Here is a 143,100-nt window from a genome sequence, read left to right as displayed (position 1 = left end):
ATCAACTAGCTGGTTGGCACATGTTTTTAGTACACAGCCAGCTGTTATCAGGCCCAGCAGCTTTATTCATATTCACTCTCAGCAGGATTCTTCTCATATCCGCTGTGGATATTGACAGTGGCAGGTCCTCTGGAGGTGGAGTGGACTTTACAGCTGACTCTTTGTTGAGGAAATCAAAGCGAGCATAGAAGGAGTTAAGCTCATCTGGCAACGTGGCCTCACACATTATGGGGGCGCTCTTGCTTTTGTAACCAGTGATGTTCTGGATCACCTGCCACATATCTTTGGTGTTGTTGGTTTTGAGGTCTCTCTCCAGTCTCTGCTGGTGTTTCTGCTTTGCCTCCTTGATGCCAGTTTTAAGTCTTGCTCTGGCTTGTATGTTTCCTTGTCACCTGACCAAAAGGCAGCTTTTTTGGCTCTAGGTATGATTTTATTGTCTTTGTGATCACCACATCAACAACACATTTGCTAATTTATGATGTCAGTGTTGATGTACATTCCTTAAAGATTGATGTGGTTCTCCTGGGTGGCCGCATCTCTGAACATGTGCCAGTCTGGACACTCAAAACAAAACATCAGTAAGCGAGCTGCTTACTGATGTTTTGACCCTTTTTATCAGCTGAGAGTAAATAGGCAGGAGAAGTGGGGAAATATGGTTGGATAGACCAAAATGGGAACGAGGGCTTTGTAGCCGCCAGGAATGTTTGTATAAATATGGTCCAGGGTATAACTTCCCCTTGTGGGAATGTGGACATGCTGGTGGAATTTAGGTAAAACAGTTCTGAGGTCTGTTTGATTAAAATCACCAGACACAATAAAAATACCACCCAGTTGTTTAGTCATGTGAATGCTGATGACCTCATTTAATTCCTGTAGTGCATTTCTTGAATTTGCACACACGCGCGCGCGCGCACACACACACACACACACACACACACACACACACACACACACACACACACACACACACACACACAGACACACACACACACACACACACACACAGACACACACACACACACCTTATGCTTATTGTTTTAGACTTTCCTCTAATCTTTACTTTTTTTCTTGTAAATTATTGGCTAATTTTAAGGTTTAAGGTTTTAACTACTGCTTTCCAGGCAGCTGGTTTCCATTAATTTCTGTATTATATGAAAATCCATTAACAAGGACTGGAAGCTCTCATGAGTTGGACGATCCATCACTGTGAACATCACACTCACTTTTGGCACAGTTGTGATATTGATGGTTGTGTGCACACACAGCTGCACTATCAGGCTGTGAAAATGAGACTTGGACAACAGTAAAAACAGATGATGATAATGACTCAAATTCCTGCCAGTTGATTGTATATTCAGGAAATGAATGTGAACTAAAGGCTGCCTGGATGCTGGAAAAACACATTAAAGGATCAACATTAAAACCCATCTGTATGCTTTTGAAAATGGTGAGCCATAATATGGACTATATATGGTTGGAAATAAGATGAAACCACTATTGATCATTCGTTTAAAAACATATCAACTAGACATCATGGTATCATTAAAGCACTAAATGATGCAATATTTTTCCTTTATGGTATCATAAAGCTTTTAGTCTGCTGAAACTCCACATTTCCCATCAGCTGTTCTGCTGATTGAAGCCCTGCTGCATCAAAAAAAAAAAAGAAGAAAGATTAATGTGCCTTCAGTCGCTTAAAGTGGCCTAAAAGATGGACTGTCTCTTTGCTGGATTTTAGCGTAGGTGTCATTTCATTATGATCTCCAGTAGACTGACCATAGAGGGGAAAACGATCAGCAGGCGCAGTGCAACAACACAGATATTTTCATTGCAGTAAGCGTTATAAAAAGCAGCTGCTCACATCAAACAGTTCCACTGGTGACCATATTTGTGTCCTGCGCACATACAGCACATTTCTTCATTGATTTCTGGTGGACTGCAGAGAATGACCACTGATACAACCATGAAAAAGCAGTTAAGTCAATACTGTGGTCACACTGTATATATTACCGTCAGTGCTGAAGCAAAAACACATGCACTGATTCTTCTTTCTCTGGACGATTGAGCAGGAATTGATGTGAAAGATAGATTTTGTTACAGCTGCAGCATGTGTGACGTGCTTTGACCTGGGACCAATCAATTCTTACTGCCCAGTGCTGATAGCGCTCTCAGGGGTCTCAGGGGTCTCAGGGGTATTCAATCTTGTTTGGTATTTAGCAAGATGTTTCAAAAACTTGACAGATTTGAATGTATTTAGTAGAAAAACAAGCTCCTCACCTATACCAGTTTAACTGACATCTGCCGGCCAATCAGTAACAAGTATTTTCGATGGTATAATAAATGGTAAATAACATGGATTCTCTTGAAGTTCTTCAGCAGTTCTTCAGAACATTTTCAGACCAAACATATAATTGACGTATATTTTGATCCAACCTACTCATCTCCATCCTGATGTAAACATCAAGGTCCTAAATAGGACAAAAAAAAAGAAGAAAAAGGGACAAAACTGGAAAAAAAAGTGCTTGATAAAATCTAATAATCACTTTGTGGTTGATCATCCTGAGTTAATGTACAGAAATATGATATTTTTACTAAAAGTAGGTATTTTGTTATTATTATTATTAACTTATTTTGTTAAAATAAGTTATACCAGTCACATAAGTCTTGAACAAAAAAGATTCTCTCCAATTTAATAATTAAATGTCAGGCACTGAGAGGAAGAAGGAGACAACTTCAAATACAGTAAAGTTAAGACAACCCTTTTTTTTTTTTTAGTGAAAATTCATGTCTTTTTTTTGAAACACCAATATTTGCAGTTTGTAGTTTTTGGGCAAGATGAAACATGACTGAGGTTGTAAAGTGTGCTGTATCATCTGTCTGATTTGTCATAATTTTATGAGAACATTTTGGACAATTTTGATTGTTCCTTATATGCCCTATAATCTTAAACTCTAGAGAATAAACAATACTTTCTTATATCTGTGAAATCAAATGTGTCTGAAAAGCTTCATACTGAAAGAAGACATAAAGTCAGGATGGAAATTTAACAGGGAAATTGGGAAATTAAGTGGTAATACAGGGCCTTATTTAAAGAAACCGAAAGAAATGAGCTCAGGATGTATTATGCTTACTTATTAAATCAGAAACAATCTTTCATACATCTATATCTACCTTAGAGTAGAATAACTAGAGTCATTTCTCAGTTGCTCTGTGTGTTGACGTGTCTTACAAACGATTTAGACCTGTGACATCATCAGACTAATTGATGCGGCTTAGCACATCTGGTGTTTATTAGCTGTTGATCACTGTCACCTCTACCTGCTCTCAATGGTGGTTTTAAAGTAACTCATAGGCTTGACACTGCCTCTGTTCTTTTTTTGGAGTAACTCTAATACCTTTTGTCTTTCACATGTTAAATGCAAAAGTGGAGATAGAGTGGAAATAAAAGAAGATGGATCAAATAAAGTGATGAACCCACAGAAAATTATCACCTGACTCTGCAGTTTTAGTGTCTTTCAGCCCATAATTTTATTTTATGGCCCCCAACTTTACTGTTTTGTTTCACTCGCACTGCCCTTGTGGTGTAATTTTTGGCCGCAGCAGGCAGCTGTTTCCAGTAAATAAGCTCTGAAAAACCCCTCGTACGCTACCTGTTCAGCACCAAATGTCAGACAAACAAAGTTAAATATAGATATTTCTTTCAGGAGTTAGTGGAGACGAATAGAAGAGCTAAAAGGAGAGCGAATATTGGACTTACATTCCCCAGGTGGACAGAAACATGCCTCCAAATAAATCTTTATTTTGCTCTGTGTCTGCTGGATGTGAAAGTAAGCTACTGTTTACATTCTAGGTATCAGCTTTGGTGAAGTGACAGTATGTCCATGTTGTGCTCACAGCGAGGACAGTGGTGATGAAACTGATGCCATATTTTAACAGACTTATACTTTAATTACAGTATCAAGGCTGAAACACAGACTGTATATTAAGATGGACGTAGTGAAGTGTGACATCACCTGTTTTTTTGCAGTGGAGCCGGTTTGAAGCCCAGAGTTTCTGCTCCAAAAATCCGACTCAGTGTGAGTCCCGAAATCAGGGAGAGCAGCAGGCGAGCAAATTGTTGATCAGAGCTGTCAATTATTGCCCATATGGCAAACATCAAAGCTACTATAAGTCTTCACATCTTATTAATAGAACAATCATTTACAAAATGACCACTAGCACACTTATTAGAGGGCCTGAATTTGGCGATTGAGACCATAATGACTCTGATTTTTCGGAGCCAGCATCTAGCTGCCATCGGTGTCGTTGCACTTCAAGGTACTTCGACACTGGCTTCAGCCTTGAGCCGTGGTAGTTGCTGTTTCGGCTGAAATGACAGACACTGCTGCATATTATAGTGAAGCAATAACTTCAACTGTAATTTTCCTGTAGATATTTGACATCTTAGCACTTTTCTTTACCTGTCATTGTTCTGGCAGGGGTCTATATTAAATACAGCATCGTCTTATTGTTTCAAAATGGCAGCAGACACAGCTCGTTGTCAGTAGTAACAGTAGCTGTGTGTTTGTCAGCAGGTCAGTGAGGATGAGTCATAAAGGTCATCATTCACAGGCTCTTTCACCGCTCTTATCCAGGGTTTCTGTTTCACACAGCTCATCCATTTTTGAAGCTCTGGCGCTGTATTTTAGTCTCAAACATCTGTTCAGTTTGGAATTTATAGCGAGCCTCCAGGGCCCTTCATGCATTCTTCTCATTTACTGTCCTTATTCGAGTGGTGGTTCGGAGGCTTTGCTGACGGGCTCAGTGGGTGGGATCGTTTTCAGGCTGTTCACACAGTCGGCTTGTGTCATTTTATGTTTGTGTTTGTACTGCAGTATTTCCTCCAGATATTGTGTCAGCAACGACCTCAACAACTGGAAAAGAAAATTACATTGATTTGTTTTTCAGTTAGTTGTTGTTGGTTGTTTTGATTCACTTTTATTTCACTCTTGGAACCAGATAAAAGAAATGCCTTTCATTAATTACCAGCAATCAGAAAGGTACAGAATAACAGGCTGTGCTCAAGAAAAACCACAGGGTAGTCAAATATGTTTGAAATTAAATGTAGAGGTCTGTGCAGTGTGGTCTTGAGATTTAGGCACTTTTTGTGTCTAAGATGATTCTCAATCATACAGGTCAGAGGTTTTCAAACAGGACTGGATGTTTTTATCTTTAAGACATTTCTCCAATAATCCACAAGGCTTCATTACTTCTACTGACTGATGGAGAGTTGCTGGTATTTAAACCTCTGCCTGTCTTTGGTTGGCGTCATACGGCAGTCATGTGAGAGTTGTCAGAGTGATGTGACTCAAGGTGTGAATTGGTGTGAGACCACTTGGGAAGGCAGCTGATTGTTAGTAGCAGATGTCTCCTCCTTCTCTGCTCAGAGATATATTTGTCACAGAAGCATCCCTCAACCCTTCAAACCGTCACTCTTTTCTATCTAAAATGTGTTTTCTTTCAAGCAAACTGTCTAAACATTAAACTGGGGAGTTGTCCCTTCTGCAGTAAGTTCGGTCATCCTCTAATTAAGAAGTTGTTTTGTGTTAATGTTGTGTAGTTTTGCATTTCTTGATGCACTGGACTGCGTATACTACATTGTTCCCTTGCGTCCCAGACTGGTTTGTCTGTGTAAAGTCTTTCTTAAAGGATGATTCCTGTTTATTTCAACCTGGTGTATTTCCCATGAACGTAGTCATTGTGGCTCAATGTGTCATGCTAACTTTGCACCTGCCAGCTCCGTTATAAAGATTCGGGGGAACAAGGACTTGTTCAAAACAACGTATATCAGGCCAACCTGTGTGAGCCTCCCACAGCTTTCCAAATAAATGTGATTTTTACATGAATAATCTCAATCGCTTGTCTCTGAGTCATACCTGTCCGGATCCATCTGTAGCAGCCACATTAAGGCTAACTGACATTGACATTCCTGGCTCGTTCAGGAGGCTGGTTTCTGTGTTTACTTTCGGTCTGACTCAGAGACAAATGATTCCTGTTTATTTTGGAAAGCTACAGGATGTACAGTGTTTTGAGTGAGTCCTTGTTTCCACAAATGTGTATAATGGAGCTGGTGAGTGCAAAGTCAGCATGACCCAATGAGTCACAATGGCCACATTTATGGGAAATATGCCAGGTTGAACTCAACAGGAATTAACAATTAACTAACAACTAGATTTGACAAGTTGTACCATTAAAATTTGAAAGAAAAACTTGAAACTAGAAATGTCTAGTTACACTTTAGTAATGTGTAAATCAGTTGCTAATAAACATCTGTTGCACCGTCCAATAAAATCAACAAAATGTAAACAGGAAGTCACTGTAGTATCACAAACTGTAACTTAACTTCCAAAATTAACAATTTTAGAGACCAAAGGATCAAATAAACTGAACTGTTCGTCCTTTGTGAATGTGGGTAACTTCATTTTATTTCTATCTGCATAACTGGAGACATGTGTTTTAGAGCTGTTAGTATTCATGCAGTTTACACTGAGAGGGAAATATCTGATAATGCTAAGCTAATCGTCGTTATTTGGTCATTTAGTCGAACATTACTGGCATAAAATTTTGTAATTTGAGGTTTAGTATGTTTGTCCTTTGAAATATTTAGTAACAACTAATCTCTCTGTAAGAACTAGTTTATGTGGTGCAACTGGTTTTAACTCAGTGATGCTTAAATCTCCACCTCTCCCCATACTTCCATTTGCTGCCTGATAATAATTAACATAATGCGTTGTTATCATTCATAAATGAATGAAATAATAACATATCATTTTTAAATTGGAAAAAAAGTTTAGTAATCTGTACAATATAACTGGCTTAACCCCAATCCTGAACCAGCCAATGGGGCCCTGCTCTACGTGAGACAATAGACGAAAGTGTCTGTGTTAGGACATAAGCAAATAGTGAAGCTACCAGTTAGCCTAAATTTAAAAAGCTAGGAAACGCTGTCATGGGTATTCAAAAATGGTTAAAAAAACAGAACAGAACAGGCAGAAACTACAAATGTAGACCTGGAGGCTTCCAGTAGACCAGCAACTCCTGCTGGAGTTGCAACAAAAACAGACAGCAGCAGCATATTTTGGGGCTCACTATGTAAATTTAGCAAGTTGCTTCATTAATTTAGATGTTTTGTTTTTGTAAGCTGGTCTCTGCAGACGAGTTGTGTTTAGGAAATCCTATGAAATGCCGAAATGTGCACATAATACTCATTATTGTCTTTTAGGAAAAAAGCTCAAGGACGCTGATACAATTTGAAATTTGGTGAAATGTTACTTAACTCTGCCTTCCTTTTCTTTTTATTACATTTATAGGCCAATATGTCAGATGTTAGGCAACATAGGAGTAGGCCCAGATTTGACACTGCAAATCAAAATACAGATTTATTGTGCCTGCCCAAATAATCCTGCTGCCGGGTCTGGTTATAACTAGGCTATAAGATTGAACTTACAGCTGCTGGTTTATGGTTACAGGTTATTTATCAGCTCCTTTGTATCTCAGCGTCTGTTGCTTTTCAATAAATTAATTGTATCTGCCCTGAGGCCGTCTTTTTTAAATCACATAATCCTCTAAAACATAAACCTCATGTGGACCCTTAACTTGAGTTCTTATCCATCTTCAAATTGTCCAAACCTTATTTCTTACTCAGGTTTTTTTCACCTTGATGTGATGTATTTCACTGCAGCTTTGGCAAATCATTACACTGTAATAATATATTAGAAACTGTGTACTCATCACATTCCTCATCATTTTGTCTTATTTATTAGGCTTTAAATCAGCTCCTACCTGAATAAATTACTTGTGTGTGTGTGTTTGTCTGTCTCTGTCCTACAGTGTGAGAGTAGTCCTCATATGTCTACCTGTCTTATCCGTGTAAACACTCACAAAGACACACACACACACACACACACACACACACACACACACACACACACAGAAGCAGTTGGCACTCTGGTGCTGACTGAAGCAATAAACAGACAGACAGGTGGAGGACTGACGGAGGATGAACAGTGCTTAGCATTATTTCTGCCTCATATTTTTCCCTGAGGCAGACAACAGAGGAAGTTAAGGAAGTCTACTGTTGGTTTTTGGAGGATTAGAAATAATGTCCAAACTATTAATCCAGACTCCAAAACTGCCACCTTTCAAATCCTGGATGTCATTTACTAGTTAACTGAAATTATGTTTGTGATATATTCTTGTTCAAACTATTAAAGCCTTTTTCAGTCTTTAAAATACATTAAATACTCAGATCTGCATGTCAGTTTCATAAGTTTGAATGTGTGTAAAAGGAAGTGGCTGTTGTGCCCTGCCGTGTCACGCTTGTACTTGTATACACACATTTTTTTATATAACTTAACTTAAATATATATAACTTAATTTCTAAGGGAACTTTAATGTAAAACATCCTCAGTGATGATAATGAACCTGTGAATAAGGAGGTGAGCATGTTTTAAATGTTTGGTGTACAAACTATTGTGTATGAAAAATGATAAACATCAAATATGTTATTGTCTGCTGATAAAGACCATGTGATATAGTTGAAAACTCCCACAAAAGTTAGTAAATGTGGACCTTGAGTTGGGATTGTTCTGTCACACAATTATTTCCAAAGTCAAGAATGAACTTTCACCTATTAAGACAATCATCAGCTACTGAGCTCACATGTCAACAGATCCGTCTCCATGAAAACTGAGCGAACTCAATCTGTAGATGAAGACCATGTGATATGTTGAGAGCTCTAGAAAAAGCTTATTTTGTCAAACTATGTATGTTTCTAAAGTGTGAATGAGTCTTACACAAATTCAATAAAAAATGTTCACACAACATAATGTGCATGTTCTGTTTTGTGGCATTTTTAACAACTAAAGGTCACGTTTACACCTGTGTCATGGATTTATAGTCTGTTACTGCAAACCTCGACAATTCCCTGTATTGTTTTTCCCCACATTTCATATATATATTCTGCTGTTTGACCACAATGACTTCCAGAAACATTAGAAGTGAATCTCTGGATTGTTGAGCAGCAAAAGGTTTCTAAAAATCTGAATTTGAAACTCACTATCCTCAGGATTTAGGTTTCTCAGACGTTTTCTTGCATCTTCAATTGTAATCTAAAGAGTTTTCTGTCCTTGCGGTAATGTGGACCGATGCTGTGATGTTTCCAGGTGTGTGCTGAACAGATTACAGGATGATAAGCCTCCTGCTGTAATGTAAGGGTTTCAGTTCTTCTCCTTCATTTAACCTCTCCTCTCGTCTGACCTTTCTCTCCTCTCAGATTCATTCCCAATTTCCACCTCACTGTCCCTGGCGTCCATCAGCTGCTCCGTCTTCATCAGTATTTCTCTTTCATCTGCCCCCTGGGGGCAAACTGAGGAGTCTGGCTCGGCTCTCAGTGCAACACGAGAGGGAAATGGCAGAGAGGGAGCCGTTTTATTTATGAGTGCTCTCTGTCTCGTGCACTGCATTACAGGTTTCTCTGACACTTATATATATCTGTGTGTGTGTGCACAGCAGTGGAAGGACTCTACAGTCGAGTGTGAGTCGAGTGTAAACTGTGCAGATGAGAATAGATTCAGAATGTTTCTCGATTTTGAAAAGTTCACAGTTTTCAGACATTTTCCACATGGTTTGAAGTGATTGAGTTTTGTGAGGAATTTATGCAATATTTTATATATTATCTACAATTGATTGAAGCTTGGCTTTAGTTATTGGTTAATATGTTTAAGATTCTATTTTCAGGGCCTTTTTAACATCTGGCCATGAACGACAGATCATAATAAGCCTTTTCCAGATTCTCATTTACATTCTTTTTTCTGTTGATCAATGAGCATCAGATAAACTAATAAAATAAAATAAATACATTCATCTCACTTTAGTTTCATTTGTGTAATTTGGTTACAAAATGTGATTTATAATTAGCCAACAATCCATAATTCCAGATGAGTCCATCACCTTACTTTCCCCAGCAGTTTTTCAACCAAAGAAATTTTAGTTTCTTGTTTTTGTTTTAAGCCTATAAGTTGAATTTCATGTTAAGAGCAAAATCAGATAAGTTAATGCAATAACAGATTGTATTCAGGTTACGTGTGGTTGTTCAAAGATGGTATGCTACTGTTACGTTTAATTTTCATTATATAAAAATTGTATATGTGTTAAAAATCTACTTAAAGGGGTACTTGAGCGATTTAATATTGTACTTCCATTAAGTTGGGAGACTTGCAAGACACAAATGTAAAATACACTGGTCAAAATTGATGCAACCAGAGGTCGAGGTATTCTGACTCGATAGCAACTTTCATAGAGTAGTGAAGTGGGCGGGAACGCTATTTCTGGATGGTTGCTGAATTCACTCAAAAGTGACCCAGAAATTAAAACCAAACTGACTCGCTGCAGATTGAAAAATCAGTTTTCTCAACACTGAAATCTTTAGTTTCAGCCTGCTGTTACCGGCGCACATGACCGAATTTTAAACTCTGAGATTGGCTGTTTCTTGCACTGAGTAAAACTGTGGGAGTCGTAGTTCACTTCTACCCAAAATCTTTATGTACTCAGTCTTTAACCTTCGCTTTTTATCAAAGAACCAGATATTTTCTAAGACAGTTGTTCATCTTTTGCAGTGATGATGTAACTGGGAGAGTTTCATGCCAATCCAGAAGAGCTCAAACTGTGATTCACGCAACATTGTCTATGGCAGTGGTGGACTCAGGCTGTCTCGGGGGCAGGAGTGAAAAAATATGGGCACCTGATACATTCAATGGGCCCCCACTTCACAATGTTTTCTCCCATACAGTGTATCCTATAGGGCACCTTTTTTCATTGAGAGGGCACCTAATTCTGCATTTCAGTATGTTAGACTTAGGGGAATCCTAATTTGTACTTTTTTTTTGTTCACTAGAAGGGCAATAACATCATCATGGGGCGCTGTATTACATCCTCTTCATTTGATGAGATGAGATGAGATGAGATGAGATGAGATGATAAACTTTACTGTCCCGGAGGAAATTTCTTTGAGCAAAAGTGCTACGCACAGCTGCAATCAAGCAATACATGACAATACAATACATGGACAAAAACATACCTCATTGACGAGATTGATAAAATCTTAACAATCGTAAGACACACTACCAAGACTAAAAACTACAGTGTCTCCTACCTTATAGTGCGTCCTTCTGCGCCTCCTTCACTGTGCTTAAAGGGCACATCATGTTTTCTCATTTCTGGGGGTTCATTACAGGGCACTATCACATTTTCTTCCACTGAAAGGGCACTATGAGGGCACTTCATTCCAGATTGTCACATATAGAGGCACTTTATAGAGCATTTCATCCTGATTTACCCATAACTAGACAGTCATTACAGAACTTTGGTATTTTTTCTCCTTTGTGCTGGCACCTTAGAGGGCATTTTATCACACTGTGGGGGCACCTTAGAGAGCACTTTGGCTGTATTTCTTTGTCCTCAGGGTCCCCTGAGTCCACCAGTGGTCTATGGGACAATCTCATCTTTCACTATGACGCATGTCACGACCAACAGGTTGAGACTCTCTGCACTACGATAAACCTGCTTCCTCCTTCCCTCCTGAACTCCACAGCTTTCAATCTTCCACACGCTGTCTGTCTGTTGAATTCATTGTTATTCTGGTCACAGTGTCCATGAGGAGTACTTGACTACACACAGCGTTCATCGTTCTGCAGCTCTCTTCTGCTACTTAACCCTGAACACGTAAGGCTGTCAGTCCTACAGGAGTCAGAGCTGTGCAGCTTTTCACCGCCACTGCCAGGACTAATGTTACACCTGAGACACCAGCTGACTCTGATCAGCTGTGATTAACTCTGAGTCATTGTGGAGCAGCTGACCCACAGTGTTACTCACCAAATTAGGCCAAATGTCAACGGCTTCACTTAAAGATGAATCACGTTTTAATCATCCATTTATAATCAGTTTTTTACTGTATTTTTACTGACTTTATTTACTAATGTTTCATGTATCAGTTTTGAGCCGTTACGGTTTCTGGGTTGACAAGTTGTGAATATTCTCTTTTTTTATCTGTATCCACTTCCAGCAAGATATTTGCTTATTAATGGTAATAAGTCATTAATAAAGTGTTGTTGTTGTTAATAAATGGTTTGTGGTCCAGATTCCCTGCCGCTGTTTTCCAGAAGGTACATACTGGAAATAGCTGGAAAGGTCTTCTAAGCCTGATAATCAGCCTGAAATACTATTTAGTTTTGTGTGTATTTGAATTCCTGAGAGAAATGGATGTTTGGTCAGCAATTTGGAGTTCAGGGACAAAGGTTTAGGTCTTACTAATGAATTAAAGAGCTAAAAAGACAAAACAGTTGTCTTGTTAAGGGAGGCTAAACACCAGACAAGGATCCTCCACAACCTGGCAACCCAACCGATCTATAAAGCATCAGTAAATGAATCATTAACCGGTAATAAAGTCATTAAGACTTAGGGTGCCTTGTTAGAAAGTGGTATTACTTTTTAAAATGAGTTTTTAAATTTGCTTCATATCTAAATCTAATTTTGTTAGACTTAATTTCATCCATGCGAGCAGCGTGACTCTGGGGATGTCAGTGTTTACCTGTCGGTCGGTGGGTCGACTTCTTTCATCCAGACTGAAATATCTCAACAACTATTTGATGGATTTAAATGATTTTTTTTTTTTTAACAGACTTTCATGTCCCTCAGAGGATGACTTACAATAATTTTGGTTATTCCTTAACTTCTCCTCTTATGCCATCATCAGTTCAAAATGTTAATTTTTACTTATATAATCATACTATAACCAAATGAAAGACATTTCCATCAGCCTCAGCTGCCCCTGCATGGCTGCAGGCTATTTACAGACCCATGTTTCTGTAATCTAAGCTTGTATTTACTTTTCTCTTTTCTTCAAATCTCTTCTCTATCTCAGTTTCTTATTGTTTATGTGTGTGTGTTTGTATTGATTTATGGGCGAGTGGGTGTGCACTGATGGCATACGGGCCATATTTCCCATAAAGGGATGAGCCCTTTATGGACACACCCACACACACATTGATGCTACTGACAGAGGCACTGCAGAGGCAAGTAGACTGACGAGAACGATGAAAGATTTTCAGTCATTGGGACTCCTGAAATATCGGCCTGAGGGCGGAAACACACTGAACAGAGCCAAGATGGCTGCTCATGTTTTGTGGTTTTAGCAGAGCTTTTTTCTGTGTGCGTGCCTGTGGGACTACATCAAATCCTTTTTTGGTTCAGGACATGTTTCTGCATGTTAATGTGTTGCTGGTTTTAAATGGATCGTGAAGAGACAGTGATGTGACCTATTTACTTTTAGTTAGGGGCATGGCAAGGAGGCATGTGCCCCCTACCTTCCCCTTATTTTCACATTTTTCATGTACAGTTTGATTTTCCCCCCAAAATCTCTCTAAACAGTGTTGTCTTACTGTCTAGCTGTTATAATCCAGATGAGAAAAGCTGTGAATTGATTAATATGCTGATATGATCGTCCAGGTTGCCCCCAATTATTACTGTTTACTCATAGAAGAAGCTTTTTTTTGCCCTGGATTTTGCCTCTCAGGGTACATCCACATAAAGACAAGTGAAATCTTAAAAAGTCATCTTCATTTCAGGCGTCCATACGCACTAAATCAGTGGTTTTCTCACCCAGAAACAGAGCCAAAATGGTGCGTGGATGAATCTGAAAAGGTCCGCTCTGTATTTCAGTGTGTACATATTAATATTTGGACAGCCGTATGTGGTGATTTTATCATCCTGAGGGAGGATAAACAGTTTTATTTGGACAATGTGTGTGTCCCAGACCTCAGAGGACAGCTGACCACACAAAAATGGAAGTCAAAGGATGTTTCATCCACAACCTCCATCAATCTGACGCTGTTCTCCACTTGAAAAAAATGTCTTCCCTCCAAAAAACAGGGTAGTGGAAATGCTCTGAAAACAGTGTACAACCATGTAATATAAGTTAGGTCCAATTAAATGTGTAAACTATCTATTTTGGTCAAATCAAAAGACTTTGTGCTTATGGTCTTGATTACTCTATAATCTATAATTTACTTTAATAATCAAAGGAATGTTTCTTTTTGTAATCAGTTAAGTGCATGTCTGTTACTGTACTCTATTATTCATCATTAGCTCTGCTCGGCTCAGGCTTTAGAGGCTCCAGCCACGAACAGACAGGAAAATGACAAGATCCCCGAGGTACCTAATCTCACAGCAGCAGCTCTGTTCCTCTGTCAGCGCTGGAATGTGCAGACATGTCTCGATGTGAAAATACACAAAGAAACGAGGGCCTCTGAGCCCCGTGATTATCATCCGCTGTCAATCATGGCGTGTCCTGAGAATCTGAATGGAAAAGCTTCACTGACTTGATACGGATGTTTGCCGTTGAACCAGAGATGAAACACTGATGCAGAAGCACCTGCGTGTCTCTCATCATCTTTGAATAAAATGAAAAATCATGTAAATAAATCAGTGAAATCAGTGGAATATTAACGGAGCAGTTTGACAGTTTGGAAAATATACTTCACTGGACTGTTGCGGAGACATAGCTGAGAAGATTGATACCACTTTTACATGAGAGTGGTATCAATCTTCTTATCTAAATCTCAGCAAAACAGTAAGATATTAATATTTCTTGTACTGCAATCTGAAGATGAGTAATTACAGTGCTGTTTGAATGTTAGAAAATGAGACGAGACGTCATTAATAGGATTATCAAGCAGGGATCTTCCATCTCATCACAGCAGTTTAGTTGAATTCACCCAAATAGCTCCAGAAGACTCAACAGAGAGTTTCACCATTTTAACATAATTGTCGCTCTGATCAGAACAACTCAACTATAAAACCCATATAAACTGTCTGACTATTCAATCACACGACCTTCTGCACTACTGTCTTACATTATGAGCCACAAATTGTACTCACGGCTACCTGCAGACACAAGACACTTTACCCTCCATCTGATTCCTTTCCCTTAAGTGCATTTTGTTTTTATGTGCAATTTTTGTATTTAATTATTTGTTGCAATTTCCCCATTTGTCACCTATTTTATAATATTATGAGTGTACAATGTTCTTCTGTGCATATAATATTTAGTAACTTTTTTGTCATGTGTCAAATTGAATATAGTAGAGGCTCATGATCTTTATAGTATAGCTTTTTAAGGTTACTTATCTACACTGTGCAAGTGTTCTTGCACTTCCTTTTGCTGCTGTGATACCTCAGTTTCCCTGCAAAGGATCAATAAAATTTATCTTATTTTCTATCTTATTTTAAAAGCAGCAAGTTTACCATTTCTATCTTGAAAATGCAGTTATAGTGTCCAGAATTCTATTCACTATTCTCACTACTCACTATTATAAACGGGGAATTCTATATTGTGTGTTAGACAGCAAAAAGACAAAGACTACTCAGGTCATTAGTCACATTTGAAAGTCGTCTAAATAGACATTTTTTCTGTCTTTGCTTGATTAATGACAATTGATTATACAATTGTTTTTATGTTGCATTGTTGGACAATTTCAGTGCACTACATAGGAATAATGTTGTCACTAGACATTCAAACAACACTACAAATTGGCAAACACACCAGCAGAATATGTGGTGAATGGCTCCTTCACGTGTGTTTCGAAGGTTTAACATTTAATCCTAATTAGATGATACAATCATTAAACAAACCATAATCTAATCTTGACACTCTGTACAGCAACACTTGGGTTATTTGTGATATTATTGCGGTTACCTGATCACACCAATAACACAGTATCTCCTCATCGCTGCTGCCATCAATATTAAGGTTCATTAGGTGGGTCTAATTAGAGCAGTTATCTAAATGAACATCATGAGTCTTTACTTCAAGATTGAAAAATCCAGGAAATGACAATTTGCTGGTTCTCCTCACCTCTATCAGTACAAAAAAACATACAAATTGCATTATAAAAGCTTGTCAAAGGGACATTTCTTTGTTTTATTAAAATAATATAGGTTTTTTTTCTGTTGTTTCACCCTGGTTTATTGTATGCTTGAGGCTCTGATTCAAAATTACTTCACAAATCAAATTGACAGTAAAGCAAATTAGATGTATATCACTGAATTATAATCATCACAAATAATTACTTGTTTATTTCACCAAAGTGAAAACACACTCACTGCAAAGGAGATTATTCACAGCAGCTGTACGATGAATACTCACAAGTCTGTCCATTTTTGGTGACACTGATAGCACAGAGATCATCTCCCACCTCTGTGATGTGTGTGTTATGGTCTGAGTGACCCCAGGAGGTAAAGTGATACCTCCTCCTGACTGCGGCAGGTTTCTTGCAGAGGATGGAATTAGTGTTCATGAAAAGCCTGCGTTGATTCGTCTTTTCATCCCGCAGCCACAGGAGATGGGGAATAAGCTGTAATGAGACAAGAATGTAGCAATGGAAAATGGATTTTAATTTTCTGAAAATAGGAAGGGCGAGAGAGGACAGTGGTGTTCAACAAAGAGCCAAAGTATTAAGCTGTAAACTGAAAGGAGAGTAATGAGAGAAAAGCTGGAGGAGAGGGGAAAGATAATGTGTAATAGTGGGAGCTCTCTTCTTCTCCCAGGTGGGGGGTAATGAGAGACGGAGCGTGGCTGACATGGGGGCAGAGACTATTGTGTTCACGGGTTAATTTGAGGAAAAGAATCAGAGAGATGCACAGTAGCTGTCTGGCAGGCAGCAAACTGAAACCCGAAGGAGTTTAAGTGCAACTGAACATAAATTGCATGTTTTTTTCTGCTGCGGCAAACAATCAGACACCAAAAGGGAGAAATTAATATTATTTGGTTTCATGTTGTGCCTCCTCCTTAATTCATCGGGATTCATGCAGACAGGGGATGGAATTGTATTTTTCCATACAGCCAATCAAACTGCTACATTTTAAACCATATTATATAAAGCAGTGATGTCACTGTTTTGTCATTGGCAGATGATCGCTGACGAAGAGCCAGAAGGTGGAAATAACAAATAACGTAGCTGATTTCAATCGCCTTGTTCAGTTCAGTTCAAAGATTCATATTTACTATGTAGTTAATTCACTTTTTTCTAAGCTAAGTAATCGTGTCACCATTCAAACGCACATCAGTATTTACGTCAGTAAGTGAACGTGTCACCGCTCATGTCCTGTCGCAATGTTCAGCACTGATTTGACTGTCTTCATTTCAGTCTGTTGCTTGCTCAAGGTGTTACGTTCAGTTCAGTACAAAAGTAGATATATACCATAGACTGTATATGAAGATAGACGAGGTGTGACGTCACCTGTTGGTTTGCAGTGGAGCTGACTTGAAGCCCAGAGTATGGTCGGTGCCATCTTTTCTGTTTGGGGCCAGGACTCTCTAAAGTGCAAAGTGTTGCCTTTCACGCTCTGGAAACACGCCCCGCTACCTAAAACCAAAGTGAACACTAGCTTACTGGGAACATCGAGCGGTGCACACTTGGGCTAATGTTAGCCACTTTAGCTAATTGTGCTAACAGAGCAATTATTGTATTCAAATAACATTTAACTCAGTGAAATATTGTGACAATAGTCCAACTCAGTTCAAGTCCCGGAGCCAGGGAGAGCAGCAGGGGAACCAACTGTCAATCACAGCTGTCAATCATCACCTACATGGCAGACATCAAAGCTACTATATGTCCTCAAAGCTTATTAACAGAGCAACAATTTCCAAAATCACCACCAGCACACTTATTAGAGGGCCTGAATTTAGTGATTAAGACCATAATAACTTGTGGAAAAGAAGTGACTAGTTTAAATCAGACACAGACGTTAATACGCCCCTCCAGCCAGCTGGGCAGAAAAGGAGCATTTCTGATATTTCCCAAAAGACTTTTTTCCCCTTTCTTTTAATAATACCAAACTATTAACAATACATTTAAAAAACACACTGACATTATTTTTGTCTGCAAAAAGGGATGACTAAATGTGACTGCAGTTGGACTTAAAAGCAAGAGTCTACAGCCCTGTGAGGTGGTGCTTTGAGCTACAGAGTACAGTCTAGACCCGCTCTATGTGAAAAGTGCCCTGAGATAACTTCTGATGCTCTCACTATACTAACATTCACAGTGACAATGCAAACATGCAGATGTTTAGCAGATACAATATTTACCATATTCACCATGCAATCAGAGATGAAAAGTCAGGGAATCACCTGTATCAAATATGGTAATCCATCCAATAGTTGTTGAGATATTTAACTAAAAAATAAAAATGTGAATCTTGTGGTGGTGCAGGAGAAAGGGTCAGGGGATCACCAGAGTCATTAGGCTTCATGGGGACCATGACGCCAAAATATTACAGCAATCCATCCGCTAGTTCTTGAGATATTTCAGCTTGGACCAAAGTGGTGGACCAACCAACAGATCGACATTTACCATCCCTAGAACATCACTAACATGGCTAAAGAACCTGCAGATGTTTAAAAAGGAAAGGACAGAGAGGAATTTGGAAAGAGTGAGATTAGTGAGTGAAATAAACAAACCTGCACAGGTGACAACAATCAGCATTTCTTCTACTTATGCCCCTTTTCCACAAGTTAACACAGTTTCCTGGGGTCTGAATAAAATGTATCTGACATGCTTTGGTCAAAAGCAATGGCTGTGTCCCCCGGTCCAGCCCCGAGATACGGGCAAATTTTTCACCCTTACTTTAGCTCACCATAGCTTAGCCTAGCTTTGCCCCATGTGACGTAAGAAGGGGCATCAAATCTGAATGGCTTGTTGAATCACATGAGTACAGAGCAAGCCAGCCCACACCAAACTGACTGGGTGGTCTTATTTCACAGTTTGTGTGTTAGTAGGCAAATCAGAGACCCAAATACATACACACAAGCACTGAAAAAGTGGGTTTTTCATAATATGGCCCCTTTAAAGGTACAAAGGGAGATTATGAGGCAGGAAAACACCATATGTGCAGGGCAGGGAGGTATAGGAAGAGATTATAGAAATGGTAGATGGGATGGTAAATACCTGGAGAGCTGTAATTTTCTGTTGCAGGAAAGTGCGAGGAAAGGCTGAGTGTGTGCACTCGTGGATGTGTGTGTGTGTGTGTGAGAGAGAGAGAGACAGAGATGGGAGGAGTACAAGAGTGGAAAATGGATTGAGAGAGTCTGATGTAAATGGCTCATAGGACAGATTCATTTTTACAAGAGTGCTTCAGAAAGCAGAAAGCAGAGACAAAGAGTGAGAGAGGATAGATGAGAGAAAAATAATCATGTTGGCAGAGAATCACATTTAATTGTGTTTTTTCTGTTATCTTTGATTGTGTTATTCTATGATAGCAGTGATTGAACATGTTAAAGCCTCTACTGTTTATAAAAAAAAGCTGTCTTTTTGCAGCCAGTTTGAGCTTTACACTGCAGACAGAGCTCCAGAAGGAAACGACGAGGAATATTACACCAACCGGCGCTGTGAATACTCACTCATGATTGCCTGTGATTGTGAGCACAATTTGTGACAGAGAATACACTGATTTCAAGCACTGAGCATGATTATCTCTGTAACCTAAAAATGGCTCTGTCATTATAACCAGCACGAGAAAAACAACTTGTATTCTACTTCTCTCCTCTGAAATCACACAGGATCAGTATCAGACAACCAGTCGTCAACAGAAAGTCTGAGAAGATGTAATTGTTTTTGACTTATTCTGTCAGGTTCTGCTGTCATCTGTGGATTTTACTTATCAACCTGCATCACAAGAGTAGTAAACCTACGTCATCACGAATGCAGATCCCAAAAAAACAGTAGAAAAAACAACAATAAATGTAAAAGGGGGATATTCCAGAGGGCTATAATTAATAGATCTGTTTTGTATACTGGTATAGATCATAGAACAAGACTGCAGCCATACTAGCAGCTCTGTGAGGCCGTACTCGGCACAGTGTGGATGTTTAGCATGTGCGCCATCTTAGTTTAGTGTGTTAACATGCTATCATTTGTAGATAGCATTAAAGACAATGTACAGCTGAGTCTGATAGTATATGTCAATAGTTTTGGTTATTTAAAGGATAGATTCACAAAGTTTGTCTTAAAATAACCGTCACTTATACAAATAAACAGTGAAATAGTTTGTTCTTGCTGTAATCTTTCCTTCTGTTCATCCTGATCATTAGAAAATCTCTTCATAACGCAATTACAATGTAAGTGATGGGGGACAAAATCCACAGTCCTTGTTTTGAGCAAAAAAAGAGTGTTTATGTGGAGATAATATGAGGCTTCAGCCATCTGAGTTAGTCAAATGAAGTGGATATCTTCCATAGTTACAGTATTTTTGTTAAAAATGTCCCTGTTTGTGTCTCCTCTGACAGTGTTTCCCTGTTGAGTTGCAGTGGACAGATCATAACAGAAAGGGGAAATTTGGAACTAAAGAGACAGTAACTATGAAAAATATTGACTGGATTTGACTCATTTGGACGGCTGAAGCTTCATATTAGCTTCAAATAAACTTTTATTTTGCATGAAAGGAGGCTTGTGGATTTTGTCCTCCATCTCTTACACTGAACTTGCATTATGAAGGGATCCTCCAGTGGTCAGTATGAACAGGAAGAATGATTACAGCAAGAAAAACCTATTTCAATGTTCATTTGAGCATCTAACTCTTGTTTTAGGACATGCAGTCATGAACCAAAGAGCTGGACAAATTGAAATTTAGACGAGATGAGCACAATAACTACAATTCATTCTGAGGGGAGCATGAATGTCTGCACCAAATGTCAAGGTAATCTGTCCAATAATTATTGCAATATTTCACTCAAAACCACAAATGTCACTGGAGGAAAAGTCAGGAGATCTCCAAAGTCATTGGATTTCTCCGCTGGACACCAAGGATATCAGTTTTAAAACCACAATATAATTTAATGTAATGTAATATCATTCTGTAATATGATTTATGTGTAGTGAGGTCTGTTTTGTTGTTTCGCTCCATCTTGGTGTGAGTGTTGTTTGGAACGCGAGTCATGGTTGACAAGAAATATTTTTATTAAAGCATGTTTGAGGATCTAGAAGTTAGTTTACATGTTAGCTAACATAGTACATACCTTGGTAATCAAAAATTAATTTCTCAAAAAAGAATTTGTACCCCTTGTCCAATTTTGACCTTTTTACATCCCTTTGAAATTTGCCTACAGAACGGACAATATCTGAAATTGTTACTTTTGGCGAGGAAAGTGGTTCACATCCATAGTTGCAGCTAAAGAAGAGCGTAATGCCGCGACCGGTCCAGAAGTGCCGTTTCCCTACTTCCGGTTCCAGTCACCATATCGTGAAATAGGCCTATTGTTCTGCTTCATTATGTTACATAGCTCACATAGCTGTAACACTGTTGGAAGGACAGCTGCCTGAAACGTCCACACAATGCATGAATAAAGAATTTGAGGGGAGTACTTTCCTACATTTTTACCTTTGAAGATTCAGCATCTATCTATACAAACTGGGTTTGAGCGTGTTGTGTCATTATCTAAACGAACATCATGGAGGTAACATGATAAAACAAAGTCTGCCTCCTGGCACATTTAAAGCCCACAAGTTAACAGTCTCATATTTGTTTAATCCAAACGAAAAACTTTAGAGGTGCTGGTAGGCAGATTTATTTTTCAAGCTTTGGAGAGTCAGGCTAGCTGTTTCCCTCTGTTTCCAGTCTTTATGCTAAGCTAAGATAACCGTCTCCTGGCTCCAACTTCATATAAGTGGTATCAATCTTTTCATCTCACTCTTGGCTAGAAAGTGAATAAGGATATTTTCCAAAATGTCAAATTATTCCTTTAAACTCATACATCTACACACTGAAATACTGCATAAACTCCAAAGCTGTGAAAACTAGAACTTGTATTATGTAAATTTCTTTTTACAATTTTTAAAAAAAATTGTCTTAATCTTATTATTTGTGTACTAACAGGAACATACACACCTTGACCCTCTAGGTCCTATTTCTCCTAGAAACCTGGTTATCTACTTGGTGATGCAGCTGGCTGGTCAGTTCAGGTTCGTTGCTGCCGCCTCCAGCTCTTGACACCACCTCCTACTTCTTCTCCAGAGCCTGAGAGGATTTCTATTCCTCCTTCATGGCAACAGCTAATTGGATGAGTTTGTATAAATGAAGCCTATACAGCAAAAGGTTCATTACAATTAAAAGCCTTCACCTCTTCACGCCCCTGCCCCGCCCTGGAAGTGTTGTCTCGTCTGACAGCCTGCTGTAAGTGCCACACCTCGCTGCCTGCCGGTAATTATCCTTCTGTATTCCAGAGCTTTATCACCAGCAGTTGGCCGCCACAGGATGTGCAGAGAAAATGAGGAATCTGAATTTGTTTGCTCGTTTGTGCCGGCGAACATCTGTGTACGAACACAGTGGTTATTGGCTTGGCCACTCGTGCCCATAACAGAGGCACACAGGGTGGGTACAGTTCCAACACATGTAATTGTATTATAGTGCATACACAGCACAAGCACAACAACTTCACACACACACGCACATGCAGCACACTGACACACTCAGCCCGCTATAAACAAGGACACCACTTATTAATTCACATTAAACACGGATACCACAAACACTTGCTGCCATAGAGACAGATTTAATGAAGTGTACAGCTCCAATCTGCACCAACTTGCAATATATTTTAATCTTTAGCCATTTAATCCAGAAAAAAATTGTTTTTTTATTTTTATTTTAGCCCACTTTAAATAGAGGAGATGATATTTTATTAAGTCGTGTTTATGCAGAAGGATAATTAAGAAGAAAATTGCGGGACGAGGGGCTGCAAAGAGAAGAGGGTCACAAAGACTTATTCACCCACTGCTGCATTTACCTAAATATATATAATATAATGCTGCTGCCCACACCACCACAGGCAGCCAACCTCATCTTCAGCTAATCCTGTTGCGTGCTGAGTGTTTTTAGGATGAAGCTATAATGTTTAGTCTGTGTGGTTGTTGATGATAAAACAAAATCAGTGTTTAAACTTCCGTAATCCTGCAGATTAATTTGTTGACAGTGTATAATTGCCAGTTTCCCTTTGTTTGTGTTGGACTGAATTCAGAAACCCACTTTTCTTGTTGACATGTTTAGTAATTAAGTAGTCTTGATAAAATGTTCCAAAGGTTTTTCATCTGGTTACGTTAATCTGTGTACTGATACAAAGTGGAGAGTGCAGACAGGATGTATTTGGACAGTGATGTGTTTTTCATTGTTTTCAGTCTGTAATCCAGCACATTGAAATGTAGAAATGATATGTCGCAATCTCTATTAGGGCATAGTCCTGACCCGTAGCATTAAAGAGGAAATATCATACACATTTCCAAGCCTATATTTTTATTTTGGGGCTCTACAGGAATATTTTTGCAAGATTTACACTTCAAAAAACTCCTTATTTATCTTTTACTGGTCCTTTATGTAGCCCTTCAGTTCAGCCTCGGTCTGAAACAGGCCGTTTTTGCTCCTGTCTCTTTAAGGCCTCCCTCTCAATGAGCCCGCTCTGTTCTGATTGGTTAGCTTCCAGAAGCTGCGTCTCAACAGACTTCAGATGGCTCGGGAGGCTACATAAACAGTAGCAGTAAGATTTCACTTCTTTTTCTTGTTCTTTAAACCAAATGGAAACTTCTCAAATACATCCGTACATGTTTGAGCCCAAATCCGATCCGAAATATGAGAGTGGACAACATGAACAACCTAAGCAACAAAGGCTATGGAATGCACAGCCATTTGTGGGTATACGCAAACAACTTGACGTCATCAAGTGGAGGAAGTAGAAGTAACATTAAAAATGAAGCGTTCAGAGTAGGTTGAAGCCCTGTTGACTTGCAATGGACAGATCATAACAAAAAGAGGAAATTTGGCACTAAAGAGACAGTAACTCTGAAAAATATTGACATGATTGATGACTAGTTTGGACGGCTAAAGCTTCATAGGAGCATTTTTAAATACAATCTTTCCTTAAAGTTTTTGACCATGTTTAACATAAACATCTGACATTATCGTAAGTATAAAAATAATAGAAAATAACAAACTGCATGACATGTCTCTTTTAAAGGAATAGTTCAACATTTTGGGAAATACACTTATTTGCTTTCTTGCCAATAGTTAGATGAGAAGATTGATCACATTTATTTTCACTGTGCAACAAAAAAAGAAAATAATAATAATTAAATCAAACTTCATTTAAGAAACGAAGAAAAACTCAAAAACTAAAGGCATGATCTCATGCTATCCAAATGAACTGTTCATAGAAAGGGAATAGATTACTGAACTTAAACAATACTTGTTTGTCTTGATTCAACCAGAAAGATGTTGATGTAACTTTAACAAAATATGATGCTGAACACAAACAAACCAGGGATAATATGCGCTGGCAATGCCACAGATAAAGATATCGTACTGGCAAAACAGACAAATGAGCAGCACGGTAGGAAGTGCATGAGGGGCACATGGGACAAATGCTGTGATACTGTCCAACTGTAATACATAATGACGTGGGGAACAAAAAGTAACAAATATTAACATTTATATTGTCACATTGTGTTTCAACACATTTATTATGGGCTGAAATTGTTTATAAAAGGTGTTACAGTCTTTCAGCAGGCACTTCACTGCAGCATCTTTATACTAAAAGCCTGCTTCGTCTTGTTAAATAGTTTGACACAAAGAGCACGAACGAGCGCTACACACTCCCAGAGATATAAGTTATAATCAGTATTACCTCTTATATAAATTGGTTGCCATGGAAAAAACCTGAAAAGTCCAAGTCGTCATGGAGACAAATTGTTGCGGATCTGTGCGAAAGTTGCATCAAAATACACATTAAAGTAATAATCATAACCCAGAGGGTGTTACTCACCGTGACTGAGATGACAGCAATAAAATATATTGTGAAAAATGTCCTTAAGAGACTTAAAGGTGCTGATGCATGTAGGCTGACTTTCTTCACAGTATAACATTCACTGTGCATTATGGGAGTTATCAGTTTGTAGTCTCTGAGCTCAAATATTCGAGTTACTGTAATATTGATTCCTGATTTTCCAACTAACTGAAAATCATTCCAGTCAGTACTTTACATTCACTCTCCTCACTGACTCGACTGCTTTGAATTATCGTCTGATAGACTCTCCCCGTTCTGTAAAAGTGGCACTCAGGCAGACAGAAACATCCATTACAGAGTCCACTTTAAAACAAAACAGTTAAAAACGCACATATTCAGTGCTCCTGTGAAAATGTGTGGGACTGTTGAGAGCAGTTGGAAGAACCCTCACACTAATGGATTCAACTTTAAAGAGTTGGTGAGTTACTAAAAGAAAACCTTTATGTTTGGAATTTAGACAACATCAGCTGCTTTTGTTACTCACTTAAAAGTCTCTACACCTCTGGGATGTGATTATATTTAACTATGCTAGTAGTGTGGCTCTAGAGAGGGCAATGTGGGTCGGTTGGTCCACCATTTTGGTCCAGACTGTCACTGAAACTATTGGATAGAAGTTTGTACAGACATTAATTTGCTTATCCAGATATTCCACATATATATATATATTATTAGATGAATGGCCTTGAAAATTTGGTTTCCCAGAGGATAAACTATGATAAGCTTGGTGATTTCTGACTTTTCATTTAAACCCATCATCTGGTCATGATTCTGTTTGTCCAATACGACCAAATATCTGAACTTGTAGTTCAAGTTGTACTTTGTGTTTAGTGCTAATTAGCAAATGTTGGCATGCTAATATACTAAAATGGTACACATGGTAAACATTATACCTGCTTAACATCAGCATCTTAGCATTTAGCTCAAACCACGCAACAAGCATGGATGTAAAATATTGTTTATTTGCAAAAATGTTATTTTAGCAGTTCATTTAGTATTACTGGTGGCCGTTATTTTCCTAAATGATAGCAAATCTAGCAATGGCTTGACACACATGGCTTCAATAAGATGCAATATATTTTAAAATTTTGTAGAATCAAATATAATTCTATGATCTTTTTCTTGTTTCAGGCTTTATTTGCTCTTCTCTTTAGACTGAGCTAAGAAAAAACTGCAATGATAACAAATAGAAATATTCCAAGGTTCAAATGCTGAAAATGAGATTTAATGACTAAATGACTTTTTTTGTTTTGTTTTTGTGATGATGATGAACTGGCGACATTAATTAAAAGTGATTTTGGATTTTCAAGTGGTGAAACAGGAATTTTGTGATCTGTAATTATAGTTTAAAGGGGCTTTGTTATAATACAGTTCCAAAGGGCATCCTTATCAATGACCCAGTGCTAACTCTGCCATTGTCTGGTCCACCTATTATAATTTCCTCCCCCATACTCAATATCTACTCTAATTGTCAACCACTTAACAACAGAGAACAATGCAACAAGTGACTGACCCACATTATAAGACAATTTCCCTTTTTAACTAAAAAATAAAACAGTTTGGTTTTCCTCTCTCTGACTCAGGGGAGCCAAGACAGTCGCTCAGTTCACAGTATACATGCAGAAGATGACTTTAATACATACTTGTATGAGTTACCCAATGAGGAGATACGATAAAGTGAGATTTTGCTGAGCAGTAGCACTTCATGCCTGGATGGTAAAGACTGAGTCGGGTTGGCAGAATTTCTGCTCCAGCTGCTCAGTTTCACTGAGCTGACCTTGTTTGACCTCAGCAGATGTAGTGCTGCTGTGTGTGACGACAAGAGGCTTCAAACCTTGCAGAACTGATGTACATTGTTTCACCTGCGACGTGCCAAAATATCACAAATCATGTTTTCAGGGGAGCTCATGTTTATTAAGAGACGCCAAGCTCCCCTTGCCTCCCCTGTAGCTTGCATCTTGTTTATAATAACTTTGATGATTGCTTAACTTCTCATCTTGGGCCATTATCAAGTCAAAATTTCAAATTATCCAAACTTTGATTTTAAGACTAACCTGATAAACTAATGGCATTCCCATTAACCTCAACTGTACTTTGTGTTTAGTGCTAATTATCAAATGTTAGCATGCTAACAAACTGATATAAGATGAAGAACATGTTAAACATTAGCATTGTCATTGGAAGCATGTTAGCATGCTGAAATTAGCATTTAGCTCAAAGCACTGCTGTGCCTAATGCCGCATTCATGTCATATGGGATTCATAGTGAAGGAAAGATTCCCATGTTTACAACTTGCAAGTGACGGTTGTATGATCACAGAGTTGGTCGAGTAATGGTTAAAAATACTGTGTGCTGGCAGCATTACACTATATCCCTATTTGCTACACTTTCCACCACTTGTGTATTATGAAACACCAAGTCGGATACATCAGCGACTACAGAAAAGTCTGAATTTCCCAGTTGTAATTATGAGCTGGAAATTGGCGTGAACACTAGGCTATTTACAAGTCAGACAACTCTTACAACTTTTGGTCTTATTTTAACAAACAAAGACAGGCTTCTCACATGTTAAATGTCTAAATACAAGAACTTTGCTTCAATAAAAGTCAAATTTTCAGCACTACAGATCCATTTTTTGTGTGCTCCAAAAGGGCTTAGATTTGATTAAGTTCTAACCTGACGTTTCTGTATATTTGTCAGAGAGACAGATCCACATCCAGTAAGCAGAGCTAACACAGACAACTAAGTAAACACAACCATCCTACTGTGGGCTGATCTGAGGGCTCAGATTTGAAATCGTAATGCACAACACGTGCAGTCACATGTCAACACTGCAGGCTCTCTAAACAGGAGAATGATGATGCAGCTGTCCATTGAACAGTGCTGAATAATTCAAAGGACTACATACATCATCGGGACACACTACATGACCATGTAATCAGTGACAACAATTTCCTTTAATTAGCTAATTTAGTCAATTGTACTGCACATGTGTGGATGTATTACTAGTATTGATTATTGTCCAGACTGTAACAGAAGGTAAATGGAGGGTGAGAAGGGTGAGAGATTAGGGTTGTGACAGAGACTTTCTCATATTGTTTTGTTCAGACATTGGGGTCATAATGCCCCTTTTAGTGCCCTTTTTCTGTGTGTATTGTGCGTGTGCAAGAGTCAGAATCAATCATTACTCAAAAAACCTTTATAAACAGATCACATCACAAAAGAGACACTCTGGGGGGAAAAGGTTCTCTTTTTATTTATCTGAACATGACAATGTGTGTCTGTTTTGGAAATGAAAAACAAAAATCAGACCTGATTATCCACCGTAATCTTTCCAATAAATTATTCCAGCTGTGATATTTACCAGCACACAACATGGCCAAATAAAAAGATATAGATTTCACCCCTTTTCCTGTACAGTTTGCTACAATACTGGAACCAACAGGGCTTCATTATTGTAAACCAACAATTTACATACAATGGATCAATAACAGCACAGACATGAACAGGCACAGACAAGCCACACAAATGAATACGTTTAAATGAAAATCAATATATTTTAATATGATAAGAACCACAAAGGACAAGTAATAACTGCTCCTCATAAAACATGATTCAAGGCTTTCCTCTGAGAAATGAAAGCTCAAATCTGAACACTTAATTAGCGAGCAGGGACACACAGATAAAAAGGATGTGCGGCACATGTGTCACCGATGAATTTAAATGACCAGAAAGCAAAGAGGCAGCAGAACGAGCTCCTATTCTGATGATTCAAACCCCACTTTAACATCTGGATCCCACTAAACAGCCATTTCTTTGTCGTTCTGTCAACTTCTGTTGTTTTTATAATGGTGTTTTGTTTTTTTTGTTTTTTTAATGGCACGATGTCATCTAGAAGACCCACTAAAATGAAATATGTTTCCAATACACCCTCGTACAAGACATGACTGCTAATGATGCTACATTTGTCCAAGAAGTACAAACATCATTGTCCTTTTACAGTAATTCCCATCACAGATAATATTAAAGTACTTGTATGCTGCTTTTTTTTTTTTTTACATTTTTCACCCTGTTTTTGAGAGTATTTGAAGGGAATTGAGCCCCAACATACTGGACCAAATTTACTTCTTGCTCGAGTTCTGATGAAACTACAAATAACCTCACAGCAATACATTTCTGAGAAAGTCTCATATGTAACCATGTCAACATAGTTAGCAAACAGGCAATACAAAACCACAAAAATATTCATTTTATACACAAATTAAAACTGAATACTGTCATCATACACCAGTTTGTGATCAAACTACTACCTTGTCAAGATAAAATGAAAGTTCTTTGAGTCGTCGTGAGTTGAAAGTTGTCTGAAAATCCTACATTTCTCCTTTACTCTTCAAAAAGATTAAAATAGTTATGTTCCTCCTGTACGTTCCTCTATGCTGTCCCAAAATGTTTGTTCACTTAAATAAAATGAGTACAGAATATGTTCTATGTGATCTTTGTATGTGAGGTTAAAGTATAAAGATGCCACTCATTGTATCTCAGAATATCATTAACTTTCTAAAGTGAAGCCGAATAAGACTGAGGTGGAGATTGCTACAATGAACTTAAGCACAATCTTATTTTTTGGACTCAGCAAATCACAAAATGACCTGAAATGTACAAGGGGGGTAGACAAAATAACAGAGACAGCTTCCAATATGCAATCCAATACAAACACATCATAAAACTTGGCCTTGAGTGAAAAGTTTGACATTTTGGGAAATATTTCAATGAGAAGATCAATTGATTGTGGTATCAATCCTCTCAGCTAACTCTCAGCTAGAAAGCAAAGCGTATTTCTCTGTTAAAACCAACCATCTAGTTGAGTCTTGACAAAAACTGATCATAAGCTTCAGAAATGAAGGATTTATTGTTGGACTTCTTGTATTGAATTGCATTTATTACAATGTCCTCCTGATAATGTGTCTACCTCCTGTCTCTCTCTAGTTTAAACTGATTTAACTTTCTGATCCATCCTGACTGTTAACATGTCTGACCCTCCGAGCCTCCCATTTGGTCCTGATCAGACCCAGGCGTGGATGCTGCCCGCCCAGTCCAGCAGCCGCCCTCGGTACCAGGCACGTGTGATGGGCTGAATGAGAAGCAGGAGTCGAAACCTTCGGAGCAGCCCACAGAAGATTGCGGCCGCCACGACCACAAGCGGCGACATCATCACAAAGCCCAGGATGATGAGGGCGGAGCAGCTGTTGTCGTCAAGGTAACGGCAGATGGCAGAACGGGCGTCAAGGACCTATGAGGACAAACACAGGGGGGATCATAACAGTAGACAGAAGGACTCCGGATGACATGATGGACATTTACGAGCAGGAGCTGTTCCTCCTCTGTCACAAAGCACAGAGGTAGGATTTGTCATTCACTAGGTGTGATTAGTGTGTGCACGTGTGTGTTTGCATATGCTCAGGGTGCAGAAGTGAGACCGTGTGGGTAGCGGGGTGTGACAGAGTCTCTCCCAGCCTCCCTCTACAGTTCAGATAAGAACTGGCTCAGAGCTGTCTGTAACCCTCTGAGCTGTCAATCACCTGCGACAGCCAGCGGGAGGGAGAAGATGAAAAAGATGAAAAAGGGCAGAAAGAGGGCAAAAACAATGAACAGATGAGGGGAGAAAAAGCGAGAGGTGAGATCAGGGTGCACATGAGGTCAGCAGCTGAAAGTCACAGCTGCAGAAATGCACACTGGCATCCCTACAAGAGCAAACACCAGGGTTATACACACACACACACACACACACACACACACACACACACACACATACATACATACATACATACATACATACATAGAGTACAAGCACATTATCTCCTTTTCTCTGTAAAACTCACAAACACACTCAGACACATACTCAAAATGATTTGATTATGTCTGAAGCCTTTTCGGGTTAAACAATTTCCTATTGTAAGCTTTTTTCAAAAGGAAGTTCGCCTCTTACAGTGTACCCTAGCAACAGTAGTGTTTACCACTCACACACACACACACACACACGCACACACACACACACACATACAAACACACACACACATGTCTGTCAAGTGCACACTGTTTTCACTGAGTGCATTTTCCAAGTGTTGTCAGTGAGTCTGTGCACAGCTGGTGCTGGCATCAAACCAGACAGCCTTGTCTTCTCAGTGGGCCCCTCTCTCCATGTTCAGTCTGTCGTCACAATGAGGAGAATTCTTTGATTGACATTGTCTGTAATTGTTTGCTCTGAACTGACATTTGCTCTGCCCTAATCATGATTATTGTCTCATTGCACGCACACACTTTGCATGTTCTTAATTTGTCTGCTCTGTCATATGCTTCTCTGCCTCCGGAAACCAAATCATTCATAACCGAGACAACCAAGGCCACCGGCAGAAGGACGAATTGTATCAGGGATGGCCTGTCAGAAGGTGGGGTGAGGTGAGTCAAGGAAAGAGCTGTAGATCTTCACAGGATGATTTGGCATGATGCCTCTACTGGTGATCTGTCAGCTCATCGTGTAACACAAAAAATGAGCCACACCCGTCTCCTCACCTCTTAACCAAAAACACTGTCAGACAGGCTCCAACATCTAAGTTTGGACTTAATGTCCTTTGGATGGACATCTTGTTCACAATAGACAGCAATAAGAACATCATAAAGAATAAGCCTAAATACCTTTGTTGAGAGGATTTTAGGTGTAGGCGTATAACTTATGCTGCCAAGACTTTCCCTTAAGGCTCTGCTTATCTGTTTATTTCCAACAGAGGCTCCAGGCATCCGTGCCACTTTTATTAAGAGATTAACCTGCCATTCTCCACAAATTACATTGCCTAAACTTCCAGTAAAGTTAAAGGAGACGGAGTGGGCAGGAGTAGTGCAATCCCTCCTTGTCAAAGATTGGTAATATACATCATGTTGGAGCAGAGCACTGTCCTCTTAAACCTACATTAGGTCATTTTTTGGCCATTTGGAGGCAACAGAAACAAGTTGTAAACACAACATTGACACAATCATTTTTAAAGCTGATACAGTAAAAATGTTAGCAGATGGTTGCTTATTTCTGGCCACCTTTTGAACGTAAGTCCAATATTCACTCTCCTTTAGCACTGTTTTGTTCTTCCGAAATTCCTGTGGGAAATATGTGGTTCTTTAGCTGCTAAATGCTAGACAATTTTCACCAGCTAATCATTAACTTTGTCTGTCTGCTGTCATGCTGAAAACAGCTTCCTGCTGTGAAGGAAAATGGCGCTGATGAGAGCGGTGAGAGTGAACCATAACAACAAAGTTGAGGGCTGTAAAAGCAAAACAAAGAGCTGAAAAACGAAGCATCACTCCATAGAGCTCAGTGTAACTGCAGAGTTTGGTGATATTCTCTTTGGGTTTGTCACTAAAAGCAACACCTTTCACTTCAAGTAGTTATTTGATCTACTGTTATTATGAAATATTGATAAAGCTGCTATTGGTATAATTGCTTTAATGGCCATCAACACAGGCACAAAAGTTTTTCTCATTTCTTCCATATTCTCATTCCTTAAGACTGACTGTTTTAACTTTGACTTATTTGTTGCAAATGATGACAACATCTCCAAAACCTTTATATTAACCTGTGGGGTTCCTCAAGGATCAATTTTAGGGCCACTTCTTTTTAATCTGTTACCCTTGGGTGAGATGTCATCAGGAGACACAGCATCTCTGTGCCGATGACACACAGCTTTATGTCTCCTGATGACACAGGACTAATTGATTCTCTTTATAGACCTTATTCAGATATGAATGTCTGGATGTCACAAAACTTTTTACAGCTCAACCAGGATAAAACTGAAATTTTAGTCATAGGTTCTAAGGCTCAGAGAGAGAAATTGGTCATAAAATTAAATTCCCTTTGACTTAGCCTGAGCAAACAAGCAAGTAACCTTGGTGTGGTCTTTGACTCAGAACTGAACTTTAAGGCTCATGTGGGGTTTGTCACCAAATCTTCTTTTTATCACCTCAAAAATATTGCTAAAGTGCAACCATTTCTCTCTCTGAGTGACACAGAAAGACCAATGGACACTTTTAAATCGAGTAGGCTGGACTATTGTGATGCTCTCCTATCTGGTCTACACAAAAAAGTTATAAATCAACTACAGCTGATTCAGAACTTTGCAGCCCGAGTGCTGACTGGGACCAGAAGAAGACAACACATTACACCTGTTTCAAAGTCCTGACATTGGTTCCCTGTCAGTTTCCATATTGATTTTAATTTTTTTTTACTTGTTTTTAAAACACATCATGGTCTTGCACCAGCCTACATGTCTCACATGCTTACAGTGTATGAACCAGTACGGCCGCTCAGGTCCTCGGACACGAATCTTTTAGTTGTTCCAAAGTGAAGGACTGAAACCTTTGATGACGCAGCTTTTAGCTCTTATACTCTAAGCTGCATGGGGGACTTTACATGGGGGAAGAAAAGTAGGAAAGGTTCCTGCCAGAGACCACTTAGACCACTTTTGATTGGGACGCAGCAGGGACATTGCGTAGCATATGTCTCAGACGACTAGGTCGGGGGGGTGCTCCAATTACATGGTTTTAAGGACACATCCAGCATAGTGATTAGTAGTACAGGGTTGCCATGGGTGACCAAATCAAAATTTGATACTTATAAGGTTATTGGTGGATAAACAGTAGCATTGGTGGAAAGTATTGTGATATTTTGGAGAACAAAATTGTACCGTGATGAGGAAGCCAAGTATCAATATTTTATTATATTTATTTTATTAGCATATTAACATTTTAAAATGCATTGAATCTTGTTCTAAATACATATAGTAGTGTAGTTACCCAAACACCATACTCTGTATGTTTGTTTCCAGTAAATCTGTAATGTTAATAAATGTTTTGTAGTTTGACAAGGTTATTCAATCTTGTCTACTTTTGTTTTTCACATTTGTTACCTTTATTAGACAGTGACAGTAAAGATACAGAGAGGAAACATGGGGAGAGAGAGAGGGTTTGACATGCAACTACTTCCTGATCAGAATAAAAGTTTGTGTTTAAATGACATGCCTCTTAACCTCTAGGCCACTGGATGTGCCCACTCCTAACCATATGACAAACCCATTTGTTGAGAGGCAAGTGAGTGAAAAATCTTTGAGGGCATAATTTGCAGCAAAAAATCTGATAAATTGTAAAACATCACATATCTTTTTGGACAACTCAACTATCAGAAATCATTACAATCATTTTAAAAAAATCACAATATTTCACAGGTGCTTAATTGAAAGACGCTGTACCATGATTCTTCCCACCAGTAAACAGTATCCTTTAATAGCACAGTCTTGATTCTTTGCTAGTGTCTACATCAGCTCAGTATCTTGCAGCTAAGCATGCAGAGGCAGGATTATCTGAGATGCAGCTATAACTTTACAACCTGCATTTTGGAGACCTATATCCCGTCAACTCTCCTGTCAAGTCTCCTGCTACAAAGACAATAAACAACAGAATAATATCCACAGTATAACCACAGTGCTGCTGACAACTCACCCTGGAGTGGCAGAGAAAACCAACGTAGAGCAGCAGCATCGCAGGCAGCAGCACCACGCAGAAGACCACAGCCAGGAGCAGAGCACTGGCTAAGATGACGCATAGGTTCCAGAGAATGAGACCTGCCCCACAGGCCACGCAGCCGCACCTGCCCCTGCGGCTGCCCCATGCGCTGCCTCCACTGTGGGCCACGGGAGGGGGCAGCATCTTCACTCCTTCCCCGATCCAGAGCTGCTCCTCTTTTTCCTCCTCACCTGAACCCCCGTCATCCAGGTCCACGTCCATACCACACATCTGAGAGACAAAGAGATGTTTTCAGGAAAGGTTTGAAGCTTGAGGGTGACGTCTGGTTACTTAACTGGCACATTCTTGATCTGTAAGCCTCATTACTTTATTGAATGCAAAAGAGATGTGACAACCACAAAATGATAAGATGCTGTGTTGTTTCCTGTGGACTGTGAGCCCATGTTGTCCCCATTTAAGTGGTGTGAGTAGTGAAAAGAACTGATGAAAAACAAGTCTTTAAAATATCTGCATTTGATTTTTCTTAGTTTGTCATCACTCTCATGTTTAATCACACCTCCAAAACACCTTAAGTGTGCCCTTATTCTCCAGACTGGCTGCTGATTGCTTCAGCTGAATCTGATTTTTGCATGCATGTTGAATTTTAAAACCTTAAATAAGAATAGTAACCCCTGTCCGCTCTCTGCCCTCTGATTTTTTCCGATAACTCATTAGACAATGTAAATGAGGAACCTATAGCTTGACTTTACACACACACACACAGACCCACTTAACTGTCTTCCCATCGCTCCTCTGATCAATCTCATCGATCAGGGCTTTGTCACTAAAGCCCGGACTGTCTGTCAATACGATTGAATCAGTCCAAAACCTGAACAACCTGCTGCTAAGCTGCAGAGACAAACCAGGACAGATGAGCATCATACTGGATTCAAAACATGCTCTGGTCCTCAGTGCAGCCTCAGCAAAGCTTTTTTTTAATCCTTTGCTTTTCGTCAGATACCCAGCTGTTCTTTTATCTTTGATAGTTAGAATAATGTGTGTTTTGGGTTCATATTTTATTTTAGACTTTGCTACTCTGCTTTTTCTCTCAAGAAACAGTTAAACCACGAACATTAACTACATGCATATGATGGAGTTGCCCAATGTAAGGATATAACAGAGCGTTAAATCAATAATTATTGCTTACCTTGAAGTGTAAATCCCGTTAATCCCTCGAGCGTTCTTGTTGAAATCGTCTCTCAGAGATCGTCCCGGAGCTCCTAGATTCCGTGCAAAATCAAATAAATACTTATAGTGCCAGGTTTTGTTTTTTGTTTTTTTTTGTTTTTTTTGCAGCAGCAGCAGCAGCGGAGAGAAGCACCTGTGAGTTGAACCCTGCGCTGCCGGAGTGATGCTGATGCGAGGACCGAGCGACCCCGGGCCGCGCGCACCACTGCCCCGTGCGCGCTCACGCGGCCGCAGAGCAGTTAAACACACAAAAAAACAACTATTGTATAAGAAATTAAAATGTATTTTTGTTTTCAGTTTTGTAACAGGACACGCGCGGACACATCTCCACACCGCCTCACTGTTGTTGCTCCAATATACCTGCAAAAATTTTAATGACAAAATGATGAGAAAAGATTGAGGAGCACAAAGGGGTGGGGTATCAGACATCCACGTCATTGTTCTACATTTTCTGGCATATATATCTGTTATAGACATGTAGGCCTACATAAATATATAGGCCTACAACTTTGGGTCCCCAGAACCACACTTTTTTGTCCTTTAGATAGATCTTTAATTCATAAATGGGCAGGTGCACCTCTTACCTTCAGGTGATTGGCTGCAGAGAATCAGTTCCAAAATCAGTTTATTAACAACTGTACACTTCATGGAGTGTTGTTAAAAGCATGGTTTATCACAAAATGAGTAACTAAATACCATTTATTAATGGAATACAATACAATAGTATAATAACATTATCATCAAATAGAAATGATAAACAACCAACCAAATGGATTTTCACAGCCTGGCAACCAAAGACTTGTTCTTGTTAATGGCTTTTAGCTGATACATAAACCATTAGCAAATGCCATTAAGTAAGCCATTAGTTACAACTCAAAGGATAGGTTCACAGTTTTTCAAGTCTGTCTTTAAACAACCATCAAGTGCTCATATGAACATTGAAAGTTTAGGCATGAGGCTGCTGCAATCATCCACATGCTTAAACCATCAAGAGCTTTCAATGTAAGTGGTGGGCAACAAAATCCACAAGTCCTCATTTTGAGAAAAAAAAAAATATTTAAAAGTTTATCTGAGGCTAATGTGAGGCTTAAGCCATCCAAATTTCCCTCTTTTTTTGTTACTATCCTTCCACTGCAGCTGAACAGCCCCAAAGAGAGAGCTTGTACCAAACCTGGAAGATATCCAATTGATTTGACTAATTTGGATGGGCCGCAGTTTTATATTAGCTTCATATAAACTTTTAAATACATTTGCATAAAAAGAGAACTGTGGATTTTGTCCCCCATCACTACTACTTTCACTCTTAATTTGGATACCTGCCGACTTTTAAGACAGATTTGAAAAATTGTGACCGTATCCTTTAAAAACCCTTTATAAAGTGTTCCTTATTAGAAAATGGTGCTATTTCTGTAAGCTTAAATATGTACTAAATGGTTGTGAAATTTCATAAAGGGCAAAGTTCTGGATCCAGTGCATACTTTCTAGATAAGCTGGTTGGCAATGGACAGCATGTTAGTTCTTCTAACCTTTATCAGTTCATTCTATAGAGCCAATACAGAACATTTCTTACAACTAAATTAAAATTAAAAGCTGCTCGTAGACTAGATCTGTTCATCTTTTTATCTGTCCGGTCAAGTGATCTCTGGTTTACACAAGTAAATGTATGTCAGTGTTGTCAGATAATCAGATGACAGCCCAAGAAAATGGGATTAAGATGTGCTCATTGCTAGAGGTCACACATACAGTAAAGAGTAAGCACCGGGTCTCACTCTTTGCACTCTGCTGCACGGAGAGAAATTATGAGTTTATTTTAAACTTGTTGAAAGATGATAATATCCATCGAGGCCGGTCTGTGTGTCTGTAAGCGTTAAAAGGGAAAAAACTACATCAAAGGTTGATAAATGACAATAAGCCGTGACATGTTCAGAAATGTTCCTCTGAGTTCTCCCCTCTGCAGTCTGCCTCTCACTAACCTCGGAGCATCGTCAGCTGTGTGGCAGTGAGATAAGGAGATGATCGATTTGTTTTGCAGCGCAGACAGACAGTCAACCTTTCGCTGTTCTAATTTAATTACTCAGAACTCAGAAGAGAGAAAAGATGGGAGGATATGTGACACGCAGTTGACGAGAAATGGAAGGAAAGATCTCGTCTGGACGTAGCGAGATGGAGAAGAGTGAATGATTGATGAGGCAGAGGAGGAGGAGAGTCTGGGGGCGGGGTGGTGGTGGGGTTTCCGCTCGATTTACTGTCTGGTTTTTGAGAAGTTGAAAAGTTGGATTGTGTTCAGTAAATATAACCTCTGTGGATTCTACCTGTAACCTCTGCTGACATCTGCTGGACTGTCTGTGAACTTTTTGAACAAAGTGTAGCACACACACAAACACACACAAACACACACACACACACACATTTTTTGGCAGGCACTTGAAACAATGTTCTTCAGTAATGTCCTCCTGCTTTCCATTATTGACTGGTTTTGTTGTGTAAAAGGTTCAGTTGACTTTAACACGACCGCGACCACAAACTGAACATCGTCTTTGTTTCCCTTCAGGACCATCAAGCTCTTTGTGTGAATCTCTGGTTTATCCATTTACTGAACAGCATTCTGCGGGTTGCTATGGTAATTTATTTTACTGCAGTGACTTTCAGGTCAACAAGTAGCACATAAAAACCAACAGTTTTAGGTGATTATCCATCTATCTATCTATCAGCCTTATCTTTGGTACTAACTACTTTCCTCGGTTACAACACTGAGCAATTATGTGATTATATTAATGTTATTTCATTCATATTATTTCTGATGTATTGTTACTGTAGTGACTTACATCATGTCAGCATCCACAATAACATTATTAGAGCCAATTTTGCAATAATAATGTAATACTAAGACCACAGCGTTTAGCGGTGTGTTAAAAGCAAGATAAACTGGGAATACATGGTAATGCTTCATTTGACATGTCTGAATCTTTCCAAAATGTTTTCTAGGACATTCAGAATGTTTCTGGAAATGTAATTAGGTACTAATTATAGGGGAAATAGGGGTTTAATTAGGCTATTCACTTATTATTGGAAACATTATTATTCATATTGTTCAATTGTGCTTGTCTGTGGACAAATTTTCATATTTTTGCATATACAGCTGACCTGCTGTGTTCTGACTAAAAGACTCAAGGTTTGATTAGCTATTAGAAATTAACTTATTATGTACCAATTGAACAGTGTCTCTATGTTCCCTAAATTAGTGGGTCGTAGTAAGAAGGTCAAGAAAACCTTTTAAGTTATTAAGAAATAATTGGACATGAGAGACCAATAAAATAGAGTAAATGTACTGAAATAAGATCATTATTTCATTGTGGGAATTATATTATCGTTGTTTAATAATTTATGTTTAATTCATAACACAAAACTAAAGGAATCTTGCTACTTTTAATGAGTTTTGAAATGACTTCAACTGAAAATTAATATTTTTTATATTATCTTGCTTTAAAAATAACTATACATTGCCCACATTCAACTGAATGTCCATTATTATAAAACAAGGCCCATTTTTGAACCCCAACTAACAGAACTGAATCCCTTAAATTCCTTTGTAGTGTACTTTTTCCTCTCTGACTCTGGGGTTTGACTTCAATTGACAGGTTTACTCTTCTAGCTTAATACTTTTTATGTGTCTATTTTAATACAATGCTCACATGCATCTACTTGTACTTATAAATAATTATTGATTGCTGTAATCACTCTTCCTCTCCACGTTGGCCATGAAGAGAAATTTTCCAAACGTGACTCTAATTTTAGAGTTGGGGGTCAAAATCTAGAGTCCTTGTTGTGTGCAAAAATGCATTCTAGGGACGTGAACCTATCCTTTAAATTCTGTGTTATCTTTAAGTTGACAAATCACAAAATAACATTGGTAAACAAGTGAAAGTATTTGGTATAAATTCTCTCTGTGGCATCTCATTACACTTTCTGGCACACCGAGATCAGATTCAGGCCAATAAAGCCCTGAACAACAGGGTCTCTTCACATCATGTAACTCTTCTGTCTTCCAGTACATGACACCAGCATGTATTAAATGTCTGTCCATGACTGGAGTTTTGTTGATCAAAGAAAACACAGACCATTTGACATGACCCAAACTCAAACGGCAGCCACACGATAATACAGCCTCTGCTCCCCTTTTAGAAACACTGAAAGGAAACTGTGGGTACTACGTTGGTTCAACACAAAGAGGCTTTCTCCAACTGTAGTGACAGAAATAGAGAGAGAGGATGTGTATGAATACAACAAAGGGCAGTTATCACAACAATAGAATTTATTGCATTCAAAGCAGATTAAAAGTAACGAGACTACAGCTTATTAACAGACTATAGTCATGTCTGGATACACAAATGCACACATATGCACGTGTTAATCAGCAAACAAAAAGAGTGCATTATAGGCTGGTGTGTTTGTTTACTCTACATACAATAGAGTTTATTTTGATAGCATGACTTTGTGAGTGTGTGTGTGTGTGTGTGTGCCTTTAGAGAAACGTTTAACACAAAGTGAAGTCATATCCTCAAAGTGCCTTTGCAATACTACAGATTGGTACAAAGGATGCAATGTGGAGGAGAGTAAGAGAGGGCGGAAGAGATGAGCAAAGTGACAAAAAAAAAAAAATAACAAGCAGAAAAATGACAGACCTACCCTCCGTCTGATGTGTGTGGTAGTGTGTGATGGTCTGTGTGTGGGTGACCATGCTTAGAGTGTGTATCTGAATGGGGCAGAGGGTGAGACTGAGCCCCGCTGAGGGTGTCAGATAAAGACGGAGCGTCCAGGCCGTTGTCTGCTGGATACAGCTGCATCACCGCCCCCTCCTGGGCACCTTCCTTACTGCAGGACTGGCAGCTGCAGTGGAAGATCCTCTCCACCAGCTTATCCACACGAGGAGACTCTTCATTGCCCGGGCACTCCAGAGTCACCTGTGGGCACACACAGATACATATAAATACATGCATATATACGCACGAACACACAGGTGAGTGTCTTGGTTTCATATCTAGAAGTTAAACCAGATTGCTGCTGGTTTGTAAAACCACGTGTCCTGTAAGTGGCCTAGCGATGAATCCTAACAGGTGCTTTATTTCCTTCTCCATACAATATAGAAAATAAAACATAAAAAAAACAGTAAAGGTGAAAGAACTACATTCTGGTCCATGAAAATATTCTGAACAAAAACATATAAAATGAATGAGTGGCTCCGTAACTATGGGGGACAAGGGAACATCTTGTTTTTGACGGTATCATTTTTACTGTAAATTGTGTGAGAATATAAAATGAGTGCAACTGATACTAAACTATGGTTAACTATATAAGGGGTGTGATTTCTTCCATTATTACTTCTTTTAGCTATTTCTATTTGGTGATTTATATTTTCTTCTTTACTTACCTTCGGTCAATATCTTATCTTATCTTAACTGATGTATTGATGTATTTAGTAATTCATTCAATTTTTTATCTCCTTCCAAAGTTTATGTTTTTGGCTGAATGTGTGTTTTTTTGTCCCACCTGCTTCCAGATTCTTACTCCTTAGTAGTGTGTTTTTGTTTTGTCTGATCACATTATTGTTGTTTGTGCCGTGAATGTATTGTCTGATTGTGTTGACAATTGAATAAAGAAATACTGAGAAAACATAAATATGAAACAAACTGAAAATATACCCAAAAAAACAAAAAAAACCCTGTAAACCACAGCGTTGCACAACCTCAACCGGCTCTCTGGACCTCACACAACTTCCCCTCACTGTTTGCATTATCCACTGAAAATGATCATTCAGCAATTTTATCGAGATCTACCACAAGGGCAGAACCAGCACGGAGAAGTATCCTCTTTCATGGGAGCCAATTTTGGTATTTTTCTAACTATATTTTGTTTAAAGTCCTGCAACAATAACCGTAACCACAGACATAAACATCCATTTCCAGATAATTAAAAGTGAGGTGAGACTGTACATGGACTTTCTTTGGCCTTTCTCACACAACAAAATAGTAAGAAATTTAATTAATCTATCAGGTAACAGCTGTGCTCTCAAAGTGATACAATATTTTCCACCGAAACATGAGGTGACCTCACCTGTGGTCCCACCCGCCTAGCCTACCTGGCAGCTTTCCAAACTACATACACACCACAAAGCCTTTGTTGTCGCAAGACTGGATTCCTTCTGGCTAAAAGGGACAATGTACTTTAGAGGAATATAAAACACAGTCTAAAGGTTCACAGTGAACCACAGAAATCTATTGAAAATCCTCCATTTAATTTTTTTCCTCTGCTTTTTGTTCGAGAGTGAACTGAACGGTACATGCTTGCCATCTTTCATGTTGGAAACTTGTGGTTTGTGTGTGAGTTTGACAAGTCCGTGTTGGTGTGTGCTTGCTATGTGAGCTAATGTGCAATAACTCTTACCACTTCCCACTGCGTCTGGGCAGGCATGCAGGAGTCGCAGTGCACCAGAGACTCGGTTGACTGCGGGAATGTGTTGGGGACGCTGTAACTGAAACACTGGCCCAGACAAGCTCTGCGAGGAGGACAGAGTGCGTTATTTCCACGTGCCTACACACACAACGTGCTTCATGGTCAGAGCATTCAGGCCTGTGTAAGCAAGAGCTGCAGGGTAAAAGAAAACAGTCTGAAATCTGAACTGATTCACCAGGTCTGAGGATGCCCCATGCCGATGCCTCTGGCCAAACATATGATTATACATGGAGACTTGTTATTCATAAATGTGAAGTGAATCACCGGTCAGCTTGTGATAATAAATGAAAATAATGATAAGAATTTTGGTCCTTCTAGAAATTGTGTTAGAAATTGGAAGCAATGTGCAGAAGTTGGGCTTCTTGCCACTGTGGGGATTGCAGCTTTCTTTCAACCACATGGTTTATTAATGTTGTAAAACTAAAAAACTGAAGGGAAGAACATACCAATGTTTCCTGAGTGAACTTTACTAGAAAAACAAATGAACTTTAACCCAACTGTACCCTCGCAATTAACTAACTTGAAGGCAGTAAAGAAACTGTTTGCAAGTGCGGCAGTAGTTTATTTGCATGTTTGGTCCATTTACTACAGAGCAGGCAAACTTAAATAAGTCTGGTTCTGTTTTATATTTTTCATATTGTCAACAAATCCCATGAAAATACCAAAACAAACAATGAACTGATCCTAATAACAAGTATTGTCTGTGTAGCCAAAGCCTGATATGTCCTACTCCTCTGGTGCCACAGGGCTCCATTGTTGTCCAAAAAAACACATCACTGAGCCACAGCGTTGCACTGAGTGACATGTTTCTTTATTAACATGGACACTGGCACTGTAGTTTGTTTTGATTCAATCCAACAAACACCATCCTGCTGCTGTAAATACTCACTACAGCACCAAATGTGTATTAATCCGTGGTTGAAAATAGTCCCCAACAAACTATTTACTCCTGTTTGAGTAATGTTTGCAAAAAAAAAAAAACCTACAGTGCCTGGAATTTCTAGGAAATAATTTTGCCTTTTTTAAAAAAAAAAAAAAAATTCAAGTATATATTTATGGCCTGTTTTAAAGATTTACATCTTGAGTTGGAAGCAATGGGCTGAGGGGCTGAGAACAACAGGCAGAGTAGGGAAGTCAGAAGAGATTAACACACTGTTGGTTTTGGTCTTCTTGTGGGATTTGTTGACATTTAGAAAAATATGAACCTCGCTGGCCAAAGAATATCTTTCATTTTGGGATTTTTGAATGTGGTTTTCCAACCATTAATTTCAGGACAGTATGGAAATCAAAACGCAGGGTTGAAATCTGCTCCGCATGTAGGTAATAAGTTATTTATTTATACTTTTTTAAATTTAAGTACACACACATATAGATGTTATAGATGGATTACCTATCTAACACAAGTGTCAAGTCTCAGCAGGTCAATTTTCATATTACATACAACATCCAAAATCACAATACTGTAGTACTTTCTGTCAAGGTTCCTTGATATTTATGCTGCACCAAACACAGCAGTTAGTCAGTGCCAACTCCAGTGTGCCCTACAAGTTGAAAGAGACATGACTCTGAGGATGCAACTTATTGACTTCAAGCCTTTTCCGCATTATACACTTTTTTTTCCTACTGTACTGAGAAACTGTCAGACAGAGGGAGAAAGAGAGACAGAGAGGGCCTTCATCCTGACCTGTTTTGAATAGAGCGAGGCTGACATCCCGTGTGCCCGACTATCTGCGTGATGTTCTTGGCTTCGCACCAGGCGCTCTTGTCAGGGAACAGCGCCAGGCGGTTGATGTGTGCAGGCGGTGCCGCTGAATACAGTGCAAACAGTGCGCAGCAAATCTGAATCCTCTGCCACATGACTGCACCTAAAGGGGCAGAAAACCACAGCATGTTACCGCTCTGTTAACCTTGTTCGGGACAAAAAAAAAAAACCTCAATCAAAAGAGTAGTCACACACTCTCTTGATGTCTTTTGATGTCTACTGGTCAGATAGTTTAACAATTAATATATGAAATGTGAACTTTGCATATCCCTGCTGATGTGGATTGACAACTTCCTGGTGATTAGCAGCTTGGAACCCAGATGTCTCTCTGCTTCGTATCTTGTCCAGTTTGTCCGGGTTTGGATCTTTTTGGATGATTGAAAGAGACAGTCTCCTTAATTGTCAAAATCACCAGCTGCAGAGAGAACATTATACTGGGTTCAAAAGGGGACAAAAAGATGAGAGGGAGAGTCAACCGCCTGCCCTATAGGCCCCACCACCTGACTTCAATACCGAGGCTCTCTGCTCTGTTTCACGTTCTTCTTTAAAAATGCCTCAACCAGTCACGTCATTTACAACCTCCAAAATCGTTTTCTCCTGCTGCTTATAAAAAGTGGCTAGTGGTCACCCACGTTGACTACTTTACACACTTTTCTGCACTTTCATGCGCCTCTGACACATGAATGTTTGCTTTATCTACAAGGGGCTGCTGCTGGTGAAGGAGGGGGCTCGGTTTAATAAATATCTATCAGTATTGGAGGTTTTTTTTTTTTTTTTTTTGGTCTGTTTTAAGTTTTTTGACAGACTTCAAGAGTCCAGGCTTGGATTTTGTCGGTGAACAATTTCACCAGTTAACATTTTTGCTTTAACCTCAGATAACAGACTGAGCACCTTATGGACGTTACTGCTAAAGTGGTAAGTTAACGCGTTACTGTAACGAATAAGTTACTGTTTCAAATACAGTAACGACTACTAAAAGTCGTTATTTCCCCCCAAGGGATAAGAAATATTTAACCAGACTATTAAATCTGAATGCTAGTCGCATTCAACCGCAATCTCTCCATAAACGGATCCAATAACGTAACGTACGTTAACGTCAGTTAGCGCTCAAGTTCCTTTTAACGGCTGATACAAGCTACAGAGTTGTAGCCTAAAAAATATGTTCTTGCTGCCTTTTATTAACCACACTATCCACTCCCATTTATCTAGCGTTATATAATTTAAGCAAAAGTAGTTTCCGTGATTTTTCACCGGCAGGGTCACTCGGTTTTATTCGAGTAACTAAGTTACTTCGGGAAGGTGGAAGAAGCTCCAGTTTTTTAACAATTTGTAGTGTTAGCAAGCTAACAAACGGAGGAAAAGTAACCTCGAGGTTAGTAGGAAAAGTACCAAACATGATGCATAGCAGCTCCTGCTAAAAAAGTTTACTAATGACATTACTTTTCAAACGAGTAATGAAGTACTTTATGAGTAACGAGCTCCAACAGTGGTCGTAGTTGAGACACTTACCACCTCTCGCCGACCTCGGGGGAACACTGCGCAACGTCCCGCTGAGCTCAGCCCCCTCACCGAAACCTACACACGGGCTCCTAAAACCAGGGGATGCGGCTTGCCGTCGGATATTAACCGTGCGCTGATTATTAAAGGAAAATGTGAGCACTTCTTGAGCGGCGAGGATACATCCGAGCTTGGTCTGTCATAAAACAGTTACATCATCCGGAAAGAAAAAGAGCCGTCCGTCCGTCCGCCGGGGAAGGATGGGGAGATGGGGCAGAGCGCTATCTCATCTGAGGATCCATCAGCCCGGACCGTCCCTCCCCTTTGTTCTCTTCCCGTTCAGTCTTAAATTCCCATGTAACTCCGCTGAAAAACACTTTCCAAGTTGTTTGTCTTTTGTTGTAAAACTCTCGAGCAGGGGTGAGGCGCGGTGGAGCCCTCAGACAGGGGTCCTGCTGTGCCGTTTCTGGACGAAAGTAAAACGGGGAGGGAGGGAAAAAACTGCTGGGAAGGTTTTTTAAGTGTTTCCCTAAGTAGGAGCGAGGCGAGACCACAGATCAGATTTACAGGACAAAATATAACAAGATTACACAAATAGGGCTTATTTACAGTCATGAGGCAAATTAGCAGTTACATCTGGGGTTACTTTAGTTTACTGATTACTAACATACGTTTTTAGATTTAAACACTGTAGCCTATTAATACCACTATAGCCTAATAATGCAATACAACTGGAAAACAGATGGACAGACTGTATAGAAATTACATTTAGGAAATTGAAATGATATGAATAGCAGATCACTTCAACTCATGACAACTTGATCTAATTAAGGTCCCTCAGTATGTTTGGATTGAGACCACTGACAGACTCATGAGCACATGTTGCTGAAAGGCATTATGCTCCCTGGGTTTGCTGGCCTGTCAGTCCGCTCCTTTGAAATCCTTTTTTTTTTTTTTTTTAAATGGGAATAGGGGGAATAGGCCTGCCAATTGGGATTTGGAATATTATGCCCAAATCAGTGTGTTTTCTGGTTCAAAACTACTGACATTAGTATTCAGCGCAAACAGAGGACACAACACAGTGCAAAAACTTACTGAAGCCTTCACTTACTGCAAGTAAAAGTCCATAAGTACTAAAGTACATTCAAATAAATGGATTTGAGTATTAAAAGTTGCCATAATAACAATTTAAATTATGTGTAAATTGCATTGTTGCAATGTTGTGACTGGTCATTTGAACTACTTTAATGCATGAATTGTTTTTCATATGTTATTGCATGTTTTTCTGCAAAAAAAAAAAGTAATGACTACAGCTGTAAATGTGCTGTAGTGTTGCAAAGAGTCCTATATTTCCATCTAAAATGTAGTGGATTAGAAGTATGAATTTGCATATAAGGAAAGGGGCACTTCTCGTATCTCAAGTACAGTAGCACAGTATATCAGCTTATCAAACAGCAGCATCAGCAATCACAGCTCCAAGCCAAAGCTATGCACTGGTACACATTGCATGTCTGGTCTAATATTTTAAAGTAGACATTCATTAATACTGACTGAAAATGTTTGAGTCATCAGAAGAACAAATGTGATTAGGTCGCGTTATTAGACTGGTGATTATGATTCATCATGGAGAATGTTTCAGACAGGCACAGACAGATATAGCCTATGGGTACAGGCTACCCTGTTACACCTCAGCTGTGTCACTAGTCCCCCCCCTCCTCACCCTCACCCTCCCACACATGTTCCTGCACTTCATCCTACCAGTGCACCTTTACTCACAGGTGTCCAGCCTGGCTCGTGTTCATAAGCACCCCTATCTGTTTCACGCTTCACTTGCAAACAAATATTTTAATGGACAGGGGACGAGTGACGCGGCTTAATGTCTGACAGGGTTGCTCTGCGTACACCAGCGTTGGAAGAAACAAGGCCTTTGAACACACTGGAATGAGTTTAATTCTTGTGTGCAGGAATGTATGTGCTTACATTGCTGAGAAAATGTTACTGTGATGGAGAGGGAAAGTCTCTGTGTGTGTGTGTAATGGAGAGCGTGCATGCGTCAGTGTTTTCTTTGATGTGAAAGTGTACAACACGTGTTATGTTCAGACGTGCAAAGTGCAGAACTCACCTGTTAGTAATAAGACCGAGCTCCAACTCCAGATATGGCATTCCTCTGCATTCCACGGATTCTGCTTCACCAGGGGGCTGGATAAACGTGTGCGCACACTCACACAAATAATCCCTCTTCTCTCCTCGCACGCCCATGCAACCACACACAAGTGATCAATCACACTCAAGACAATCTTGCCCAACAGACACAAAGCCATTGAGTACACGAGACGTTAAGAGATTCCTCCTGATATGGAGACGTGTGCTCCGTATGATGAAAACTATCGCAGGAAACACTCTTGTCGAACTCATGCAACATGCAACAGGACTACAGGCCGTGGCCATTGCTTGGTTTAGTAAGAGTGAACACCAGAATGAGTCACTTTCCCCACTTTGATATCAGAAAGGTTCATGGTATTCAAAGAAACCTAATTCTATAAAAAGGAAAACTGGTTGTTGATAACTTTTATGTGGCAAAGTTCGTCAAAAATGTATGCAAACATAACTTTTTTCAGTCTATTTAAACACAAGCTTCATTCTTCCTCCAACTGCATTCTCTTTATTCCATCATTCTGTGCAACTTTTCATCCTCCCACTCTCTAACAGGGCTGCAGATGCTGAACCTGGCCCTCATTCCAAAACAGCAGGAGTTCGAGTCTCCCAGCTCATTAACACACAGAATTACCTCCCACCCCCAAAACCACATTTCAGTCTTCTCAAAAATGCATGCAGAGAAAAAAGAAGGAGAGGCAGAGAGTTTTCCATAATCTGTTTTATTAAATATACATTGACTGCCCTTCGATAAACACAGCGCGGGCATCGTTGGACATTAGTGCCAGGACAGATATGAGCAGCAAAATAACAAGGATAACACAGAAAACAGATGAGAAACTTCTTTGCAAATCCTCATCATCTTTACTCCTTCACTACTGGTCCTAAAAATAAAACACAGACAAAAAAAAAACTCATGTAGCATAATGTTTAAGTGTGTAATAAACCTCTACATAACACATTTCACCCTCTGTACTCACCTTAACCATGCGGCCATGAATCAGGTATGGTGACCTGAAGTCATGCTGGCAGTTGGCATATCCCATGCCCAGTCCCAAACCTGAACCAAATGAGACGGGCCATGTGCGTCCTGGAGGGGGGGAAAAAAAAACAAAAAAAAAAAACACCCGTTCATGGCATGATTCCAAAAAAAAAAAATACTTTTCTCTTTATAATGAGGACTTACGTTTGAAGAAAAGGACGGAGAACACAATGCCAACACCAAGGCCAGTTACTGCAAAGAAGAAGAAAACAAAATAATATGAGTGACTTCATTCAATTGCACACCCAAATGATTCGACTTGGTAATCGACTTGATCCAGTATAAAAAAAACTGTCTGGCATAGATGTAAATCTGCTGTAATGAGGTCAGCGGGGGGGGGTCGCTATTAAAGTTTGATGCAAGAGTTGGTAAATAGCACCATTTAGCAAGACATTGCTCATTATGAAAAAAGAGGCAGAGAAAAAGCAGCCAGAGCATAAACTTCCAAGAAAGAAACAAAACACTAAAAGGGGTGCAAGAGAGGGGGAGCTGAGTTAAGAGGAGCGATGACTGTCTGTGAGGACCAAGGCAGGACAGGTTAGAGGTCACGGGGTGCACATGCAGATATTTCTTTGTAGTAGATGCGGTAGTGTAAATGTGTGATCAAGAAGAAGGTTGGTCAGTGGCACAGAAGTTGCCGAAGTTGTTAGAAGTACTCCGACCAGAGCGGGGTCTTGAGGAGGAATGTGTTTGTGCGCTTAACTTCACCTCGCTGCAGGCCACACCACACCCAACAGCAGGCCAGCCAGCCAGCACAGAAAACACATAAAAAAACAGCCATTTGGGCCCCTCCGACTCTTAATTGGATTCAGAGAGCTATGCAGCATGACCGATTTGCCTGAACCAGAACCCTCAGACTGTTTTCTATTACACAACTTACAAATGTCAAACAAGACCACAGAAGATCCAGCACATCCTCATTATCAGTGCAAATCAACAATAAATCATTGTCTTCTCTGCATCCATTTCAAGCAAATATTTTGTTCAATTTAAGATTCTCCGTCTGTTACGGCCTCGGTCTTTCTTTGCTCTTCAGCCAGAGCATTTTTTGAAGCCTCTGATTTTCCACTGACAGTAATACAGTAAAAGCATTGGTAAAATATGAGGGCAGAACAACATCTCATTTTGGCTGCCTCTCTCTTTGTCTGGACATCTCAGATGGGGATGGATTATAACGAAAACATTTGTGCTGGAGTGAAATATATAACCCACAGGCCTGAAAAACCTCAGCAGGTTTGTAATGCCAGAAAATCAAGTCCAGAGCTGTTTAATTGTATTGTTATTCATTTGTTTATTATCTCAAGTATTTTCTGCAAATGGCATCAATCAGGGGATTTAGTGAATTTACTTAAAATTACAACTGGAGTCGTATAACTCTGGCAAATGTGTTTTGCTCAATATTGCATTTTTAAATAACTGTGACAAGACTCTCTTTTGTAGAATTAATGATGTTTTCAGTGTGTTTGGATGGAGCTCTATTTAAGATTTACACAGCTTGAATGAAATAAATTATCTTCTGACAGTCATTACTGTGAAGTAATATAATTTGCTTTTTCTACTTACAACTAACTGACTATTCAGGTATACATGGGGATGCAGGACAAGTCAAATCTGTGCAGATCAGATGTGTGTGTGTGTGTGTGTGTAGTGTGTGTGTGTGTGTGTGTGTGTGTGTGTGTGTGTGTGTGTGTGTGTGTGTGTGTGTGTGTGTGTGTGTGTGTGTGTGTCAACCCTGGACCCTTTAGATGTGATTAATGGTGATGCAATCATGGAAACAGGGTTGCGTAAGGTTAGTGTTTGGTCGGAAAAAAATACCAAGATAGAATTTTTTTCATGATCTTATTTCATAAGAAGGGCTGTAAAAGCAAATAAATGTAAATATGAATGAATATTATTTATTATCAGCCAAATTCTTAAACTAATTTGCCCTTTTCCAGTTCTTAAAAAGACATGTACACTCTTTCACATGCAGCTATTATAACATCAACAAATCCATGACACCGGTATTAACTGAGATGACTGGCCTGTCTCACCCAGGCATTGTTTACTAGTTCCTCCAATTAAAATACCATGTTTCCAATAAACAGTGTTGTTTCCTATTATGAAGAGGATGTTGCCGACTGTCTCCCTCCCTGGCATCAGTCCACGAGCATTTGGTTTCTCTTTTCTTCTTAGAGAAAAAAAAAAACCTGTTGGATTTGACTTCTCTCATGATCTTTTATCACTGGCCAGTTGACTAAAAATCTGAGAGCTTTAATTCTTTTCGCAGTATCAGTATAGCCGCCCCCTGCTTGGGTAGTGCAGTGAAGTTCAGTGCATATCCTTTGGCACTACATATAAAAATCGCATACATTGATAATAACTAAAGTAAAAAGTAGTGTAGATATTTCTCAAAATAAATGATTTAAGTTTAAATATTTAAAGTCATTAAACACACTCACACAATGCGACAAAAAATAGGCTAAACAATATCATCCTGAATGAGCATAATGAGTTCGGACTAACAGAAAAAAGATTTGAAACACCCCCCTCAGCAGAACATATGCTGCAGAGTTTCTCTGGCTACCAGAGACACCTTGGCACAGCTGGCAGTTTGCTACGCTGAGCTCAAAGAGCTGCCACAAATGCAGATGTTTTTCCTCTCAGCAAGAAACACATTTTATTGTGCCAAAGCTGACATCATGTAGTATCTTTTGGGACAGACCAGTCTAAGTATCTGAGTGCTGGACCAACACTGCTCCAAATACCAATGATAAACCCAATCTGAAACAATGCCCTGCAGTAAGACCCCCTGTTGATCTATTCAGCCCTGTAACACAGTTTTTCATCTGGTCTGACTGGTTGAGTCGTGGCCAGAACCACTGGAGGAGACCCAATTTGCATTTCTATTAATTTAAAAACGATGGCCTTAAAGAAAAATCCCTTTATGTTTTTACTTAAAAGATGGTTTTGGCAGTAAATTCAGATTTCTTTTTTATGAAATGTTCTTTTGCCATCATTCAATATTAAATTGAATTGAAAGTAAATGTTTTTGTCATGTTGCTGTTTTCAGTGTCAGGCAACTGTACAATAAGAAGTGATGTTAAGTAAACAGACTGAAGAGAAACTTGTGAATGGGCCAAATTATATCTATGCAAATTATCTCATATATATTATTTTAAATAGACCTAATTTGTTGAACAGGGTTGAAGGGTGATTGTCCACTTCATGCCATTCTAATGTGTCAGCTTACCAGTGACTTAGATTTTTGATTATTTGAGAGTACTGAGAATACATCCACACTAAACTGATGATATAGAATTGATTTATCCCTGGATTAAAGCCCATAAAGGCACTTAAAGTTGCAATACACAACATTCAGCCACTAGATGTCACACTATAGCACCAACATCTCAGACCAAAACAAACGTGTGTGCCATTTACTCAATAAAGTTGAAAAAAAAAAAAAAAAAAGCCAACCATTCATGAAACTCAGATCAAACTGTCAAACTAGGCAGTGCTGATCAAATATGGATCAAGATTCTGATAGTTCATTGCCTATTTCTCACCTCTAATGCTTTCAGAAACATATTTTAGTGTGCTTTTCAGCTGTAATTTCAGAAAGTTTGTGACATGACCGCCATCTTGGAAACGGACGTGGAGGACACTGAGGGACTCACATGCACTAACATGCACGCGCGGCCGGAGCGGCTACCAAAATAAAGAACAGAGAAGCTCAGATAACAACACACACACAGACAGTGTGACTTCGGTCTCTGCTCAGGTCGCCATTAATCCACTATACCTTTACATAGCAAATAGTTGTTTGCTGACATCCAGTGAGGCTTGATGTCATTTACTGCACCGTTAAGGTTTTATAGGTTGATGTTTTGTTTCCACTTTATAGCTGGTGCCTGAACTGCTGGAGCATCAGTTGCAATGACTGATTTAAAAACTGACAATTCTCTGCTACACACAAGATTGCTTTAACCACTGGGAATACTGGTCACAAGTAGACCATCACCAACACTAGCTTAAAGACAACTAACAGTTGCAGGTACAGGTATAGATACAGGTGCTTTACAACATTACAAACTGTGTCAAAAATGACTGAGATTACATCCATATTAAGATGGTGCACAATGCATTTTTCTCTTATTGTTTCAGCCCTTCATCCACACTAAGCTGACATTTTTCACACTCAAAAATGGAGCTTTTCAAACACACATACAGTAAAAAATTATATATTAGACTCATTCAGTTAAGAAATACAAAAATATGTGAATGAAATGAAATCGTGACGCAAACTGGCTGTGATGCAAATAACAGTTTTGTTGTTTGCCATCCAAAACAGGACAAAGAGATTTAGCCATTTCAGTAGCTATTAAGTCATTTGAGTGTGGATGTTGGTCTTTGTGACCTGGATGTAGTTTTCACACGTGTTTCCAGATTTAGCCAGTTTGGTGTGTGGATGTAGTCCAAGTTTAATCTGCATCTCTGACAGTGGCAACAAAAATGTAATTTACACACTCCCTTTAGATACATATGCTTACATTTGAAAAGCCCTTTGAGACAGGCTTTATTTTTAAAGATCCCCTCCAGACATCTCTCAAGATGTACATAATTTAAAAAATTTAATTTTAATTTAAAATTACATCTACTCCTTCTCCCTCATTAAAGATTCCAGGGTCTGTAAATATGCAAATATTGTTCATTTAACAAGTTTAACTGTCAGGACACAAGATGTCTCCTACTTTATCAGTGTATGTGGCCTGGAGGTTTCAAGTTTCCACATCACATATGTGTAAGTTGAATACTGGACCAAGACTGGCTTCAAAACTATTTGTCAAGTCACATATCATGCTCGTAGGCCCACCACTTAAAATCAGATTTTCAATGAGCACAGAGAAACTTTCCACTTTCAGCAGATGAATGTGAAAAGATCCGTCTAGTGTCAAACTCTGCACATACATCATTCAGCACAGTGAAGCTCAAATATCCAATTATAGGAATAAGAAGAGAAACATTTTGAGTGGAAGGGGACCTTAAGGACTAGATAAATTATGAAGCTCCCTGTAGTTAATTAAACGGTACACTTATTGATAGAGAGAGAGAGAGGTTGGGTGGTAAAAAGAGATAAGACTAAGAAACTAAATGATGACTCAGGTTGAAATAAAACAGAATGATCCTTTACTGCTGTGGCACAAATGCTACTCCGCTAATGTCTGTTTATGGTCTGTAAATGAAAACACACATTAACTAACTTGTATCCCAGAGCTATATGGTCTTTGAATTAGACTTTTCCTATCCATTAAACAAAATATATCGTGATATCCACTCCAGTTTCTGTTCATTTGACCTCAGTAAACACTCCCAGCATGGTCACACAAATGTCCCGCAGATAAGGAGCTCGGCTTTAGCCTTGACCTGTGATGCAGCTTCTTTACTTGTTGTACTACACAGCAGAATAAACATATGCAGCGTCTATGTATGAAATGACGAGTATAATATGACAATAACCTGTTTTCACGGCGGTGTCAGCAAGGCAACGATCCCATTTCCGTCCGTGTTCGTCTGCCATGTTTCCAGCTGTCAGGAGGAAGACCCGCCAAATCTCGCGAGAGGAATATAAAGTCACGTGAAAACCTCCCAACCATTATTCTCCTTGATTCACTATTTCCAGAATTAACCTGGTTAATAATTTTTCCCTTAAATTTGTATTTTTGTTTTTTATCAGTCCTGAACATAGTATTTACTTCTAGGAGTGACTGAACATCAGTTTTTAATATCTCATTCACTCAATCAACCAACACGATATGCAACTTAATGTGTTACCAATGGTCTGTACTGCACCTTTCAGCTTTAATCTTGATAGAAATTATTCTTATTGGCACTCCAATTTATGTTACATCACTTTATTTACTGTGACATATTATATTTAAATTTTGATCCTTTACATATTTAATAACTTTCCTTGCTGACAGTTTAGTAGGCGATTCAATTTATCTGACTGAAGTTCTTTGTATTACAACTTCTCCATAGTTTTCAGTGCTGGTAGATGTGTCCCCTGTCCCACCCACATATATATATATTTATATGCACAGGAAATGATGCATGCATGCACAAAGTGTTGCACAACAGATACAGAATAGGAAAGCTGGAGGTTTCCATGTAATGATACAGACAGTACTAGTAACATCTTCTGAGAATATTTTACATTAGAGTAACTCCCTTGCTTAGAGTATGTTTTTAGCTGGAAGATAATCTAGATTTGCCATAATTTGAGTGAGAAAATGACCCTCCCATTCCTTTAATTGAAAATATGTCTAGCTTTTCAAAAACAGTCCATGTATTCCTGGTAACATTGATAGTTTTTGGACTATACACATGGATTTCTCCTTCTGTTATACTTCTCTCTCTTATTTTCCTTCCAGCAGACTAAATGCTGAAAGCAAACATGCTGCTGCCCACGCACAGTCAAAAATGTACAGATGTTTGTGAGGTTATACAAGCAGGTTTCATATTTACAAACATTAGCTACAGGACGCACACTCAGCTTTGGGACAGAATGCACATTTTTACGATGTCACGATAGCTGCAATATAGAGATTTTCAGCATTGGAATGAGAAAAACAATAGATACATCCATTTTTATATGACACATGCTCCTCCCAATAGATAACCCTTGAGAAATGCCAGCTAGTGGCACTAAAAACATTAACCTAGAATACTGGAAGTGGTGAGAAGTTACCATACCCATGCAATATATACACAACAAGAACTTTATTAGGAACACCTGTGCAATCTAATGCAATTCAATACAACAGCTCTGCAATAAATCCAACTTTTATGAAGCTTATACATTTTCAGTTTTTGTTGACATTGTCAGAAAGGTTATACTTCTACTTTATGTTTATTATTGAGGTTGTGGTGGGTGGTGGTGGTGTGTTGGACTACATTATATTGAAAAGTGTTCTTAATATTTTGTCCACCTTAATAACATACATAAGGGGGCAAAATATTAGGAACACTTTTCAATTAACAACTATGACAATTCCACTGAATAAAATTGTCTGCAGGGGAACATTAAAATGTTCTTAACAGTTAAATGTTAAAAACCTTACATCTGGTTGTCATTTTATTCTCTACCAATCAAAAAAGTGATTTTTTTTATCCATTTTTGCAGCTCTAACTTGAATTGTGATTGACACTCAAGTGGAAGATCATCCTGAAGAAGCCTCAGTTGTCAAAACAGGAAATCAAAACAGGAAATCAAAACAGTCAACCGAAGGACAAATGAAAGTTTCAAAACCATTGAGTTGGGTGTTGATTATCACTGTGATCAGCAGTACTAGCACCATTTCACATTACAAGAAGTGTTAACATAAAGCAGTGTTAATTACAAAAAATAGCATTAATGAACCTCCAGTCACCGCAGGAATCACCAAATCCACCAAAACACTTTTTACCATGAATGACCATCAATGAACATCAGACTGAAATATCTCAACAGCTATGATATGGATTGCCATGAAATTTGGTACAGGTCTCCATTATGCCTAAACACTTTTGGTGGTCCCCACATTTCATGTAGTGCCACCATGAGGTTGACATATATGTATGGTTTTGAGTGTATAATATCTCAACAACTATGATATGGATTGCTATGAAATTTGGTACACATTCATTTCCTCCTCAGGATGAATCATCTCTTTGGTAATCCTCTGACTTTTCCATTACTTTAGTTTATGACTAATTAACACTCAGCGATGGAAGCAGTGATGATAGAAACATTTAATATGACCTGGCATCAGTGGCCTATTTGTGTTTGGGGTGGGGTTTGCAGGGTTAGCATGAACCTCAATAGTTATGCGATGGATTGCCATGAGATGTAGCGCAGACATTCATGGTTGTCAGATGATGTATCTTATCAACTTTGGTGATCCCTTGACTTTTCCTCTAGCGCCACCATAAGGTTGACATTTGTGGTTTTGAGTGAAATGTATCAAAAACTATTGGATGGAGGTTATGATGTTCCCCACAGGAAGAAGTGTAATAACTTTGGCGATCTTTTTGACCTTTCATCAAGTGCCATCATCAGGTCAAAGTTTTAACTAGCCTAATACTTTGGTTTAATACCTGCAAAACTAATAACATCAGCCTCATGTGTACTTTGTGTTTTGTGCTAATTGGAAACTTTTTGCTAACACACTAAGCATGGTAACTATTACACCTGCTTACCATTAGCAAATTAGCATTTTCATTTTGAGCATGTTGGCATGATGACATTAGCATTTAGCTCAAAGCACTACATCAGGCACTACAATAGGCTGCTACATGATTAAACCCACTTGTATTCTTGCATCACTATAATGCAAATATTATAGTATATAATATAGTATATTAAACATTCATATCTCATTCCACTGGACAGACACCAACAAAACTAAATATAACTGATAATAAAGATAAAGCACATGAATTATGGCCATTGCCAGTATTTAAATTAACCATAATAGTGACCTACTGACATTTATTAGAATATACAGTAGCCTATATTACAGCATGACTGACTGAGATTTTCATTTAAACCAAATTGTGATAAAATCATAAACTGTATTAAAGAGTAATAATTGCACTTAAGAAGATATCTATGTATTCAATGTTGTGAACAAAAATAAAGATGGAAAAATAGTAAATACTTAAGATTCAGACAAAAATACAATAAATTATTTAGATTGGCACAATGCCTGATGTGAAAACAGGGGTTATGAAAGCAATAGAAGTCACATTGTGGTCTTGAGGGTGTGTTTCCAGTCATCATTAGAAAAGGAAGAATTTTTTCTAACCCCAGTGGTATAGTTTTTTTGTTTCCTGCCAGGCTTTATTTAACAAGTCATATATTACAAAACAACATACAACTTAAAACAGATCAATAAAAGACAAAAAGAGAAAAGGAGCAAATCAAGAAAACAACATTTCAACACAGATCTTTGAGAAACGTTGTAAATAAAGCACAATTTTCATAGCTTTAACATTTTTTGCAAAACGTAAGAGAGTCAGATCAATTTTTTAAAAAGGCAGGAGGGACCTAGACTTACTGAAAATACATTTATGTGTGTAAAAGTGATCGAAAAAGAAAATAAGCACCCATTGGCGTATCTGTCTATCTGCTGCCCTCTGTGACTGCATGCTTACTGCACCACTCCTCTCTTTCCATACTTGGCAATGCCTTTCTTGCTCCTCGGCGATTGGCTGCAGCAGAGAAAAGCCCGGAGTGACCCGGACATGCAAAACGGGGCCCTGTTTTCTGACGGCAGCCTCCTTCCTGTAGCCCGGTTTGAGGAAGTACATTTCGCTGACAGGGCTGGGTTCACCGAGGGAGAGGCGAACAAAACATCTTCTGCGGGGGCGACTGAAAAGAACAATAACAAGACAACTAGAGACAAGAGGAGCGCTTAGATAAGCCATACTGAAGCTAAGGTGTACAGTCATCGGTGAAATCGTGCTCCCCTGCCCCGCTGAGACCGCCGCAGACCGCCGCAGACATGGTGAGTGAGGGCCGCGGTGGAGCTGCTGGGAGAGACGGGGACGGAGGAGAGGGTGGTGGGGCTGCTGCTAACTGTGTGCTGCTAAAGCTAGGCTAACGCTAGCTTGGAGGTGTTGGGTGGTAACCCGAGAGGAGCAGCAGGAGCAGGAGCAGCAGCAGCAGGAGGGGATCCAAGTGCCGGCTATAAATCAACGATGCATGTCTAACTTGCGCTGCTAACAGAAACTTCTGCGTACCGGATGAGTTAGCTTCATGGCTAAGCTAGCTGCTGTTTCTTCCCAGCTAGTTGGCTAGCTATTAGCCGAGCTTGATGCCCAGCAGGCATAAAGTTAGCACAGGATGTTTTGGATTTGACACAAGTTTGTGAATAGTGTGAGAGAGGAGTCCTAACACACATACACACACATACACACACACACGCGCACATACACACAGGCTAAAATAGTCCAGCGCCGGGTTGCCTGTAGCTAAAATAAGACTGCTTGCTCCTCCTATTCCTAACCATGACAAGCTGTCAACCTCCTTTTTGATAAGTTTTTCCTGCTTTCCGAGTTTGGTCTTGTCTTTGCGAGTTTAATATCAGTTTCTATCTATATTTTTCTGTTGAATATGTGAAGCTTTGACAATCTCTACAAACTATACTAGCAATTATGTTTTACTATTTGCTTGTTTGTGAACTTCTCCTGTGTCATAAGTATATCTGGCAGTGATATCACTGTGACTAGTCATTTATTTATGTTTGACGAAAGCTAATATTTGAGTTGAACTATTCCAGCATAATAGAGCACCACCTTTTGTATTGTTTATAAAAAAAATGTTCTGCAGCACTTCCAACATGGCCTAAAATGTCTTATGCCTGAAATGGGAAGAGCAGCTGGCTTTTCTCCGTAGTCGCCCACTCTCCTTGCCCTCACCTCATCCATCCTGCTGGCTCAGCTCTCCCCTGACCCCGGGGTTGTTGGTCTGAGCTAGTGTTTACACCGAGACAGGAGCGCTGGTAAACACGGTGTCAAGGAGCGCAGGTGTCTGATGAAGCAGACTGATTCATCAGCTAAGAGAGATTATAAAAGGGGTGAAAAAAGCAACTTGGAGGAGAGGAAATGGCATTGCCTAGAAACATCTGTTAAGTTCAGGGTCACCGTTAAGAAAAATGTTTATGGAAATAGGGCTCTCCTTCTTTATAACATGTCATTGTCCTTTGGCCAGCTAGCAGCTGCATGAGTATACTTTGTTAGGTTTACACACTTAGGAGGAGTTACTTTTTAGATAAGCCTTGGTGCAGGGTTTTGTAGACATCTAAACGATGAGAGAATAAAATAAGTGTAATAAACAAATTATGTGTTAATGCAGAAAACTATAGCTATTGTGCTGTTGCTGATTTTGATATTGACGCAATTCAAAATGATTTCCAATGCAAATAAGTTCTCTTTTGCCTTGGGATTGGATGAGCAATGCTAAACTGCACTTAAGAGGAGTTACTTTCATGGCTGGGCAATATAAAGATATTATATCAATATCGTGATATGAGACTAGATATCGTTTTAGATTTTGGGTATTATAATAAAATGATATGGCATAAGTGTTGTCTTTTCCTGGTTTTAAAGGCCACATTACAGTGAAGTGATGTCATTTTCTGAACTTACCAGTCATTATATCCATATTATTGATGATTATTTATCAAAAATCTCATTGTGTAAAGATTTTGTGAAAGCATCAGTAGTCATCCCTACAATATTGTTGCAGTATTGATATTGAGGTATTTGGTAAAAATATCATGATATTTGATTTTGTCCAGTTAGTTCATAGATAAGCCTTGGTGCAGGGGTTTGTAAACATCTAAAAGACAAGAGAATAAAACAGGTGTAATAAACAAATAACATGTTAATGCAGAAAACTATTGCTATTGTTCTGTTGCTGATTTCGATATCGACACAATTCAGAATGATTTCCAATGCAAATAAGTCCTCTTTTCCCTTGAGATTTGTTTGAGCAATTCTAAACTGTACGTCAGCTGCCATTCTTCATGAGCACTTTTCAGTATGTTTGTAATGGTAGAAATGAGTGCACTTACCATGACAGGGTCATACTAATAGAGTATTTTGTAAGATATATGTTGAAAGTGGTCAGCAAGTTGGTCTAGGTTGGTAACAGCTGTTGTATAACGCTGATGTTAAAGTAAATTCAGGCACTGTAACATTGTGTAATTAAGGCAGTCATGGTGAAATATGTATGACTGGTGTCTAGTAGGACTAGACCAAGGTAAAGTGAATTTGATGGCACTGGCTGATAATGCTTCGATGAAAATGATTGTAGCATAGCCAGTTCCCTGGTAGGGTTAGCTGAAAAACGTGTTTTGTCCCTCTGTTAGTCCTGTTTCACTCTTGCCTTCCTCTCCCCACACATTCCCCAGGGTTTCGTGTCGTGGCTGGTCTGTCCTCCCTTGCTCACTAATATCCTGCTCCTCACTGCATATTTAAGGAAGAGAAACCCCCGGGGGGAAGGCTATGCTATGAGTCCTGTCTGCTCTGTGTCCTCCAAGTTCCTGATGTAGTTTTATTTGACTTGCCTTTTTATTATACATTTTATTATTTTACATTTACATCCTAAAACTGCTGCACAACCAAGAGTCCATCGCAGTGAAAGAGAAAACTTTTACTGTGACTTTTAACTTTTAAGGAATGCTACATGCTAAATACAACAAACAGGAATGTTTATCTACAAGAGTTCAAATACTGCGCCTGCTGCTTCACAAATAGTAGTTTATTGGAAAAGCACGTTATCAGATATGTGTTGAGTGTCCAAGTACATAACAATACAAACTTCAGCAAACAACTCAAACATGTTCCCAAAAAAGGAATTGACTTCACTTAGTCTTAAGTTATATTCAAGTCTTTTAGGGTCATTGGTGTTTTAGACTGATGATGGTGACGTTTTGAATGTTTGTTTTTTGACTATCACAAAAAAAACACATATTTAACAGTATTTCTGACCGTTCTACAAAACCTAAACTCAAGTGCCGGTTATAAATCAACGATGCATGTCTAACTTGCCTAACGTGCCTTCTTGGTTTTCATACCTTCCAGGAAGCCGTTTGTTTAGTTCTGTTTATTATGCTATGAAAATAAACTTGTGGGTGCCCATAGGTGGTGCAGAGGGCAAACAGCTTGTTCTTGCACTTTAAACACAGTTGACAGTAATTATTGGGTGGGAAGACAGTGAGGGATTGTGTGCTTGTCACCGCAATACTGACACCTGCTGGTTAGTGAGGGTGTGTGTGTGTGTGTGTGTGTGTGTGTGTGTGTGTGTGTGTGTGTGTGTGTGTGTGTGTGTGTGTGTGTGTGTGTGTGTGTGTGTGTGTATGGAAAGGAGGTCGGATCAGAGATTGTAGGGACATCCTTACTGCAGGCGTTATAATGTATGTTACACGTGAAAGTTTCAAACTTGCTACAGTCGTGACCACACCCCTATCAGTGATGTCACAGCAGGTGTCTGGCCCTTAGGTTTGGGTTTTGGAGCGATGGGTTTCCACACCAATCAAACTGCACACTTTTGCTGACTTGTATTGACAGTTTTGTGCAGCAAGAAAACAAAACAGCACGTGTTCTGAGATTATGGTGAAAAATAATGTCTTGTAAATGTATATCTTTTACAAAGCTTGCCATGGTTTACTCTTACAGAGCTCAGGATGGGCCACAGAGGGAAAACAAGCTAATTAATGCTCTCAATTTATCCATTTTGCCTGTCCTCCTCTTGTAGAGGGCACCGAATGCATTCAGGCAGCTAGAAGTTTGAATAAAGCGACAAAAAAGACATTTTCCCTGTAATGTCAGTTACTTCTTGATGTGCTGACGTGTGGTGAATGAAGGGCGGGTTAAACTTGTTTGATTTACTTCAGGTTTGCTGAAGCTGGGTGTTCATGAACCGGATGATATCCGCAGGGATTAAGGGATCTCATAGATACACAGTGTTGCGCTTACAAGCCAAAACCTGAATTATATCCACATATCTTAGTCCAAGATCGAAATAAAACCTCATTAAATCCAAGCGATCCATAGTGAGAGTGTAGACATGACGACAGAATAGCAAGAGGGTGATTCTGTTAAATAACTAAATCGAGAGCACAAATTAATTTTTTTCTCCATCTTGAAAACTTACTGAAGCAATTAAATGTATTAATTGACTAATAGTTTCAGCTCTAACCTACTGCTGTTTGATCATTAGCTGGTATCGATTCAGCATATCTGCTGCCTAACATGCTGTTTGTGCTCATGTCCCCAGATGACACGCGTCTCACAGCCATATAGAGTCCATCCTTTAACAGCTGACACACAGTCCTGCACTGACATCACAGACTTAAGTGTTTTAAAGTTTTCACACACAGAATAATTCTCTGCACTTTTGTGATTCAAACTTTTGACTATTCGGGGGTCCAAATTACAATTTCATCTCTCTAACAGTTGTTTTACTCTGCAAAATGCTCACATGACAAATCATGAGTGCTGTTCAGTCTACTGAGCTGGAAACGTTGCGTCTGTATTCTCACAGTTGCAAGCACAGTTTGCCTGCAAGGTGTGAATATTTCTGCACAGCAACTGGGCTCGCTCCCCTCGTACCCTCATACAGAATGTAGCAGGTCTTTATCATTGCAGAGCTTGATGTAGTCATTTAATACTGAGCATCTGCTAATACTGAGTCCTTATCAAATATCTTAGTATATATTTTCCTACAGCTACACAGTTCACACTTAAAATGGACCTTCTTTAAAACTAGTGGAGTCAATCCACTTAAGTTAACCTGCTGCTCCTAAAACATGTTGAATCCCTATTTTCACTTTTTATAAATGGATAGTAGAGTCCTGTGACGTGTGTTGTTGCAGGAAGGTTCAGAGAGGATTTGAACAAACTCTCTTAACTCTCAGCATGAATATAGTAATGAAATACATGTGAACTCTTTCCACCAAAAGTAGAGATGTGGCACATGTAAAACCATGCTAACCTAAAGATAAAATCAACCAATATTTGTTTTTTTCATCTCAAACTGGTTCTGCTGGGTTCAGTGAGGATAGCTTCATTTAAACTGTTGGCAAGTTTATCACCAAAAAACAAGACAGAGTTTGATCAGACCAAAAAATACCAATATACCATTAAATTAAAACACGCTCTGATGACAGTCTTACTGCTTGATTTAGGATATTCCTGATTAAATGTTTAATATCGTTGCTACTGAACAGTTTCAATCAAACCCTTAGCCTTGCGTTTCCTCAGGAGTTTCATTCGGTGCAGAAACTTTTCCAGAGCAGTTTGTGTTCTAGTTGTCTGCAAGATGCTGAGTCTGTCCTCACAGAGTTCACTTTTCTTTTTTGTTTTATTTATTTGTAAATCTAAAAATGTGTGGATTATCTTCGGTGCTAAAATAACTTTTTTTTGTTGTTAGAAAAGCATTCTTCAACAATGTTGGCTTTTTTGTTTTTGTCTTTTTGTTTGTTCTGTTTTGGAGACAAAACTGAACATAGCAAATTGAAACATCACACACATTCAGCAGCATAACAGTAAACCTTTCAGATGGTTGCAGCGTCAGGTTTCAGAAACAGTTGTGAGTCCTACAGGACCTTTGCATGCTCATGCGTGTGTCTCAGACAGTTATGGTTTGTTTTGATGAGTGAAACGTGTCAGAATGAGGGAGCAGAAATTGATCTGATGTTGAAAATTTGGTGAAACTGATTCCAGTTCCAAAGTCCCCCAGTTTTGGGAAAGCTGCTGAGTTGTAAAACATTGAAGTGATGTGATAGACAAGTGTGTTAAGTCTTGTCTCTGCTGGTTGTGTGTGTTTCAGAATGACCAGCAGCTGGACTGTGCCCTGGACCTGATGAGGCGTCTGCCTCCTCAGCAGATCGAGAAGAACCTCAGTGACCTCATTGACCTGGTGAGTTACTGTCTCTGGTTATCTTGTCAAACATCCTCATGTGCAACACACACACACACACACACACACACACACACACACACACACACACACACAGACTTTGTTCACCTTTAAATACAATGCATATGTGTTGTAGAGACTAGATAAGTTAGCAGGCCAGTAGCAACTGGTGAACATTTGATTTACAACTCAGAGTGAAGCTGTTCTGCTCCAAAGTTTTCCTTTTATTGCTTGAGTCTCAAAATTTACCTAAAAAAAACCAAACAACCACACGGTAAAAACAGTAATAACAGTAATGATATTGATGATATTGATGATAATGATTTCACTGTTGAACATTTTTTGGCAACAGACAAATAGTTTGAGTCATTCATTCGGGGTTCATTTTTGCTGCATGCTGGAAAAGATCATAATAAAACCTACATTCAATTCAGAGCTGCAACGATCAATCGATTAGTCGGTCAACAAGAAATTAATCGGCAACTATTTTGATAATTTATCATTTTTTATAGAAAAAATACTAAAATTCTCTTGTCCCAGCTTCTTAAATGTGAGAATTTTCACATTGTGATAGTGAACTGAATATCTCGGGGTTGTGGACTGCTGTGGGTTTTGGGAAACATTGATCTACATTTTTCACCATTTTCTGACATTTTAAAGACCAAACAACTATTTGATTAATAGAGAAAATAATCGTCAGATTAATTGATAATGCAAATTATTGTTAGTTGCAGCACTACTTAAATTGCATTTGTGGTAATATATTGTGAAAGCATTTAGTTTGTGTTAAATCACCCTGTAAATAGTTGTGTAAGAGCAGATCTGAAGTATACTAGGTAGCATCAGCAGTAGCTAAAAGATTATTTTAGTTGTTGATTAATCTGCAGATCATTTTCTCTGAAAATTGTTTTGCCTATAAAACGTCAGAAAACTTAAAAAACATACACGTGACAATTTCCTAAAGCCAATGGTGATGTCTTCAAATGTCTTTGAAGTGATGTTAAACAGAGAAAAGCAGCTTTTTTTCAGCATTTAATATTGACTTCTTGGTATTTTTTGTTACTTTTTTTATGATTATTATTTTTGGACATAGTAAGGAAGTCACATTTTATTCTAAATTCTCTGTTCTCACCTGGTAACAATTTAAATTCCTGCCTGTAAGATTAATAATTTGGTTGTTTTTCTCCTTTTTCTTAACAAAAGATTTCATTTGGAAATCATCAGAGCTCAGCAGTGCCGGCTGAGTCCGACAAATGAAGCTCAATCAGACACAAATCAAATCACACTTTTACCAGTGTTTGCATGGCACCTTGTTTTATGGGTATATCCGTTAGTTTCCAGCCAGACCCCCACCTGCTCACCTTCCTCTTCCCTCACCTTTAACCTCTCTCCCCCCAGGCATCGGCTCTCTCCTCAACCCGTTTCACTGTGTCCGGTTGTTAGTGATTATTATCGCAGCTGTCAGTCACTTCCACTGCAAGCCATTTTTTGGCTCAGTCATCTCTGCTCAAACTCTTCACAGCAATTCAGAATCGCCTGAAATCACCTCCTTCTTTCCTGTTTGTATCTTCTCTGTTCTCCATTTTCTCCTCTACCACCCCCCCCTTTCCTCATCTCACCCGGTCTGCTGCCAGGTGTGTGTGTGTGTGTGTGAGCGAGTGAGTGTGTGTTGGGGGATGTGGGGGCTTTTTAAGGAAAACAGGGCCTCCTTTGTGTTTATGCTCTGATGCAGAGGACATAAAGGAGGGGTCCGTGTCAGTCTGTGAAAAGTAATTTGTACCCCCTTATCCTCTAGATATTATGTTTCTCACTGATATTTTATTCCGGCTCCACTCAGTAACCTCTGTTTATTGAGTCAAGCTGGAATGTGAAAGAAAGACGGGAACATAAAGTCTCTTTTTTTTGTTGTTTTTACCTGAAATGAGGATATCAAATGCCAGGATTCTCTTGTTTTTCTGTCTAGTCTGTCCAGTTCCTCTACAGTCCTGGAAAAAAATTTTTTTTTTTTAAAGTTGGCTTCTGTTACAGGAAGTCTGAATTGACAAAAACAGCTTGTTTGTGCATCTCTTGCTTACTCTGAAGACATACAGAATACTTTTAATAAAGTGTCTGAAAAGTTCAGATGTGCTTCAAACTCTTGCAGAAGTTTCTTTGGATGAGCACCAGCTGTTCTGAAGAATGTGTGCAGTAGAACAACATTGCGGTGCTGTGTTAAGCTTTTTCTCCCCGTGTTTGCGTCCAGGTGCCCAGTCTGTGTGAGGACCTCCTCTCCTCTGTGGACCAGCCCCTGAAGATTGCTCGGGACAAGGTGGTGGGGAAAGACTATCTGCTCTGTGATTACAACCGAGACGGCGACTCCTACAGGTCGAGTTTATGTTTGCACTTCTAGTCACAGACAAGGAACGATAACTGCATCATCAATCTGTCGTGGGAAAATGGGCTGCAGACAATGACTCAGACTAAAGTTATAGCTGACTTGCTAATGGATGGTAATTAAATAGGGTAAAATATCCACCTTTTATTGAAATGTAGGAATGCCCAGTTTTATTGTTGTCTTATATTTAAGTGCTTAACCTTTATTTAACCAGGGATAACCTAAATGAGATTATAAATCTCCTTTTGTAAGAGTGTCCTGGCCAAAATGAAGAGACAAATAGTGTAAAACAAATACAAAATAGGTCTCAAAATCCATCACAATTTCAGAGTGAAACACTGCACTTATAAAGCATGAATAAAATCTCCAATACAATCATATAAAATCTTATATTCTAAAGACAACTTAAGACTCTCCAAAACAACCAAATAGCTGGTTAAATCCCCAAATAAGTGAAATACAACAAATCTAAAACATTCAATCAATGAGACACACATGTAGATTTTAAAATACAGCACATAGGTTGTGCAGCAATGATTTAAATTCACAAAGAGAAACCAGAAGGTTCCAGGCTGAAGCTGCAGCGTGCATGAAAGCTCTGAAAACATAATCCTCAAAGCGAAGAGTTATTTCTGTACCTGGATGAATTTTGTCACTTGTGCACACAGATTTCTTTAAAGATTCCCTCCTGACATGTTTTAAGCCATAAAAATTTGAATAATAATTTCTGTTTGATATGGTTTTTCCACACAAAAGTTAAATTTCCTAATTAATCATTCTTAAAATTACATCTACTCCTTCTCCCTCATTAAAAATCCAGAATTTATGAATATGTAAATATTATTCATTATAAATTGAACCATGATTGGCTTCCAAACTAGTCGTGATTTCACAAATCATGCTCCAAGGTGCACGCCTTTTAACTGGGACGTAAGTTGAGCAGAGAGAAACTTTCTCCTTCAGCAGGTTAATGTGAAAACAGACTTCACGTACATCATTCTGCACAGTGAAGCTCAAACATCCGATTGACGTATGAAGAAGAAAAACACATTTCAAAATAAGGATTTTGGAGCAAACAAACACACTCCAACACACAGTTTGATATAAATTCTTCAATAATGTTTGACTAGTTGGCCCTTCAGATGGCAGAGGAACGAGTGGGAGGGTATGTGTCATGACAGGATGGTTATTCATAAGGACAAAGTCCTGAAACAGACGACAGCAAGGACAGTATAAAACTTAGGAATTCAAATTTTATTGTTACTTATTCACTATATTTAAATAATTTAGCTGCCAAAAAAGTTTAGACTCATTTCATGCTTGGTCAGGGTTGATGTCGGACTGTCAAACATATATTTATCATATTATTATTTACAGCTGATCATTGAATTTGATGCACATTAACACTGAATTCTGTACATCAGATCCCCGTGGAGTAATAAATATGAGCCTCCCATCGAAGACGGTGCCATGCCCTCAGCTCGCCTGAGAAAACTTGAGGTTGAAGCCAATAACGCCTTCGACCAGTACAGAGACCTGTGAGTACCAGCGAAGCAATCACAAGGGGGGGTTCTAATAAACTGGCAGTGTCATGATCTTGTGATTTGTAATATCTTTGTTTTATAGGTACTTTGAGGGTGGCGTGTCCTCTGTGTACCTCTGGGACTTGGATCATGGCTTCGCTGGAGTTATTCTCATCAAGAAGGCTGGCGATGGATCCAAGAAGATCAAAGGGTGCTGGGACTCCATCCACGTGGTGGAGGTGCAGGTGAGAATCAGCCGATATGAAATAGGTTGACATCTGAACTTCCTCCTGCCCGATCTTATTGTTCCCTTTATTATCTAAACTTTATAAAGTCTCCCATGCAGTTCCAAAACCTATACATATATATATTCTACAGTTATAAATGGACAAATATTGGAGTCAAAAAGATGTTCAAAACAATACATTTTAAACAGTATTTTACTTAATTACGTATTTAACCCGGAGCTCATTTAGATTCATTATCTTTTTTACAAGAGAGACCAAAATGGAAGCGTAGTGAAGTTAACACAGACTACAGAGGACATGACAGGCGTAAAAGAGAGAACGTGACTGTTAAAAACTGTTACGTTCTTCATAAAACCTGCTTTGAATGTGGCGTTTGAATGTATGGTAGGAAAGCAGTGTTTCCAAATGATGTTTGTGCTGTAAATTACTCCAAACTCCTGGTGTGTAAAACGAAAATGCAGTTTTGCCTGAAGATTATCTGTCTCGATGATCTGGTCTGAAACACGAGTTAGAGGACTCTTATCAAGAATGGCATCAAAGAGAAAAAGTGTTACAACCTCTCCTAAAAACAAAAACCCAAAGAAAGAAAAGATTGATATTTTAAATAAAGTGTTGGAACTATTTATTTAAATCTAATTTGTTTTGCACTATAAGGTGAGAGAGGATTTCTCTAATCCAGCAGGTATGAAGTGAAAAACATCAGGAGTGAATAAACAAATAATTGTTATCAAGACAGACAAAAACACAACTTTTACATGATGTTTGCAGGCGATAACATCAGTGACTTGTTAGAGATGCATCATAAGTCTGAGAAAGTGATGCAGTGTCAAACTTTAGACTTAAGTTTAAACAGTTTGGAGTATCGCCTCATTGCTTGTTGTGTCTGGTGTGCGAACAGGAGAAGTCCAGCGGACGCACTGCTCACTACAAACTCACCTCCACCGTCATGCTGTGGCTCCAGACAACCAAGACCGGCTCCGGTACCATGAACCTGGGCGGCAGCCTTACAAGACAGGTACGCTACACAAAACCGCAGCAAGCTGATTTGTCGAGCTGCGCTGTTGTCATCCATTAACCCGATTTCTTTCCTCTTCACAGATGGAAAAAGATGAGACAGTTGGAGAGTCCTCACCCCACATTGCCAACATTGGCCGCCTTGTTGAAGTCAGTTTAACTGCTAATATCCTGCTTTTTTTTAATTTTTTTTTTTACTTTTCTGACCTACCTAAAGCTGTGATTCTACTAACTGCAGTCAAAAAATGGAAAGTTGAGGTTACGAATGGTGCTAAAAGTTAAAAAAATATCTCCTCTTGTTCCAGGATATGGAGAACAAGATTCGCTCCACACTGAATGAAATCTACTTTGGGAAAACCAAGGACATTGTCAACGGACTAAGGTACTGCTACATGAGCTGTTTGGATGACTTGAACCACCTTCTCTCCTATACAGGCGTGTTCATCAGCAGCGTCTGCAGCAGCTCTGTTTTCCTAATTGTCTTACTGTGTGCTGAGTCAGTTTACTTTTGTGTCTGTTGACTTGTTCAACAGATATTTTCTTACCTCTTTTGTGTCATTTCTCTTATCTTTTATTTAAACCTACCTTTGCTGCTCATCTTTTCAGTTTCCTTTATTTTTCCTTCTCCTTCTGTCCTTCTCTTCAACCTCTCCCACCAACCTTATTTTTTATTGCCTTCTTGCCCACATTTCTGCTGCCATTCTTATCAATGTCTGCCCCCACCCCTCCCTGTCGATCCCTCTGTCACCTCTCCTCCCCTGCTGCCTCTCCTCTGTGCTCCAGATCTATTGAGTCTTTGCCTGATAACCAAAAGTACCGGCAGCTCCAGAAGGAGCTGTCGCAGGTCCTCACCCAGCGTCAGATCTTCATTGACTAGGGTCAGTGGTACAGCCCGGCATGGAAAGTGTGTGTGTGTGTTTATGTGTGTCAGTGTCGGTAAGTAGAAAATGAAAATGGGAAAATGTTGCCCGTCCTTTGCTGTACTGTACCAGGTGTTCCTCTCTGCTGTCTCTCAGACGTCTCACTCTACTTTTCAGAAGAAAACGGCTTAAAGGCAAAATTCAAATAATGAGCTGAAAACATAAAGATGTCTCGAAAAAAAAAAATTGTTACCTTGAACTCGAAGTTAAGTTAGTTAATTCTAATTTTATGCAACAGCATAAAAACACACTGGCAAGTAGTTTCTACATCAACTCTGTTTAATCTGAGAAATTGGAAAAGAGACACTTAAAACACTTTCCTTAAAATAATGTTTAGTTTAATAAACTATAAACAAACAATACTAATTAATGTTTAACAGATAATATTATAGTCCTGAAACAATTAGTTAATAATTCGATAAATGAAACGTAAGAACATTAATTGGCTTCAATTTTTGATAATCGACTAATCATTTAAGTCATTTATCAAGCAGACGTACTAAACATCTGCTGTTTCCTGCTTCTCAAGCTGTAAGGATTTGCTGCTTTTCTTGTGTTCTGGGGAATTGTGATGGGCTTTTATTTCACTATTTTCCTACAATTTAGAGATTAAACAGTTAACTGTAAACGTAATGGACAGGTTAGGTGATGATGAAAAAAAAAGATTAGTAGTCGCCCTACAATATACTTCATTTCCAATCTTTATTGTCCCACAAAAGAGAGTTATCTTTGCTGCGAGGTTACAAACAATAACAACACAATAAAGCAATTGAAGACGTTAAAAGCGCTGCTAATATACACACACACAACGCAAAACACAATAAAAGGTTTGTGTGATAAAAGTGAAGAAAACCAGACGCAGAGGAACAGGGATGAGATCATGTGCCACGCAGTGTGGGGAACCAACAAGTTTATGGTGTATTAAAAATGAAGAGTGTTAATTGCACATGAGATGAATAAAAACTTGAATCTGTTGCTATTGTCAATTTCCCCTCTGAGGATCAATAAAGTCTTATCTTAAATCCATATGTTACAGATGAAGTTAGCCGGCTAAAAATGTGTCAAATAAGGCAGCTGCTCACCAATGATTTTACTCACTTTAACAATGTTGCTCGGGACTGATTCTGTTACGTCAATTTTCTGTCACATTAAAAAAAAAAAAAGTACTTTTTTTTTTTTTTTTTGCCCTTTCCTGCATATACATCAGGGTTCATATCAAAGTTCAAAACACAGCTAGTACTTAAAGCTCTCCACAGTTTCCACTTCTTCATAAAGTCTTGTTCACTGCATATAACAACCTACTGTAAAACACTCCCAACCCTTCACACCACAGCTGGTAAACAGGAGTTTGTGAAGCTAATGATCCACTTTTAATCATAGTTAGATTGATTAAAGCACAAAGAAAGTCAGATAGAAAGTGATACAAGTCAAACATTTAATGGTTTTTAATTTCTTGTCAGAGTTCAATCACACAGGTTACTCTGTGTGTGTGTGCGTGTGAGAGTGAGAGAGACTGACTATGCTGTATGAATGTATTTGCATGCTCCTCAGAGTGCTGCAGACTGAGCAGTTGTGTAGGCATGTTGTGCAGGTTTTATTTATCTCTTAGTCTCACAGACGATCTCTGTGAGGGAGCGACACACTAACCATGTCAGAGTATTCAAAGCAGCCACCAGCTCTGATGTTTTGCAGTTTGTTGCCCTAATAAGGTTTTCTAAAACGGTGTGTTTATTCTGCACACGGCTCTATGTCCTATCAAAGGAAAACACATTGCAGAAATGTGTGCAACAGAAAACAGGAACAGAAAAATCTGATTACCAGAAGTATTTACCACCTTATGTTAAATTGTTCCTTATCTCTGTGACCTAAATATGAAATTAAAGCAAAAGCGATGGCGTTTTTTGTTACTTTGATTTTATATTTGCACATAAAACGCTATACATTTGTTCTCAGTTCATTATATATCTTCAAATAACAACAAAGTGCAAAATATAACAGATGGTGAACGTTGCTTCAACACATTTGAGCTGCATGACAACTTAACTAAATACTGGTTGAATTTGCCCGACATTAATGTTTCCTGTGTGCAGCGTGTTTACATTTAATGTGTGATAATGCATATTTTTCACAGACTGTCTCCCTAACTGTCTTCTCCCCACAGAGAAGTAGAATTGGACTGTGATGTCTGCATAACTAACTTTTTTTTTTTTTTTTTTAAAGAGATTCATGTTTTCTTTTGAACTTACAGACTTTTCGTGTTTTCGTCTCTCTGGAGAAACTTTTCCAGTCTCTCTTTCTCGCTGTTTTTCATATTTGATCTTGCACACTTACTGACTTGCGTCTCCTCTCTCTGTGTTTTCTTCCCCTCACAGGAGTGTTCAGACTCTGGCTGACAAGTCAAAGCAGGAGGCTCTGAAGGTCGACCTGATGGAGGCGCTCAAACGCAAACACCAAAGCTAGAGATGCTACTGTCGTTTTCTTCCGTCTGTTTCTCTCTCTTTTTCTCTCTTTCTCTCTCTCTCTCTCCGCCTCATCTCTGCCATCTTTTCTCTGTTTCTCTACGTCTCTCTTCCTCCATGCCTCTTCAGTGCTACACTCTCGTTTATTTGTGGAAAAAACAAAAAAAGGAGAAAATGCTTAGCTTTTATTTGTTTTATTTTATTTTTTTTTTTCTTCCTGTCAAGGTTTTTTGTTTTCATGCATCTCATATGCCATGAAGCCATTCATTCACGCTCTCTCTCTCTCTCTCTCTCTCTTCACCCCTCTCTTCTCTTCCACTTTACGAATATAATGATAGTATTACGACGGTTAATGATAATCTTACAGTGTGAGGGTCATTGTAGTAATAATCCCTGATGTTCTCACAGCTGATGTGTCCTCTTATCAGTTTGAAACGAGCAATTTTTTTAGCCCTGCTCTTCCTCCATGATGAGGAGACGGACACAGACTGCGCTGTAGGTGGTGTAGACTCGGCGGGGCTGTCATTATTCTGTACATCAAATTTTTTTTCTTGCATCTATTTTTGTCAACAGCCCCCCCCCCTCCTTCTCCCCCTCCACCCCTCCCAGATATATTTGTATAAAATTATAACTGTCAATGTAACTGTCATTCTTCTGGGCGATGTAACGGTGCGAACACGAGGGTGGCCTTTGAAAGACGATGGAGTATCGACTTATCAAACACGGGGACGGACTGTTATATCCACTGGGTACACCCACGACGTCAACCCAACCCCCCCCCTCCCCAAACCCCTCTACACTGTGTATAACATGACAGTTTGCCTCCCCCCCCCCACCCCCCCCCACCCCCCCCCCCCGTTCAGCTTCTTCAACTCTTCTCTCTCCTCACCTTCTATGTCTTTGTTGGGGGTCACAGTTTGTCTTTGTGTCTCAGTGGAAACCTTTAACCGTTTCCATTTTGGAGGGGAATCTTTTGTTGTATTTTGTTTTTTGTTTTTATTTTGTAAAGCTTATGATTCATATTGTATTAGAGCCTCCAGCAACAATAAAAACAGTAAAAAGCTTCTCTTGTTCTTATTTTATTCCTCATTTCTTATCGATGTGTGGCTGCTGCAAGTCACCACTGTTACAAAGGTGGGTCGTATTAGACCCATTAGACTACTTCTATCTATGACCAATTATGCATTTTGGAGACTCATAAGAATCATTTTTAAGCAATCAATATTCATATATCAGCCGATAGTAAAAGGCATTTTTGCTAAATATTCCTTAAATAAGGGATTTTTTAAAAGAATTTTACAGTTGAAAAACAAACATTCAGTTCTCCACAATAAACTGTGATAGAGATATCAGCGGCCGATTTATTGATCTAGCTCTAGTATGTGATATCCCTGTAATACGGTTTCAACTTGTGACCACTGTTCCTCTTTGTAGTTTCAGTTTGTTGATTGTTGATTGTTCCTCTTTAAATATTAAATCATTTTGCATCAGTGACAGATGTTTTGGCCTCTGAAGCTCTGTTAGTTGTCTCATGTTGACAGAAAACTGCACATCAAGATGCTGATTGGCCGACCACCTTTAGTTGATAAATGCTGCTTGATATTCAATATAAAATGACCCGTACTTAAGAGAAGTTGACATGTTTTTCCCCCCCCTGTATTTTCTTTAAAGGTATAGTCATCTAAAATAATAAATTATTACTAAAATCTGCATTTTTCTGACCTTGTACCAAGAACATCTTTAAATTCTGATCGTCTGAAGTAAACTGTACTCAGAAAACCGTCTGGTAAATTATCTCATTCACATTCATTAAATGTGATGATGCACTATAGTAGGACAGAGGGGAGATATCGAAACAAATCAAAGCAGGAAAAGAAAGCAAAATACTTTATTTGCTTTAAACCTTTAAAAAACATGCCTTTTAGTCCCACTTTATCGATATGAAATACAGTAATTAGAAGATGGAACTGGTCACATCTCCTGATACTTGATTCAAGTCACAGTATTATGATTTGTTTAAACATTTTCCTTTTTTGACGCCTGGGTTTTTATTTTTATTTTTACAGTCAGGCCGCTGCTTTTTCTACGTCTTTTAGAGATTCTGTCTCCAAGGTCAAGAATGAACTTTGAACCTCAGCTTTTAAAGTCCTTCTCAGTCACTTTGGTACATTTTTCAAATCATACTTAACGTTTGCAAAACAGTAACTGAATTTCTTGAAACAATTCGTACAAACAGCACCACACAATGAATTACCTGCAAAAGCCCGTAACTTGTTCAAAATCCTTAGTTTATCTCTCAAAAGTAAATTATATGAATGAAGATGTCACTGCCATCAGAATGACAAGTCCTTGTGTCATTGTTTACACACAAGTTAGTCAAAATGTTTCGCCATGTTGTCAATATAACAGTGTATACATATGTATACACTGTATAAGTATACATATGTATGTGTTACAGTACATGTACAGTATGTATCTGTATAAAGTATATTTACTGTATACTGCAAAAATCAAAATACTGTAATATAAAGCATTACAGTAAGTATACAGTATTACAGTACAGTGCACATTGTTGGATTACAAACCTGTTCTGTCTACAAAACGTTCGACTGATTGAGGAAACAGTTGTTCTCCCAACATTCAGCTGCACCTTTCGACACGCCTCAGCCATTGTAAGGCCCTGATTTAGAATATGGTCCACAATTGTGGCCCTTACTTCATCAGGAACGTGCCTTTGTCTTTGGCCTCTTCTACCTCTTCACTGTGTTGCACTCTGTCTATATAGGTTTGCTAATTGAAGGTTCATGAAATGCACCTCTGAGCTATTTCAGAGAACTGGTTGAACACTTCACACATTCTCCTTCATTAGTAAAAGTCAAGATTCACCTGAGAGATATTCACCAATTCAGGACACATTTACAAAAGAAAGTCTAATAGAAATGTAGATAAAAAATGCTTTACAGATGATTACAACTGGTTCAACCATTTTGCATGTAATGACTTATGCAATGAACTAATACTAATACTAGATGTTTTGGATGTTTTAAGACTGTTCAACAATCAGTATAATACATTTTGATCAACATGATATAAGCAATTGATAATGTAGCCACAAGCATCAAGCATCACAGCAAGAATTTGCATTTTCATGTAGAAATGCAAATGTTTTAACGGAAACAATGTAGTGAAGCACCAGTATGAATAACAACTGAGCTTCCAGCTGTGTGACTGTAGTTTGTCCACTAGGTGTCAGAGACACTCAGCATTTCAGCTGAGCTCCAAGTTTCACAACTGTTTTATAGTTTTTATCAAAGACTGCACCGCTTTGTATCCAGTCCATAAGCATTTATCTGTTTTTTCCATATTTATCCCTCTAACTGAGTAATGCTACTAGTAATTGTAATGTGTTTGGGCTAAAGTGCCTCTTATGATCCACTAGTGTACATTTCTAATTAAATTATACTTTCAGTTTTTACTGCTCCAGTTTTGAAACAGGGTCTGGTTGAAATGGACAAAACCATGAATTGATAAAACCAACAGGAAACAGAAGACATCAATTGTTGGATTACCTGAAAACAACAGGTGAACACAAATCCATTTAAACAGGTTTGATTTTATTCTAAAATTGTCCTCCTTTGGCAGAGTTTGGACCACCAATGAAAGAGCACCTTCAAGTCTCTCTTTGGGTTAAAACAAGGTCACTAAAAAACCTCAAATTTGAGGAATGTCTGCCAGTTAATGAGTAAACCCCCTTTTTTGGAGGTGAGTGGTGGATATATGTAAACATGTAGGCCATAGATTAAATATTGGTGGTTTGGGATAATGGGTCATACCACACAATCCTCAAGCTCTTTTGTCATCTGAAGTATTACACCCCACAGACATCTATATCTTTTATAAAACGGAAACACATCAGACTTTTAAAGCATATACAGTAAAATGCGACCGTCAGCAATACAACAACAACCAAGAAGTGTTTTGAAAGTTACAAAAAAATCTAATTAAATGACCTAACCTGGCTGTTTTGTCTAAATGTTTTTGTTTTCTGTTAATGAATGAAGCTTTTTAGGAAGTGACCATTTATCTCCAGTGTCAGGGTTTCTCTGTCAAATCCTCAGACCCCTAACAGAGCTGTTTTCCTCTCTCTCTCTCTCTCTCTCTCTCTCTCTCTCTCTCTCTCTCTCTCTCTCTCCCTCACACACACACACACACACACACACACACACACACACACACACACGCATATAGGTTTATGATAATGAGGAGCCTCAAGGCGCAGGGGGAGCAGGAGCCATTTTCACCATTCAAGCGGAGTTGCGCGGACGCAGCGGAGGTGTTACTGTTGTTGTTGCCGGCGTGTGTGAGTGTGAGTGTGTGTGTGTGAGAGAGAGAGAGAGGAGAGAGAGAGCAGCTCCGGACAAGGTTACTGCGGGTTTACCTTTTAAAACCAACCGGAGAGAAGTGCGCCCGCCGAGAGCATGGCTCCTCTGCAACAAAGAGAAACTCACAGACGGAAAGTTTAAAGGAATAAAGGAGCTGCAGAAATTCCCACTCCGACACCCAGCTGAACACAAACTGAGGAGCGATGCACTTCTTTAAATGGGATTTGTTGTTGATTTTCTGGTGGTGTAAACTGGTTTCGCTGGCGCAGTGTTACACCGTTCACATCAGTGAGGATGCGGGTCCAAGGACGGTGGTGGTCGGCGTGGAGCAGGATGCACGGTGTACTTTGGATCAGGTACTCGCTCCGAAATTCACTGAGCGGTTCCTGGAGACCGACGCGGCGGAGGGCATTGTGTTTGTTTCGGACTCGATAAAGTGCTCCGCGCTGCGCTCAAACCCCTTCACTGTGTACACCGTGGCGGACTGCACGGACTCTGCAGGTGCTGGCTCCGGCTACAGGCACCTCATCACCAGCCAGTACGACGTGCATGTTCACGGTAGGAACTGTTCAAACAAGCGTAAAAGAAAACCTGAGTGGGATATGGAGGTCCTCAGTTTGTTTGGCACCCACAGCCACCACCGCTCAGAGTGCCACCAGGCGGGCTCTGCTTTATTCCCAGTGGGGGGTCTGCTACCTGGAGCCCCGACCCGCTGCAGAGTCACCAACAGCCGTGACTTTTACTTCTATAAGGGGGAGTTGATTGTGTCTGAGACGTTGTGCTGGAGGCAGGACACACTCCTGGAGCTGGACCTGCTGTGTGATGTACTCACAGGAAATGGGTTGAAATCTAAAGTAAACCCCATCTCCATCCACTGGCGTGTGGGGCAGGGCCCCTTTAGGCAGGGCCACATAGAGAAGCTGTTAGAGAAGGCGTCTGAGTCAGATTCAGGGATTGTGAGCAGGAGGAGAAGAAGCATCAACAGCAGCCCCCAGTTTCAGCCCCCAATGTACCAAGTGTCTGTGGCAGAGAATAAGCCAGCTGGGACTCCTGTTGTTGTTTTGAAAGCAGTGGATGTGGACGAGGGGGAGGCAGGCAGGCTGGAGTATTTCATAGAAGCTCTTTTTGATAGCCGCTCCAACAGTCTTTTTGCTGTGGACCCGGCCAATGGTGCCGTGTCCACTGTGGAGGTGCTGGACCGGGAGACTAAAGACACACATGTGTTCCGTGTGACCGCAGTCGACCATGGCACGCCCCGACGTACAGCCATGGCCACCCTCACTATCACAGTCCGTGACACTAATGATCATGACCCTGTTTTTGAGCAGCAGGACTATAAGGAAAGCATCAGGGAGAATCTAGAAATAGGCTATGAGGTGTTAACTGTGAGGGCCACTGATGGGGACGCTCCAGTTAATGGTAACATCCTTTACCACATCCTCAACAGCAACGGGTCCAATGATGTATTTGAGATTGATTCAAGGTCTGGTGTAATCCGCACCAAAGGTCTGGTAGACAGAGAGGAAGTGGAAGCATATATGTTGTTAGTTGAGGCAAATGACCAAGGTCGTGACCCCGGGCCCCGCAGCGCCACGGCTACTGTTCACATAGTGGTAGAGGACGATAATGATAACGCCCCCCAGTTCAGTGAGAAGCGCTATGTGGTCCAGGTGCCAGAGGACATGGCGCCTAACACAGAGATCCTGCAGGTGACCGCCACAGATCAGGACAGAGGCAGCAACGCTATGGTTCACTTCAGCATCATGAGTGGAAACACCAGGGGACAGTTTTATATCGACGCTCAGACAGGTAAAATGGACCTGGTGAGTCACCTGGATTACGAGGCGAACAAAGAATACACTCTGAGAATCCGAGCTCAAGACGGAGGACGCCCTCCGCTGTCCAACATCAGCGGCCTGGTTACTGTGCAGGTGTTGGATGTTAATGACAACGCCCCCATTTTCGTCAGCACCCCATTCCAGGCCACAGTGCTGGAGAACGTGCCACTGGGCTACTCCATCATCCACATCCAAGCGGTGGATGCAGACTCCGGAGACAACTCCAGGCTGGAGTATCGACTCACTGAAACCACGCCACACTTCCCCTTCACCATCAACAACAGCACGGGGTGGATTGTAGTAGCAGCCGAGCTGGACAGGGAGAGTGTAGATTTTTACAACTTTGGAGTTGAGGCCCGAGATCACGGCTACCCTGTCATGTCCTCTTCAGCCAGCATTAGTATGACTATTCTAGACGTCAACGACAACAACCCAGAGTTCACTCAGAAGGTGTATTACATGCGACTGAATGAGGATGCAGCCGTGGGGACCAGCGTGGTGACGGTGTCAGCTGTGGACCAGGACAGTAACAGTGTGGTGACGTATCAGATATCCAGCGGAAACACCCGCAACAGATTCTCCATCACTAGTCAGAGCGGAGGGGGGCTCATTACCTTGGCGCTGCCTTTAGACTACAAACTCGAGCGCCAGTATGTCCTCACTGTCACTGCAAGTGACGGCACACGCTTTGACACTGCCAAGGTGTTTGTTAACGTCACAGATGCCAACACACACCGGCCCGTGTTTCAGAGCTCACATTACACCGTCAACATTAATGAGGACAGGCCGGTGGGCACCACTGTTGTGGTTATAAGCGCCACAGATGAGGATACAGGTGAGAACGCCCGCATCACCTACTTCATGGATGACAGCATCCCTCAGTTTGACATCGACACTGATACAGGCGCCGTCACCACACAGATGGAGCTGGACTACGAGGACCAGGTTTCCTATACGCTCGCCATCACTGCTCGGGATAACGGCATCCCGCAGAAGTCTGACACCACCTATCTGGAGATTCTGGTGAACGACGTGAACGACAACTCCCCCCGCTTCCTCAGAGACCACTATGTGGGGTCTGTGATGGAGGACGTGCCGGTGTTCACCAGCGTGGTCCAGGTTTCCGCCACCGATCGAGACGCTGGGCTCAACGGTCGTGTCTTCTACACCTTCCAGGGCGGGGAGGACGGCGATGGAGACTTCATCATTGAATCCACCTCTGGTATTGTTCGCACGCTGCGCAGACTAGACAGAGAAAATGTGCCTGTTTACAGCCTGCAGGCCTTTGCTGTAGACAAAGGTGTTCCTGCTCTGAAAACACCAATAAACATTCAAGTAACAATCCTGGATGTGAACGACAACCCACCTGTGTTTGAGAAAGATGAGTTTGACATCATGGTGGAAGAAAACAGCCCCATAGGTGTTGTGGTTGCACATATATCAGCCACAGATCCAGATGAAGGCAGTAATGCACAGATTATGTACCAGATAGTGGAGGGAAACATCCCAGAGGTGTTCCAGCTGGACATCTTCTCTGGAGAGCTGACAGCATTAATAGACCTGGACTATGAGATGAGGTCTGAGTATGTTATCGTGGTCCAGGCCACCTCTGCCCCTCTGGTCAGCCGCGCCACAGTCCATCTCAAACTTGTCGACAAGAACGACAACATGCCCGTGCTCAAAAACTTCCAGATCATCTTTAACAACTACGTGACCGACAAATCGAGCAGCTTCCCCACCGGAGTGATTGGCCGCATCCCCGCCCACGACCCCGACGTCTCGGATCAGCTCCACTACAGCTTCGAGATGGGCAACGAGCTGAACTTAGTCCTCCTGAACCAAACAACGGGAGAGATCCAGCTGAGCCAGGCCCTGGATAACAACCGGCCCCTGGAGGCCTCCATGAGGATCTCAGTGTCAGGTGAGACTGTTAGATAACTCTCTGTAATTGAAGACTGAACCCAGTGAGTGAAAAACTGCAGTGAGGGGAGTCCAGATTCACTGAGGTGTACTCCTGCTCCATTTCCATTAACATGTCCTGTCTCTTCATTTACATTTTCACTTCACTTCACCGGATAATGGAAGTGATGATGACTTAAGTATGTCTTTCCTGGCTTCAGTATTCCAGAGTGATTTCCTTGTAATAGAAATATTCATGAAGGAGGATTAACATTCACTGCAGGATATTTTGTAAGCCACTTCCTTTAAAAAAAAAAAAAGATGCATTTAGGCATTCACATTCTGCATTGGATTTACATCAGTGAGGTAAATTGTTTCATTTGTTTACTGAAGAAGAGATTCTGTAATTTTTGGACCCTCATTAAGGCGCTCGTTTGTTTGTACCAGGCTGATTTAGATCCGTCTATTGTCGAGATTTAAATAGCTGTTTGTCTGAGCACGTCTGTATCCTGTGGGATCCACACTCCAGTGGGCAGACTGATCCTGCCCCATAATTGCCCATCATACCCCCCCCCCTCTGATATACAATGAAAGACCTAATTCAATTATGGACTGTTTCTAGAGCTTGAAAAGTTGATATCGTTTAAGTGTTGTATTGTTTGACTGGCTTGTTTTTCTGGCTCTAATTTGTCAGAGAGGTTGAAATTTAATAGTTGTCAGTGTTCCCAGCTCAAGAGTGTTGAAGGATGCTGGTTTGTTGGTGTTTTTAAAGGTAACAGTTGAGTTGTGGGTCACTGTGGGTAAGAAGGCTGATGTACTGTAGGCCTAAAACAAGCCCGATACCTGTTTATTGCTCATAATTACTGCTGGTGTTGTCTTCACTAACCTGCATGTCTTAAACTGCCTCTGTTCCCCACACCTCCAATTTTGCATGCCTGCACAAATTACAGTTTTATTTGCTCCAGAAATGTGGCTGAACTTGATTTGCACCCACAGAGAGTGGGAATGTGTTGTTACCCTCTGTAGGAGCTTATTTGACGCAGTGTGATCTGCTGTAAATCTGCCTTTTCTTTGACCTTGGCACAACCTAAGAGAGAGAGAAACAGTACTGGGGACGTCATTAAGAGATTGGACATCAAGGTTAAAGATGAAAGCTGATACTTAACAAGAACAGTGAGAAATTAGGGCTGGTGGGAATCTTGGGATTCTTTGATTTGACTGAATGAGATGATGAAAGTGTAGATTCAGCGATTAAATGGCATTAAGTGCTTTCCTATTTGTTCATGACTTGGTAGTGAATAGCAAATACTGTATGGTTAGCGTGGGTAGTCGTTATAATGGATTGGAGCTGTGCTTTGCCTCTCTGGAGAACAATAGTGAGCTGTCGATTGAGGGGCAGGCGCTAGAGCTCATACCAGGCTGTGGTTGGGGGCAACAGCTGTGACTCCACCAAGGACCAATTAGAGACCGTGTCTCCCCGCGCGTCCCGCACCTGCTGGGGTATATGTGTCAGCACCCCTGCAGGAGACAGGGAGAGATAGAGGGAGGCAGAAGGGGCAGAGGAGGGGGGAAGGGTGGAGGGTTAAGTTGTGGTTGTGTAAACTGGGAACATGTTGGATAGTACAGTAGTACTGTAAGAGAGAGGGAAAGTCATTAGACAACGACTGTTGGAGGAGGAGATGGGGCAGGAAGATGAGCTCCTCCTATAGATGCTGCTGACCCCAATTTTCAAAGGCTTCTCCCTCCAGGGACCTCCCAAGTCTTCCCATTATCTCTCTCTTTATTCTGCCGTTTAAGAGGCCCCTTATGATGGACGATTTTTGATGGGCTCTTTTGTATGTTGTTGGACTGTGATTAACATCATTTTTGAGCACTGCTCTTCACAGTGAAATGGATGTAATGGTTCAAATGTAGCTTCATTTTCCTTTAAATTTTTGAGTGTTTCCTAGACACAATAGCTTTGGGAAGGTAACCTTTAAATAGTAATCCACAGATTATGATGATCTTCTTAAAGTTGAATTCAGTAATATAATCCACTGCATCGTCTCGACTCCCTGATGTACAGTATTTACTTTTCAGTTAAAATTTGATTTCACTTTGGCTTTAAAATTTTTCTATTATCATCCCATATTTGCACAAGTTAAGTAACTAATTTTTAGTGTATTTAAATTTACCATTTTTGTAATCACTTTTCAACAAAACAAAATATGAAATCTGTAATAATCCCTTCAGTAATCCCCATTCACTATAATACTGTATCATCATATTTAACATGTGTTATTGTGCCTGATAGTTTATTAAGGGGACCATGGAGGTGTCTGAAGGGGTCATAAAACAAATTATATACAAATACTTAAAACAGATAATCAAAATTATGAACATGTACATTTTAAATGCTTAATTATATCTATTTTTAAAGAGATGGCTGTCGGAATATTGACAGTCTGTCAGTGATATGAGTGTCTGTATTAACTGGCATATTTCACTTGAATTTCATGTTATGTGCTTCACATGTAATTCACATCAGTTAAGATCAACACATCCTCATAATTAAATGACAGTATAGGTCTAAAATAAACCTAGAGTATCCATATTATAAAAGTGGTTTATACTTGCTTAAAGTTACACAACCTTTGTCATCATGACAACAGACACCACAATGTTATGGTTTTCAAAGAATGTCCTGACCTGTGGTTGGAAACAGGAAGTGAACAGTGGTCTCCTGTAGCAAAGTTTGCTTTTTGCCATCTAACTATCTAAACATCCACCCAACCCACCACCTCCTAATATTCATCTCATCAAGTCACCTTATATTGACATCACCTGAGCCGCATCACTTCCCCAGGTCATAATTACTACAGCCGTAGATTACGTAAATGTACCTATAGGTCATTTTTGCCTATATCATCGTTTTCTTGTGAGGATGAGCTGGGTATTCCTTCAGAATACTTTATAATACTCAACAAAATCCTCCTTGTCTTTAGATTTTTATGCTTGATCTGTTTCTACAACATATACTGTATAATCAGAATCTACAAGATTTAGTATTTCATCGAATACACCATAAAGATAATGGCTAAACATTATGACCTCCCCCCATCCCCCACAGAAAACATACAAAGTAATGTAACCACACAAAAGCATAATAAATTACCTATGAAGAATTCAGAAGATGGAATAAAGGACTTGGAATAACAGTTACTTTTACAGTCAGGATTGAAAATCTACTTACTAAAATGTGGTCAAGTGGGTTTAACAAGCTCTTCGTTTCTTCCTGATTTGGTCACAAAAACCCCCAGAACCTTTGGAAAATCTTTGCAACGTGGCATGTTGACAAATATTAACGTTGTTAGAAGAAGATAATTAGATATAAATACATTTTTGCTTCAAATAAGCTCAATAATTGGACTAATCTTCTCAACACAGAATATTGCTCATTGCGATTCACGCTGGCACTGTAATCATTCAAAACTCTAAGCAGGTACTTAAAAGCACATCTAACAATCACACAACCCAGCGATCCAGCTGCCTTGCTGTGTATTAGCTGTGTGCATTGGCATAAATTAGTAATTATAACTATTAAATTATGTCAGTCAGTTATGGAGTCAGATTTACAGCAGTGATGTGTGGGTGTTGGGCCTACCTTCATGCTAAATGTGAAGAAGGAGACAAATAAACTCACTTTAGGGTGATGTCTGAATTAATTGGATTCAGAATTGGTAGGATTTGTTGAGTTCCTCCTTATATTTCTGCCATGTTGAATACAAAACCGATATGTGACGATTGTTCTTGTCATGCGTCACTTCTGTATGATGACAAGAATTCTGCTCACACCGCGAGGTGAGAGGCTGGATGTCGTTTGTGGGATTAGATTTGCTGCATCTGTATCCTGGGATCTGTCAGACCTGTGTTGACACACTGAGGGGCTGATCTACTCTTCCCAGGCAAGCGTGAGCCTGCATAAATAGGTGTTTGCGTTCGATGGCAGATTTTTTTTCCCCCCCTGCTTTTCTTTCATCCTTAAGCATGGTTAATTTTCTTATAGAAAGCATAGCCAATCCTTCATTATCCCCTCATTTCTAAACGTGCTATTTCACTGGGTGCTTTGAACGTGAGGTCGATTTGTTGTGTCATTTTTGTAGCTGTGTCAGTCCCATGTACGTTAATTACACTATGAAGTGACTCTGTAGAAGTGACAAAGTTAGTTTAAACCCCCCAGTGTTGCAAATACATGAAGCATACATTATCCTCACTGTGCAATCGGGACACTTTGCCCTTTGTTTTAATCAAATTCTGAGCCTGAGCCAATTTCGTGCCCCCCATGCTCACTTTGAAACTGCCAATGCAGAGATTTAACAGACAAACACGCCTCCGCAACTAATGATGTCAGTTTGATTCAGCTCACATCACACTGCAGGTTGCACAGATGCTTAAATTACATGGTGGACAGCAGATATGCTCTCTCTCTCTGGTCACTGACGGCAGAGAGACCCTTTTAAGTTTCAAGTGTAAGACTGAAGTGGATGTGAATGCTCCAAGGTTAAAGTGCTTTACTGTCGAACTTGTCTGAGCCAAACCTGTTGGCATTCAGCCCAACTAGCTGCAGCGGACAAGTTTTTTTGTTTCTTATATATCTTATCTATATTTCTTATGTTTTTTAAGGCTCCCTTGCCCTGCTCTTCGCTATCCTTGCATAAGATAAAGCCGCAGGACTGGAATTTTAATGGAGGAGACTCTCTGTGCTGCCACATACTGTTTAAGTAAAAGCCAATGTAATTTCATTATAATCTATTAAAATTGTAAGCTGTCTGTGGAGAGACTTTCTCAGGGGTTTGTCTCATCAAGACTGTAACACTAGCCCATCAAGCTGCTCAAATCTGCTACATTACGTGTGTGTGTGTGTGTGTGTGTGCATGTGGCCTCCAACAGCTGGACCGCTCTGATTACTTTTCTCCTCTCCATCATATAATTATTTCACTCATGTGGAGCGCACCTTGGATTTTCTTCTGTGTTCTTTATGGTTGATGAATTTCTGTTTGCCGTATGGTTGATTCACAGGATTGAAAGCCCGTGTTTTTGCGTGACCGGAGTCATCCGTAATGCGCTCCTTTTCATTCTTCGAGGCCCGCTTGCCTCCCTGGACGGCGTTAGTCACACTCGCAGGCTTGCATGGAATGTTTGTAGCACTGTTTCTCTTCTTTTTTCTTTTCCCTTTAACATCACCTATCACCTTGATCCTGTTTCTCTTTCCCTCTTTTTGTTTGCCTGTCACCATTCCCCATTTTTCTCCTATCTGCCCGGGTCTATGGCTCTCACCCTTGCAACCTCCACTGTTCCCTCCCATCATTTCAAGCTCCTCCACCCTCCCTCTTTACCCCCCCCTCCCCTTTCTCTCCGTCTCTCCCTCCTTTGACTGTTGTCCCCCCCCCCCTCTCTCTCCCCTGTGAAAGGAAGAATGCCTAAGAGAAATGCTTTGTTAAGCACCCAGTTGTCATGGTGAGCCCAGCAATGCCTGAGAAATTCCTTGTGGGTGGGGACGAGGGGTAAGGTCCCTTTTGTGGAGCGAAGATGGGGGGGAGGGGAGGCACATAAAGTTCTAAAGAGCAACTGTCCCCCCTCTCCCTCTTTCCAGTGAAGCATGTAAGGCTTTCTTTGGACCTGTAGTGCTCCGGGACACGGTGACCTGTCCTGGCGGCTGCAAGCATTTTTATAGGACACGCAGCCGACACCTGACAGCAGATATAAACTTTCCATCTGCTGTGTTTTTGTAATGTCTATTCTTGCATGTGACAGACTTCAGGGGCCTCTCTCTCTTCTAAAAGCACCTGAGAGTTTAAAACTCACGGTGATATGATAGTGTCGTCCTTAAGCTCTTTGATTTTTGACACAGATGCGCTCAGACGGTATCCGGTTTCTTGCTGCCGGCTTGTTTCTCAACAGCAGACCATCCTCTGTGGGCCTCACTTCTCTATGCTTGGGTTGCATTGAAGGTCCGGAGGAGTTGAGGTGGGGTGAGGGTGTGGGTGTGGGTGAAGAAGAGAGAGGTGGGGTGGGGGGGGATGACATCATCTGTGTGTTAGGAGGGGAAATCATGTTTGGGATTAAGGCTGGTGCATCGCTGGGGTCGTGAGGCATATATCTCAGCGTTGTCCTGCATTGTCCTCGCTATCCCAGCAGACAATGGGAGTGGGCTCCGTCTGGAGGCTGCACCCCTCTGTCTTTGTGTCCACTTGTTTGGCCCAGTGCTGCTGTCTTCAGGAAAGCCTCACCGGGCCTGTTATTCATCCATGAATTACCCTGTTTACTGTACGGTCTGATGCTGACACTTTTTGAAAAATGTTCCCTTCAGCGAGTCACTGATTGAGCACTTATAACGAAAGCTGTACAATAAACAAAGTGTGTTTCTCTTCTTATGTGTAGCAATAATACTTCCAAACCTCCACTGGAGAGAAGAAATCATTACAAGTAAATGCTTCTTACATTCTTAACATGACAGATTATGTTTATTTAACAGGCCGTTACCTTTACACTACGTTGCGCTTGTTTAATGTCGAACCAGACTGAGATTTCACAGTGACCTGGTTTTACTCAGATTCAAGATTAACTTTATCGTCACAAAGAGTGGAAATTTGTCTTGGGTTCTTCACTCATGCTGCAGCCATAAAAAGACAACATTTCACTTATCATATCTCATACACAAGGGTAAGAGGTGTGACCGGTAGAGGTAGCGAACCTTGATGTGCAGGAGTTTGAAATGTTTAATAGCTGTCTAATGTATATTAATAGTGACAGGAGGGCGTCAGGCTAACTAAACAGATGGTTTCCTCGTGAGCTCCTACAGCAGTGTGATTGTGCTTTCGCAGTTTGATGGCACTGTGTGATTAAGAGTGATGTAGATTGATTCTTTTTCAGTTTTTTAAAAAAAAAATGTAACACAGTTTGTTTTCCAGTTTGTAAATTACTTGTTCAAAAACTGAATTAGCAGGAAAAGTTAGACGTAATAGCCCTTTCAGTTGTTGCCTGCTCCGTTTTAAAGCTTCCCAATAAACTTTGTCATTGTGCTGCTGGATGCTCAGGATCCAATATCTATCAAATGACCATTTGTACGTGTGAATAACGGCCTCATGCTTGGTCACGTCCCTGCATGCTAATGTCTCTTTACCATTGCGCTGGCAGCAGTTTTCCTCTGATATGCAAATGTTCTGATTGGAAGAGTTCAGATCCTTTTCTGTGGCTCTAAAGCTGCTTCACCATAGAGGAAGAATCTGTGGAATGCCCTCCTCTTCTTCTTCTTCTTCTGGTTTTCAGATGCAGCAGAAAAGTGTCATCAGGGGATGCTGTGGCAGGGTCCACAAATGAGTACGAATGGCCTTTCTCCGAGATAGCCAGCTTTGTGGGTCAGCTTTCCTCTTGAATGGAGAAATAAGGAGAGGAGGGATTTTGTGGTTTTGCTCTGACTCCTTTTGGATTGAAATCCTTGGGTTGACATTGAGCTGCACAAGCAGTTTTCGGTATTGACTTCACAGGCACCGTAGGAATTAGGTGTTGTGTTACGGTTATCATTACAGCTGATCTCTGTTCTTTTTTCTTTTTTTCTAACTACTTAAGTTTAATTGCTCTGCAGAGGAAAACAGCAGTTACAGTGCTGCATTATTTCAAAAACAAGGTCAGAGACATATGAATATTGATTTGAACATGTATTTTGTTTTCTGTTCTAAAATTAAAGACCAGAACAGACGTACACGTGTACACAGTAGAAGGTGTTAATGGCACATAATGATGCTGAGTGTAATTTGCGTTGCCTGATTTAACAGCTTTAACATTGCTCAAATACAGATATAGATAACAGCAAATCTGCTGCGTGGGAGTCTGAACATGCTGTCCACTCCCTCCTCTGAGAGTGAGATTTGCAAGTGGGTTTTCTGTTATACATGAACTGTTGGTGTTCAGATGAACTACTGTAGTTCAGCCTACAACTGAACCAGCAAAACAGAGACCTTTTCTCCTTCTAGTCATCCTGATGGAGGTGAGAAGCTTATTGTATATCCCAAATAAATGACTTCATCTGCTGTTGTCTCCGCACTCTGAAAGATTCCTCCCCAAGCTGCGGTTGTTCAAGAATGTTTTTGGTGATTAGAGAAGCTTTAACGTTGTCCCAGCCCTCACAGCATGTTTAAACCTCCAAGCTACTAATTTCCACCTTGACTTCTAAGCTTGGCAATATAGTGCTCAACCAAACATGTTCAGTTTTTGCTAGCAGAACAGGTAGATTTTAAACACTCAGTGACATAAAAAAAAATACATATATGAAGTTTAAATCCTGTGTTGCTGTGTTGATTGTTCCTTTATCTCTTGTTTTTGCTAAATATTTGTCCAAAACATCAGTTTTGAGTGTTTTATGCAAAATGCCTCTTTTCTTTTAAACCTTTATTATATTTTGATGACTCATCTTGAGGGACAAATACTTGCATTTATACAATCAACTATGATTTTTGGATAACTTGCTAAACCCTCCCATCATATAAACCCACACTTGACTGTTAGCGTGTGGGAACGATATCATAGCAGGTGTGTGTTTGGATTTAAGAGGGTAAAAATGTAGTTTACATTTATTTATGACCAATCCAGTCATATCTGAAGGATTTGATTTAAATCCCTCACTTTTATACCATTATACCATTTTATATATACAACATGTTTCTGTTTCCCTCTGAAATGTGTGACATTACATAAGATAAAGATGCTCAAACTGTAGTTTCACTGTGTCTTTAAGAAGTCAGAGGGCAAACATTGCTGTGGCGATTGATCCCTGCTCCTCATTGTAGAGCTTTTTTTTATTACTGACGGCTGCTGTGAGCTGCTGTAGGCTGATGGAGGCCTGGCAGGAGTCATTGGAGTATTTTATTCAGAGCGTGATGGTGGTGGTGGTGGGGTGTCAGCTTCGGCCGTTGCGTGTCTAGTGGGGGGTCAGGAAGAGGGGACAAGGGGGGCTGAGGGTGGGGGGGTTTAGGGGTAATGAGATGAAAAACCTGTCCCTCCCTTTGCACCGCATAGCCTCCACCCCCCAACCAGTCATCAGTCTTCATTCAGGCAGCAGTTGAGTGTCGAGTGTGTTTCACCTCTCAGTCCTGCTTAATTCAAGCAGGCCGCTCCTCAGCCACATTTTACTTGATGCTAAAGAGTGAGCTGCGTCCCTCTTGATCGCCAGGACTTGAGATTCCAGCTTTTGATTTAAATCGACACCAAGCAGAGTGCACTTAATGAAGGAGACACCTGATAAGTTTGATCTAAAAGATATTATACTACTTTAAACACTGCCAGAGCACCAAGCCACAGAACTGTAGCGTCATGATAAACTTCTGCTCCCTCGGTCATTTAACCCACATCAGCCCTCATTAGTGTCTGCTCAGGACAGCATTTTTCTCTCCTTTACTCGAGTGTTAATTGAACCTCAGCGTGCTGACTGGTATGAAGGTCAGGATTAGGCCTGTCGTCCTGCTGTGTGCTTTGTGTTCTTGTTCGTCCACATGCTGGAAAAAAAAACACTCTCAAGTCCATTCCCATGAAGATCTCAAGGCACCAGAAGCCAGAACGGAAAAAAAGACTCTTAAAAGAATAACTTTGTTCTTTCAGTTTGGCATCTGAGTACATTTGTAATCATATTTTGGCATTTTCTCAGTGATGCTCCATAGCTACACCGCTAGCTAAAAATACACAAGCAGCACCTCTTTTGTTTTTAAGATTTAGTGAGTTGTGGCTCCAGTTGTCTTCTGTACTTTTAAACTAAATAGACAGAAAAGCCTCGTCTGATTTCACTCCTGACAGGGTTGACAGTTAAGTGTTGACAGGTCCCAGCAGCTGTGAGATTTAGTCTCAAACTGGCCATAAACAGGTTGAGGTGGTGACACAACTGAGCTGCTGATCTCTGACTCTGGAGGGCCAAAGCTTCAAAAAGGACAAGTAAAACATAATAGATTAGTCAGGGTCACACACACATGCAGCAGTAATTAATTTATGTGATTACAGGCTGTTCAAGGACAGAGTATTTAATTCTAATTAAACTGTGTCCTGTTATTGGCCCCACAGGGTCTGTGCTCTCAGGTCAAGGCTCTGTGGTTTGTTTGATGGGTGTGCGGCAGACATGTGTGTCTCTTTGTGACCTTGTGTGGACTCGCCGGTGTCTTTTTTTTATCAGCAATATGCAAACATGACACTTTTGACAGTAATTTCACACTGAAGTAGCTTGTAAACATTGTTTTTAATGTTAATACTGACCACAAAGGCCTGGCTGTTCTTCCAGTTTCATAGCCGGCGTCTTATTTATTTATGCTGCTAAAAAAAAGTGACATTTTGGAGTAAACATATCTTTGCTCCTGCTCAGAAACATGAAAATAAAAGCTATTTGTCTCCTAAATTGGTTAAGAGTAAATTAGATGGCTGCAGTACAGAGTCAGAGGTGAGACATGTGATCACTTGCGAGCTGCTTTTAAACACTTTTACATTAATTCTCTTGATGAATGTGTCTTATTCTTCAGACTCAACAAAGATTTTTTGTTGGCTCTTACTGGTCCTCTTGAGTGTAATTTTTAGAAGCTCGATAAATACAGGCCCTGATCTCGCTGTTCCGTTCCAAGTAAACAACCAAACAGAAATAAACATTCAGTGTACTTATTTTCAAACCATAAACTCATTAAAAGCTTGTAAGTTTGTGGAGCGGCTCGCTGGTCGGAGCTGTAAAGGCTGTGAACTGTAAAGACATCCAAAGGCCTTATCCCTCCAAAGAGATTTTTAATTTATGATCCCCCTATTGATCTTGGAAATGGGACCCCAGATTTGCGCTCTTTGATGTACTGAGTACTCGGTGCGTGCTGCACATACTGTAGAGTACTGATGCTGAACAACTAAGACAGGCTCTGCTCAACCTCATTACCTTCTTACCCGGAGGTTCCCCTCAACATGACACACTTCCAGCTGCCTCTGAGGGAGGATCTGCCTCTCTGGATCACAGAATCAACGCGTTTTTTCTTTGAGTGCGGCTTCTTCTTTGCGTAGCACCGTTAGACGTGTGATGAATGGCTGCTTGAAAGAGCAGTTTGAGTGTGATTATTTATCAGCTCTCCACTGTCATGATGATAAATGGTATTTTTATAATGTCTCTAATGTGTTTCCCCCTCTCTACAATAACTAGAAGCTGCTTTCATTTGCTCAGTGTTTAACCTGTGCATTAGAAAGAGAAGCAGCCAGGTTTATGGCCTGTGAGCAGCCGCCCTGCTGAAGTACCTCTGAGCAAGAGTCGCTAGCAGCTCTGATAATGAAATGATGTGAATATCATCTGAATTTTAACGCTTGTGTGACACCAAATTAGTTTGTTTACATTTGGTAAAGCTGTTAAAAGTTTGGAGTCTGTAGTTTTAGATTGTGGCTTTTCATAAGTTGTTTTTCAGAAGTTTAAAAGTACAGCTTGGAGTTTCTGACCTCTAGTAGCGATATGGAAAGTTTTTTTTGCAAGTGGGTCCCTGTTTTTTTTGTGTCTCGTGCACAGCGCCACGTGTGACATGACACACAGTCTTGTCAATACTTTCCATCGTTCCACTGATCTACATTTGGCTGTAGTGCACCAAGAAACGCAGCAATGCACAAACAAAAAAAGGGATGAAGAAGACTGTACACAAGTAAACATAGATGTAAACAAAGCAGGATTGAAAATACTTAAAAAACAGCTTTGCAACTGTATTTTATTAGGAAGGAATGCATTCAACACTTTTGATAGATGTCAAGCACTTTGGTGAGTAACAAACAGTCATGTAAACATAACTTTTGTTTGTTTACAAGAAAACCCCACAGGGGCCTATTTAAGCAAAGCTAAAACTCCAATCACTGACTTCATTGTGTTATTATTGTCCGCAGGTTTTCTTAAGCTGAGTAATAATATTCAATTCAAGTGTCTTGTTAATGCTCAGTAAACATCAGTAAGGGTTAAATAAAACTGTGGAGGTCAGAGTGTTTCTCTGCGCGTCTGTAGGCTCAGATACTTAACAGCTGTGTTTCAAGTCACAAGCTGCGTCCTAAACAATCTGAATTTCTAGAGCGAATATGACATAATGGGTCAACGATGCCTGCCCCCCTCCTGAATGGGATTATTTATCAGCTTTTTCACAGCACATATAAATAATTTCTATTCAGCCGCTACAATCTCACAGTGGTCACTGGTGAATACATCAAGCCGAGCACCATTCATTCTTCTTGAATGGATGTTTTATTCAAAACATTTGCCGTTACAATCCTTAACATCCGTTATGATTAAGAGAAGTTATATGGATGGATCTATTTATCCAATTGTCCATCGTGTGAATTGTCACAACTTATTGAGAATCTACTTTTTTTTAAATGTTTTTTTCTTTTTGTACAGCTTATAAAACATTTCGAGTGCAGTGTCCTTGTTTTATTTAATGAGGACTGCTTAAATGCTCCATTAGTAATGGTCTTTATGAGGCCGGCAGCAGGAACTTGCACTGATGCTGCAGTGAAACGTCTGTAGACCATCTCATGTTTGGAGGATTTGCAGCTTCAGCTCACTAACCGTCAGTCCTCTGAAGGTGACGCTTTTATACACTTTATCCGTTTCTTTAGAGGAAGTGACACAGTTGACACAGCTCTGTTTCTCTTTCTCAACTTTAAATAGATAAAACCTCAAATATAATATTTAAACGGTGGCTGACGAGCTTAAATAACTGATAATCTGTCATGTCACCAGCGAGGGGGAAGCTCTGAAGAGTGAGTGTCGGGGTTACTGTCGTGCTGCTGTGGGTGATGTCTCTGTCCTCAGTAATTTGGTCACAGAGGCCTTCTGATCTTTATCCACCATGACTTTGTTGACATTTTCTGGGAATCAACTGGGAGATTTGATGGTAACTTTGTGGTCTAATTAGGCCAGTCTCACCGATTTGTCCTCTCTCTCTCTTTGTCTGTCTGTCTCTCAGCAGTCTGAGATCTCTAGTAGGTTTAAACAGAAATCCATACATCCTGGGGCCGGCTGTATGTTTCTTTATAGCAAACACTCCATCCTTTGTGTTCAGATAACGTTCACTTAGTAGAGTTTTTGTCGTTCATAATTCCCCTGACAGTTGAAACTGGGCTTCATTAATATTTCAGAGATAAAAAGCTGTATTTCTCTCCTCCCGGACCTCCTGGCTGATAATTTATGTTCTCTGTCGTCATGCGGAGGCCTCAACCTACAGTCAAACATGCTCTTTGTGTGCTGCTCTGTAAAACATAAAGAGTCAGCTTGTTTACATGCCTCAGTTTATTATCACAAGACTTCTTTGTGCTGATTTTCTGCCTGATTTTCTAGAAGGAAAAAGAGAGATAACATTCAGAATACCTTAAACAATTACACGCTAGATGATTTTCATGTGAAAATCATTGATTTGTACAAATTTGACTTCAGGATAGCCTTGAAAACGTAAAAACAGCTTGTTTTTGTTGACTTGATGATGCATTTAGGACATTTATTCAGTGTTGGAGAATTTAATTAACCTACAAAACAGCATATCATGTCTTAAGTGAATTAAAAGTGCAAAACTCAATATCAGTGATTCACAGACTCTATTTTAATTATAATGTTGTGAAGCTTTTCTTTCTTCCTCAACCGCTGTGATGACTAAACCTGCACTGCTTCAATATACACTCTGCTCTGCTTGTATTGACGTATGGATCCCTACCACCTACACAAACACACACACACACCCACACACACACAATGCTGTACACAGCCTTGACAGTGTTCCCTGTAACCACAGTGTGTGTTTAATCTTTTCCCTGGCGCCACTTCCTAGCTGAGAGCATTCCTGGCACCCAGAGGCCCAGAGGGGTTCGAACTCTGGGTTGAAAGCAGTGTCACACTTCAGAGCTGGCACCTTGTCTCAACTAAACATCCCTCTTTTCCTCCTTTTTGGCCCGAAGCGCCTCGCTTACCCTCCGTTCCTGAGCGGAGGATCCTTCCATGGAGAATGACCTCTTTGAAGGATGGTCTGGTTCCTTTCAGGGGAGATTCTCCTCGCGTTGAGTTTCCCAGCGCTGCGTCTCCGTCTGGAGCTCTGCCCGAGCTCCCAACCAAGAATGTGAATTGGCAGAGGGCATAATTAAGGCGATGTCTGTCCTTATACATGGACTAACCTTTAAGAGCCCCCGTTCACTGGGAGCTGTTTTTTCTGGCTACTGTTGCTGCAGAGTATCGGTTATAATGGGCTTGAATGGATGAAGAGAAAACTGGTCATGGTAGAAAATAGATTGTTTTTTGGTTTGTTTCTGTCAGGTTAGAAAGGATCTCAGTGTCTACAGTAAGTAATTTGTCACTCACAACACTGTGACTCTGTAATAACAGCACTGCTTCACTGTACAGCAGCTTAAACACATCTCTGTCTAAAGCCTGGAATAAATAAAACTGTCAGATTTTTCAGGGACAGATTGTAGCAGCCTGCAGAACTCATCTTGATTTCAATAAACCTTTTGTTTGTGTATGTGTGTGTGTTTATAGCTGCAGTGTTTTTCTTAAATGACTGATGATGACTCTGCTAGGATTTTTCTTAATTTAACTATAAACATCTTAAAGGTCACTAAGGTCACCATTTAAGTCTGTGTGGCCATCCACAAATATGAAGCCAAAGAACTACAGTGTTTTCCACAAATTGTATGTTGCAGCAATAAAAATTTGAGCCCAAAGTAGTAACACTAATACTACTAATAAATCAATTAGCTCATCAGTCAAACATTTTTTGTCTTTTATGATGTTAAAAAGAATATCTTTGAGTTTTGGACTGTTGATCGAACAAAAGTCACTATTAAAATATGTCAACTTGGGCTGTGAAAAAATGTGATGGGCGTTTTTCACTATGAATAGAAAATGTATAGACCAAATGAATAGGAAATAATGAGCAAATCCATAATTCATGATGAAGATAATCATTGGTTGCAGCTCTAAATAAAATAATTTAAATATTTTGAATTTAGGGTTTGCAAAATCACGTTTTTTTTTTTTTACTATTTTATGACATTTCATACCTTAGACCAGTGGTTTGCAACCGTTCTGCCCTATGATCTCTGAAAATGAAGTAAAGTCTTCTTGCACCCCCTCTTCACATGTTCTATATGTCAACAAAATGTCTTATAAAAAGAGTGATTTTTCATTCTCCGGTTGATTAATTTGGATACTTTTTAGAGGCTTAAAGAGGTCAACAAAACAGTTTTTCTTCTTTCTGAATCTGTTAATCTTCTCGTGACCCCTCAGATTCATCTTGTGGCCCCTTGGAGGGTTTCAGACTCCAACCACTACCGAAAACAATTCATCATTAAAACAATCAGAATATTATTATTGATAATGAAAATAATAATTAGTCGCAGCCCTAGTTGTAAATTTGTACCCTCTTGGAAGTTACAGATCCTTAACTATTCTGCCACTTTCATGGCTCCCTGTTAAGTTCTCTCCTCTTGTATGCAAGTGTTTTCTTGTGTACACAGGTGTGTGTGTGTGTGTGTGTGTGTGTGTGTGTGTGTGTGTGTGTGTGTGTGTGTGTGTGTGTGTGTTTACAGTAAACTGTGAATTAGAGGAGCGACCCAACTTGTTTCTGTCCTTTGATTCCTCTCCACTTCCTCTGCTAAGGCCCTGTATTATTACATTGCTGGAAGCTCTTGACTGAGAGCAGAAGGATTAAAGCCGTGTCAAACATGCTTCTGTCTCACTTCCTCTATAACACCCCTCCTCCTCCTCCTCCTCCTCTTCCTCCTCCTCCTTTTCCTCCCCCCTCCCTTGGCACTCTGTGTTTAAACTCGCCCAGTGCCAAACAGGGATCTGGTAACTTTGGGCAGTGCTGTTTGTTTGTGTGAGTTCTGCGCACAGGTTCTGCTCTCTGGCCAGCGTCCAGACACCCCAAACAAAGCGTCCCATTGATTATTTTGGAGGGAGAGGCGGAGGCTTGTTTTCATGACACATTTGATTTGATTGAGCCGGTTTTGTGTTTGCTCTCGAGGCGACAGAAACCTGCAGTCCAGCGGCGAGGCAAAATGATGGAGGTCTTTATCTGTGACCCCAAAGTGACTTTGTAACTTCTGAAAGACAAAATGACAAAATCCTCCTCTTAGAAATAAACAGTTGATTCACAGGAAATTAAACACACCATTTCTCAGTTCAGTTCATTGAGTTCAGTTCACTGCTACAACCTTACTTGGTGAGTTTGGGTTTTGAAGCATTAATTACATCACATGCAGTCCAGGTTTTGGTGAGGTGAGTGAGTTCAGGCACACCGAAATTTTGCCGTTCGACGTTTAAAACTGAAAAATGACCATAAACCTGAGATTGTTCTGGTCGAGAAACATGATTTTAGTTTGTTGTGCAACTTTCGTTTTACGGGGTCGACATCATGTCACTGGGCAGAGAGGTAAATGATCCAGGTTAAGTTGTACATTTGTTGCAGCCTCTGTCAGCTGTAACAGACACAGATCCATAGGCTTTGTGCTTGTTATCTATATACAGAACGTCCCTTTGTGTTCTTTGTGATCAAGGCTGTTTTCATTATAATTTTCCTCCTCAGTGAGCCGTGCTCTGGCTGCTCCTGTCTGTGACTCTCAGCTGAAATGCAGCTCTCCTTTTACTGCAAATATGGTCAGAGTAACAAAACAAGCAAAAAAATGAGCTTAATAAAGTCATAAGTCACTGGATTGTTTAACCGCTGGCTGAGATATGTTTGTCATGCAAGGCAGCATGATGATTTTATTCAACAGTTATGTCTACATACAATGTCATGCATTAGTTAATGAAGGCCTAACTTGGGATTAATGTATCGTACAGTCAAGACTAACTGTACAATAACAGACTTGAAAACACTACATATCTACATTCAAAGCAAAGTCTTTAATGTATAGAAGAGATTTGCTGAGCAGAGAAATGCTTTGAACTGTTTGAGACTTCGGGCTCTCAGTATGGCATGTATAATGAAGGAGCATCTCTGCTTCCGGACAAAGAAAGGAAAAAAGTGAGCTGTGAATACAGGCGCGAAATTGCTGATTAGAAACTTGGAATGTATTGAAAGGAAACAATACACTTGTTCTCTGCTCGTCTTGGCATACGTCTGTCGTCTGTTTTGGCACATGAGGAAAAACGAGAAAAACACTCGTCCAAGCCAAGAGTATGAGTACCATTTGTCGCTTTTTTTGCTTTTAATTCCATCCCTGTGGTTTTATATTTACAGTAACAAACATATTGTTGTCTGTTTACACATGCGGGTCGGCTGATGACGACCTGGTGATCTGATAGCTGCTGTTGCGTAAATCTTCCATTATGCATCTGCCTGCATCTGTCCTGCATGTAGTGTTGTAGCAGCTGCTGAACACATTGATGCTGCAGTTGCCAGTAATTTTTACTTTTCTTTGGACTTCTCATGAGTTTATAGACTCATCTTTTAAGACAATATTAAATGTTTTGTTAAATGTTATTTACTAGATACTGTAGGTCTGCTGCAATTCTATATTTTTTTCGTACTGTCAATAAATCCCACTAAATAAACTGGCAGAAGTGGCCAATGAACATGGCCGCTGTAGTTTATTTTGAGACAATCCCACATTCACCATCCTGGTGGTGTAAACACTCACTAGTGCACCAAATGTACAGTTGAAAGTAGTCCCCAATAAATACACTATTCATGTCCGTTTGGGGAACATTTGCTATAAACTACAGTGCCCAGCTGTTGTAGGAAATTATTTAACCTTTTTTAAAAGTGAATGTATATTTGTGACACGTTTTTAAAGATTTACGTCCCCAGTAGGATGTAATGGGCTTGTTGCTAAGTGCTACAGTAAGTTAGGGAAGTCAAAGTGTTGTGAGATGAGTGAACATGTTGTTGGTTTTAGTCATTTCATGGGATTTGTCGACAGTAACATTTATTTGACAAATCAAACCCATTTCAACGTCAACTTATCAGCTTTTTCAAGAGCTTTCAGCTATATCACTCAGTCTTCACCAGTGGGTTGTTTGCTGAGTTGTCACATGGAGATAGATCTGTTGACAGGTGGACAGTGTTGTGGTCGGATGTGAACAGATCTGTTTCAACTAGAGCTGCAACGGTTGGTTGATTGACAGAAAGTTAATCGCCTATTTTGATAATCAATTAATCGTTTTTGTCATTTTTTTTCAACCACTCGTCCTTTTCCTCCTGTCTTTTCAGATGGCCTCCACTCAGTGTCCGCTCAGTGTCTTCTTCAAGTCACCATCATCACCGATGAAATGCTGTCCAACAGTATCACGCTGCGGCTGGCCAACACCTCCCAGGAGCACTTCCTCTCCCTGCTGCTCGCCCAGTTCCTGGACGGCGTGGCCCGTGTCCTCTCCGCCGCCCCCGAAGATGTCGTCATCTTTAACATCCAAGACGACACGGACGTCAGCGCTCGCATCCTCAACGTCAGCCTGTCTGTGGCCGTGCCTGCGATGGGTGAGGGTCACCAGCGGCCCCCGGGACTCGGCCAGGGAGGGGACAGGGCCGGGGGAGAGATCGAAGGTGGCGGCGGAGGTGCGGAGTTTTTCGGCTCGGAGGAACTCCAGGAGAGGCTGTATTTGAACCGTAGCCTTCTTGCTCAGATCTCCTCCCAGGAAGTGCTTCCTTTTGACGACAACATCTGCCTGCGCGAGCCATGTGAGAACTACATGAAGTGTGTGTCCGTGCTTAAGTTTGACAGCCTGGCGCCGTTTGTTGCCTCCGATACCATCCTGTTCAGACCCATCCACCCCATCGCTGGGCTGCGTTGCCGCTGCCCTGCCGGCTTCACGGGAGACTACTGCGAGACTGAGATTGACCTCTGCTACTCGAAACCCTGCGGAGCGCACGGCGTGTGCCGCAGCAGAGAGGGAGGCTACACCTGCGAGTGCTTTGAGGACTACACAGGTGAGAAACCTCATTTCACATCAGACTTAAGTGTTTTACAGTCAGTCTCATCTCATGGCTTCATTAACCAATTAATAAGATTTGTGTCTTCTAAGATGAAATGGCAGCAGAGGGTGCCGAGCTGTCCACAATGTTAATTTCTTCCTCCTTCACAAAAATCCCCCGGGAGCTTTAATGTCTACATCTGTCCCGTTCACTCCCGTCTTCAGCTCTTTATTGAACCTGCCTCTTTATAGACACAGACTGTCCTGTACACTGGTAGCCCTGCAGACAAAGGCTGAGTGATGAGTTATTGATTAGATTATCCCCTCAGCAGTCAACCGTAGCGGAAGTAAACTCATCTGTTAAGAGCTGCTACACATTTCTAGGATTTTAGTAGATAATTTGAGCTAATCAGATTATTGGTTTTGTTAGTTCTTCTTCTTCTGTATCTCTATTTTCCTGATCAGGAGAAGTTAAAGTTGCTTATGGCTTTAATCATAGTGATCTGCAAGAAAAGAAAACACATAAATCTTGTGTGTTGAATGGCAAAAAGGTTTGTTTACACCTGCATTAGTAGCAAATATCGGTGGTGTCATTTTGCTACAGTTTTGTGCAGCGTTTGTGCGTCCCGTTGCCTTTTAAATAACCTGTATTCCTACATATTTATTGCCACCTACGCTCCAAAGTTCATCCTGAGCTGTAGGAGTGGATTGTGTTTCAAAGCGAACGTCCAAAGAGCCGGAGGAATGATGATATAACAAAGCTGCTTCCTGTCCTGTGATTCCTATTTTGGAGGCTGCATGGGGACTTTTCAGAGAGAGATTTACTCTGAGTTGAGTGTTTTGCAGCAGAGAAAAACAACAGCAGTTTCTCTGTTCAGAGTAATATTGCTGAGTGGAGTAAAGGAAGGAAATTATTAATTATAGATGGCTACAGATGGAGAGTGTCCCCTGGCTGTAAAGTAGCCTGTGGTAAAAATACCAAAAAAATACTGTATATACAGTATATCACAAAGCACACAATATGTTGAGACAAAAGCGATAATGAAGAATAAATTTATTACTGTTGGCAGCAGAATTGCAAACCAGCTGCAGGAATTGTTATTCAGTCTCTAAAATGTATTCACATCCTCAAAGGGTTAAAGATTGTCTGCTCTCTCCTTTTATGGTTAAAGGAAAGAGGGAGAAGTTGAAAAAGAGTTGAAAGAGGAAGGGAATTAAAATATGCTAATTAATACGGTATGAATATTAGGGTAGTTACCCCCAGTTTTCGTTGAGAGGTTAAGTGGGTCAAATCCTGACTTTTTAATGTGATTTAGTTTCATCTTGTCTTTGAAGCATCATGTCGGTTTATTACATATGATTGTGTGTTATATTTATTACATGTTTGTGCCCTGTTTGTTTATTTTTGTTTGAGGTGATGTTACCGATTAATTTTTTGGCGATCAACTAAATATTGCAGCAATGAAGTGTAAATGTAAGGTTTCTACCCCAAAGTGACTGGTTGTTGCTGCAGTATCATCTCAAATGCATACTTATATTATATATTGGCATTTGTGCCTCTGTTTGATAGCTGATAGTGTAAAAACAGACAGGAGATGTGGGGAGAAAGAGGCATGCAACAAAGGTCTCCAGCTGGAAGCAAATGGGCCAATAATAATTCAATATTAAAGTCATTTTTTAAGCAAAAAAGTCACTGGTCACTGGTTTTAGCTTCGCAAATGTGAATATTTTCTCTTTTTCTTACTCTTTTGATATTAAAATGAAGACATTTGAAAACATCAAACATGCCAATGGGAATTTTCCACAATGAGTGAAAGGGTTAATCTTTAATCAATTTAGAGGACTATGAGATTAACTGATAAAGAAAACAATCATTAGTTGCAGCTCTGCTTTAGGTACAGCTTTCTCCCTCTGGAAAATCTGATTTTCAAAACTACTAAAAAGTTGTTACTTCAACTAAAACCACAGATAAACAAATTTCTTCAAAAAAAAAGCTAAACTGAGGAGCAGAAACTGCAGAAATTCACATTGTCTTTGTGCTTCCAGTTAATGGCCTCAGCTCCATTAATCCTCGTCAAATATTAAAAGGTTTTTCACCTATTTATGCCGCTGTTTATGAAGCCTGAAATAGTGTCGGCATCTGAGTGTGTGGGCTCAGTCGCAGGTTGAGTGGCACTTACATATTCTTATGCACAGCTGTGGGTGTCGGAGCTGAACTGTAGGTGCTTTTAACGTGAGAGGGCAGAGAGGGAGAGTGAGTGTGTGAGTGGGTGCAGTGGGCGTATTTTCATTTTGGTTACACTGAAAGCGGCAGAGACCACAGTTAGCCACATTAATCTCCACCAGGTGGGAGTTTGTCCCCAGACGCCGTTATATCCAGTATGCAGGACTCACAGAGTTACCTGAGAGTGAATATGTGGCTAAAGTTGATGGTTTAAGATGTTTGAATCACGTTGTCAGACCGTCTGATCACACAGGCCGGTTTTATTTGATGTATTTTCCGCTGTGATCTACTGCTCCCACTGTTCTGCTTCAGGGAGCGTTGGGTTCATCAGTCTTTACAATGTGGTGTGTGCGTGTGTGCGTGTGTGTGTATGTGTGTGTGTGTGTGTGTGAGAGCACGCTACATTGCTTGCTCCATGTGCTTCGGGTGGGTAGCTAAGTGCTGAATAGCTGCAATTATGTGTGTAAGAAAGTTGGACGGACAATCTGGGGAATGTTTGTGTTAATGGTACATGGATGTGTGTGTGTGTGTGTGTGTGTGTGTGTGTGTGTGTGTGTGTGTGGTATGGAACTGTTGGACCGTGGGTGTTGCCAGATGGTAGAAGGGAAGAAAATGAAAAAATATAACAGCCATCATCTTTGCTACTCTTCAAAAGGACAGAGTGAATGATTCGGCTCGGCTGAGTCATTCTGCAGACGCTGAACAACAAGATGTTATCCAGCTTCAGTTCTCTTAAAACACACAGTGTGAGCAACATTTCGTATGAAAATGTCTGAAAAGCAGCATCCTGCATGTGTTTGTGGTGATAATTCACCAGCTGACCTGTCTCCCTGTGATGAGAAAGTCTTTTTTATCTTTTCTCTGGTAACTCTTTCAGAAATCAAGAATGCATTTGTGGGGTTTTAATGTGCAGACGTGTTTTTTTTTTTTTTTGGAACAGTAACTGATGGATGTTTACGCTCCCATTTTCATATCATCTCACACCAGTGTTTGAAATTAACACCTGCCAAGCACTGAAAGCCACTAAAATGTGTCTGAGAGATGGCAGGAATAAACAAAGTGATGCCAGACACACAGACTGTTTTAAATTAGAGCATTTGCATGTTGCTGTTATGTTCAGTCTCTCGTCTTTGCATATTTATATTCATCCATAATATAAAGGAGCATGACAGGACCTGATTATACCACCATTACACCAAAGAACATAGAAAGGAAAAGAGAGACATATATTTGTTAAAATGCTGAGACTAAAAGTTCTCTTTGACAAACAGAACAAGATCCATTAGTAGCTGATCTGGAGCTTTCGGTCATGTCACACAATCTCCCTCAACAGATGCTGTCATATGCAGACATTCAAATGTCCATTTTTAAGAACTGCAACATGTACAGCTCCTTAACAACTGGCCAACTGCATCTGCTGAAGAAGATCATGTGATTGAGTTGAAAGCTCCAATCGAAAGAACCCTCCTTATCAGTGTATCTCTATAAAGTGTTTCAGCGTGAGATGTAATGAGAAGGTTTGATTGCAGATACAGCTCGAGATCATGTTATTGCGTTATTGATCATCAGCGTCATTATAAAATTTCATAATCCGGAGCTACTTCTTGCATCAGCCAAGACTATTTGCATCTCCTTGTCATTGCAGGAAGATTCTGTGTTTGAACAAACTGAGTCTCTGCTGTAGTGAAAGCGGAGCTCAGTGCTTTTAGAGTATCCGGAGGGATCTGCCCACTCAGGCGGAGCGGTGATGCTCCCCTGTAACCTAGCAGCCCAGAAACACCCGTTCAGGTACAAACTTCCTTTGCAGGAACAGTTTGATCATATGGGTGTGTTTTATAGTTGCACTACATCCTTTGTAAAATCTCTTTTATCCAGTTATGAAGAACTGAACACTGCTGATTGTTTAGTGGTCTGATAAATAAGAGCTGCTGTGGATTTTCGGTATTTATATCTGCAGCAATGTGAGGCTTGAATTTCAGAGAGTAACATAATTATTAAGACTATTGATTTTCACGAGTCTGCTTTGTTTATTCTCTCTCCTCTGGGATCAATTTGCGTTATGAACGTGGCTAAAAGATTAATAAAATGCTACTAATCCATTTTGCAGATAAATAATCTACTTTTTTTACTTAATTTGACAAAAACAAGAATAATTTTGCTAATGTGAAGGCAGAGGTGTTAACATCTGAATTTATATTCCATGTGATGAGATTTGCTTTAATGCTCGCAGTCGATTTTTATAATTTGTGGCAAGTGGTGTTTGCCTTTCTTTTAATGTATAAATTAATCTAGTCACACATTATATTTATGAGAAGAAATCAGCTCATATGCATTTATATACAGTTTATGTTCAGTATAATGTTTGCATATGATTAGGTTTATTAACTAAAAAACAAAAATTAATTAAAGCTGCGCACATGTCAGAGGGAGCGGCACCCGGGGTATCGCTACTGGAGGTCTGTTGTAACGGCTCTGAATTTTCAGTATTATTGGATACTTCCTGTTGCCAGTAGACAACACTACATAAGTGAAATATTAACACAGCAATACATTTACCAGAGGGCAACTGACATGGATATACATTTTCATGAATATTGGACATTGCATTTAGGAGATAACTATCACTTCCTGTGTCCACTACGTGGCGCTAGCGAACACCCACTAATTATCATGTGTAGACCACACCATGTAAATTTAATGTAAATAGGATGATGTGTGTCACATAAGGCTGACTTCCTGTTGTCAGTAGGTGGCGCTATGACCATGACTCAATATTGACATATAGATCTGTTCAGGCTGGACTTTTATGAAACATGAGAAATTTGGAGCAGATTGGACGATGTGAAGTGGAGTTACAACAACTTCCTGTTTCATATTTTAGGAAAAACTGACCGGCATGTTACGCCAAGGACGTTCCATGAAAACTCAAAAGCTTCGCAATTTAGCATCAAAGAAGGTCTTTAGATGTCACCTACCAAATTTGAAGTTGAATTCAAATAATTTTTTTTTTTAATTGAATTTGTAAAGTTTCGTGAGTTTTCGAGCACCGCTAGCACCTCAAAAATGCTAAAAGTAATTAGGGGGCACTGTAGAGCCAACATGCCACACCCAGACCCAATTGTGATATCAAATCGAAATACTATATACGAGTTCGAACATGGGTGCAAAGTTTTGTGAGTATTTGCTCATCTTAAAGGCCTCAAACAAGTTTGTAAAATTAAATCCATGCCATACAAAATCCAAAATGGCTGAATTCCTGTATGGCAAAAAAAAATCAAAAAATTATGCCCAAAATGATGAGAGCAATGAGTCCACTGAAATTCATGAACATCCAAGAAAGTTTATCCCAACATGGCGCTGCGTTTGGGACCACTGGGCTCTGGCACTGTAGAGCCCTAAAAAGCACAGCGCATCTCCTCCCGTCTAAATAAAAGCAGGATCTCTGAGGTGTTTGTGCAATTTGATGCCTTAATGATTCATGCTGGCAGCAAACAGAGAGTGTGGGCACTGAGAGGGACTTATAGAGGGCCACAAATAGAGCAGAGGAGACGGGTTTGAATTATTGATCAGGATATTCTGTGGATTTGTGACTGTGACCCCCCCCCCTCCCTCCCCACCCTGCTGCTCCACTCACATGGGCAGATCTCAAAGGGTAAAGAAAGGCAACACCATGTCAGAGCTGCGTTTTACCTCTATTGGTACAACACAGGGCAGTGTGCTGTCACCTTTGCTATATATTTTACACACAGATGTTGTCGCAGCAGATATCCTGGACACCATATAATTAAATTTGCAGATGATACCTCCTTGTTTAGCCTATTGGAACAGGATGAAGTCAAACATGGTCCAGTTCTTAATGACTGTTGACTGGTGAGAGGCCAGATTTTAATCTGAACACATCCAAGACCAAAGAACTGATTTTAGATTTTAGACGTGACGCTCCACCACCCGCTCTATCGAGGATCAGAGGAGAGGAGAATGAGATGGTGATGGAGTAAAAGTATCTTGGTCTTATTATAGATCACAAACTCTCCTGGAACCGATGTGCTGATGCTATTTTTAATAAGGGCCAACAGCACATTTACTTTCTTAGAAAGCTGAACTTTTTTAACACTGATAACAAAATAACTCTATTTTACAAATCTTTTATCGAAAATATCCTTTGTTATTGTATATTGTCCAAAATCACTCACAAGAACAAATTAGGAAAAACTGTGAAGACCTGCAGGAAAATCGTGAGGGAGCAGCAGGCTAACCTGAACCGCTGGTACCTGACCAGGCTGACTGAGAAGGCAGACAAGGTCTGCATGGATCCACTTTCAGTATAGTTCCAGCCACTCCCTTCTGGTCTGAGATATAGATACCCCAAGATCAGAACCAACCGAGCAAAAAACTCATTTAGTCCCATGACAATAACTCAATTAAACAAGATGCCGTAGCCATGGAGAGTCTGGGGAAATACACAGACTAGAGGATGTGGAATACATGGATACATAGAGGATGTGCAGTTTACTCACTGTTTACTTTTATTATAACTGTTGGTATACAGTTATTGACATGTCTGTCTGGACGTTGATGATATTTATGATAGCTGCAGTGAATGATCTTGGACTATTGTTTTTGTGATGATTTTCTGATGTGCTTTTAATGTGTTTATATGTTCTGTGCTGTACCACAAATTGCCTCTCAGAGGACATTTAAGTTTTCTAAGTCTAAGTCACCTGGCAACGCAAAGCTGCTGTTCAGGAGCACCTGTGGTGGAGACGCCCCACAGGGAATAACTGAACACTGAGAAGCATTTTATCAGGTATCAGTGAGGTAAATCTATCTAAATTTGCATCAAACTGTACTGTTATATGTGTTTTCTAAGTCCTGTCATCCCAGTGTCTCTGTTCATTACATCTGTTTGCTGTTGCAATATTTGACCACCGCGACAGCTTAAAGAAACACAGGTACTTTATTGCCTACAGCGAGTTACTGAATTAATAACGAGGCAGACAGCGCTGTAACAGAAAGGCTTTATTTTCCTCTTCCAGCTGGCTGGCCAGCACTCCCAGTTTGTCATCAGGAGGCATCAGTAAGAACATGACAGCAAATTGTCACAGGCTGTCAGAGCAGAGCAGCTATTCTGCTCCATTTTGTTGCTTTTGAAGCAGAGATGCAACGAGACACGACACACTGACTTATTACAACTTTTATACCAATTTTGATTTAGGATACTTATAAAGTTGCCACCAATGCCTTCATCAACGGCCAAAAAACAATTTATTTATGCCTTACAGATCGTTATAATCCATACAAAGCATAGATGAAAAGACCTTTTGTGATGCCTGGGTGTGTCTTCTTCCCTCATAAATAAAACCTACAATAATGACAGGTTGAGGGTTTTTCTACTTAACAATAAACCTTCAAGCCCACAGTTGTAAATGTCTGTAAATCTTTAACAAAACTTTCTGCCCTGATGCTCTGCAGCTTTTCTGCAGGAATTGTGGGTTCAAAAGTTCATGGGAGGAGTGAAACAGACAAAACAAACTGTTGACAGAGGAAAGGTTTTAATTTAGGCAGTAGTACAGGTCAGTAAACTGCAAAGCATTAATTAATGATTTTTTTTAACATTTTATGTATGCTTTGTTGAAAACTGCAGCTGAAAGTTTAATCTCTGTCCTCTGAGTGAAGTTTCTTCTTCTGTGGTCTAAAATAACCACTTCAAATTTTAAAAAAGCGTCAAAATCAGTTACTTTATCGTCTCAACCGGCATCTTTTGAATGTACTTTGAGTCGACGCACCCCTACAGCAGAACTAAAACTAACTTTCAGCAGAGCGTGAAGGGAGTGATTAATAGTCAGAGTAAATAAAAGGCCTGTGTGTCAGTGGTGCTGGATAAAGATGTGTGTGTGTGTGCCAGTGTTACAGTAGTGCTGCACACAGCGGAAGTCTTCCACGCTGCTGACTGAGTGGCTTTGACACAAATTCCAGCTTACGCATGGGAGCACGCAGTTTCGCCTGAGCAACTGCTGCAGCCTCTCATCCGGACGATCCAGACAAATGGCACATGTGAGCTTGGACCGCGGTGGCCGAGGAGGATGATGAAGGCTCAATAGGGACAAACTCTCACTTTCTGCGGACGTCTCGCTCGCTTTCCCTTCATATTGATCACTGTTTGATTGTTGCATTGTTGGCCTGAGGCGACCTGGAACCTGTCTCGCTCTGTCACTCACAGTTTAGCATAATGAGATCGATGCTGCAGGTGTGATGTGTGTTGGTTTGAAGTAAATCTCCCCGTCATAGATTAACTTAATATAAATTTACAGAACTTGTTTGTGATTCAATAATACACAGATGTCTTTGAGTCATAAATGATGAAATTTTACTTGTTTTATTTGACAGGATAAAACTTGATTTGAACGCATTTTGAAATTGTGATTTGAAGGAATCAGATTTTGGACTGTGTGGTGTTTTATTTTAGCTCTGGTAATAAAAACAGTTGTGAGTGTTGGCATAGTGATATCAACAGAAGTACAAACAGACAAATCACTTGTACAGTTTGAACTTGAGACACATCATGTACCTTTAGCTGATGTTTCTTTGGAGTGGTTCCCTACATGAAGGAGTCGCTTGATAAATCTTAGATGATTTATTTTCTCCTTCCAAAAAATATAAAACTTGAACAATCTTAGAGAGAAAGCTCAGTCTTGGGTTCTACTGCTCAGAGCTCACAGACATATGCAACCTTTTATGGGTGTGAATGAGGGACAAAACATCAAAATAGATTCACTCTGGAAGAGACTTTCTGTAAATCAGTTTTTGATTAATCGCAGCGTCTGATAGGTTGGAGACAACTATTTATTTTTTCTCTCAGGTCAACCGTGTAATGTCCTGGTGGCTTAGACGTATACGGTTTGATTCTGCACCTCATACCCCTCTCTCTTGCTTTCTTGGTCTCAACTGTCCCTATCCAATAAAGGCAAAATGCAAACAAAATAATAATAATGATAATAATATCTTTAAAAAATGAGTCCTTGTAAACGTGAACTTATGAAGTGTCTGTTAAGTGTGATCAAGCTGACAGTAATCAACATGAGTCACCACAGTCGGCAGAAACTGCAGTGATTTTGTTTGACACTGTCTGAATGCATAAACACCTCCAACTGTTTTGAGCCATCATGTTGTCCCTCTGAATATGAATACAGCACAAACTGCAGCCTTATTCCCAGAGGGAGTCATGCTGTGTGTGACACAGAGGAGAAAGAAAGATTGAAACTGCGGTCGAAAAGAGAAACTAGTGCTCGTCATTTTGCCTGTTTGCCAGATTTCCTCTGATACACTTTGTCAACGTTGTCACAATTTATTTTTTTCCTGTATGTTTAAAACAATACAGTTGTGTCTTTCGCAGTCACTGATATGAGGTGGATAATGTTACACTTACAGTATAATGACACATATATGACAGCTGCAGTCACAGAGAGAAAAAATATAGCAGTATGAGTCCCTGATGACTGTGGTGATGCTGCCTGTCACAAACAATATTAATCCTCATTTCTCTCCTCCTCCACCCATCTCTCTGTTTCCAGGAGAACGCTGCGAACTGTCATCCCGCTCCGGCCGCTGCGCCCCGGGAGTCTGCAAGAACGGCGGCTCATGCGTGAACCTGCTTGTCGGCGGGTTCAAGTGCGAGTGCCCACCGGGCGGCTACGAGAAGCCCTACTGTGAGATGACCACACGCAACTTCCCTCCGCACTCCTTCCTGACCTTCAAGGGCCTCCGCCAGCGCTTCCACTTCACCCTCTCTCTCACGTAAGCACCTTCGCCTCCCCGCAACAAGCTGCATCACCTGCGCCTTTCAGTAATCTGTGAGTCACTCCTCATCCACCCCCACAACCCACTTCTGCATTCGCGCTGTCCAGCTCTCACCTCTACTGAAGTATTCTCCCCCTACCTCACATTTATGTAACCGTAATGGTGTTCAATAGCAATAATGGGATCACTGAGCAGATGAACAGCCATCGCCTGTAGAGCCACTTTGGTGTCAGATTATAGAACCTGCGCTATAAATACAGAACCGCTGCTAAAACATATTTTACATTAGAGGCGTGCATGTTGTACTGAGGTGCAGCCTGTGAGGTGTGTGTTGGTGAATGCTAAAAAGAAAGAGACTTGCATAACATGAGGATGAGTGAGCCTGATCTTCTTACAGTCAGTGTCACTGGTCACTTTGAGCTGTGAGTCAGCGCCCTTCACTACAGTCTCCCTCGCCAAGCTAAAGCCTGAGAGACATGATTGGCTCTCTGTGTCAGTCATCATGTACGTGTATGTAATGTTGTTATTGTAGTTTGGGAGTCCTAGTCATTTTTGAATAGTTAACTTCCCTTTTATTGTCAGCGTCAGGTTAGTTCAAGTAGTTTTTTTCAGGTAGAATGTCAAGTATTTGTTTAGTTTATTAGCCACTTTAGCAGCGTGGCTCTTGAGATGGTAACATCAGTCTGTCAGTCAGTTCACCACTTTGGTCCAGACTGAAAAATCTCAACATCTAGTGGTTACTGACAACATTTCCTCCAGCGCCACCAGCAGTTTGACATTTTTGATTTTTTAGTGAAATATCTCACTAAAAATTGTTTGATTGGCATGAAACTTGCTATAGACATGTCATGTTTACCCTCAGGTGAACTGTATATATCTTTTCATCTAGCATCCACAAATTTATTTGTACAATACTTTGGTTTATTTACGTAAATCTCTGCAAAACTAATGACATTCCTGCTGTGTTTAGCGCTAATTAGCAAATGTTAGCGTTGTCAACACACTAAACTAAGATGGTGAACATTATACCTGCTAAACATCAACACGTTAGCATTATCATTGCTAGCAATGCTGTTTAGACTCTTAGGCCTATTTGTTTTCAGTTCTGGTTTTCTTATTTTCTGTGTCCCTGTAGCAAATATAGTCCCTGTATTCTGAGAAGGGATGTTACATTTTAATCTAGCTGTAGAGAAAAGTCAAATCAATTTCATTAAATAGCCCAAAACAACAAATAGGCTTTACAACTTATATCCTTAGACCCTCAAGGAAAAAGTCCCCTTAAAAACAAAACAGCCGCACATGTATTGCGTAAGACAATACATCACAAACTCTTCTTAAATGTATTTGCCTCGTTCTCCTCTTCAATTCATCTTTAACTATTATAAAGGTAGGGGCTTGATTGCATGTTACACTAAAGGAAAACACTTGCAGACTCAAAAGAAATCTCAGTTCAGTCAATTTTCAGACAAGACTTTTCTCTGAAGAATTTATGACATAAGAAGTGCAAACAGCGATGTCAGTGAAAGCGCTGGCAATTTCCCTGAAAGCTGGAGGTGCTATTTCATGCCATAATTAGCATTTAGTAAAAATAGCAAAGATTTGAGCCCAAGGTTCCTTCTCTTTCATACACAGCACAAAAAGAAAAAGCCAACCTGCCACCATCTCATGTAAATTTCATTACTTTGGTTTTGAAACTAGACAAGATAGTTTTAGTCGAGTCTTTTTCAAGGTTTCATTTCTGTTTTTATTTCACTTTATGCATGTGCCTCTAGTTCGTGAAGGTGTTTTTCTTGCACCAAATGGTTCCACGGAGTGTCAGAATTTATTATTATTTATACATTTATTATTACTAATTGTGATGCAGGTGAAGCAGGTTGAGGCTGAAACTGAAGCTGAAGGTGGTTGATCATTTGGAGGTGGATTTTGAAATGAGCAGATGAGCTGTGAATGCTGAACACATGCAAAGACAGCAGGAATCCTCCACGTGATGAAATGTAATCAACGATAAAAGCCGTCCGTTCTGTTTGATATCTGTCACAACAAGTGACAACAAGTATCACCTCTCGCATGGTATCACAGGGAATGTGTCCTGCCATTTTGCTGTACTTATTGTGATGTTTGTCGCCTTAGACGCGCTTGGCAGGGGTTGACACTCACAATGGCTGCCGGTGGAAATAATATCTCCCTTGTGAGCCTTATGGGCTCGGCCCTTCCTTGAGCGAGGTTCAGATGACAGCCTTTTTTGATGGAGAACTGCTCAGACCAGTTTTGAAAGCGGTCTACATTTCATTGGCAGGTCAAAGAAGCTGTGAAGTAGCTGCTGTGTAAAAGGTGCCGATACTCAGAGCTCGAGGCAGGTGAGGTCAACAAGTAGCTCTGTTACCTGAGCCTGCACTGATCAGGTTTCTCTCAGAAAGAGCTTCTGTTATGATGAGCGGCTCAGGATGTCTATCTTGTTTACTCAAGAGTGACGGCTAATTTTAGGTATCATTCTGGCAGATATTTGGCTGTGGAGCTCTGCAATTAAGGATTAGATTTCACAAAAAAAGTACAGAGTACTATGGGATTAGCACTGCATCAATTTAAACAGATTATGGTGATGGATCTTGAAGTCTCTAATATTCTGTGTGACTGAACTGATGTGTGGGTCAGGTGTGGGTCACGGTTCAACCTATACAAAGTCTAAAGTATATATATATATATATATATATATATATATATATATATATATATATATATATATATATATTTCTCTTTAATATCATTGTAAACTGAATATCTTGAATTTCTTCAGCAGTTGAATAAACTAAACCCAATGTGTCCTTGTAGGGCTTTAGGAAATTGTGATTCTCACAAATGTTTATTTTTCCACAATTTTCTGACATTTTACTAACCAAACAATTGATCAATTAGTTGAAAAAGTAATCGTAAGATTAATCAATAATGAAAATGATTATTAGTTGCAGCCCTAATTTGGTCATAAACCAATGTATTGCTAGTGGCACTACATCATTAAAGTGTAAGAAGTTAAAGAGTAAATCTGGAAATTTTCTATATTTCTCTTATTGTCAACAAATCTCATGTGTAGAGCCAAACCAACAATGAACTCATCGTACTTACAAGTATTGTGTGTGTATCCAAAGCCTGATATATTGTATCCAAGCCATCAAGCTCTGTTGTCCAAAAACTATTAAAAACACAAAAATGAGTCACACTGCTGCACTGGGTGACATGTTCCATGAAGAGTTTGGGCACATTAGTTTGTTTAGTCCAAAGACTAATAACAACAATCATGTTTTCAGTCTCCTACATATCACGACCTCTTGGCTCTGTACTAAAGTTATTTACAATATACAATGTAGTGATGCAGCTCTTATGTGTAAATAGGATGAGTTCGTTGTTGGTTTGGTTCTACATTTGAGATTTGTTGACAATAAGAAAAATACAGAAAATCACCAGTTTTACCCTTTAAGGGATCACCAAAGTCATTATAATTCATCCTTAGGGGAATGTGTACTAAATTTAACAGTAATCCATCCAAGTAGCTGTTGAGATATTTCCCACAAAACCACAAATGTAAACCTCATAGTGACACTAGAAGAAAAGTCAATGGATCACCAAATTCATTAGGATTCATCCTCGTGGAAACATGAACGTCTGCTCAAAATTTCACAGCAATCCATCCAGTAAGTTGGTGAGATATAACAGTCTGAACCAAAGTGATGGACGCCAATAAGTGTTTCCTTGAACACATCCTCTTTCTGTAGCCTTACTTCACACTTACATGTTGTAAAATCAATAGAGGTCTAATTTTTTTTCCCTCCCTGCTGGACACATCTCATGCTTTTCAGCGTGTTATCATAGCGTGACACGGTTCCCTACATAAGGACAGACTGGTTGTTATTTTTACTGATGGGTGCCTAATGTGACACGCAATGATGCCAGTTGAGTCAGTGTTTAGTTCCAGCTGATTACTCTCATAGCTCAGAGGACTCAGGGGGGCAATGTGGAGAAGCCTTTTAAATCGATACGTCAAAGACGAGAGGGCTGCTGCGGAGTAATAGACTCTGGATTGTAATACTAGTTGACGTTCTGTATTTTGCACTGAATATATAGAAGCCGTCGGACTGCTCTGTCTGTGTTCTGTCTCTACTTTTATCATCAGCTGGAGCATCGGCATCCTCTTTCCTCCGAGGTCATGATTATCCTTTTTCTCAGTAAGCAGGTCAGCGGTGCCGTGCCCCCTGGCTCCTCTTCAGCTCAAGAATACTGCACAAACAGCATCACATACAGTAAAACCTCAGACCCTGAGGACTAAATGAAGGGTTGGGGTGGTGGGGCGGCTGCTCATGTTGTCTGAGAGCATCCATAGAAATCTGGAGTTGTGAATGACATCTCTTCTTTTAAAAAAAAAAAAAAAAAAAACAGCTTACATGGAGGCTGGAGCTGAATTCAGGCTGAGAAAAACAGTTAATGCACCAGAAAGTCACACTAATTGATTGTTTCAGAACCAGATTGAGATTGATCTTTTTGAAATAATGATTAATTAGTCCTTTTGAGGAAAATTTAAGCTGCATGTTAATGGAGTAAACAACCAGAAAACACAGACACTAGTAAGTCTCACATGCTTTTCAGTTGGCAGATGTGCACAGGAGACTCATTGTTTGGTCCCCGGTGGGACTGATAATGAATAAATCCAGTGGTTAGTGCTTGTTTTTTTTCATTATAACACACTTTCACACATGCCAGTGACCTATTTCCACAAGATCAGATTTACGACCACAGACCACAGCTGACAGGTAAAATGTGATATTTTTAAACATGTGCTCCACCGCATAGTTTGATGCCAGGTAGAGAGCGAGGCACCGTCGGCGGTCTGGTCCCAGAGTTGAAATATGTGCGTTCGGATATATTAAAATGTGCATTAATATGCGAGGATCATTAAACAAGGCACTAGACGCTTTGGTTTCACCATCAAGAAGCAAAAAGAAATGTGAAACTGAGGTTGTGGTTACAGCAGTGGCAGCTGTCTGTGTTCTTCCTCTATGAGAAAATATATGTTGAAGCTGTCATTGTCATTACTCTGAACTGTCTTTTCCTACGTGCTTCTTCTTTACTTGCGGTCATGCGTTCCTCCGCGCTGCTGCTTTGACATTGCCCTAGTTTTCTAGTCTCTGTTTTGCAGTGTGTCGTTTAATGTGGCTCAGTGATGTCTATTCACAGCGTGCCGTTTCCGTATGTCTTGGCTGTGTCATTGGTCGTATCTGTGCTGCAAATATGACTCTTTTTTTTCTTTTTCTTTTCTCCATCTTGGCCTTGCGCTCATGATTAACCTCATTATTTGTTCAGTGATCTTTGCAAAAGCTCAGCATTGTTAAATCTTGATCTCATCCTCACGACTGTAAGTTACATGGCATTACTGTGTGTGTGTGTGTATAAGAGCAGTCCAGTGTGAAAGGAAAGCATGTTGAATGTGAGGGTATAGTTGTTCTTGGGTGTCTTGACAGTATGGATATTTTTAAATAGGTCAAACCCACTGCCCTCTTTCTTTTCTCTGTTAACATGAAATACGGCGAGCGGCATCTGCTTTTGCACAGCACTCATGTCATCTGGTATCCTTATGTTGTATGTCCTTATGGCTGATGTTATTCTATATTTTTGTTACTTTCAACAAATTCCATGAAAATACTTTCTCTCAACACTTTATGATTTTTCTACCCTGTTTCTGGCACTTTCTGTTCACTCTTACTGAAGATGCTTTTTAAATATGTAGTTTAATGTTTAGAAAAAGCTCAGTCATTCCCTAAAACAGCGGGGCACTGTCGTTTTTAGGAAATGTTACTTAAACTGGAGTGAACGGGGCATTTTTTTTGGTGACTATTTTCTGGGGCGGATGAATACACATTTGGAACTTTTGTGAGTATTTACAACAACAGGACGGTGTATGTGGTGTATCCCAAAATAGAAAGCAGTGCACATGTTCATAGCAATGAAGGAAACTGTCATCTACACTGACGATACTTGTTAGGAGGACAAAGCAGTGGTTGTTTTGGCCTTTTTGTGGGATTTGTTGACAGTTTAAAAAAAAGAAATGTCATCAGCCTTCCCTCAAATAAATATGTTATCAGTGATGAGCTTATGCAGTGAATAAAAATTAAATAGAATAGTTTTTTGGGTTTTTTTTCAGATTTGCCACCAAAGAGCCCAACGGTTTGTTACTCTACAACGGCCGCTTCAATGAGAAACACGACTTCATCGCCATGGAAATCATCAATGAACAGATACAGCTCACCTTCTCTGCAGGTAGGACAGTTATTTGTTTATTTAACCGTAATCACTATGACCTTCTGTGAAATGTTTTTTCCCCTTCATATCATTTTTGGACAAAGTGCCTTGCAGTAATTCACACCTTTGATTGCTTTCCAGGTGAGACCAAGACTACAGTTTCACCGTTCGTCCTCGGAGGTGTGAGTGACGGCCAGTGGCACATGGTGGAGGTCCACTACTACAACAAGGTACAACTCAGAATATATCATGAGAACATATATATATATCTAGAGACTGGTTTATGATCAGCAGCCACTTACTGGTACACGAGTGAAGTTTACCTGTTAATTTCCTTCTTTTAATTATACAATAGCTGACATGCCTTTAAGGTTAGATCTGTCTGCACTCATCAGGTGTGGCAGTGTGATACCAGACATACTGAAGACATGCAGAGTTAAATCAGGTCACAGGTTTCACCCACTATAGACAACAGACAGTGTAGACAACTTACATACTTCCCCATTAAAAAAGCTGTTGTTTAAGACTTCCATAGAGGAATAACTGTAGTGGGTGTAAACCAGAGCGTAGACTGGAAACCCTGAGCTGTGTAAGTTTGCTGTTGTGCCTCTTCAGTGCTGCTGCTCTGTCAGACTAAAGAATCAGTGCTGACAGGCTGATGATCTGGAAGAGAGCCAACGTGCCAACTAGACACTGACGGAGGGAGAGACTCAGACGAGAGAGGGAGGGGAGGGGAGGGGTGGTGATTGACTGAAAGCCACAGAGCGTGTTATTACAGACATGCTCAGATCGGACTAAATATGTTTCGACTAATACATTTCTCTTTACGAGCATCACAACAACTCAATCAGTGAGGAATGTATGGAGCTGTTTGTCTCTGTACTTTCCCACTCCCACCCGGGACACACAACACACAGGATGTCACATTTTAGTCTATTGAGGAAGTCACTTTGCATCATAAAGATGTTGCCAGGCAACATCCCCGCCGGGAACATTTTCTATTCAGTGTCTATGATAACACGGCCCTGTCAGATTTTAGCCAGCAGAAGTGATGAACGGGGAGAATCTTGTCGACTTTTGGGTGTAAACTTGTTGGTTCTTTGCCAGCGAGACATTATAGTCTCATTAATCAAGTCGGGCACAAAATCCGATGAGTCTCTGATTCTCTTATTGTTGCTCTGACCTGGCAGTTTTCTATCTGTAGGTGTTTGAGGATGACTCTGTCCTTTCAGTGTGAGGATTGCGTGTACAGTACCAGCACTAGAGCAGATTTTCTGACAGTTACATGTGTCGTCATCATATTGACTACATAACATAGTTTTTGTACTAAACATCTCCAGTGTGTCAGGCTCCTTCTCCAGTCGTAGCTGAACTAATCCTCGCCGCATCCTGTGAGTCACTGAGGTAGAAACGTGGCTCCTCCCTCTGGAGGTATCCCACGGTGGCCCGCTCTGACCCGTCCCTGTCCGCAGGGGGTGGGGCAGGGTGAGGCGGGGATGGGGAGGGGGACATTTTAGATTGAAATGTGGCTTTCAGGGAAGTGGGGGACTGTGGAGAATGGCAATGACCGCTGCCTTTGTGTTAGGCCCGGCTTCCTTTGGGACCATGGGCAGTGAATGATGCGGCCCCGGGGAAGGTGCCCCTCTCTCTCTGTTCTCCGACGAGGACAGAAAAGCGGAGCAGGAGAGGAGCGAAAGGAGGGTAAAGAAAAGCAGAGAGAAGTATTGACTCGGGCTTTGAACGGGGACGCCGCGCTTCAGGACCGACCCCTCTTGTTGCTATGGTTTTTCCAGTCAATCTTAGATCCCATATTTGTGTTGCTCACTGCCATGCTCCTCCCCGCTCAACTCCTGTCAACCTCTGTGACAGGGAACTCATATTCCCATAATCCCCTGTAGCGTCGGGTGAGAGCGGGTGTTTAATGTGGTCCTGAGCAAATATGTACGTTCCAATCAGCGCTGACAGGACGGGGTTTTGTGCGGCAGAGAGACGTCCTGACAGACAGTCATTAATGGAGAGTCAACAGCCGTGACTGATGACAGCAGAGGTCAGTGAAAGGAGCGTCCAATATGGAGCGTTGCCTGTTTCAGGCCTTTCACAGCGAAGGGAAAACCGTGGAAAAGAGCATGTCGGATGATTTCACCTTTGGCAAATTCACACGGCATGTTTGCTTGTTTCATCATCAACAAATTTGCAACAAATTGGCCTCAAAGAGCATCAACTAGAAAAATAAAAGCCACCTCCTGTGTCTGTTTCCATCTGCTAAACATTTCAGTGTTGGATATTGAGGACAGGACCTGTTGTACTTGACTGACAACTTGTCAAAAATAATTTAACACTTCAAATATCTTGGTACAGTTGTGGACTGCCAGTTGAGCTCTGAAAATACTAACCGTATCTCTGAGAAAAGCACGTCTTCATCTTCTTAGGTGACTCATCAGCTTTCCAGTGAGTCAGTCAACATCCACTTGACATCATGGTTATGTCACATGATCCACAAATTGAGGAGTAATCTGGCTAGAATGTTTGGAATGGACAACAAAATATTAAAATATATTAAGATGTTAAAATAAAATATTTTTGATGGAATAATTGGACATTTTGGGAAATACACTTATATGGTTTCTTGCCTGGAGTTAGATGAGAAGCTTAATATCACTTTAATGGCTGTACAGTAAATATAAAGCCACAGCCAGCAGCCAATTAGCTTAGCTTAGCACAAAGACTGGATACTATGAGAGTATAGTATCAATCCTCTCTGCAAGAAAGCTAAACAATAAAGTCTTATTCTATCGCTCTTTTCTATGTCGCACATATTTCAGTAATACAACAACAGCACAGTGAGATGTTTCTGTTCCTAACCCTAACCCTTCTGAGGTCCCTAAAACATCCAAAAACATTTTTTCGGTGACAAGATATATACACACATAGACATATAAAACGGATTACTTCTCCCTTAGGTGTTTTATAATCCCCCTATAATTACTTCTTTCTTATTTTACCCTTCTTATATTAATTTCTTTTTCAAAGTCCATAACCAACACTCTCAAGCTAGCTTGAGGAGGAACTTGTTGCTCGTGCATATTTGAGTACTCACACAGTACCAGTGGCCCCTAACCGAACCCAAACCCTAACCTCCTGTCTCGAGTTGTGACACAGTTCATGTGAGGTGTTGAGAGAAGGCAGACAGATGAAGGGTTATAATCGGCCTCATCCTATTCATATCACTGACACGCTGATCCCAAGACACAAAGTGAGTGCAGGAATTTAACGAACTGCAGCCTCTCTGTTACAGAGTCACATTATTAAAGGCTCGCAGAGATTTAATCTAATCTGCTCAATGAAAAAATCATCTGAGAGAAATTAAATGGTGGCTGTGCCTTGGACTGAAATTATATTTGACTGTATTGCTTGACGAAGTGTGGTTTGTATTAATAAAAGTCCTGTGACAGAGCCGCTAAAGACTGTGTGTCTATAGCTGGGCGTCGCTTCTCCGAGCTTTTAAATTAAGGGATCAGACAGCCAGCAGAGACATGAGGAAATTATCATTCCTGAGGTTCAATCTATTTTAGTTTAACCTCACAGAGAACTAAATAGCCAGACAATAAAAACAGACACCTTATGTGTGTATTCAAGCCATCAGTAATGAAGCCCATTCTTCATATCATCTCTGCACATGAGACGAGCTAATTCCTGCTAAATCCCGTCTGACCAGCTGACAGCTCAGCAGCCCGTCCACCCCGCAGGCGGCCGAGTCGGTCAGCTGTGTGAGGGCGGTCACTGCAACACCAGCTCGAACCCACACTTAGGGTTAATATGAGCTCTACATGACCTCAGAGAAGCTGCCCGGTTTGAAAAGAGGTCGTGACCTTTTATTGACAGGATCATTATTCTCTCCCCCGCAGACCCCTCCCCCTTTTGTGGCTCCCCCTCATTGATTTCTCAAACAATGAAGAAGATCCTTTGTCAACAGGCATGATGTCCTGCAGAGAGCAATCCCTTCTCGTGTGTGTTTGTGTGTGTGTGTGTGTGTTTGCATGTGCGTGTCTGCCTTTAGCTCTAGCTGTTGTGATATGAATTATTAAAATGCTCAACAACAGTTGAAATGAGCAAGCTGGAGCTGAACGGGAAATGAACCAAGTGTGATGCCATAGGTTATTTGACTGTTGTTTCCCACTTTCAAAGCTCCAGTTTTTAATCTGGCTTATAAAGCTACATACAGCTCAGCACTGGCTGAGATTCCCAGAAGTTTTTGTGCTGCTTTATGGATTAATCCTTTATTAGAAGCTGCAGAATAATGAGATATTTTCATAACAGCCTATTTCTGAGTCCTATTTATAAATACTGAGTGACCAAAAATACTTCAGTGTCTTAAAAATAGCAGCGTGGCACTACTGGTTTTTTGTTTCTTCTGTGTTTCATGGTCTTTATGCTGACAAATCTTTTGGGAATTCTTTAAATGAATATAATACTATAGGATGAAAAAAACTGTTATTTGTCCATCTAAATTAATCTATTTGTACTGTTTCTACTGCACTCATCCAGATCCTTGTGCATACTGATGAAACCTCTTAAAATAAAACTGTAATATTGGTCGAAGACAGAAGCAGTGTTCTCTCAAAGCACACATCAAAAACACAAAAATCATAGATTGCATTCGTTAAATCCTCAGTTGGATGGAAACCAAAAAGGTGTCATCCACAAATATTAGAAAGTTTAATAGATTCTCAAGTGTACGCAAAGGCTTAAATTGTGTACAATACAGGGATTATACATTCTTAATACTTGTTCCATAATTTATCTTGATATTCATGAGTTTGTCTCTCTCTCCACAGCCCATCTTAAACCAGGCCGGCCTGCCGCAGGGCCCCTCGGACCAGAAGGTCGTGGTAGTGACGGTGGACAACTGCGACTCTTCTGTGGCTCTGAGGTTTGGTCACATGATCGGAAACTACACCTGCTCGGCTCAGGGCAGCCAATCAGGATCCAAAAAGTGAGCAGTTCTTTCATTAGGAAATAAAGGATCCTCCTTTGTTAAAGTAAAAGAATTCTATAAATAATTTGCTCTTTGCTTTTCATATTCGCTCATTACTTCTGTATTGACTTCAATAATTTAATTGATTCCTTTGCAGCCGTCTCATTAAGTAAGAGAGTAAACTTGTTATGAAATGAAGTTGCACATCTCCAGGGTGTTAGCTAAGCTTAGCTTTTTTTCTTTATTGAGATGTTTATCCTTCTTTACTGTTTTCATCTCTAGGGGGAAAAATAACACTGCAAAACTATTTCTGTGATGAATTTTTTATGCGTTTTTTTTCCCCCCTGTGTTAGTGTTGATGATGTTTTTTTGGGGAGGCAGGCAGAGCAAAAACTCCAGAATGAGTAAATGTTTGTGTGTTTTGTGTCGTCAGATCGCTGGACCTGACTGGCCCTCTGCTCCTCGGGGGGATCCCCAAGCTCCCGGAAGACTTTCCTGTTCTCAACCACCAGTTCGTGGGCTGCATGAAGAACCTGCGTATCGACAACCAGCACATTGACATGGCCAGCTTCATTGCTAACAATGGCACTATGCCAGGTATGCGGCTTTTTGACCTGCTGTTTGGCGTCTAAAGCAGTTTATCCTTTACTTTATCTCTTAAAACTGTGACTGTACTGCAGTCAAACAATGTTTACTGTTAGAGCAGCCGAGTGAGAGAGACGGGCACAGCAAAGAAAATAACACTGATTGTAATGAGCACAGCAGGGAAGTAGAGTCAGTGGGAAATGATCACTGTACCTGCTATGAATACTTTATTACCCTCTGACTCGTTACTAATTTGATGAAATAATGAGGTTGGATAGATCAAACGGATAGATAGTCCTCTCATTTTCTCCCTCTTCTAGGATGCTCTGCCAAAAGATATTTCTGCAACAACAACCCATGTCTGAACGGAGGAACCTGTGTGAACCTGTGGGGCTCCTTCAGCTGCGATTGCCCGCTCGGATTTGGAGGACGAAACTGCGAAAGAGGTGAGTAGAAAAGTCTGGTTCATCAGGCTGGGAGCGCTCAGTCATGAGAGGAGAGCCGACATGGATTTGTCTTCAGTTTTGACCCAAGACTGTCCGTCTTTGTGAATTGAGTATGAAGCTGTCATCCATCAGGTCGATTATAAGCAGAGCAGAAACAGTAACAGAAGCTCATGAATGCAGAAACTGGTGCGTTTTTATTTAAAAATAAAAACCCAAAAGCGTTTTAAAATAGCTGTGTTCAGTGGAGTCATTGCTGCTTTCTGGGAATCCTGAGACTTGATTTTAGACATGGATAGTCTACACTAGAGTAGTTTTAATGTCAAATGTCAGTCAGAATCAGCATCAAGTGTGAGTATCAAACTGGTTGAGGGGGAGTTTTTCTCTGGCTTACATGATGTTGAAGCCATTTAAGACTATTTCTTAAACGAACTCTGAGTTTTGTAGACATACAGTACGTAGCTTCAGTTTCTGTCCCTGTGTTCTCCGGTGTCTGTTTTTGTTCCACCTGATACGCTGCAGCTGTTTTCTGTGCTGATTTATGGTTTACAGCAATTTGAGAAGAGACAGAGGAAGAGAAACGAGCCATGTTAGAGGGTAACCAACAAAAAGAAACATATTTGTTTTTAGTAGTGGAACAAGTGAAGAGGAAGATTTATTTGAGTGAGCTTTACATTTCTTTTCATGCAGATCAGAAATTAAAGGAGGTGTGAGAAGTCGCTTTGCATTGAAGTAGAGATGGATGTTTGAATAAGGACTGGTTTGTTGCATAGAGCGCCCAAATCTGAAGAAAAAATATGAGGATGGGAGTGTAGAAGTGGGACATAATGCAGTGTGATTACATGTTATCACATTATTTGCATTTTCTCTCCTTTTGCATCTCACTCCTCTCCACAGCCAACGATGACATCCTCAAGTTTATTAGCCGCCACTAATCGATCATTTGGATCCGGGCGACTCAGGTGCTTTTCTTCACTTCCCACAGGGACGGCTTAATGAGAGCGAAACTGATGCACATCAGGGGCAACGTGTCCTTTCATGTCACCTCCTTGATGTGTGAAAGGGCCAGAAAGCTTCTCTTTCAGAGAACATGTGGACCCTGGAGTCAGAACACGGGCGCAGTGACGCTGAAGTGGAAATGAGGCAACTTAACAATCACACCAAAAGATGTGAAAATCAGTGGGAGTTTTAATCATACGCTGTGTTAACTTTTATACCTCGATGTACCAGCATTTGAAACGTGTTTTTTAAAAAAGCCGCTGCTCAGTGCAGGTGCAGGTTTGTGAAGCCAGAGATAAGAGCTTTCTGGGAACACCTGATTTGATTTCAGACAGCCACAAAAAGCCCACAGAGTGCACTAAAGCAAGGACTCTTTTTATCTCTGATGTCTGTACCCTCATGAGGAGAGAGTTGCTTAGATGTGGTAACTTGGATGTGATCTGAGAACACCTTGGACCTGCTGGTTGACAGTAATGACTCACCGTCTCGTGTCACCCACTGTGAGACTCTCTGTCCTCATTTAGCTGCGTCACTCCTGCCTTCTTCCAACCTCTTACTCTCTCTTTATATTTGTCATTTTTTTCCTTTCTCCCCTTTTTACCGTAGTTATGGCCAGTCCGCAGCGTTTCCTGGGTAACAGCCTGTTGCAGTGGAACAACCTGGCGGCGGTGGCGGCGGCGGCCTCTGTCCCCTGGCATGTGGAACTCATGTTCCGCACACGTCAAGCCAGCGCCACCCTACTGCACATCTCCTCCGGCCTACAGCACAACCTGACACTGCAGGTGAGAAACACAGACGCACAAAAACTCAAGACATTCACTTAAATGCTTGAGGCAAAGTTGCATCATACATTATGTTAGTGTCACAGAAATGCTGCAAGACACGACAATGCCAATTTGTCCTTAAAGGTAAAAAGAATTATTTATGAGTATCAGGATACTTTAATTAGGAAGAAAAAATGTGATTATTATATTTGTTTTTGGTGGTCCTTGAGTCTGATTAGAAGTATTAGCATGTACACTCTGCAACAGAAAGGTTGCATTTCTTTATGATTGCATGGCAGCAATCCTCACCTGAAGTTTCAAAAAGACTAAACATTGTGGGAACACGGCTCCACCTGTTGGCCGTCTGAGCTGCAGAACGTCACTGACTATTAGAGGATACAAAGACAAAACATGATGAACTCAACATCTGAGGAGTTGACATTTTCAGGCCTTTGCTCAGCTACTTTTTGAGCACGTCTAGACTGACGCCTCTTTAATGTTGCGTAACTGTCCGATATCTATTTGCAGCTCAGCACACCTGTGATGTGCCACAATGGGAGGTTTGAACTTTGACTATAGAAAAAAAAAAAGGCTGTCGAAGCTGGATGTTTCTGTTCGTCATGTGCTGCAGTGCTGATTCTTGGTGGTCTCTATTTTTCCTCCTCTGCCCTCCTCTGTTATTGAACACTGGTTCATTCTCCCTCCTGCTGTTTCCTCCCTTTTCTGCGGCTCTCTTCCTTGCCTTCTTAGCTGCGTGGGGGGAGCGTGCTGATGGGGCTGCACAGGGGGGAAGATTCGACTCTCTCCCGTGTGGAGGAGGTGCTGGTGAACGATGGAGACTGGCATCATTTGCAGCTGGATATCAGCAGTATGGGAGGGGCAGCGAGCCACCACAAAGCCGTGTTATCTTTAGACCACGGACTCTACCTGGTGAGTTGTTGTAGCCTGCTGATGCCGCTATAAATCACATGAGAGAAATTTTTGTAGTTTTACAGCTGTAAAACAAATGTCTTGTACCTTCTCAGGCCAGTATGGAGGTGGACGGGAAGCTGCGGGACTCCAAGCTGAAGACTGTGAGCGTTGGTGGTTTAGCAAGGCCCGATGGGAAAATTCAGCATGGCTTCCGTGGCTGCATACAGGTCCGCCCCTTCTGTAAACCCCATTCATATCAGCATTTTTGATAATGTCTAAAAGCAGCATATCTAAATTGTTTTAGTGAGCAACCCACCTGGTTTTGGTTTGGTGTTTTGAAAGTTTAAAAGCATCTAGATTTGGCACAATTTGATTGAGAAAGGGGTTTTTAGATGTTTAGGTTACATATACAGCACCAGTCAAAAGTTTGGACACACTTTTCCATTCATTTGAATGAGCAAGTGTGTCCAAACTTTCGACTGGTGCTGTAAATGTATTAAAAAAATCCTCACTCCTATCACTTTTCAGCCTAATTTAACCAAGTTTAACCCAGAAATATAAACTTCTTTTGACTTGCAAATCACTGAAATCATGCTCACTGACCAGTGTTTGAAAAATGTTTTAACATTGTGAGCTTATGATGGAGAGCAGGTTGACTGATCTACTGCATAACGCATAACATTTATACAGGCGACATCACAATGTTTTTAGACACACAGAAAAAAGTAACCGCTGTGTTTGCAGCATATTCCAGCAGCCCGTTTCAGCAAATCAAACCAAAGTTGCATTTTTCCAACATGACATAATTTCCTCTTTCAATCTGAACATTTTACAACATGCACTTAAGTAAGTGGATTACACTCTGCTATCTCCACAAAGCAGATATCTTAAATGTCATGTAATGAGAGAGACATATATCAAACGTCCCATGTGAACACATCCTTCATCACATCATCATCATCACATTAACACCCATATCTGTGTTGTACATCCTTGAAGGTATATTGTGTTTGTTTCTCTGCAGGGTCTGCGTGTTGGCGGGGCTCTCAGCATGTCTCAGGCCAGAAAGGTCAACGTGGAGCAGGGCTGCAACGTGCCCGACCCCTGCAGCTCCAGCCCCTGCCCTCTTAACGGCTACTGCAGCGACAACTGGGACAGCTTCTCCTGCACCTGCCTCACTGGTCAGTCTGCAGCAACCATGATCGAACAAAGCTCACACATTGCATCCCATCACAAGAATCATTTTTCTACTCAGGAATATACTTTGATTTTTTTTTTTAAATCCATTGTCATTGCCTTAAAAATATTATTTCAACCTTTGCAATTTGTTTTCCTGTCTTCACCTGCTCAGTTAAGATGTTTAGTTTACCATTAAACATAATAATAAAGTAACACCAAGTCATCTATTGTCCCGTGCTTCACCTTTTTACAGGCTACTTTGGCACCAACTGCACTGACGCGTGTGCATTGAACCCCTGTGAGCACGAGTCGACGTGCACCAGGAAGCTGAGCTCCTCTCGCGGTTACACCTGTGACTGTCCCAACAACTATTTTGGCCACTACTGCGAGAAAAAGTACGGTTTTACTCACATTTCTGTTAAACTGCGTGTGTGTAATGGGAACGGTTCCTCCTGTGTTGTATGTTTTATCAATCTGCACTTAAACTGATCACGTGTTTCCCTGCAGGACTGATTTGCCGTGTCCCAGAGGTTGGTGGGGTCACAAGACCTGCGGCCCCTGTAGCTGTCAGACAGATAAGGGCTTCGACTCTGACTGCAACAAGACGAGTGGAGAGTGTCGCTGTAAGGTGAGTGTGCGTTCATCACACTGTAACAAATAGACAAGTGTGCGGGTACCAGGCAACATATTAATAACATACAGTAAGAACTATATACTATAATTGTCACAGTGTACTGTTTTGACTTCTTAAGAGAGCATGAACATAAAAGACAAAATCAACACCATATGAGTATGATGACCTTTCAAACATGAGGGAAAAGAGACAAAAAAGAGGGAGGGGGAGTATAAATAGATATAGAATATTGAATATTGAAATAGAATAAAATGACATAAATGCAGAGAGGGAGGCTAAAAATGACACTGGAGGGTAACATTTGTTTGTTACAGCAGCTTTTCTGCCCGGTGTCCACATAAGAATTACGTTCACAATGACATAATTAGATGATAACCATTACAATGTCACACGAAACAAGAAAAACACGACATAGAGTATATAACATGCACACAGTATAACCTCATATACAACATAAACTACGTCTTTTGCAGTAGAAGCACATAGATGATCTCTGATACGATAAAAAACTGTGTATTTATCAAGCACTAAAGCCCAAATCTGTCAATGTTATAATAACAAAGACTCTACTGCCAACATTTAATTAATTAATTAATCCAAAGTCTCTGCTCAGTTGATGCTGTTTCAAAAATGGTTTAAAACCAGATGCATGATTATCATTGGTGGTCCGTCTCGGGAGTGAATTCCATTCATTTATTGCTTAATATATGACTGTACGTTGGATCTAGAGGATGAATTGTAAATAAACCAGATCAATACATTCATCCAGTATTTCTGTCTTAGTGAGGAATTTCTTCTTGTCAGCTTTTTTCCTTCTTCTTCCATTCACAGTTTATTTATTTTCACGTTTGTCAGCAGATTCAGTGTATGTGTATTGACTTTATGGAGTACACCATATTTAGTCACTCGTTAACACCCCAATCCTGTGAAGGATTAGTTTGTAGTGTGGAATTAAAATAAAAAAAATGTAAGGAGGGAAACTGTGACTGAGAAACTCCAGGTGTTCTTGAACAAGCAGCTGGAGCTTGTCGTAGCACTCAGGCAGGAATGTGTGTGTGGAGGTAAATGAAAATGAAGGAGGCTGAAAAATACTTAATCAGCACTTCTTCTCTCCTGCCACGTTTCCAGGACAACCACTACCGCCCCGAAGACAGCGACACCTGCCTGCTGTGTGACTGCTACCCGGTCGGCTCTTTCTCCAGAGCGTGCGACCGAGAGAGCGGCCAGTGTCAGTGTAAACCCGGCGTTATCGGACGCCAGTGTGACCACTGTGACAACCCCTTCGCTGAGGTCTCTGCTAACGGCTGTGAAGGTCAGAATACGTGTGATAACTGTCAAGTTATTGTCATTTAAAATTTAACACCCCTGATTCATTATAGCGACAAACATATTAACAGTTTTTTCCATTTCCATCCTCATCATCTCCTTCCGTTTCTCTCCTTCCTCTCAGTAATCTATGACAGCTGCCCTCAGGCCATCGAGGCTGGAATCTGGTGGCCCAGGACTAAGTTTGGTCTCCCTGCAGCAGTTCCCTGTCCCAAGGGAACTCTGGGTATGATGGCTTTTCAGCAGCTCTTCAAATTACCATATAATAATGGATAATATGAAAGATGCCTCAAGCCCTTTCTCAGCTGCAGTCTATTCCTCGCCCCTCATGTGATTCCTCTCTCTCTCTCTCTCTCTCTCTCTCCTCCTTCTCAGGCACGGCGGTCCGCCACTGTGATGAGCACAAGGGCTGGCTGCCTCCCAATCTCTTCAACTGCACCTCTGTCACCTTCAGCAAGCTGAAAGCTCTGGTGTGTAGCGTCTCTCTGTGTCAGTTTTAGAAATTACTTTGCAATTCCCACAAGAACATTTTTCACTTACAGGCTGATTTGAAATTGTTTTTACTTAAAGATCTCCTCTAGACATGTTTTAAAATACTTTAAATAATAATGTTTGTTATGTTTTCTCCTCATAAAACATAAATTACCTTGTTAAAAGTTACTATAATTACATCTACAGCTTTTCCCTCGCAGTAAAATCAAGAATCTATGAATATGCAAATATTTTTAATTTCAAAAGTGGACACAAGATGTCTCCTACTTCTCAGAAAAGCCCATTCTCAGTGTTTGTGCGCTGGAGGTTCAAGGTTTAGGTGCATACTGGACCAGGATTGACTTCCAAACTAGTTGTGGCACAAAATCATGCTCATATGTACAAGTCTTAAACTCAGATTTAAGGTGAGAAAGACAAACAGCTTGCTAGTGTCAAACTTCATTTAAGCATCACGTCTTTCCTTCTTCCAGTCTGAAAGGTTTTCCCGTAATGCGTCGCTCCTTGACTTCGGACACGTTCAGCAGACAGCAGCCATGTTGGCCAACGCGACCTTGCACACAGAGAAGTACTACGGCAGCGATGTGAAAGTGGCCTACCGGCTCACACAGAGTCTGCTGCAGCATGAAAGCAACCAGCAGGGCTTCAACCTCACGGCTACACAAGACGTCCACTTCACTGAGGTGACCAATCACAAGACTAGAAACACTCAGATACACAAACAGGAAGTCAATGTTTTGTCAGCCTCTCTCGCTGTATCTGCAGGGAATTCGTCACACTTTCATTTCACTCTCCGACGTGGCTGCCTGTCACACTGATCTCTCGCTGTTTTCTGACAGAATCTGGTCCGTGTGGGCAGCGCCATCCTGTCTCCAGACACGCAGAAGCACTGGGAGCTGATCCAGCACACGGAGGGCGGCACGGCGGTGCTGCTGCGCCACTACGAGGAATACGCAAACACACTGGCACAGAACATGAGGAAGACTTACCTCAGCCCCTTCACCATCATCACCCCACACATAGGTGAGCGTTTGACAGCCACTAATTGTAACATAACCTTTTCTGAATCACACGTCAGTAGGTTAATTAGTTTGAGTTACATTATTGAAGTGCAATTTGCAGTTTACAGCTCAGATATTTATAGATGCTCTTCTATAATTCGTTTTTCTATTAACTTTCCAAAACATAAACACCAAAATGCAGCACAAGACGACACCATTGACTAACTGAACAAATAAATGAAGAAAAAAACAATTAACTCAAAAAAGAACAAATAAAATACAACATGTATGGGGCAGCACATTTTTCACAGTAAAAATAGACTTTTACTTCTTTATATGAATCGGAAAATTTCAACTTTCAGAGATTCAAAAGAGGAAATTGCCTTGATTAGGTTTAAACATTCAGAAAAATCTGACTTTGTTTGACTGAGAACAATCCTCGAAGTATAGATATTAACAGATGCTCTTCTCCACAACATCAGATGTTACAACATTAATCAAGAAACAATAAGAGTGTTTTCTCATTTTTAAGGGAGATTCAGATTTTTCATACTTAATATGTTTAAAAGTTGTCTGTTTCTGGTAAAATAAATAAACAAATCAAAAATAAAAATCAATAAACTAAAGAGATTCTGGATTTTAGCCCTGGCAGTGTTGAGAAGCCTTTGAAACAGCTTTTTAGACCACTTGTAAGGAGATAAAATTTACAGAAAGTACTGTGTTCTGGAAATTCAAAACTGAGAAATGAATTGAAAAAAATAAAATAATCTGAAAATACTCTTTTTAGGTGGCTTTTTAAACATTGTGGGTTTAATTTGTGGAGTTTGGATTCATAACCAGTGTTTCTTGGCTACAGCCTTGGTCAGAGGTCTTGGTGAGCCACATTATGGCACCTGTGGAGCCGGTAGAGCTTCAACAGGGCCAGCGCAGGCCGTCACACAGGCTCCAAGTCTTTGGTCAAGTGATGGCTTCCACAGAGCTCAACAGCAGAGCTCTCTGACGCAGTCTGTGTTTGTGTTCTCAGTCATTTCTGTAGATCGTCTGAAAAAGATGAATTTTGCTGGAGCCAAACTGCCTCGGTACCAGTCCCTGAGGGGCCCTCGTCCCGTAGACCTGGAGACAGCCGTCACTCTGCCTGATTCGGTTTTCCAGCCACCTGTGGACACTAAGGGCCACAGGCACCTGGATGTCTTCCCAGAATCCTCTCTGAGGAACCGCTCAGCCAACAGGAAGAGACGCCATCCTGATGACAGCCAGCAGGACGCCGTCGCCAGCGTGATCATCTTCCACAGCCTGGCCTCACTGTTACCAGAGAGCTACGATCCTGACAAGAGAAGTCTGCGGTAAGAAGGACAAATGAAGCTGCAATGTGATGTACTGACACTATAAAAAAAGATGTTCAAACGTCTAGATTTTTTTTTTTTGTGGGCGTTTTTGCCTTTATTTGACAGTTGGTAATATAGAAACAGATGGGAAAACTGGGGGAGAGAGAGAAGTATGTTATGTAACGACAAGTGAAAATTAAACCTAAAATCACACCAATGACTTTGCAGTTATATGGTTTTCATACCACTTATCATAAAATACCTGCAAGGTCCAAGTGGAGAGACTTTTATTTATTGTCTAAAAAAAAATCACTGAATATTCACTTTGATCACGTGAAGTCCAGAATTTTTTGAACCCATTCAGTTTGGCTGGTGGAGCTTTTGTTTCAGCTAATATTTGAGATTGATCAGAAAATCTGCATCTAATGTATTTGCTGACATTGCATCACTGTTCTTAACTGCAGAGTGATTTTGTACTTTTTACAAGTGGTACACATGATCTCTCTCGCTTTGTGTCTTGAATTACAGAATGAGTTTCAAAAGAATTTAATGACTTTTAATGATTTCTTTTTTTTTTTTTGCCTCAGAGTGCCAAAGCGTCCGGTCATCAACACACCGGTGGTGAGTATCACAGTGCACGACAACGACGAGCTGCTGCAGCACACGTTGGACAAACCCATCACTGTGCAGTTCCGCCTGGTCACCACTGAGGAGCGCTCCAAACCCATCTGTGTCTTCTGGAACCACAGCATACTGTGAGTACGCACACACACACATACACACTGAGTTGATGATGAAACTTTGAAAACTCGATGAAGTCTTGTCCTCACATCATCTGCTCTTTGTGTTTTATGTCAGTGCCGGTAATGGCGGCTGGTCAGCGAAGGGCTGCGAGGTGGTTTTCAGAAACAGCACCCACATCAGCTGTCAGTGTTATCACATGACCAGCTTCGCAGTGCTCATGGACATCTCCAGGAGAGAGGTGAGAGACGTCAACCCTTTTAACTTCAGTTTTGAACCCCTTTGTACTCCAACTCCGACTTTTCTAATCATGTCGGTTGTGTCAGAACGGAGAGATCCTGCCAATCAAAATCCTGACGTGGAGTACAGTGGGAGTGACGCTGGGCTTCCTCCTCCTCACCACGATCTTCCTCCTCTGTCTGAGAGCCATGCAGTGCAACAAGACGAGTATAATCAACAACGGAGCCACCGCTCTCTTCTTCTCTGAGCTCATCTTCATCCTGGGCATCAACCATGCCGACAACCCAGTAATGAATCTGCTTCTCTTTTCTTTCTGTTTCTTTTCTTCTCTTCCATCTCTTAATGTTTTAATCATCTCTGTTTCTCCTCCTCGCCACTCTGCAGTTTTTGTGCACAGTCATCGCCATCCTGCTGCACTTCTTCTACCTCTGCACTTTCTCCTGGCTCTTCCTGGAGGGGCTGCATGTCTACCGCATGATCAGCGAAGTGCGAGACATCAACTATGGACCCATGAGATTCTACTACCTGATTGGCTGGGGAGTGCCCGCCTTCATCACCGGTGCGAACCCTCATAGTATCACGTAAAAACACATCAGTGTACCTACTGTACAGCAGAAAAAATCCTTCATTCAGTTAATGTTTTGTAGTATTTTAAATCTCTAAAAGCAGCAGTCTTGATTCAATCAACTTGTAAGAACTCAAAATTTAATTGTGATATATTATTGTTGCCTGTCAATGCACTCGCAAACCTGGAATCTTTTGTTGTTTTGTTCAGAGACACTCTGACTGACCAAATTCACATTACTCTTTTCATAACATCTTGTTTGTTTATGGTTGGTCTTATGGGCTTAATTTCCTGACATAATAGTTTGTGTCCTCATCTGGTTGCATCTTGCTGATCAGTTGGTATCAAACATGCTGCGGTCCTCTAGTTTGATGTCTTTGTGTTTGAGTCTTGTCACTGTGAGCAATTTTCTGACATTGACACTGAAATTACACTCAGAAAATACATTTAAAAGAAGTGAATTCAGTAAAACACAATCTTCTCAGCCTCAGGAGCAAAATGTCAAAAGCAGGTCTTAATATTTTATTTTACACCATCTGACTTTGGATAAAAAAAATGGTTTCAACAGCAAAGAGAAAACAACACAAATATACTGTAAATGTGAACTGAGAACAGTTGTCTGATGGAGAATCTGATGCCGCCTCCAGGTCTGGCAGTGGGACTGGACCCTGAAGGCTACGGGAACCCAGACTTCTGTTGGCTGTCGATGTACGACACTCTCATCTGGAGCTTTGCCGGACCCATCGCCATGGTGGTGTCGGTGAGTCCCTGCGGATCTCTGCGTCTGACTGTCATAAATAACACACATCCCATGATGTAAACACAAAAACATTTAATAAAATAAATCCTCGGCACTGCGCGCACTCATGTGTTATATAGTGTTTCCAACATGCTGACTCATGATGATCTCATCCGAGCAGCACTAGAGACGTTATCACAGTGAACACACCCGTCACTGTTCGGCTGCCGGCACGTGTTTAAGTTCACGTGTTTAAGTTGTTGTTTACTTTCACAAACTCCTGCCATGTTACATGAGTAGTGATGCAGCTTGATATCGTGTCCACAGATGAACATCTTCCTGTACATCCTGTCGTCCAGAGCCTCCTGCTCGCTGAGACACCACAGCATCGAGAAGAAAGAGACTCGAGTGTGAGTGTCAACGTTTACCCAAATATGAAGACAGACAGTGAGAGAGAGTGGGAGTCGTTTTGCTGAAATGCTGTTATTTAGGTGTTTCCTGGTGTTGAGAATAATATTTGTTTGATTGTAGCCCATATTATCAATTTTATCACCATATTTATCTTCAGATTTGTGTAGAAATTGTAAAAGTTCCCTGCTTGAACTTTATCAAACAAGTGAATCTGGAACAATACCCATCTAAAAATATGTCAGCGGCGGAATTTCCACCCGCATTTAATGATAAGCACATAACGTTAGATCAAACATTTCCTCAATTATTTCAATAATAATAAAACTTCTCGAATTCTGAGTCATAATAAGTGTGCAGATCAGGATTTGAGACCAGAGCAAAGACAGACTTCTCTAAAATGTCTCTAGAATCTTTTCTTCATTATATTCTTAGTTTAGCATTTTCAGTTTTGTATTTTTGGGTTTTTTTTTCTATGATTTCTGGTCGCTTATCGTCAACCTCCATCTTCAGGTCAGTGAATGCATAGAAATCGTCCTGACAGCTCCTCACTAACTTCTCTGTGTTTTCACTCTCATGTGATTCGTATTCTGCAGCTCGGGCCTGAAGACCGCAGGTGGGGTTCTCCTCCTGGTGTCAGTCACGTGCTTTCTGGCGCTCCTCTCCGTCAACAGTGACATGATCATCTTCCACTACCTGTTTGCCGGGTTCAACTGTGTGCAGGTGAGCCCTCCGATTCCCTCTGAAACAGCTTTGATAGGTGGATTTTTGTCCCTTTTGTTCCTGACCTTCTTCTTTCTTCTGTCGTCCAATCCAGGGTCCCTTTGTTTTCTTCTTCCGCATCGTCTTCAATAAGGAAGCCAGGAATGCCATGAAATACTGCTGCAGCCGCAAGCGCCCGGATCATATGATCAAATCCAAAGCCTCTGTGAGTCCCACGCCGCCAACTCTGAGAAAATACTCCATTCAGTCTGACACCTCCGGGATGTACAGTAGAGCTCAAATTAGTCACATGTCACTGAGCTTCCCTAAAAAAAACTAAATCGGCTGTTAAATTGAAGACTGAATATTTGAAGATTGAGACTCAGAAGGTTTGTTTGAACTTTTCACCTTATTTTGACATGATTTTAAAACCACTTGTCTTATCGCTGTATTTTCAGGGCTACAAATGTAACACCAACTATATGGACGGCAGATTGTATCACCTCCCCTTCGGAGACTCCAGTGTGTCTCTGAATGGCACCATGCAGAGTGGCAAGAGCCTGCAGAGCTACGTGCCGTTCGTCCTTCGGTAAGAAAATAATATGAAATTAAAGATTAATACGCAGCATTAGCTGACAGACTGACCGGAGCAGCTGTAAACTGATTTCTTCTGTGTTTTCAGGGACGATGGCTTAAGTAACAGTCAGGCGCACATTGCTCTGAACGACCACGCGTCGCTCTTCAATGAAAATAAAGAGCGCTTGGATGGTATTTTCTTCACTCAGTATCTCTATATTAAGTTCACCTGCACTGACGGTTTCACTACATCAACTCATGCTTTCTGTTTCTGTGTGTAGATCACGACAGCGACTCCGACAGCGACTTGTCTCTAGAGGATGACCAGAGCGGCTCCTACGCCTCCACGCACTCCTCTGACAGCGAAGACGAGGAGGGCCCCCTCCCCCCGGAAGAATGCTGGGAAAACCTGGCGTCCAATGTGGGCAAGAGACCACAACCACATGGTAGGAAAAACTCATCTGAACCTCGGCCTCAAGTTTCATGTTTTATCGTTGCATTCAAGTCACAAAGATAAGCGTTTTCTGAAGAATAATTACCAGGAAATCTTTCAGAAAACCCAGATGGTTGTTAAATAAAACACACAGCTGTTCTGAAAGTGTTTCCTTCCTTCCTCAAAGACTTTTCTAACCATCTGGAGGAGAAATATTGTTTGGTGCACGATAAAAGGGATTTTTAATCAATCACTGAAGCTGCGGCTCCGATTCTCAATCAAAACAAAGATGGTAGCCAGAAATGACATTTGTCTTTGCTCAATTTGTACAATGTGAACTAGAATTATTATCTTATGTCTAGATATTAATGTTAATTTCCAATATTTTATATTTTCATACAATATACAAAATAATGTGTTCATATTTTGCCTGTGTTTTATGTGAAGAGCAAGGACGTGTGTCATTTCAGCCACATGGATAGAATACACAGTCACAATTTAAGAAACAAATTACAAATCTTCATTTTTTGTGCAGTAGACAGAATTTTTTTTTTCATACAGACAGTTAAGAGAGTATTTTGGAAATAGAAAAAGAATATTTTGGCTGTAAGTGTTGTTAAACCCCTCTGAGTTTTTCAAAGATCACTAGTTATTTTTGAGATAACTTGAATATAATAATAATAATAAAGAGGCACATGTGTAAGTGGGACATATGAAATGTCATTTCACCACAAATACACATTCAGAAACTAATGAGAATGAACAATGGCGCATTTGAGAAAAACCTGCCAGCGTTACTGTTAGATGTTTTTAACACATGTTCATTAAAGGTTTCCTTTTGTTTCTGTTTCCCAGACAATAGTTTGAGTAAGATGTACTGGCCTGGAGATTATCCAGCAGCAGTGAGTGACGGCGAGCTCACAGCTGCGGAGACTCTGGCCAATCCTGAGCTGAGCCTCGGCCGCGACTCCCGGACGTTATCGGACGACCGGACGCAGGACTCCATGATGGTGCTGCTGCCCAGTCTGCCGAACTTCAATGCCCACCCTCACAAAGGTGAAGTTCAGCTTAATGCAAACACCTGCTGGAGTTAGAGATTACTTAAATTGCTCAATTTATCCTTTAAATGGGTTTGAAAATGTGTCTTATTGTCATGTAAGAAGTCGTCTTAGATAGTTTCACCTGTTCTTAGTGCAGTTCAACCTGTAAAACTAAGTTATTCAACCATATTATTTGAGTTCATTGATATTTATAATATTTTAAGAATAAATATGAGTAAATAACATCCTGTTTTTATGCCATGCAGGGATCCTAAAGAAGAAGCAGCTTTCTCCAATCGTAGAGAGGAACGGTTTCAACCGAATCCACAATGAACTGTGTGAAAACGCTCCAGGCACGGCGTCCCCACAGGGGTCGTCCTGTAGCGACAGACGAGCCGGCCCGGCTAAACCCAGCCTCCCCGATCAGCTGAACGGTGTCGCCATGAGCATCAAGGCTGGGACGGTGGACGGTGACTCATCAGGATCAGAGTGAGTATCAACACAAGTTGCCTCATAAAGATAAAAAAAACAAAACAAAAACAACATTTCAGACACTTATAGGAAAAGCATCCATAAACCAATCCACTGTCAGTGTAAACATGTCCAGTGTTGCATTCCTGTATGTCATTGTTGCGTTTAACTGTCTGCGTCAAACTACGCTGCTGTCCTCAGTGATCTTTGTTGTCATAGTCTGTCTCATTTCCACCTAATTATCTTAAATGTTAATGTTCAACCAAATGAAGACAGCACCCATCCTGCCATTAACCTCAGAGTCAATAAACAGTTCTAACGACTCAATGATTTAAATTGACCCAGAATCTAAAGTAAAGCAACAGAAATGACTAATGACTAATCCTTATTAAAGGAACAGTTCAGAATTTTTGAAAGGTCTCCATTTTATACTTACTGCTCATATGGTGCATAGAGAAGTATTAGACATGCAACTGCAGCTTTTATGTCCCTTTTAATACAGTTAAACAAATCCACAGTCCCAGTTCAGTGCAAAGACGCAGCCAAAGCAGTTTATTAGAGCAAATATGTGTAGTCATTGTTAGAAAAAAGTTGTCTCATTGGAAGCGAAATATACAGATGAGTATTGTTTGACATTTTTAGATTCTATTGCCAATACAGCACCTTGTATTTACCAGTAGATAAACAACACTTCTGCCTTACTTTTAGAAGTATAAACATTTTTTACTACAAAAAAACATTTTTTTTATGTAACAGAAGAAGACAAAGTTCTCAAACATCAAATGTTGTCTCAGAACAAGAAGCTGTTCAAGAATAAATGAAGAAGATTACAAATCTGACCAGATATTTGATGCCAGTTCTCAGTACTGGACAGTTTTCAATACTAGTAAGTTTCAATACGTAGCCCTAACGATACCGAGGGTTTGGAGAGAGAATACCTGTTTTGTAAATTTAAAAAAATGTTTAAAATATCCATCGTGTCATCCTGCTATCATCTGTTGCATGAATCATAAAGAGTTAATTAGCACTGGACGAGAATGGTGGAGTTTGACCTGCTTTAACTGCACTGATCTGTGGATAAAAAGCTGCAGTTGCGTGTCCAATATAAAGAACCTACTTTGAAATTGTTTAGCTGCTGTAAATGAGCAGAACTTCCCAAACACACAGTTGACAGGAGGCACCTCACGTCTGGTTAAGGCATGAACATATACGTGTGTATTTATGTCTCTCAAAGCCACTCAGCTCTTGAAATACATTAGGATTTATTTACAGTAAAAAATATAAACTGTAGTTTACTAATCAACCTTCTCTGCTCCTTCTCTTTCCAAAAAAATATATCATAGATTTTTATTCTTTAATTTTATCCCATGAAGCACTGATCCTCATTCAAACAAATCAGGATCACTGTCTTCAGATTGGTGCATCATTTTAGCATCTGCCATCCCTCACTGCCTGTATGTGTGTGTATGTGTGTGTATGTGTGTATGTGTGTGTGTGTGTGTGTGTAAGTCTGTCATTGCCTCACGTGTTTTTTTTTTTCTTTTTTTTGTGTCCTTTCTTGTGTTGTGCTGCATCTGTTTCCCTCCCCTCCCCACCATCCCATCCTAAACTCACCCTCCTCTTCCTCTTTTCACACACCCACCCTGTTTTCCCAGCAGCCACTGCAACACCTCCATGTGACCGCGCTGACGGAGGGGTGTGTCTTTGCAGGTCATAGAGCCTCATTCCTCAACACCGACTGCGAACAGGGAGCACCGGACTTCCCCTTGAAAAAAAACAAAACAAAACAAAACAAAACAAAAAAAAAAACAAGTGGAAAAAGAAGGAATCCCCCCCTTCCTCCCCCTCGTCATCATGATCCTCTGAAGGTGTGTGTATGTGTGTGTGTTAGTGAGTATGTGAGAGAGTTCATACACGTGTGCCAAACCTCAGGAGTCGCTGCACTGGCCCCGGCTCAAGCACACTGATGGAACGAGTGTCACTCTCCCTTTAAAGAAATCATTTTGTTTACATACTTGAAGCAATGCACTTTTTTTTTTATTTACCACCCAGATTTTCTGGTGGGTTTTTTTTTTTTTTGTTTTTTTTTTGGTAGTGTTTTTTTTGTTCCAGGATATATATTTTGTTTGATTGTGGAACAATAAAGAGGTCATGCTTTTCGGGTGGGTCATTTAGTCGTAGACTTGCAAAACATTCAGGGAAATTCCTTGTTTTTCATACATAGCTACTTTTTGTGCTTATGTCACTGTTGGAGCTGTTGGTGTTTGTGCCAGTCTGAGGTTTGCTCTGCGTCGAGAGGTCAGACTCAGGTTTTTCAGCTACTTCACACGCCTGAAAATGTCCGAGAGGCACAAAAACGACGGTTGAGCGAAGGACCGTTTTCCACCCTTGAAGCGAGCCAACTGCAGAAGCGGAGGCTCCTCACGGATACATGAACTGAACTTGAAAACAGGGAGGAAAGAATCGCCGTACCTGCCCGTCACTGGATGCTCTGTTATAAGCTATTTCTCATTAATGAAGGATGTTTCCCCCGAGGCGACAGCTGTGCACAGCTGGAGAGACTTGACGGCCTTCTGCACTGCTCAGCCTTCATTCCCTCACATCAATGAGGGCGCAAACCTGCATGTGCAGATCATGGAGAAAAAAAAGGACTTAAAGAACTTTTCTTTTCTTTTGTAAATCACTGAGAGCATTTTTTTTTTTTCAAAGACGTTAAAAACGCTCTCATTTTTCATTGTTTCATCTGAGGGATGAACGCATTCATTTCAGTTCAGTGACTTAACAGCTGTATTTTATAGATTAGCTACGGAGCTTTTGTCTTTTGTAAAGTAATGAAACACATGAAACGTTGTGCTGTAATACTATTTGAACTGTAACCCATTTTTACTGTACAGAGGAGCCTGTAAATGAAACATATCTCTAAATGAATCATATAAGTAAATATGTACACTTCCTTCACACACTCTTAATACCCTGGAGGAAATTATCTTTTATCTGCTTTCAGTCAGATTGATGTGATGTGTGAATGCCATTTTTACCAGCTGTATGAATTTAATGTATAAATGTCATTGCGATGCCATAAGAATCACTAGCAGGTCAATCATGATGTTTATATCGACTCTGGTATCCCAACAGAGGATTGTCTCTTTTACTCTGCCGCTCCTGTTTTTACTGATTAAACTGTTTTCTACCATTTTCATCTTACCTCAAATTTCTATCAGTGCCAAGTCAAATAACATCACTTTTTAAATATGTGTTGTTTTTTTCCCCCTCTGTATAATGTATTTTACATAAACACACAGCTGTTTGCGGATGTCAAGGTTCTGTTTGTACATACAAGTGGAATAATCAGATATTTGCTATAAAAAGGGACCAGGCTACAAACTCTCACTCATAGAAATGGTAACCTGTTTATTTCCATATAAATAAGTTTAGTGTGAATGACTGTCTTGTCTTAAATGAGTCCAAACAACTGAACCAGGGTTAATCTGTTTCATAAAGACAACTCAGAGCTGCTGAGATCAGACGAGTCTGTTATATTTCATGACTTTGAAACATAGAAGAAGAATAAGTTTCCATTGTGATGTATTTAAACCACCTTTATGAAACAGATTTTCCTGAAAACAAGTCTGACTTACTGAAGTAAGCCTGGCTTGAATGGAAATCCTGCTTTATGAAACAGTTTCTGTTTCCTGTTTTAATGTTCTCATCTGGTGTGTAAAAACTGCTCATTATGGTGCAACAACAATCAGCTGCTTCAGACTAAACCGCTGTTGTACAAGTCAAAGTTGTGGTGATACAGGGTAGTCACTGGAGGACGGCTGGTATTTTTCTATGTGGAATAACTTTGTAAAGGATTTCACCAGAATTCAACAAGTAAAAGAGACGGTTACAGTTTTTAAATGTTGGTATCATTGTGTTTCTGCTCTCACAGATGAATCTGCCAGAGGCACATTTAATGAAGCCAAATAAGACAAAATTAAACTTTAATGATGCCTGCTGGAACCTGAGTTGTTGCAGCAAAAATAAATGAATAAATCACAGCTGCTAGAAGCAAAAAGTGACCGAGCTCCTGTCTATAGATAAAGAAAAAGAGACAAAAGATGAGAAGAAAGGCTAATGTAAACGTTTTAGGATTTGATTACTGTTAGATAGATTAGTCTGTAATTGGTAAAGTTTTAATATTCAGGTGGTTATGAGCTACCATCAGGAAAATTATTCCCACTATTTGGTCAGTATCACTTTGGATTAGATTGAACTACAGTTTTTTTTAGATGCTCGTTCACAGGCTCAAATTTCTGATGAATTTCCAAAGCAAATGAAAGACTTGAGTATTAAGGCCTGAAGATGCGCACCAACTCTGAAATCTGAACAAAGAAAATTTTTAAGTTTCAATTAATTGGACATTTTTTTAATAAAATAAGAATGATAGACTTTTCGGTTTTACAACATTTTACAGTTTATGAAAGACTCTCCTCAGTTTGGTCTACAGTTGGGAGGAACTGCTTATTTTTAACTCGTTTCTGAAATTTAAAGGAATAGTTCAACATTTGGAGAGTTGGATTTAAAGATTGATACCAATCTCATATCAGGACAAACAGCTAACCTGGCTCTGCCTGAAGGTAAATCCATTTTCCTGGAGTCCTGCCATCACTGTGAGGTTGCCAGACATGATGAAGACTTGGAAACATCACTGCTCCCAGCCAAGAAATAGTCCAGCATGTGACCCCCCCCCCCCCCCCCCCCCCCTATAAAACTACAGTGTTTCATTTTTATAAATATGGATTAGACAAACAAGATATAACATTTGTAATCTTTAGAGGAGCTGTAAAGCAGATTTTGTAACCTTTGGACAGAATCAGGCTACCTGTTTCCCCTGGTTTCCAGTCATTATGCTAAGCTAAGCTAACGGCTTATTTTTACTGTACATGAGAGTCATAGGTCCTATCGGTCTTCTGATCTAACTCATCTGACTCAACGCATAATGTCAAATTCTTCCTTCAAGCAGCTGTAATTGTGCTATAACTTGGGCTGGATGGAACTACCAGGTCTCCAAACGCTACAGGGTCTATTAAACCTTGGTGCTCCACCTGGCTGCTCCTGGATCTGCATACTTTATCTTGAGCAGTGGTTCTCAAAGTGGGGCCCCGGGTCTAATTTGTGTCAGTTTAGGGGTACCTGACATGAAAAAGTTTGAGAATCACTGCTTTAGATAGTAGGTTTACCTGGCTGGGACTAAAAGAGAACTTCTACACAGAGTCATGTAAAACTTTCTGCTCAGGCCTAAAATCAGATTTTATCACAAGTATTCTTGTAAATAACATGAAACAATCAGAGCCTAAAGAAAAGGATGAAATTCCACCACAGCAAGCTGAGACATGAAACGTGTGTGACCGATTCATTAAGTTCATTTCCAGGCAGCGTGCCAGCAACGTAACGGTTTGATATAAGCAGAATAATTGCAGTATATCTGACCAATGAACTGTCCTGCACATCCTGGAGGTGGAGACACACTTGATATCCGATTCTTTGTAGTTTCAGACGCCGTCTTCAAGTTGTAACATGACTTTGATCAAAGCATTTTTTATCATCATAAATCTGTCATAAGAAACTGATTTGGTACTGTAACAACTGACAGTTATAATCTTATTAAACTAAATATGTGATTTGGTGGACCTCTTCATGAAGTTTTTAAAAAAAGTAGTTCTAACAAAAAGGGCAAACTAGTTTTACTAAGTTTTACTAACTAACCAAACTTTCATTCACATCATCATGGATGAGGAGGTTTGTGGGAAAAAAATGTGACTCCTGCATCGTGGGGGTAGCTCTGATGATCTGGATATGGAAGTTTACTGTAGATATGAATGTTTTTAGCACTTAAAACACAAACATTTTAAAGTCTCCAAGTTGTATTTGTGAAACAGCAAACACTCCTTTAGGTGGCAGTGTTTTATATTGACCCACAGTACTGCAGGATGCAGTGAGGTTGTTTTGCATTCAGGCTCACGAGGCATAAAAGTCACTAGGTGCCGCTGTTGCTGCTTACCTGTTTCTTCATCACATTCAGCTCTCATCTTCAGTCAGAAACAGACACTTCACTTCCAGTTATTTATCCATCCTGTTGACCTCCAGCTGCTTCTGAGCCTGAAATGGAAACAAAAAAATCAAGATTTATATTAAACTGCTCTCACAAAACATCAGCAGAGCGCTACTAGATGCAAATAATTACTTTCAGTACTGATTTAACATTTTTGATTAAAGAATTCATTCTTAAATGTAAAAAAAAAGACAAGTTTAATTCAACTTATAAATTATAAACAATTAGGAATCGACTCATACTTAAAAGTTAAATAGTAAAACTAGTTATTGACTAAGTAGAAAAACTGCACTTACATTGTAGAAGGAGGCTTCAAATTCTGCGGCTTTGTCACAGCAACTGAATGTGATTCAACAGTGTTCATGCTCACACTTTGTTGTAACTACAACCCTAAAATATGCAGAATTTCTCTCCTCAAAATGTTTCCTGAATATGTGCTACTACTTGAAACTTGTTA

At 40.3% G+C, this 143,100-nt stretch overlaps 5 protein-coding genes across 8 annotated transcripts; 2 read left to right on the top strand and 3 right to left on the bottom strand.

Annotated features, from left to right (window-relative positions):
• Window positions 1-28,167: 28,167 nt before the first annotated feature.
• LOC121893916 (transmembrane protein 88) lies at window positions 28,168-36,032 on the bottom strand. 2 transcript variants are annotated; one of them, XM_042406088.1, is made up of 4 exons: window positions 35,841-36,032; window positions 35,667-35,739; window positions 34,457-34,750; window positions 28,168-30,206 (listed from the first exon to the last, which is right to left on the bottom strand). In XM_042406088.1, the coding sequence occupies exons 3-4, from the start codon at window positions 34,748-34,750 to the stop codon at window positions 29,979-29,981; spliced, it is 522 nt and encodes a 173-aa protein (XP_042262022.1). In that variant the 5' UTR covers window positions 35,667-35,739; window positions 35,841-36,032; the 3' UTR covers window positions 28,168-29,978. The 2 variants fall into 2 exon arrangements, with proteins under 2 accessions (XP_042262022.1, XP_042262021.1); XM_042406087.1 differs by having other exon boundaries at window positions 35,667-36,032.
• A 3,969-nt stretch (window positions 36,033-40,001) lies between these two features.
• Window positions 40,002-45,658, bottom strand: nbl1 (NBL1, DAN family BMP antagonist). Of its 2 annotated transcripts, none has more exons than XM_042406085.1 (4): window positions 45,489-45,658; window positions 43,902-44,082; window positions 42,149-42,260; window positions 40,002-40,668 (listed from the first exon to the last, which is right to left on the bottom strand). In XM_042406085.1, the coding sequence occupies exons 2-4, from the start codon at window positions 44,072-44,074 to the stop codon at window positions 40,390-40,392; spliced, it is 564 nt and encodes a 187-aa protein (XP_042262019.1). In that variant the 5' UTR covers window positions 44,075-44,082; window positions 45,489-45,658; the 3' UTR covers window positions 40,002-40,389. The 2 variants fall into 2 exon arrangements, with proteins under 2 accessions (XP_042262019.1, XP_042262018.1); XM_042406084.1 differs by lacking the exon at window positions 45,489-45,658 and adding an exon at window positions 44,175-44,706.
• Window positions 45,659-48,333: 2,675 nt separating this feature from the next.
• On the bottom strand, window positions 48,334-54,279 carry LOC121893923 (MICOS complex subunit Mic10-like). Its single transcript, XM_042406095.1, has 4 exons — window positions 54,172-54,279; window positions 48,817-48,864; window positions 48,611-48,720; window positions 48,334-48,514 (listed from the first exon to the last, which is right to left on the bottom strand). Exons 1-4 carry the CDS (start codon window positions 54,230-54,232, stop codon window positions 48,506-48,508), a joined length of 228 nt encoding a protein of 75 aa, XP_042262029.1. The 5' UTR covers window positions 54,233-54,279; the 3' UTR covers window positions 48,334-48,505.
• Window positions 54,280-57,891: 3,612 nt separating this feature from the next.
• capzb (capping actin protein of muscle Z-line subunit beta) lies at window positions 57,892-72,813 on the top strand. 2 transcript variants are annotated; one of them, XM_042406072.1, is made up of 10 exons: window positions 57,892-58,202; window positions 64,034-64,123; window positions 66,366-66,487; window positions 67,922-68,035; window positions 68,124-68,265; window positions 69,167-69,283; window positions 69,367-69,432; window positions 69,588-69,664; window positions 70,066-70,160; window positions 72,575-72,662. In XM_042406072.1, the coding sequence occupies exons 1-9, from the start codon at window positions 58,200-58,202 to the stop codon at window positions 70,157-70,159; spliced, it is 825 nt and encodes a 274-aa protein (XP_042262006.1). In that variant the 5' UTR covers window positions 57,892-58,199; the 3' UTR covers window position 70,160; window positions 72,575-72,662. The 2 variants fall into 2 exon arrangements, with proteins under 2 accessions (XP_042262006.1, XP_042262007.1); XM_042406073.1 differs by lacking the exon at window positions 70,066-70,160 and having other exon boundaries at window positions 57,899-58,202; window positions 72,575-72,813.
• Window positions 72,814-76,923: 4,110 nt separating this feature from the next.
• celsr2 (cadherin, EGF LAG seven-pass G-type receptor 2) lies at window positions 76,924-138,619 on the top strand. The gene is made up of 34 exons (XM_042406006.1): window positions 76,924-80,802; window positions 98,996-99,709; window positions 109,489-109,711; window positions 115,902-116,017; window positions 116,141-116,229; window positions 120,835-120,992; window positions 121,408-121,571; window positions 121,880-122,005; window positions 123,608-123,783; window positions 124,516-124,695; window positions 124,791-124,904; window positions 125,702-125,858; window positions 126,110-126,251; window positions 126,364-126,484; window positions 127,619-127,802; window positions 127,941-128,042; window positions 128,192-128,286; window positions 128,779-128,988; window positions 129,145-129,328; window positions 130,331-130,649; window positions 131,219-131,386; window positions 131,490-131,613; window positions 131,699-131,899; window positions 131,997-132,171; window positions 132,825-132,937; window positions 133,244-133,326; window positions 133,921-134,047; window positions 134,142-134,252; window positions 134,485-134,615; window positions 134,709-134,794; window positions 134,884-135,048; window positions 135,891-136,091; window positions 136,342-136,564; window positions 138,202-138,619. The coding sequence occupies exons 1-34, from the start codon at window positions 77,247-77,249 to the stop codon at window positions 138,224-138,226; spliced, it is 9,063 nt and encodes a 3,020-aa protein (XP_042261940.1). The 5' UTR covers window positions 76,924-77,246; the 3' UTR covers window positions 138,227-138,619.
• The last annotated feature ends 4,481 nt before the right edge of the window (window positions 138,620-143,100 follow it).

The sequence above is a fragment of the Thunnus maccoyii genome, chromosome 3 (genome assembly GCF_910596095.1).
Source record: "Thunnus maccoyii chromosome 3, fThuMac1.1, whole genome shotgun sequence".
Taxonomy (NCBI): domain Eukaryota; kingdom Metazoa; phylum Chordata; class Actinopteri; order Scombriformes; family Scombridae; genus Thunnus; species Thunnus maccoyii.
This window is presented reverse-complemented; position numbering and strand designations above follow the sequence as displayed.

Bases quoted from the DNA above. Each gene is read 5' to 3' on its own strand.
- celsr2 (XM_042406006.1), top strand. From the start codon at position 77,247: ATGCACTTCTTTAAATGGGATTTGTTGTTGATTTTCTGGTGGTGTAAA. The intron at 127,803-127,940 runs GTCAGAATACGT...CCTTCCTCTCAG, and splicing joins CTCTGCTAACGGCTGTGAAG to TAATCTATGACAGCTGCCCT. The intron at 134,048-134,141 runs GTGAGCCCTCCG...CGTCCAATCCAG, and splicing joins CCGGGTTCAACTGTGTGCAG to GGTCCCTTTGTTTTCTTCTT.
- nbl1 (XM_042406085.1), bottom strand. From the start codon at position 44,074: ATGTGGCAGAGGATTCAGATTTGCTGCGCACTGTTTGCACTGTATTCA. The intron at 42,261-43,901 runs GTCAGGATGAAG...TCCTCCTCGCAG, and splicing joins CCTCGCTCTATTCAAAACAG to AGCTTGTCTGGGCCAGTGTT. The intron at 40,669-42,148 runs GTAAGAGTTATT...GTGTGCCCACAG, and splicing joins CCCAGACGCAGTGGGAAGTG to GTGACTCTGGAGTGCCCGGG.
- LOC121893923 (XM_042406095.1), bottom strand. From the start codon at position 54,232: ATGGCAGACGAACACGGACGGAAATGGGATCGTTGCCTTGCTGACACC. The intron at 48,865-54,171 runs GTTATTGTCATA...TCTTCTTTGCAG, and splicing joins TGACACCGCCGTGAAAACAG to TAACTGGCCTTGGTGTTGGC. The intron at 48,721-48,816 runs GTAAGTCCTCAT...CCCCCCCTCCAG, and splicing joins CTCCGTCCTTTTCTTCAAAC to GACGCACATGGCCCGTCTCA.
- LOC121893916 (XM_042406087.1), bottom strand. From the start codon at position 34,750: ATGTGTGGTATGGACGTGGACCTGGATGACGGGGGTTCAGGTGAGGAG. The intron at 30,207-34,456 runs GTGAGTTGTCAG...TTGTCCTCATAG, and splicing joins GTTTTCTCTGCCACTCCAGG to GTCCTTGACGCCCGTTCTGC.
- capzb (XM_042406072.1), top strand. The intron at 68,266-69,166 runs GTGAGAATCAGC...GTGTGCGAACAG, and splicing joins TCCACGTGGTGGAGGTGCAG to GAGAAGTCCAGCGGACGCAC. The intron at 69,433-69,587 runs GTCAGTTTAACT...CTCTTGTTCCAG, and splicing joins ACATTGGCCGCCTTGTTGAA to GATATGGAGAACAAGATTCG.